General features: G+C 36.8%; 8 protein-coding genes, 2 long non-coding RNA genes and 2 pseudogenes across 12 annotated transcripts in view; 5 read left to right on the forward strand and 7 right to left on the reverse strand.

The window, feature by feature from the left end:
• LOC148296313 (uncharacterized) overlaps positions 1 to 155 on the reverse strand; it is a 3508-nt pseudogene extending 3353 nt beyond the window's left edge. Inside the window, exon 1 of the transcript XR_015834123.1 lies at positions 1 to 155. This exon is cut by the window's left edge and continues 2531 nt beyond it. The product of XR_015834123.1 is annotated as an uncharacterized LOC148296313 (transcript).
• Positions 156 to 10650: 10495 nt separating this feature from the next.
• On the forward strand, positions 10651 to 13084 carry LOC148296314 (uncharacterized; annotated as a pseudogene). Its single transcript, XR_015833697.1, has 6 exons — positions 10651 to 10671; positions 10757 to 10910; positions 11419 to 11544; positions 12127 to 12258; positions 12362 to 12483; positions 12625 to 13084. The product of XR_015833697.1 is annotated as an uncharacterized LOC148296314 (transcript).
• Positions 13085 to 13300: 216 nt separating this feature from the next.
• LOC148296315 (Plant calmodulin-binding protein-like protein) lies at positions 13301 to 16734 on the reverse strand. Its single transcript, XM_088248207.1, is given in 4 exon segments — positions 13301 to 13696; positions 13811 to 15305; positions 15308 to 15463; positions 15466 to 16734. Coding segments are annotated over 3 exon segments (2559 nt in total). The 5' UTR covers positions 16388 to 16734; the 3' UTR covers positions 13301 to 13696; positions 13811 to 13824.
• Positions 16735 to 26863: 10129 nt separating this feature from the next.
• On the forward strand, positions 26864 to 28075 carry LOC110773805 (uncharacterized). Its single transcript, XR_002529361.2, has 3 exons — positions 26864 to 27218; positions 27329 to 27389; positions 27592 to 28075. It is a non-coding gene; the product is annotated as an uncharacterized LOC110773805 (long non-coding RNA).
• A 2438-nt stretch (positions 28076 to 30513) lies between these two features.
• On the reverse strand, positions 30514 to 31373 carry LOC148296316 (uncharacterized). The gene is made up of 3 exons (XR_015833606.1): positions 31179 to 31373; positions 31048 to 31106; positions 30514 to 30852 (listed from the first exon to the last, which is right to left on the reverse strand). It is a non-coding gene; the product is annotated as an uncharacterized LOC148296316 (long non-coding RNA).
• A 16391-nt stretch (positions 31374 to 47764) lies between these two features.
• Positions 47765 to 54092, reverse strand: LOC110750132 (uncharacterized). The gene is made up of 7 exons (XM_088248209.1): positions 53471 to 54092; positions 52819 to 53141; positions 51940 to 52092; positions 50735 to 50827; positions 49117 to 49175; positions 48442 to 48535; positions 47765 to 48094 (listed from the first exon to the last, which is right to left on the reverse strand). The coding sequence occupies exons 1-7, from the start codon at positions 53946 to 53948 to the stop codon at positions 47882 to 47884; spliced, it is 1413 nt and encodes a 470-aa protein (XP_088104335.1). The 5' UTR covers positions 53949 to 54092; the 3' UTR covers positions 47765 to 47881.
• Positions 54093 to 54733: 641 nt separating this feature from the next.
• LOC110770832 ((+)-borneol dehydrogenase 2) lies at positions 54734 to 57082 on the reverse strand. Its single transcript, XM_021975056.2, has 2 exons — positions 56830 to 57082; positions 54734 to 55821 (listed from the first exon to the last, which is right to left on the reverse strand). Exons 1-2 carry the CDS (start codon positions 56859 to 56861, stop codon positions 55023 to 55025), a joined length of 831 nt encoding a protein of 276 aa, XP_021830748.1. The 5' UTR covers positions 56862 to 57082; the 3' UTR covers positions 54734 to 55022.
• Positions 57083 to 61984: 4902 nt separating this feature from the next.
• On the forward strand, positions 61985 to 64447 carry LOC110756515 (uncharacterized). Its single transcript, XM_088248208.1, has 6 exons — positions 61985 to 62414; positions 62496 to 63112; positions 63197 to 63281; positions 63353 to 63448; positions 63547 to 63953; positions 64049 to 64447. Exons 1-6 carry the CDS (start codon positions 62145 to 62147, stop codon positions 64191 to 64193), a joined length of 1620 nt encoding a protein of 539 aa, XP_088104334.1. The 5' UTR covers positions 61985 to 62144; the 3' UTR covers positions 64194 to 64447.
• A 2822-nt stretch (positions 64448 to 67269) lies between these two features.
• On the forward strand, positions 67270 to 67995 carry LOC148296317 (uncharacterized). The gene has a single exon (XM_088248478.1). It carries the CDS (start codon positions 67270 to 67272, stop codon positions 67993 to 67995), a length of 726 nt encoding a protein of 241 aa, XP_088104604.1.
• Positions 67996 to 74868: 6873 nt separating this feature from the next.
• LOC148296318 (uncharacterized) lies at positions 74869 to 75601 on the reverse strand. The gene is made up of 2 exons (XM_088248210.1): positions 75129 to 75601; positions 74869 to 75045 (listed from the first exon to the last, which is right to left on the reverse strand). The coding sequence occupies exons 1-2, from the start codon at positions 75563 to 75565 to the stop codon at positions 74952 to 74954; spliced, it is 531 nt and encodes a 176-aa protein (XP_088104336.1). The 5' UTR covers positions 75566 to 75601; the 3' UTR covers positions 74869 to 74951.
• A 5364-nt stretch (positions 75602 to 80965) lies between these two features.
• EMB2765 (P-loop containing nucleoside triphosphate hydrolases superfamily protein) lies at positions 80966 to 92957 on the forward strand. Its single transcript, XM_021975054.2, has 14 exons — positions 80966 to 81597; positions 81896 to 81985; positions 83101 to 83163; positions 84901 to 84987; positions 85090 to 85242; positions 85346 to 85503; positions 86053 to 86287; positions 86413 to 86523; positions 87790 to 88848; positions 88955 to 89215; positions 89690 to 89875; positions 89977 to 91131; positions 91536 to 91874; positions 92225 to 92957. The coding sequence occupies exons 1-14, from the start codon at positions 81175 to 81177 to the stop codon at positions 92552 to 92554; spliced, it is 4650 nt and encodes a 1549-aa protein (XP_021830746.2). The 5' UTR covers positions 80966 to 81174; the 3' UTR covers positions 92555 to 92957.
• A 2630-nt stretch (positions 92958 to 95587) lies between these two features.
• LOC110770831 (uncharacterized) lies at positions 95588 to 108803 on the reverse strand. The gene is made up of 21 exons (XM_021975055.2): positions 108281 to 108803; positions 108047 to 108176; positions 107432 to 107763; positions 106023 to 106104; positions 105615 to 105930; positions 105370 to 105428; positions 103609 to 103698; positions 102857 to 102948; positions 102647 to 102745; positions 102462 to 102539; positions 101616 to 101700; positions 101472 to 101530; positions 101275 to 101344; positions 101035 to 101126; positions 100019 to 100081; positions 99785 to 99851; positions 99065 to 99271; positions 97383 to 97499; positions 96690 to 96842; positions 96366 to 96513; positions 95588 to 95866 (listed from the first exon to the last, which is right to left on the reverse strand). The coding sequence occupies exons 1-20, from the start codon at positions 108724 to 108726 to the stop codon at positions 96418 to 96420; spliced, it is 2733 nt and encodes a 910-aa protein (XP_021830747.1). The 5' UTR covers positions 108727 to 108803; the 3' UTR covers positions 95588 to 95866; positions 96366 to 96417.
• Between the last annotated feature and the right edge of the window lie 2207 nt (positions 108804 to 111010).

Here is a 111010-nt window from a genome sequence, read left to right on the forward strand (position 1 = left end):
ATATTCCCACATTTAACACATGGACAACGAATATGAGTAGTATTTCCAAGATTTTTTACAGCAAAATTCAAAAATCCTTCCACCCCTAACTCATATGCCTTCGATCTTCTATCCGCATGCATCCATGACTTATCCATCTCACACTCTATAAAATCATATAAATATATATATATTAAAGTGGAAAGACTAGCAATGAAACACTACCTCATTCAAATAGCAGAGAACAAATTGAAAATAAAATATAAAACATGAACAGGACGACGATTTTTACAACATAATCGTCGTTTAATAAAAATTCAGACGATGACATCTATAGTTACCGTCGTCATTAAGATACCCAAACCCAGAAATTTGTACGGGGTTCTGGTAGCCTAAAGACGACGTTTAATGGAGAAACAGTCGTCTTTAGGTTACCAGTTGCGGCTTAAAACTCAGACGACGGAAGTAAATGAACAACCGACGTATAATAAACATTTAGACGACAGTTTGATCCATCAACCGTCGTCGTGGTTTTAAAAAAAAAAACAGCTTAAATCTCCCATCCCCATTCCTTTTCCAAGAACCATGGCCAAACAAACATAAAAGAACTCAAACAGAGAGTAATTATTACAAGAATGCAAACACTAAAACATAAAATAACCCAAATATAGCTACGAACGAAAACACTTATGGATTTAAGAAGCCGTGCAATATCATTAAATAAAGAGATTAGGGTTTGCACTTACATGGATAAGATAACCAATGCTTCAGAGAGAGCTGAGAGAATATACCTAATGCTTTGAGAGAGAGCAAAAACTTTAAGACAAATTTATGTTGAAGAGAGAGAATGAACTATTTTAGGGTTAAAGGGAAATTCTGAAAATTTTAGATCGCAGTCAAAAATTTTAAAGTACCGCGTTTTCAACGACGACGGTAAATACTTATATATGGACGTCTAATATGCACTTACGATGGCGGTTTCCACACAACACCGACTTTATAAACAGAACATACGTCGCCACTTAATAACCGACGTCGTTAATATAATAAAATTAGTCTCCAAAAACAGCAGGAGAAAACCGGCGTCATTTCAATAAACCCTAAACCCTAAACCCTAAATTTTACAATAATTTTAAAAAAATACACAAGCATGAGAAAAATGAACCGAAAATTGCTACGGACTCCTTACAACAATGCCTTCTATAATAGTAGGCTAAAATATGGATTTCATCATTTTGAATTTATGGGCACCAATGAATGACATAAACTTTAGGGTTATGTTATGTAAAGTATAAGGAGTACCGTGCTTTGTCTCTAAATTTGTTTGAATATTGTTATCATTTGAATTTTGAAAACTAAAATTACATTTTTCAGGCCTTAACGGGCAAGATATTGTCTCAATGAGTGCATAGAATTTGTCGGTATATTTTTCGGATTTTGTTTTGAATATATTATTAATATTAGTAATTAAATACAATAAAAAAATATTTCTAAAATTATATTTTTTAAAGCTTTAGGGGAGAGACAATATTTCAATGAGTGCTTGGTAGTTGTTAGTTTAATTTTTGGAATTAGTTTTGAATTTAATTTGGAATTAAATAAAATATAAAAGTCATTTAAAATTAAATGTCAATTGACCTAGCCGACGTTGTATCCTTTTACAATGCTGTTAAACATCACAAACTGATGTCATATATTTTTTTAGACGTCGAAACGAACAGAAAACGACGTCAATTACATTTTGTTTGAATATTGTTATCATTTGAATTTTGAAAACTAAAATTACATTTTTCAGGCCTTAACGGGCAAGATATTGTCTCAATGAGTGCATAGAATTTGTCGGTATATTTTTCGGATTTTGTTTTGAATATATTATTAATATTAGTAATTAAATACAATAAAAAAATGTTTCTAAAATTATATTTTTTAAAGCTTTAGGGGAGAGACAATATTTCAATGAGTGCTTGGTAGTTGTTAGTTTAATTTTTGGAATTAGTTTTGAATTTAATTTGGAATTAAATAAAATATAAATGTCATTTAAAATTAAATGTCAAATGACCTAGCCGACGTTGTATCCTTTTACAATGCCGTTAAACATCACAAACTGATGTCATATATTTTTTTAGACGTCGAAACGAACAGAAAACGACGTCAATTGTTTGGATAACCGACGTGGGTTATTGTATTACCACGTCATCTTATTTTGGATCACCAACATTGTTTATCTATACGACGTCAAATTTTTTATAATAACCGCCTTTGTATATTATTAAGACGTCGATATGGTTGTACTAACAGACGTAGTATATCGGTACAAAACTCATCTGTACAAGATGAATTAATTATAAACCGTCGTGTTTATGACTGTTACATGTCGTTTTTAAGAATTGCCGTCGATGTTATATTTCCAGTTATAGCAAGATGACCATTGTGTACACATATGAGATGTGTAAATTAGAATCAGACGTCAGTTTTTGGGAACTAAACAAATTTAAATTAATTAATTAATTTTTTTGATGGTTGTTCGATTGATTACAACAAAAATATTTAAGTACATTTTAAATAAACTAAAATAAACCTAAACATTGTTCATAAATATTTATGTACATCAATTATCATTCTGTATTTGCCTATTAATGAATTATGCCCATTCATGCCTAACTTCGTCAATATGTTCTTGTGTATACTGAACTCGATCTTTTTTCTTTTCAAACTACAAAATAAACCAAAAAAACCGACGTGTTATAAAGATACAAACGACGGTTTTAAAGAAAAATTTGACGTAGTAAAATAAAGAAAGTATATCTAAAATTTTGCCTTTTACCTTCTTCTTGAAATCTAGGTCTAGATCATGAATTATATCTCTCATGAATCGCATCACGTAACTCTACACTTGTTGGTTGTTCAGGAGTACCGTGTAGATTTTTCCAAATGCCTGTTTACGTGATGAATTTTTGTTTATATGAATGTTAAACATTTTTAATTGACCTGTTACAAGAAAACAATGGGTGTTAATGACAAAACGAAAAATTTAAATACAAATAGTAACCGTCGTGCTAAATCAATCAAAACGACGGAGTTTTAAAATAAATGACGTGGTATTTTGTTTCAAACGGCGGTAAAAAACTACTGTCGTTGTGTAACATTATAACGTTGGTAAGAGGAAAACGTCGTATAACAAAAAATTGAACATAAAAAATTAAAACGTTCTTAAATAAAACCCAAACGACGTGGTAGTTAAATTAACAAGACCTTTTGAAGGCAATACTGACGTAATAAATTATTTAAAACGTCGGTAATAACTTACCGTCGTTGTATTGTCATTATAACGTCGGTATTATAAAAAACGGTCGTATATTTAAATGTTTTAAAGGAAAAAAAATCTTAGATCAGAAGAAATCAACTTACGTATTCACTATACTTTTCATGTCGTCATCAACGGAGCGTTTTGGAAGTGAATTCATGTAATAGGCAGTCTCCGTTGCTGGTCTCACAATTACCATCACCCAATGACCCCTACACATAATGATCCATATAGGTTAAATAGTACTACAAAGAAAAATATTACAAGCTTAGGAAAATACTTTAAATAGTTAAGGGTACTAACCCTGGATTATAAGGGACCAAGAAAAATTGATTCCCATCTGCTGTTTTCAGGCAGCTTGACAGGTTTTTTGTTCGGTCTGATAGAGATCTAGATTGAGAGCTGACTAGCCCAGGGTCCACGAGGCCAATAAGGTTTACCATATTTGTCATTTTTAAATAGTCAAATAGATACCTAAATATATGAACGTCAATTAAATGATATTTTAATTTAAAAGAATGGGAAATGTAAAACAAAATAGGATTTCTAGAATTACCTCATGTATATTGATATCACTGTGGTTCCAATCTCAACCATGGAACCAAACTGCAAAATATCTTCAGTGAAGAGGAAGGTATCATGCTCAAAGCCAAACACTTCCTTGGGTATGTGAATTTTCAAAGCCTCGTTACCAGGCAACAACTTGGTCTGGACATGTTGGCATAAGGCTAACAAAGGAGGTGGCATGTCTAGCTTTGAGAGATCCTGTTAAAAGAAATAAATAAAGAAATATAAGTTAGTTTGTGTGTGAACTAAAATAAACGACTCTAACTAAACCCAAAAAATAGACGTGGTATATAATATAAACGACAGTTTCTAGTAAATGCTGACAGAGGAAAGGATATAGACGTCGGTAAATACATAACCGTCGTTGTGTAAACTTCATAACGTCGCTACACTAAAGAAAGGTTGTCTAATTAAAATGAAGTTAATGCTATCATGAAATAGATGACGGTTTATAAAAGAATTAGACGACGGCAAAAAACACAGTCGTTATTTTTAATGCCCAATAATTTGCAAAACAAGTAAAAGTGTCGTGGTATTTAACTCAACACGACAGTTCTTGGAAGAAACAAACGTATTATTGTTTTCCAACGTCGGTAAATACATACCGTCGTTGTTTGAAATGTTAACGTCGGATATTTAAAAGAGCGACGTCTATTTAAAATTTAAAAGGCAGAAAAAGAAAATATCAGAGATTTTACCATGTCCTCTTACTGTTTTCCAGCAGTATCAGCATCAGGCTTTGGATCTTCTAATCCCAAAGCTAGGGGTCTGATACCAGTGGCCCCAGAGCAGCTTGCCTTATCAGACATTGGATTTTTTGGGCTTTTATCTTGAGGGGGTAAAGTAATTGGAGTAATTGGGGTTTTGAGCATGCTAGGATCAAATTAGGAACTAGTTGACGGAAATGTGCCAACATAGCCTCCCTCTCTGCTCTGACTGCTTCCATTATACTTTCCCTTAACCTCGCCTCAATCCTCAAGGTCTCTTCTCTGACTACCTCCATCAGACTTTCCTTCAATTTATCACCAAATTTCACTCTCTGTTGTCTCGGCAAATTGAAGAACTGAGTTGGGGAAACGCCAGCACCAACTCCTCTGACTCTCCCACCATGCTCGGGGGTTCTCAAAACAAGAGTCAAGACATCATTGCTCCCGGAGACAGTCAGAGTGCCTTTGGAGACTTGCTTTTGCAAATCATCCTAAAAGAGAGAAAGAGAGATTGTTAGACACTGAGCAGAGTGTAAAATAGATAAATAAACCAACGTTGTAAATTATAAACAACGACGGTTTTCTTAAATAACTGACGTAGTATTAATTTAACATGTCGGTATTTAAATACCGTCGTTGTTTATAATTTACAACGTCAGGAGAAAAAAACCCGTCGTATATTCAAAATCAAACAGATTAAAACATAAATCAAAGACCGTCGTAGTATTTAAAGTAAGACGACGGAGTATTGAACAAAAAGACGTAGGACTTAATTTCATACGGCTGCATAAAAGTACCGTCGTTGTATAAATATTCTAACGTCTAGATGAGATAAAACCATCATAAATTTTAATGAAGAAGTGAAAAAACTCGATTGAAATATGCATTCTTTTCCAGAAATTGTGCACCACAAATTTCAGTGAAATAGACAAAGAGAGGGAGAGTGTGTGCGTGAGTAAACTTAAAACAAAACGGCCGTCTCCGGAATTTAAGCCGTCGTATTAATTCTATCTAGACGTCTAATGTATTCAAAAATCGATGTTCTATTCATTTTTAAATGGTGGTAAATAAAAACCGTCGTGGTGTTTATTTTATAACGTCAGTTATTTAAACGTGCGACGTCTATACCAAAATAAAACACTCTATTTTCAAATTTAGAATAGAGTTAGTGAGACTTACGATTATTTTTGCCTTCTCTGCAACCTTTGGATCAGGGATGTTTCCTATTTTATCTTCTCTTGCCTTCTTCCATAGAAGAGCTCGATCGATTTCTTCACCGGGCATGGTTTCTTCCAATTGGTCCTCCAAACCAACATACCCTTTTCTAGACAACCTATGGTTGTACTCCAATTTCTCCCTCCTCTGTTTCTGCTCAGAATGCACAGTCTCAAAATCTGGGGATAACCTTGAAGCTACAAAGGCATCCCATTGCGATTTCTCTATGAACTTATAAAGCTAAGGGGGTTCTTTTAACTTCTCCTTGTCATGTGAGAATGGAAGGATATACTGCCTAGTTACGTTATACTTGAAATTCTTCCATTTCACCCATCCCCAATAACATAGGCTATTTGAATAGCTTCCCAAATCTGCTCCTTCACGTCCTTGGGCAATTCAGCCCATTTCTTGTCCACAAGAAGGACTCTGGTGCGTGCCAAAACACCAATGTAAGACTCCATCTCAATAGCAGCCTTGCCATGTGGTTTGCCCCTTTTATTGAACTCAACCACATGCTTAATCTTCTAAATTTTCCTCTTCACAACACGACTCATTGTGTTGATACCGCAGGTGAATTTTGGCTCCTCAACAAATGTGGCTGTGCTGGGGTCTTTATCGGAAGTAGAAGAAAATCTCATCCTCTTCGAGGATTTGCTTTGAACTGATTTGCCTTCATCCATTTCAGCCTTTGAAATTGATTTGGCTTCATCCCTTTGAGCCTTTGAATCTGATTTGGCTTCAATTAGTTGAGCCTTTGAAACTGATTTGGCTTCATCCCTTTGAGCCTCTAACACTTGAGCTTCCTTGTTTTGAGATTTCGAAACCATTTTTAATTAATCTGCAAGAAAAACAACGTCAGTTATTAAAAAAGAACGACGTAATAATAAAGAAACGACGTCCGAAAAAATACAGCCGTGATATTTAATTTAGGACGACGGTTGTAAAACAACACCGTCGTCATAAATACAACACCACGACAGTAACACGAAAACAGCGACGTCCTATTAAACAGTCTCTCAGACCATGTATGGAACTAAGACAACGGTTTTATCTCATTCATGACGTAAATGTTTATACACCACGTCGGTTATTCAGCCTAAGAACCGACGTAGTTTAAAAATTACAACGTCAAACACAAAATACAACCGTCGTCTTACTGAGATGGAAGACAAGAAAAACGACAATTCTTCTCCGACCAGACGACGGTTTTATCTTGTTTCCGACGTATTAATTGTCACACCATGACGGTTATTAACCACCATCGTGCAGTTTGCATTAGGTCAGATTTAACGACCGTCGTGGTGTGTCGATTCTATCGTCGCAAACAAGATAGAACTGTCGTCTTTTGACGTCGTGAGAGTGATGGACTAATGAATTTGATCAAAACCAGTGAAATATTTCCTCAATTTGACAGAATCTTGTTTCCAGACAACGACGACTTTCAAATGAAATGTAAAAAAAGGGAAGAGATTGAGAAAAAACCTTTGGCGTGCAAAGAAAGTTTCCTTCCGACGTAAGAAAATGGTGATTTGGAGACGAAGACGAAGACGATGACGAGATTCAGACGATGATGTTGCTTTTGGGAAATGAGAGGGAAACGCGGTTATCACTAAAGCCAAACGACCTTTGGAATTCTTATGTAGTTATGACGACGCTTGTTTATCTAAACTGACGTTGTCCTTCGAAATTCAACGACTATTTATTTTAAGAAACCGACGTGGTTACTTTGGGTTTCTGAAAACGACGTCGTTCTCTTTTTAATACACGACAAAAGTTTGTAATACACGACGTCGTTCTCTTTGCAGAAGTGAAAACAACGACGTTGATTAGTTAAATATGACGTCGCTATTTGTAATAGAACCGACGTGGATATTTACGATAATTTGTTTAAATATGATTTTTCACGCGTTTTTTAACTCTCATTTTTCAATTAGGGTTCCAACTTCTTATTGCCCTTTGCTCTGTCTCATCAACGGTAAGATATCATACCTCTTGGGATCTCATTTTAATTTTCGTAGGCTACCAAAATTAAAAAATAATTAAATCTTAAAAAGAAATAAAAATTAAGACGGCGATTTACAGAGAAGGCACCGTTGTAGTATACTTACGTGGATTCCATTATATTATACGACACAGACTAAGAACAGTTGGTCGTGTTTAGTTAGGAGTTAACACGGCAGGTTTTTTGGTGAACTGTCGTCTTTATTTTCTACGTCGGTGGATTCATACCTGCTGTCGTTGTTTTTTGGTCAGATTTTAACTCTGAAGAAAACCTTTTTAATAAGACGACGCTTTTTTATTTGTGTGCGTCGTTTAAAAAAATATTCAACGGTACCTCCATTTTTTAGTTGTTTAAGGCACTTATCCACGACGGTTTTTTGTAACCGTCGTCTTTTTAAACACAACGACAGTTTTTTGTTCTGCCGTCGTATTTTTCTGGTCGTCTTTTTCACTTTTTGTAGTAGTGTTAAGGAAAGCTTAAGATGTCTTTGATTAGGAGGAGTCTTAAGCGAAGCCAATAAAAGGATGTCCTTGTGCTATCGGCTAAAATACACACTCAATATTATTCTCACCCCATCTAGAGAGAGATAAAGAGCCGGATAGCAGAGAAGACTTCTTTACAGCAGAATGACAAGACAATTTCCTGTGAACATCATGTCTAATCAAGGTATGTGTTTAGTTCATATAAACCTATTAAGACTTACAGGAACATCTCAACATCTATGTACAGAGGAATGTTCATTCCTTGTTCATACAATCTATTTTCCGTACTGTTCCATTATAAACAGTCATTTCTTGCACAATTCACATCTATGGACAAAGATCAGACCAAACCACACTAGTTAAATAGTACAGGGTTTGGTGTGAGGTTGAAACTGGACCAGACTATGCCCACCCCACACACACAAACATTACACTACCACGATGTCATCATGCTCGAACTTGAGATCACTAGTCTGTAAGTCAAGACCCTTTTCCACTAGACTAGACCCATTAACAAAAAACAAAAGTATTTTTAAAAAATTTGTAAGAACGTCTATAATATTAGTATTATATGTGAATTTAATAAATAACGTATTGTTGATTGACTTGAGTCACATTTAATCCCTGTAGTTTTCAATTTTGTCAATTTTATCCTTGTAATTTTCAAGTCAAAGCAATTTAAGGACACATTTCAATTTCTATCATAATTCCTCCCAATTTTGTTAAGTTATGATCACGTGCCATTCACGTAGAGGGGTATTTTGGTCAACTCGAGCCAAATTCCTTCTAAATTCCTTCCAATTTGCCCAAATTTCAACCTAGAAAAGTAAATTTGTTTGACACCCTAAGCTCCAAAATCGCACTAAAGTGAATGGGAAGAGCTCTAGGTTGTGTTTTATTGTTAGATTGCTCGAGTGAACCTCAACGCGAGGGGCGCATAAAGAAATTTGGATGAATTTTATAAAAATTGAAATGTGTATTGCTAAAAATTGAAACTATAAGGATAAAATTAACAAAATTGAAATGTTAGGGACTAAAATGGTACAATCGACAAACTACAAGACCGAAAGTAAACTTTTGCGAAATCTAACAACGCTATGCTCGTTAGAAATCTCGGCCCGATCAAAAGCAACAACTTCTTCCATGAAAAAGTGAGACAGTCGAGAAATTATCATTGACGGCGTCGCCACCCCACCTGCGCCCCTCAACCACCGCAAACCACAACCCACACATACTCTCTCTCTCTCCAGGTGAGCTCTTACTTCTTCCTCCTCACCTTTCTCTTTTCAATAGAAATTTCTGTTTACAGGCTGTGCTTTTGATTTCGGGGTCTTTGGAGGTTGGTTTTGGTTATTAATTTTCGGTTTCAGGGTTTTTGGGTGTTTTTTTTTCTCGGCTGGAGTTCAGATTGGGTAATTTCAGTTTGTGACTTGCTGACCTTTTATTTATGTTTTTTTTAAAAAAAAAAATTATTATTATGATTTTTTTTTCCTGATTACCTGTGAGAACCAAATACATGCACCAGTGTTTATGTTTTTCCTTCCTCTAACATTGTAGAGATTTGGTTTTTAGAAGTTTTGGGTGAATCAAATGAATATAACATCTTCTTCGTTTATCTAACATTAATCTTTTTGTTTTCAGAATATTTTTATGAGATTGATTATGAAAGCTAAGCGTTGCTTTGATGGCCTTGGTGAAGGTCTCTTGGTTTGTGGTTGAATTTATTGTAACAACTATTAAAATTTGTAGTAACTTTCTGTGAACTCTATGGTAACTGAAGCATGTGTGACATTGTTTAAATTCTTTGAAGCACAAATTCTCTTAACCAATGGTTAATTTAGTTTTAAATTATGGAATTTGGGTACTGGCTTGTTGTTGGATGTGTGTTTGTTTCCATCTTCTAATAATGAAATCTGTTTCGACTTGCTGCTGGACTTCTACTTCAGTTCGTCTCCCCTTTTTTTTTCTCTTTTTTTTTTTAATCCGGAATGGGTGGATGCTGATGGAAGCTGAGCTTTTCAGTTATGGCTACTGCTTCCGTGGGTATTTTCTGCTGGGTTTTGTAGTTTGATTTTGGCTGCTGCTTCTTTTTGTTTGTGTGCCGTGCATTTCGATACCGGTCTCACAACATTTGCATTCTATTGATATTCCACATTTTTAAATTTTGGTCTGTTTCTTGTTCTGTTTGGCTTTAATGTTTTTGATGCTTGCTTCTATAATTTTATAAGATGGTATAATTCTGCATAAGAGAATCCTTAGTTACAGGGCATGACATAATATCTCTGTTGCACTGATACACAATATGCCACTTGGCATATTGTAGACTTTTCTGGCATGTTGACTTTATGATACAGCTCCCATACTCCATTGATACAGTCACGATACGCTCTCGATATGGTCACGATACTTCAAGGGGTAAAAGCGAAAATATTTAGAAAATTTGGGGGAGACTTTGAAAGTTATTGAATATTTGGGGTTAAAATGTAAAATTAAAACTTAGAATTTTAAAGACCCTGCCTCTGTCAAGAGGCTAAGTCATTTGGGCGATTCGGATGGCAACCAAAAAATAAGAAGAAGGAAGGAAGAGAAGAACCCACCAACAATCGCCATCGCCATCTCAGATTCATTTGGTTGGGTTTCTTATGCAGCTCAAGGTTTCCTTCTTATTCTTTTAATAAGCTGCTGTGTTGTTAATTAGATAATGGGTATATGGGTAATATAATATTGGGGTGGGGATGGCTGTATATATTATTTAATAAGCTGCTGTGTGTTTTGTTTAATTTGTGCTTTGTTTATGGAGATTTGAATGAAGTTATGTGTTTTTTTAATGTTTTGAACTTATTATGGATGAAATATCAATTTTTCTATTTATATTATTTTTTAAAATATATATTATTTTAATCGCTGTATCGTGCCATACCCATATCCTAATTTTTGGAGATTTGCCGTATCCGCGTATCGTATCGCGGTACCCGTATCCGTATCGGTGCAACATAGCATAATATTAATAGGTTCAACGTGTAGTGTTTTGAAAATTTTCCTAAATCTACAATGATCATACCAATGAACACGTTCATTTTCCTATATTTCTTTACTTTTTTTTTAACACATTCCTTTTCTTATATTTTTATACTTTTTGTTTTGGCTAAAATTTGTTTCTAGAACACCTGAATGTTCTTCAGCATTTGCCCCTGTTTGCTGATGAGCTCTACTCAGAAAGTTTACAGCTATCAAAACTACAATTGGATCCTACATCTAATGCGAACAGTGAACAAAGTAACTTACATGGTATTTAAATGGTTAAAAGCACTTTGTTTTTCCGTATAACAGTGATCAATAGATGATATTTGGTTTGCCTCGTTTTTTTTCTTCCTTGTTATTTCCAGCCTTCGGTAGGTAAATGCATGGTGTTAACTGGTGAACCCACTTAGTTTTAAAAAAAAATTATGAAAAAAACCAAATTGTTTATTAGAGCCTAAACAACATTGTGTAATTTGAGCCTCTGCTATAGATTCCTTCATTCTTTGCTACAATAAGGATACTTGGTGAGCTACATAAATATTTGTTTTCCTTAAGGATTATCACATTCAAGACACTCTGGATAAGAGTGTGTATTCTTATATTTGCATCTAAAAATTTACATTTACCCGGTAACACTGTAGTAAATGTACATTAAAGAACTCCTTTTAATCAAAACACATCTATGCTCTGTGAAGTGGACACACTGTAGTAAATTTGCATGCATATGCGCTCTGTGAAGTGGGTATTCTGTCTAATACTAGTTGACTGAGGAAGTTAATATTTACAACAAAGTTAACTGCTGTAGTTTTGCTGTTTTCTGTACTAAGAAATCTGTTTAATGTTTTGCAGACCTTGATAGGGTTGAGTTGTGTCATGAAGATGGTTCTTGTGATTGTTTTTCTGATGAATTGGATGACACATCTGAGGTGACGGGAGTGGATGAAGATAGAGGAGAAAACGAGATATAACCAACACCATACGGTTGTTTGACAGTTCGGATTTAATTTCATTATTAGTTGTGTTTAGTTGTTTTACATGCATAATTCAAGTGGTTCTCTAATATATATTCTAACTACATATGTAGGTGGGTTACCGTGAGGGCGTAATAGCAGGAAAAGAAGCTTATTCGCAAGAGGGATTCAATATCGGCTTTAAGCAATCGGTCCTTGTTGGATACAACTGGGGTCTTGTCCGAGGTGTTACAAGGTAGAAAAATAATGAAAAGAAAAGAATTTTGTTACTGTAATTTCTCTCTTGCAGAAATCTTTGTATTATTTGGAAGTATCTGGATCTTATATTAACTATATATTCATTACCCATGCTGGTGTATCTTCAACCTACATGAAGTGCTTTGGCTAACCTTCCAGATGGTTTAAGGCAGAAGTTGATTGGAACAGAAGACCAAATAACTGGATTGCAGGGATTGTGTGAATCTGTGCATTCTCTTTCAACAACAGACGCCCTTAGATTATTTAATGATGAAATCATGGACAAAAAAGCTAGAGGACAGAGTGAGAATGCTGACACCAGTTCCCTTGAAGCTGGTTTGCCAGAGCAAATACCAGACCGCAGTGGTCTAAGAAATCACTTTGCAGAACTACGTTCACTTCTGCTTGAATCTCATGTAATTAAAGTACATCTAGATGAGTAGGAAATTAGTGTTATAATATTTATTTGATATTTGTAATTAAAAGTCTGAAAACTTTTGCTCCGCCGCTAGCCTCCAGTCGTATTCTGTCATAGGAATTATGCATTTGAGAAACGGTCAATTTCTTGACCAAGAAAAGAAAAAAAGAAACGTTGTTAATTTGGTCTGTAATGTTATGTATGATCTTGTGAATCTGATTATGAGGTACGATGATGTGAGGAATCCCATCATCATTTTTGCCCTGTTTTTCTGTTACAATGTGATAGTAAAACCGGCCATTTCGGTATGGAAGCAATGTACAATCTACTTTACAGTAGTTGTAGCATGCATGAGCTGCTTTAAATATGTTTGCTTCGTCATTTTTGCTAACATGGGCATTGGAGATGAACATAGGAATCAGTTGACACTTCACATCAATGCTAAACTACCATAGTAAATGTCTTGGGAGGTAATTGCCTCCCGCAGTGATCAAATAACATCTGATTGTAGCAACTCAACACGATACATATTAAAACTGTCATTACAAATATTGCTAACGAAGGTACATAAGTAGTACATCCACTGAGCTTAGGAGAAACAACATTACTGTGTCCAGAGTTTAAACCCCATTCGAATCATCACTGCATGAAGCTGTTTCCTTCTCCAGAAATCTAGACTGGAGACGAGAAAAGGTCAGTTGTTCTGCTGGTCCCGTAGTTTCTATTGTCCAGCTGGCTGTATCGATTCCTCCTAATTCAGTGACTTATTATGTATATATTGCAGTATTTTCACCTGCATAACAATATGAGAATTAATTCCCTTTGTTATTAGAAACCAACAATGTGAAGTCATGACTAGCTATAAGATTCAAATATCAGGTCTTGGAGTTTGTGATTATATATTAACCTCAGTAACTGCCATCAGCTACAAGCTTGCACAGGCCTTGCCTGACTGAAGGCTGCTGAAGTATGCCTGCGACTTGTTTCACATTTGGGCATTGGCATGACCGCTTCGAAAGCTTCAACAAGCAATGCCACTTTCTTCTTCCTCACTGGAGCAAGTTTTGTTACAGCCTGTTGGAGTGCAAAGTCAAGCATCCACTCCTCTGCATTTTTCTTTTCGTCCATCATCTGATGCCTGAGGTCAACCTTTTCTGCTTCAGGATCAGGAACCACAGTCAGATAATTTGGTTCTCTTGGATTGTACTTCCTTTGTTCCTCCTCCACGCTAAGTCTCTTGAATTTGCTTCCTCTTCGGTAGTTGCAGGTGTCGGGAAGTTCTTGGTTGGAATTGCTTTCTCCATGGGAAAATTTTCTCTTCAGCCCAGGGCTAATACCATTATTGGCCATGAAAGTTTATGTTGCATCTGGCTCTGAATTGTTTTCCACTTCCATATTGTGAGGTTCTCCTGTGCTGTTTTCTGAGGGACCTGATCTGTTGTTCAGCCTTAAATCACCCCGATCCTCAGATTCAATGGAAGTTGAAATTTTTGGCTTCTTGTACTTCCCTCCAGACTGGTTGCCAACTTCAGCACTATCATTAAGCTGGAAGGGTTCAGTCTTCTTGCAGTTTTCATGATCTTCAATCTTGAAAGCATCTTCATCAGAAAGCTGGATTTGTTCTGATGATTTGGAGTCATCAGCTTGCTCTGTCTCTTCCATTTGATTCCCAGCAACCATTGCAGTGAGTTCCTGTGACAAGACAGCGTCACTGGTTGCAACATTTTGATCTGTTTCCAAATTCTCTTTATCCAGGCTCTCGGTGCATCCTTCAATTGTTTCAGCCTTATCTGTTTCCCTCATATTCTTAGAGGCATTAAAAACTTGGTCTCCTGTCAATGTACTAATTTCATCATCTTGAAATGTATTTTTGGGTTGGTTACCTGAAGTTTCAGCTGTCTCCACACTGGTGCAGTTGCTTTCAACATCTCCAAGGCAAGAATTGATGTCATGATCCTCTGCTTTAACTCCACTCTTCTCTTGAATTTCCACACCAGTTTCTGTTAGCTGCTCAATCGACTCCTCTGCTGAAGATGAAGATAACTCTCTGCAATCTGTCTCTGATAGGTCACTTTCTTCTTCGAATGCATCATTGCTGTAAGAAAGTTGGTCATAACTCAATCTGTCATACCCTTGTTCAGATTCTTGAATCTCAAAATTCTGTTTAGTGTCATCCCGTTCACTGCCGCCACCATCATTGAGTTGTCTCTCAAAAGACTGGTTTTTCTCTTCCAAAAGTCCTTGCAGTACTTCATAATAATCCTCTATCACATCATTGCAGTTACCAGAAATTGCATCAGACTTGATCAGAGGTTCTTCATGCATATCAGCATCTCGAATTATTGATGAAAACCCAGCATTTGCACCAGACTCATAATCATCAAGCACTCCAGTGCACAATGCACTTCGATGCTTGAAAGTTCTTCAAAGTCGCTCTCATTCGAACTGCTTCCCATGGCAGCTTCTTCTTGATCCAACAGAGCTTTGTAGTATTCATCTATATCTTCTTTTTGGTCTTCTTCAGCAAAGCCTTCAAAGCTTTCTGCCTCAAAGCCTTCAAAGCTTCATGTTTCATAGGATCAGCATTTTTGTCATTGTCATCAAACAACATCCTCTGCAAATCAATTTCTTTTACTCCATCATTAGATTGCTTCGCTCCACGTGGACTTAGAGCTTGCAGCTTCATCATCTTCTGGGTCTTCAACGAACGTCTTTTTGCAGACAAGAAACACTTCAACGGAGGCACAGGTGAATGATGATGACCATTGAGAGAACAGTAAGTGTATGGGCAAACCTTCATGACTGAAGTCCCCTCAGCTTCAGTTCCCCCAGGATTAATCACCAGATAATCAGGAAACTTTGTATCCTTCAGTGTTGAAGAACAAGTTGCTCTCTGAACATTCATATCCTCACAAAGAGCAACCCTGGAAGATTTTTTGGTCGAACCTCTTGCTGGCTTAAAACTGGGGGACTTTATTAAAGTTCTCACCAGCTTCAAACTAGACGTCCTTGTTGAAGTTCTTTCTGGTTTATGATTAGAAGCAGAGCTAAGCTTTGAACTGCTCGAATTTCTTCGGTGCTCGTTCTTACTATCCGAAAATATAGTCGGAGAATTTTGAACACTAACCTGGGATTGCTCCTTCCTTGCATCAGAACAGCTGGTGGGCTTCATATAGTTTGGTGAGCCATAAGTTGTTTTGTTCATGGGCTGCTTCTGAGGAAAAGCTGCAGTGTTTGGAACATTGAGAGATGGTGGTGGTGGCTTTCCTGGCTGGGATATGTTCTTTCTCAAAGGTGATGATCTCAAGCTCTCAATATCTGAAAGCTTGATTGATCTAGATTTCTTCATTTTTTTCTTCAAATCAGCTCCCCTGTGTTTGCCATCCTGGAACTGAGAAGATGTTTTCAGGTTCGCCAACCGCTTCTCGAATTTAACATGATCAGCTTGGATTCCAAGCTTGCTTGGTACCTTCCTTTGGACCATATTCAAAGGAAAACCACAAGCAAAGACAATAGGGAGGTGACAATCCAAGTGGAGAATTCAAAGCTCACAAAGATAAGCAATTTCCTCTTTGTCCCAAGTCTTGTTTTTGATGGAAAATTTCATTGGAAAGGGAAGGAAAGGAATTCTTGGAACCCAAAGAACCAGAGATTCCTTGGTGGTTCCTAGCTTTGGTTTTCTTTGGTCTCAAGTGGGTGACCTTTTTGTTGTTTATTTTTCAGCTTAGCAGATGACGAAATTTGAACAAGGCTGAGAGACAAGAGTCTGATGCGGACATGCACTAAACTGGCGAGTTTTGGGCCCTATTATTCAGGCTTTTTATTTATTTTTCTTCATATTTTTTGAGCTCTTTTTTGAATTGAATTATGAAGCTTGTGACATGAGAAGTCTACATATGGCACTGGCAGATTGATTATTTCCTGATGGGTTTGTATTATTAGTAGTTGTGGTCTTATATGACGAAAATACCCTCCATTATTTTAATTTCTTTATATGATAAGCAGCAACAACTTCATTGCATACTAGACATGCCCATCGTGTATGTTCAATCAAATTTTGCATAGGACTGGTATGTCTATCATTCGAAAGAGGATTGGTTGAATTCATTGGTTGGTTCCAATACTTATGGGCTCCACCCTTAGTAGTTTATTTTATTTATTTATTTTTATTGGATAGTGGAGGAGGGTATCCTCATGGTAATTCATACCAGTGAACAAAATCCAATCCAAATTGATTAAACTGACTTAACCATTTCAACTTTAGGTGAATTTTGGATTGGATTGGATTGGATGCGACTTTCAGAAATCAACTTAGTAAGATTTGATTAGTTTTAGGGTGTTGAAAAAAGAAAAACCGAACCAATCTATTTACATTTTAGACTGGATTTGCATCATAGATTGGATTGGATTTGCATACTTAATCGGATCCCAGTTGGATTTGAATATGGCAAATTCAATTGCAGTTCATGGGGTTTGTAGCAATGTGGTAGAATTGCCACCTAACAAATTAAACAATCTAACAGAAGGGATGACAATTTTAATCGCATTTTTACTATAATATTATGCGGCATGTCGACCTAATATTATTAATTAATTCAAATTATAACACGTGTTGCGATAAGTTAGCATTATATTGGAGCCCTTTTGAGCACATGTAGATGTGAAAAAGAAAAATGGCATGTTCCTTTTTCAGGTGCATTGGAGATTCCCTAAAGATTGTCATATTTATCACTAAAATTTTGGGGAGTTTTTCTTCTGTTTTGTGACACAAGAAACATGTTTGTAGCCATTGATGCTTTAAGAAAGACAAGACATTCGAAAAAAGGAGTGAGAAATGAGGATGGAAAAAAGGATAGCATCGTAATTTCACATGGAGGACATTTTTCTTGGTTATATATATAGTATACACTGTTGACCGGAAACGCAGAAAAAGTGGTTGGGCGTTTACTTTGCCAAAAAGATAAGGCAGTGGTCGGCGTGAATGGGCTGCTTGTGGGGCCTACTTGGAGCCTAATACCCATTTACACAGACACAGAAGCAGACGCTCCTCTGTCTGAATTCCCATGGAGAAAAGCGTTGTCACATAAAGAATATGAGATGGGCCCTCACTAATTGGGCACTTAACTAATAATTTTTGTTCATGGTTTCAGAGGACCAATGAATGTGTCTCCTTTTTAAAAGGTCACTAATGAACAAGGCCATTTTACCATTTTACCATTTTATTTTTCATTTCTTTGAATGGCAATTCCGATGTTATTGGTGAAACAAATATGGTTGATGATGCTTCGGCTGTGATTGAACACAAGAAGGATAATTTGTGTATTTGGTGTTGCTTTCATTTGATACTCTTTGTAAGTTTTTTGTGGGTTAGGTCTTATTCGTTAAAGTTGGGCAATCCTAACTTAACGCGAGTAAACGCAAAACCACAATGGACATAAATCCGAATGACCTCGAACTTGAATTCCAGTCAAAGAGCAAAATTATTATTTGCTTCTTTATCAAGGGGAAGGCTAAGCTATCTTCTCTATGAAAGAAGTTGAGGTTTCACCCCTAAAATCAATATTCTGATTTAATAATATATTCAATATGAGGGTTACCTATTTAGGTTGAGGGAATAAATTCCATAAATTCCCTCAATCTATTTATTTCCTTCCATAACTTCCCTCAACTCAATTAATCACGAGATGAATAATTCTCAATTACTCCCTCCACAATTGGAAAAGGAATGTTACAAGAAAGGAAAATCTATTTAAGGTAAATGGAGGACACAAATAAGGTAACTCTGAAAAATCCCTAAAATTACTTTCTCCCTCTCTCTCTCTCTCTCTCTCCAATCGAAACTCTCTCTAGCACTTCTATTGGCCAACCAGCCCTAACTGTTGCCACCTCTCTTACCTACTCGATTCCCAAGCCACCTATCTCTCTCGTAGAGAAACATCTCTGCACTTTTCAGAAATACCTCGTGTTATTACTGACTAAGGCATTAGAGGGCCATTTGCCACTACCACACCGGTGGTTTTCCGATTGATTTGTTCTATCATGCAAGGAATCTAGAAGGAGGGATGAACAAGAGAGAAGAATCATCCACGAATATTCTCCCATGAGAAATTTGCACAAACACATTTCCCACTAATTAGCTGACATATTATGGAATCCATTTACACTTTTTTTTTTAATCAAAGAGAAACTTCATTAGATAAACTTCAATGGTAGAATCAAAGACACCAACAAGACATCTAAAGTACCAATCCCAAAAGGGAAACAAACTAACATGCTAAAAGTAAAACTAACGTTGACAAAAGCCACACTAAAACTACTAGCCCACATCACCACAATTAATCATAAGTCCAAACAAAGCTCACAAACCCAATACAACCAAGACCGTAAAACAACCCATGAGCTTAAACGAACCCTACCACCACCACCTGAAGAGGCACCATTGCGGCCACACCCACCACCGCATCCGTAACAGATATGGGGAAAATATAATTTCCAGTGATCTACCTGCGCATAAGAGCGAACAAATAAACGAAAACAATAACCTTGCCAAAGAACAATTGGGTGATTTGCAGCAACCTTGGTCAAAGATGATGTAGAATCAAATTTAGAGAACATGAGCGGCATCAGGGAGCGAGTTTGGGGAGAAGAATTGATTGAGAACATAAACTAAAAGGGATGGTGGGGAACTTCAATCAAAGCATGGCTTAGAAGAAATCACCACAAAGGATTTTTTATTCAAAACGCCCAAGTGGACTTATCCACTAACCTAAAATAATAAGACAAGAAGAGATAAAGGGGAGGAGGAGCAATGACGCTTCCTCCCCCCTCCTCCTCTTCCTCCTCCTCCTCCTTGGAGTTTTCCTTTAGGACTCATCAGAGGGAGAGAGAGAGCACTAGAGTTTCTGGGGTAATTAAGGAATCCATTTACACTTGAATTTAGGAATTTAAATTTTTAATGTTTTAAAAGCGCAAAAGAAAAATATAAAAATTGCAGCCTAGCTAATATTGCAGCCCAGCTAATTTTGTAATGTTTTTAATGTTTTAAATTTTTTATACTTAAATTCGAGGTCATGTGTTGAATCCAACATTGTGGCTTATATCATGTTAATCCCATGCATGAAAATTGCAGCCTAGCTAATATTGGCACAATGGGAAAAATATAAAAATCAAACTTTTAAGTTCCCATTGACCACCCAAAAAAAAAAATTTAGTTCGTGTCAGACAAAAAAAAAACACACACACACCTAAAAAATTGATCCTAAGTGGGAAAGTCGCCACAGAAAGGTACGAACTCAATATAACATGTATTTTCATTCTCTAGCCTCAAATTTATAACTTGACGTCAAGAAAAGTTTAAAATCTACGTGTTGAAATGTCAAGTTCTCTCTATTGTCTAAATTTTAGGTTTTAAACTTGAGATTTAGAATCTAATTTTTGAACACGAAAAATCGACTTTACACCATAAACATTATAGCTATGATTGAGAGAAAAAGTTAAAGATAGTTTAATTGTCAATCAACGTGTCTCTGATTCATTTAGATGTCATGTAGATAGAATCTCACTAAATAATAATATGAGCCATGCAAGGCATACCACATTTACATACCACTTTGTGTAGGTTGAACCCATTCCACAGGGTACAACACTGTTTGAATAACATATAAACATTATACACTCACTGTTTTTTTTTTTTTTTTTTTTAAAACTAGGATATATACTCACTATTGATGCTCATTACCTCGCATTTATTTATTATTTGTTTTGCAAATGAGCTATTAGATTTCTAAAGGGTTGAAAAAGCGATGGGTGAGATAATGTTGAACAATTATTTTTTTAATACAAGCCATCATTATTAGAAAAAGGCACGATAGGAACCCCTTTATTAGAGAGAGAGAAGTAAAAACAGTCTCTATAAAATGCTATTGCGACTCGGATAACTTAAAACCGTTCCTAAAATCCCTCCACCATCTTCACTAAAGGCACGAATAACTTAGGACCAGTTTGGGATTGCTGTCATTTTTTAAAAAGGCTGCTTCTACTGTGCTTTGAAAATAATGAATTGTAAAGTAAAGCAGTTCCATGTTTGGTAAACAATATTTTTAAAGTGTTGTTAGTATAAAAAGCAGTGTCAAAATCGTTTGGTAAACTTTAATATAAAACTGTTGAACTGTGGATAATTACTAAAAAGGACATGATGTTGTTGATAAATTTTAATATACAACTATTGTAACTGTTGATAATGACTAAAACAAACATGATGTTGAAAGTGTTATGTGCTAACTATGTGGTGGCGGTGGTGATAGTGGGAGTGTGGTGGTGGTGGCAATGATGGCAGTGGGAAGTGGTGGGCGTGGTATAGGTGCAGGTGGAGTTGGTGATTGTGGTGGTGGTGGTGGTGGGTGATGGAGGTGGTGGGCAGTATATAGGTGAAGGAGGAGTTGGTGGTTGTGGCGGTGGCAGTGGAGGTGGTGGGTGGTGGTGGTGGTGGTGGTAGAGGTGGAGGTGAAGGTGCTGGAGGTGGCGGTGATGGTGATGGAGGTGGAGGTGGAGGCAGAGGTGGTGGTGGTGGTGGTGGAGGAGGTGGGATTGGTAGTGATGGAGGTGGAGGTGACTGTGGTGGTGGTGGTAGATGATGTCATTTTTAAAAATGAATGATGGTATTATGGGAATTGAAAAATTCATTAAAGGCTATTATGTGTTTCTTGTGAAAGCAGCTTTCAAAAACAACCTAGAGGTTGCTTTTAAAAGTTGTTGTCATGAGGCCATTGTTTTTAAAATAAAATCAGCATATTTTATTTTTACCAAACACGTTAACCTACTTAACTTTAAAGTAAAGTTGATTTTTGACCCAAAAAAAACCAATCTCAAATGGGCCCTTAAAATCGTTCCTAAAAGCCCTCTATCATGTCATTGTACCAAGTACCAACTAAAAACTTATACATAGTCTACACCCTTCCTTCTTGCTTTCACCCCTTAGATTTTAGGGTTTTCTTTTTTCAAGCAAGGTCTCCCTCTCTCTCTCTCTCTCTCTCTCTCTCTCTCTCTCTCTCTCTCTCTCTCTCTCTCAGATCCTCCTTCCTCTAGGATCGTTTCTCGTCGCCTCATAGGTTTTAATTTTTTTGATAACGTACCTTTACGACAATGTCCATTGGGGGAGGGGGGTTTGTCATACACACACTACCAAGGTGTCATGGGGGTTCGAACTTGAGATTATTGACCTACAAGTCAAGACTCTTTTCCACTCAGCTAGACCTCGTTGACAATGTTTAACCCATTTTTAAAAAAAATAAGAATTATGTGTCTTTCAATGTCAAATTGAATTACCCTTTCCAGTACATATTAAGTAGACTTCATTTCTTTTTAAATCACACCTTAAATTCGAAATAATTCTAAAGTTATTTATTATGTATTCGACTCGTGAAATAAAGTTATTGGAAGAGACAACAATGTTCAAGTCAAATAATATGGGTAGAATATTTTCAGATATATTTCATTCTCCGAAAGGAGGTATTTATAATACATGTTACAAACCCTAGTAGGGTTTAATTAGGAAATAAGTGGAATCCTAATTACATAATATCTACACAAAAGGTAAAATAAATAAAACCCAAATAGAATAGGACTAGGACTCGCCAACACTCCCCCTCAAGTTGGAGCAAAGACGTCACGCATGCCCAACTTGTCAAGCGAGTTGAGAAAGATACTTGTAGAAACAGCTTTCGTAAGAACATCAGCTAACTGATACTCTGAACGGATGAAGGGGAAGGACACAATCTGCGCATCCAACTTTTCCTTAATGAAATTTCGATCAACCTCCACATGCTTTGTACGGTCATGTTGTACAGGATTATAAGCAATTGCAATCGCAGCCGTATTGTCACAATATAACTCCATGGGTTTATTAGGCCCAAAACCAAGGTCTTTCAACAATCTTCTCAACCATAGTAACTCAGATACACCATGGGCCATTCCCCGATACTCAGCCTCAGCACTAGATCTAGACACCACCTTTTGTTTCTTGCTCCTCCACGTAACAAGATTGCCACCCACAAACATAAAATACCCAGATGTCGAACGCCTATCTGTGGCTGAACCTGCCCAATCAGCATATGTATACCCTTCTACATTTGTATGGCCATACTTGGAGAAAATTAACCCCTTGCCAGGAGTTACTTTCAGATACCTTAAAATACGAGTCACAGCCCCCATATGATCTACACTAGGAGAGTGCATAAACTGACTCACTATATTTACAGCATACGCAATATCTGGACGAGTATGAGCCAAATAAATCAACTTCCCCACAAGTCGTTGATAACGTTCTTTATCAGTTGGAACTTGATCGGGATACAACCCCAACTTGTGATTCTGTTCACTAGGAGTATCAATGGGTTTACAATCCAACATTCCAGTTTCTGCAAGCAAATCCAAAACATACTTTCTTTGGGACAAAAAAATACCATGCTTAGATCTGGCAACTTCAATCCCAATAAAGTATTTCAAGTCACCTAATGATTTCATCTCAAATTCAGACGCAAGATATTTCTGAAGACTCTGTATTTCCGCCTGATCATCTCCAGTTACAATCATATCATCAACATAAATTATTAAAGCTGTCAATTTACCTCTGCGACGTTTCAGAAACAAAGTATGATCCGAGTTACTTTGTACATACCCAGACTTCCTCATACCTGCAGCAAACCTCCCGAACCAAGCTCTTGGAGACTGCTTTAGTCCATATAATGATTTCCGTAACTTACACACCATACCCTCCTTTGAGGTTACAAGGATACCCGGTGGAGGATCCATGTATATTTCTTCTTTGAGGTCACCATGGAGGAATGCATTCTTGACATCAAATTGTAATAGCGGCCAATCATGATTAGCAGCTAAGGACAAGAGTACGCGTACAGTGTTGAGCTTGGCTACTGGAGCGAAAGTCTCCATGTAATCCACTCCATAAGTCTGAGTATACCCTTTTGCTACCAATCTTGCCTTGTAACGGTCAATAGAACCATCAGCCTTATGCTTCAAAGTAAACACTCATCTGCACCCAACTGCCTTTTTCCCTTTTGGCAAAGGAACTAACTCCCAAGTAGCATTCTTGTTCAAGGCTTCCATCTCAATATGCATTGCATCTATCCAGTTTTGATCAGATAGAGCATCCTGCAACTTAGTTGGCACACATACACTAGATAATTGACACAAAAATGATGCATATGACTTAGATAAACGATGAGTTGACATATAATGGTTAATGGGATATTTGGACTTGGCATGTATATCAGGAGAATATTGTATTTTAGGTTTCCCACGGGTAGTGCGTGGGGACAATGAATAAGTAGACACATCACTAGAAAGTACCTCATTATCATGAGTTGATTGGGGCAGTGGCAGGGCAGAGGGGGGTCTTGTATCAATTTCATCTGTACGAGAGTCGCTAGTATCACTGTTATGTCCTTATGAGAGAGGCTCGAAAAATTCCAAAATATCACCTGGCGACCGGTCGTGACATTCCTGGCGACCGGTCGCTTCACTCGTATCGTCATTGTCGTCGCTCGTCGAGGCAGGTGACCGGTCGTTTCCTATGTGCGACCGGTCGTTTTCAGGCAGATTCGTTAGCGACCGGTCGTTCACTGCTATGCGACCGGTCGTATCTAGGCAGATTCGTTCACGACCGGTCGCTTCCTCCATGCGACCGGTCGCTTCCTGTTCTTCAAAAAATCCTTCTTCATGTTCTTTAGAAATTCCTTCTTCAGGTCCAATATCTTCCATATTTTTCACTCCGAAACTCTTCAATTCACTCCCCCTCTCCCCCTGAATTGGAGATGAGGGAAATACATAATAAGGCACCTCTTTATGGAAAGTCACATCCAAAGTAACATGCACCTTCTGGGTAGGTGGATGATAACACTTATAACCCTTCTGAGTATAAGAATAACCAATAAAGACACATCGCAGAGCACAAGGATCAAGTTTACTCCGTTGATGAGAGTAGACATGAACATAAGCAACACACCCAAAAACTTTAGGGGGCAACTTGGAAACGGAGACAGGGGAAACATGGTCACCAAACACATCATGCGGAGTCTTGAAATCAAGAACCCGGCTAGGAGTACGATTAATCAAATAGGCAGCAGACAGAACAGCATGCCCCCAAAGGTGATGGGGAACAGACATATCCAACATGAGTGAGCGGGCAACTTCAAGCAAGTATCGGTTCTTTCTTTCAGACACACCATTTTGTTGAGGAGTAAAAGGGGTTGTTGTTTGGTGAATAATCCATTGAGTACGGAAGAAAGACGCTAAAGTATTATTCACATATTCACCTCCGTTGTCTGTCCGAAATACTTTGACCTGAGCATGAAACTGAGTAGACACCATAGTACAAAACTCTGGAAGGATGGAAACAACATCATGTTTATTTTTCAGCAAGAAAACCCAAGTAAGTCGGGTACAATCATCAATAAATGTGACGAACCAACGAAATCCGTTCGAAGTAACGCGAGCCGGACCCCACACATCAGAATGCACTAAATCAAAAGGCTTTGCAGCTTTACTGTCACTGAAAGGAAATACAGTGCGATGGCTCTTGGCCAAAATACATGTCTCACACTTAAAACTGGACTCATCACAGGAGCGGAATAAAGATGGAAACAGACGCTTAAGGTAGCCAAATGACGGGTGTCCCAAGCGACGATGCCATAACCAAATTTGTTGTTTGTCTTTGACACTGCAACTTTGAACAGTATTAACGACACGATCACGAACTGGTGCAGAAGGCAACGTCAAATAATATAACCCCCCTATCCGTTTACCATGCCCAATCATCTCGTGAGTCCTAAGATCCTGAAAAGAGCAATGGGTAGGATAGAAAGTAGCAGAAGCATTAAGTGTATCAAGTAAGCGACCAATAGATAACAAGTTACAATGGATATTGGGAACTAATAACGCATGAGACAAGGACAGAGTTGGGGTGAGAGAAATGGTGCCCTCGCCAATAATTGGAGAGGGCAAGCCATTAGCACTAGTTATGTATGGGTTACGGGTGTTACTAGACAACTCATCAAAAAATTTAGCATCATAAGTCATATGATCAGAAGCACCAGTGTCAATTATCCAAGTATTAGAGCCAGTACCTGGAATAGAGTCAGAAACACGCAAATTTGCAGAAGCAGCAGCAGCACCAACAATGGAATTATCACCCATGATTGTAGCAGAAACCCAACAAATCACGCAGAGTATACAACAGAACATAGCACAGACACAAATCCGACAGATGTACGAAGACAGTAGAGGCAGATGCACGAAGACAGTAGAGGCAGATGCACGAAGACAGTAGAGGCACGAACACAGTAAAGGCAGATGCACACAGCGGAACACGGCAAAAGCACAGGAAATAGAGGCACGAACACGACAGAGCACACAGCGGAACACGACAAAGGCGCAGGCACAAGAACCCTAAAGAAATTAGGGCACACAGTAGAACACGGGTGGGCACAACACACACAGGTCACCAGAAAGTCGGCTCTGATACCAAGTCAAATAATATGGGTAGAATATTTTCTGATATATTTCATTCTCCGAAAGGAGGTATTTATAATACAGGTTACAAACCCTAGTAGGGTTTAATTAGGAAATAAGTGGAATCCTAATTACATAATATCTACACAAAAGGTAAAATAAATAAAACCCAAATAGAATAGGACTAGGACTCGCCAACAGTTCAATATGTACACATTTTATGTGGAACTAGCCTCTGGACACCAAAAATAAAACTCAAAGTTGTATACAACAAACCCCACTTATCTATTACTATTTACAACTTACAAAACAATTAGACCATATGAATTGAGGTTGCTAATTGGGGTTACTTCATGTACAATGATGTCCTATATCCAAAAATACATGCAGGTAGTTCTGGCTCTATCCGTTTCCTATTCAGCTAGGATGACAGTTTCATGGACCCCCTTTAGCCAATCATTGTGCCTGAGATATGCGGAGTGACACAATCAGAGCCTGCCAAGTGTAATACATTTGTTGGCATATTTTAGGTGACTAATTTGTCTGCCCTACCTACCCACCACGCACGCAGCCACTATATATTTCTTATGATGTACAGGGGGCCGTCAAGAAGCAGTAGCTCGTAGTTAGGGTTTTCTTTTGTTTTGCTTTGTTCTTGAGTAAAAATGGTGGAGAACCAAGCCACCCTTCACTTAATAAATCAGAAAAAGAGAGTCAAATATAAACACCACTTTTCCGTTCAGGTCATGAGTCATGCAAATTTACATCGGATCGGTGATTTACCAGAAAATGTAGGTCTCTATCTCTGTCTCACAATCTCGAAACTCTCACTCTCCTTCTCTCTCTCGCTCTACCTCTCTCGATACTAACAACTTGATTGTGTGGATTCTTTTTTGTGCAGAAGGAGGCAGTTTGCAACAGGCTGATCAGTGCTACTCTAGCTAGAAGCCTCAAAACTAATGGTATTCCTGATCTTAATTATTTGCTTAATTTCTTCGGAATTATAAGAATATGTTATATCAATTTATTTCACTGATCTCTGCACATCTATAATCAAATTGAGATGCCGTTTTTGTATTTAATTTGAGGAGACTACGTACTATGTTAATATGATGACTAAAAATTGTGGTTCTAATAATCTAAATTGAATTGTGTGTATTTTAGGACCTCCAAGCAGACTCAAGGCCTCCACAAACTCTGTGTGGAGCTCTGGCATCCAGCATTTGGCGTCCAGCTTAACCTGTTGTTTTTCCACATAGGCAGCGACAGGTAGGACTTGGCTCTGCGATGGTCGGTTCATTTCCCTTCCCAGTACATAATTGGCAACCTTGGAAGGTGGCATCAGAGGCCAAATGCTTAATATGGCATAGACTGGATTATGTTGTTTCTGGGATTACGCGCCTGTCAAACTGCTCTTCGATCTGCGATCTGTTTTTATACATCATATGGTGTAATTTTTCTCACCTAGCTACCCCGTGTAAATTAGCTGGTAGAGAATTATGGACGTAATTGGTCTGACCTATACCCCCAGTTTAAGGGGGCCTGGGGTGTCGAATCAATGCAGGCTCTACTCTCCTCGTAGAGAAGTATGGACGTTCTTCAAAGCTAGTTGGGGCTTCTTTGTTTGATCTTGTTCTTGAGAATAAAATGGTGAAAATTCAAGTATACTTCTTTTCCTAAATGAAAAGATATATACAAAGTATACTTCTTTTCCTAAATGAAAAGATAGTCAAATACAAAGACCAGTAGTCTTTCTTTCAGATCATGAATCATACTAATTTAATTACATCGAATTGGTGATTTAACACAAAAATGTAAGACTCTTTCAGTGTCGCGGACAAGTGAAGACCCTTTGATGGATTGTGTATACAAGATTTCTTCAAATGTACCTGCAGCACTGCTTAGGCTCACAATCCGTCGTTATAACATCTTTGCATAATAAAATGTACTGATATATAGGCATCACGTACATGTATGTTATATATATAGGGTTTAGGGTTTATGTACGTATTACGGTATAGGGTTTACATATGTTCTTTATATACAGAATCAAACTTCTACATATAAAGGAATGGAGCTATTAATACTTGTTCAAAAAATCATTAGATTGTTAGTTGACCGTTGTGTATGAACGAATAGAAAACTACTACACGAGAAATTATAGACTATTACAATATATTGTATGGCCACGTGGTACATCTTGTACACGTGTTATAATATGGGTGGACGACAAGGTTTATTTTCCCTCTTTTAGGGAATAGTATCAATAAATATCCACTTATATTATAACACTTGTACAACATGTACCACGTGACTGTACTACCGTAGTATTATATAATCACTCCTACTACACGTCCACGCTACAAATTTACTTACAAGCCATTGGTCCTTAAACAATTGTAGATTATGATAGCATGCTCACATCTTTTGAAAAGAGTTAACATCACAATCAGGTAAGGAAGAAAGCCAGCCAAATTTGTGCTTCTTAACCCACACAAAATCTCAGTACATTTTAAAGCAAAACAAGCGTATAACATTATTCCAAATACGTGCCCTCGTCCATTGTTAATTTTAGCTACAATTAATAGCCCCCTTCTAACAATAGCCACAGTACTTCTACATTTGGCATGGATATTGCTCTAAAGAGACTATTTGAGTGATCAGTCCATTCCATTGTAGAAAATAGATAGATAAAGAAAATAGTGGCCCACTTCTCTATGTTGTATGTATCATTAAATGCTCTCGGGGAGTATACAACATGTCGTCTCTTATAGTGAGAGTCATTTATCTGTTAGCTTCCACTCCTCCTTCCTCACTGCACCTCCATCACATGCACATATGTGAGTTTGATCGCTTCTTGTAACGAAAAGGATTCGACAGAAACTCAAGAGCAGGGGCGGAGCCACATTGGGACCAGTGTGGTCACGGGCCCCCACTCAATTTTTTTATATTTTAAAAGTAATATACTGTTATGTTATATTATTTCAAATACTTTACGTTTTGATATGTACCCACATGTGTTGTGGCGGATCTATTAAGGCACAAGGAGGTGCTTCAAATTGCACATTTACTCAGCTGGTAGTGGTGCACTCCAGGTGTACAGATTACCTTATTTCCATTTTCAACATTTAAGTAAATGTCTTTGTCCTTTTACTTTCATTTATTTTTATATTACTCCATTTACTTAAGTTTACAATGTAAATAAGGAAGTACCCCCTATTTGGATTCAAATAAAAATACTAGAAAATCAAATTCCCACCAAATCAAAATATGAAAAATCGGTTTTAGTGCAAAATACGATTTAGGCTAAAAATGATGGTTCATTAAGTCAATATATACTTCATACTAAAATCTCATAAATTCAAGTTTTCTTATTTGATGTGTAAGGAATAAAAGCCGCCAAAAATTATCTTGAGAAAATGATTATTCCGAAAAACCATTTTTCATACTCAGTCAATATTTTTACATAAAACAATTTTTTATGTATGATATGAATGCATGAAGGGACCTAAGGTTTTTTTTAGTTTGTGAAATTTTGATTTTTTTTCTTTCTATTGGGTTTAATGGGGAGAAAAGCTTTAAAGATATTTGCTAAATCGCTACTATTTGTCTATCTCTTACAATTTTTCTTGCTCTGAATGTATTTGTCTATCCCTTTATTGAGGACAATTATGACTGCAACCAATAAGCAATATAATTCTTGACATATGTGATATATATATATATATATATATATATATATATATATATATATACTATTTTTCGTATGTATTGTGAATTCGAATTTTTGATTCTTTATAATTTGTAAGAGGCCCCCACACACATGAAATCCTGGCTTCGCCACTGAGCAGAAGTACATATGTCGTCCCGTCCCGTAGAACACAATAGCCTGTGAGCAATTCCATTCCATTAACAAGAGGCAAATACGAAATGCCATAATGCTCAGTATATTGAATGTGTGAATGAGGGAAATTCCATACTATCTTTAAAGTACGTACCAAGATTTAGGTCAAGCAATTGCTACAAAAATAAATAAATTCCGACAATTTCACATTAATAGAAAATTTACAAACATCTGGTAAATCATTGATTCGACAATTTCAATCTACTTCTAATTAAGAGAATTTTAAAAAAAATTCAATTACACATTGTGAACTTTTAGCTGGCAGAATTACTATAATTACACATTGCGTAGCACTAAATGTGCAAGCCACAAGTATTGACAACTCATATCTACGTCAATTGAACAAATCCAAACTGCAAATTCGAGGACCAACATCTTTATAGAAGACTATTTGAGCGCCTGTATTGCCAATTGCTAATCCCTCACGATCATTCTGGATACTTCCAAAGTATCAATAGTTCTCACTGATGAGCTCTTTCCAAAAGGCATCCCTTTCTTCATCTGGCATACCCTCTCATTGTCTGTATCAATTTATACAAAATTTTCATTATATACAGCAAACAATTCTAAATTCACATATTCAAAATTCTTATAACTATTCTGATTCATCATTATTTATTTTTGTGGAAAATAGCATATGCTCAAATACAAAAACCAACGCATCTGAATTAGATCATACATATTCATAATTTCGAATAAGTAAAAACTAATTGTACCGTTAATTTCGAGGCCGATGATTACGGCATCCTCAACTGTATTGCAGAACGCCCTCCTCCTGCAACAAGAATTAATCCTTCAGTAACATTCTGCAAGTGTATAGAATATATACATATAGAGAGAGACTTACAGTTTCTGGTAAATCATTGATTCGATGTAAATTGACCTGATCCATGATCTCCATGGAAAAGTAGTCTTTGTGTTTGACTCTCTTCTGATGTAAGAAGAGAAGGATGCTTTGATTTTCCTTCATTTTTTTTTTCTCAAGAAGAAAGCCAAACAGAAGAAACCCTAACTGGCTTGGAAGAGCCGTTTTTCTCTATGAGAGGTACTGCGCTCATTTGACAACCACACCTACCTCATAACAAATTTATAGTGGGCGTTTAGGTCAGACAAGCCCACCCGACCACATTGCCAACAACTAAGTTATACATGGCAGCCTCTTATTTGTCACCTCCACGTATCTTAGGACACACTGATTGGCCAGCAGGTCATCAAACAATATCCCTAATGTTTATATTTTCAAATATCTTTTCTTAAATGAGGATAACATAAAAATAATTATAGAAAATAAACCACATATGTAATACCACATCTCTATATAGATGTGGGACTTGTATTTATAAGCCCTACCTCTATTAGAAATATGGTACACTAATGTGGTCTCGAGTTTTATTCGTAATAATGAAAAAGTATATTGGCTATCTGATTATAAAAACACATATACCTAGTAGCTACGAGCGTAATGAACTGCCAAGTCATAATACTTCACAAAAACTTCATGCATGCATGTGTTAATTAGAATGCCGTTATTTTAACTATTAAGTTTGATAAATTTTATTAACCGTACTCGAATTTCTGCATTTAATATCGGTGTATTTATAAGCTTTTAAAAATTATAGTTTGCTACAATAACGTGAGTAGTGATGCAGTTTGCTACAGTTATAGTAATAACTTATCATTTCTCCAAGTTTAACAAAATTTGTTGCTTTTTTCAAGATATAAAAGGCAGTAAAAATGATAAAATGGCAACAAAATAACCAACTTGCACATTATAGTATTTGGCACTATAATAAATTTATTGCCTATAATTCTTTAATTAATGTACCAAAATATTTAATATCATGTATTGGGAGCGGATATGTTGTCCTCAATTTGGTGTCACCTCTCTAATTATTTGACACGCAAAGGATTAACTCTGTTAACTTTTTTATTTGGCATTAAAAAAGAAACCCAAAATGCCAAAGGGGTGCGTACAAGTCCCCAATAACTTCTTTTATTTCCTGAATTCGACAATCATGAGTCTTCTCAAAACCCTCAACGCCATTGCCTTCAATGGCCAAAGTCAATTCCCATGAGCGCAAAGGTTGTGATGCATTTGGCCATGTCTACATGGACATGAATATCTTGGTTGCGGAGAGCTTTTTGCTATTATAGAGGGGACAATATTGAGTTAACCATCTGTTAAGTCATATGACATGTGTCGAATAATTAGAGAGGGAACACCAAATTGGGGACAGCACATCCGCTCCCCTACAAATTTTCACACTTTTTTCTTTTTGGAAGGATTTCACACAATTTTTATATATTTATCTTCAGGGGTGGAGATTGTATATATCCTTGTTTCCCCTTTAAAAATATTTTTTAAATTTTTTTTTTTTCCTTTTCGAAAAAGCTACTGATCAAAGTCCTCTCCCTCAAAAGAAAGAAATACTTCAAGTTTTCTGCAAGCTTAAATTGAAACATGGTTAACCTAGCAATTTTGTTACAGAATGCATTAAGAGGGTTTCCATATGTTTTTGGTCTGAACATGCGACTCCCAATGGGTTAACTTAATCGTTCATTTTGGTTTGGACCAGTTTTTCCATACTAAGAACTCGAACAAGAACCAATCCAAAACGGTCATATCCGGGTTTTGAACATATGTTGAATTTACTTGTCAACGCGTTTTTTCTTTTCCGGTTTGTTTCAACTCAATTCGTTTCATCAGTTTAGTTCAAATGTCCACCTCTAGTGTGCCATGAGGGTTGGTGGTCAGGGAAGGGGAGGTGGCTACGTGGGGCCTATGTGGTTTTGCAATTTTTTAAAATAGTAATTATATAATTTAAAATGACAGAAATTAATGTGCTAGAATTTATAAAGTTTTTTGTTTGGCTAACATATTTAAACTTGGAATTTAACGTTTATCATCTTGGATTTGGAACCTCCAAATTCCATGTTTTTTCGCACGTGGAATTTCTGGATTTCTTTATTTTTTTTTTTATCAAAACAGGGAATTGGTTTATGTCAATTTAAAAATTTTGACTTTTGTCAAAATCCCAAGTTTATTTCCCTCATCCAAACGTGTCGTACATGATGCAGTGGTTTTTCAATTTCAAAATTGGAGGTTAGGAGTTTGATTCCTTTGTCTCTCAACATTTCAATATCGACATATTTTTTGAACCGATCAAACCATATTGGCACACAGTTTCAACATGTGGGGTGTGGATCACCGATTCACACCCCACATGAGGTATACCTTTGGATATGTTGAAACTAGCAAATTAATACACATAAGGTACAAACTAATGCAACTAGGAGGGTCCTTGTTTCTTATTTATTCATCCACACCCCCACATGAGGTATACCTTTGGATATGTTGAAACTAGCAAATTAATACACATAAGGTACAAACTAATGCAACTAGGAGGGTCCTTGTTTCTTATTTATTAATTTTTATTAAATGCGGCTATACCTTTTAAATATAATGTATTTAAATAGTCTAGCCGGGCGGCTATACTACGATATTTTTTCAAAAAAAATAGCATGGCGCCTAATCGATAGAGTTTCTCTTTTTTGAAAAAACAAATAGTACAGCCGCACGGCTATACTTCGTGATTTTAGTGTTTTTTAAATAGACATGTGTTGAAACGTGGCGCCTAATCGGTGCGGGGTCCTCTTTTTTTATATTAAAAAATAGTATAGCCGTGCGGCGATACTTGGTTTTTTAATTTTTTTATAAAACAGTATAGCCAGACGGCTATACTGTTTTACACATGGGCGCCTAGGCGCTGTGCGGCTGCTTTTTTGTTTTTTTTTTAATTATAAATAGTATAGCCGATCGGCTTTACGGCTTTTTTTTTTCAAAATTGTTTTTAATAGTATAGCCGGCAGCTATACTACGATTTTTTTTTTAAACAATAGTATCGCCGGGCAGCTATACTTATTTTGACACGTGGCTCCTAATCAATAGAGGGTCTTCTTTTTTATTAAAAATAATAATAATCCAGTCGCACGGCTAGACTCCGTGTTTTTAATTTTTTTAAATAGACATTTGTTGACACGTGGCGCCTAATCGGTGGTGGGTCCTCTGTTTTTATAATTAAAAAACGTATAGCCGCTCGACTATACACGGTTTTGTAATTTTGGATAAAACAGTCTAGCCGCACGGCTATACGATTTTACACGTGGGCTATACTATAGCTGTGCAGCTATACTCGATATTTGTTTTTTTTTTTAATGGGTTATTCGTAGCAATGGTCCCTTAACTATACCCGTAGTTTCATTTTGGTCACTCAATTCAATTATTAGTTGCAGAGGTCACTCAAGTAGGTGTTGTGTTGCACCATTACTCCTTCCGTCAAGTCTGTTACATTTTCTCTCAAAAGTGAGGGTAAATTCGGAAATTCATGATGCGTTCCAAAAAATATTTTAAAACCTAAAAAAGACATGGCCCTGGAACTCCTCGATGTCGTCATTTCGAGGAATGGCTCTGTGGCGTCTTCATCTTCGTCTTCGTCTTCATCGTCGCCTTCTGGTGTAGGGATGATCCGAGATGTGGGAGAGAAAAGAGACTCGTCGTTGTACAATGGCTTCAATGAGGCTCTGGGTGAGGAGGCCTCCACTATTATCTTCTTCTCCACTTCCCTGGGCTCTAGGTGAGCAAGGATCATGAGGTATTGTCGTAGCAGCCTCTGGCTCTAGTTTGGTACCATAATAACAAGGGAAACTAAAGAAAACAATTTGAGTGGGTTTGGCAGGGATATGGTTTGGGGAGTGTGAATGAATTTTGTTATCAATTTGATGGGTTTGGGTTCATGGTTTCGAGCGGATGAGTGGGGGCATCTGCACCCAGTGAGCCTTAGCTAGCTCCGTCCCTGTGGCTGCGCACATGAGCAGCTATGCAAGGGAAATGGAAGGTGTGACCACACTCTGCTGTGTCCACACTCTGCTGTGTATATGGTTGTGCCCTGCCCTGTCATCACGTTGTTCAAACAAATCCCACAGTTGCTCTGCAAAAGTCCCCACATAAAACGAAAATTTAATAACCCAAGGAAGGAGAAGCAAGGATTGGGTTGCGGCAATGGAGGATTGTGGAGGAATGGGAGGGTTGTGGATGAATTTCCAAATTTACCCTCATTTTTTATAGAAAATTTAACAGAGTTTGACGGAAGGATTAATTGTGCAACACAACAACTACTTCAGTGACCTCTGCAATTAATAATTGAATTGAGTGACCAAAATGCAACTACGGGTATAGTTGAGGCACCACTGCTATGAATAACCCTTTCTTTAAAATAGTATAGCCGATCAACTTTACGGTTTTTTTTCAAACATATTTTTAATAGTATAGCCAACAGCTATACTACAATGTTTTTATAAAAAAAAATAGTATCTATTTTGGATATGTTGAAACTATCAAATTAATACACATAAGGTACAAACTAATGAAACTAGGAGGGTACTTTTTTATTTTTTATTTATTTTTTATTAAATAGCATAGCCGCGCGGCTATACTCCGTGTTTTATTTTTTTAAATAGACATTTGTTGACACGTGGCGCCTAATCAGCGGGGGGGTCCTATGTTTTTATAATGAAAAAACGTATAGCCGATCGGCTATACTCGGTTTTTTAATTTTGGATAAAACAGTATAGCCAAACGGCTATACAATTTTACACGTGGGCGCCAAGGCGCTGCGTGGCAAATATTATAGCCGTTCGGCTATACCCCATTTTTGTTTTTTTTTTAACAAAAAATAGTATAACCGATCCGCTTTTCAGTTTTTTTTTTCAAAATTGTTTTAAATAGTATAGCCGGAAGCTATACTACGATTTTTTTATAAAAAAAATAGTATCGCCGGGCAGGTATACTTATTTTGACACATGGCGCCTAATCGATAGAGGTCCTCTTTTTTATTAAAAATTAATAAAATACAGCCGCACGGCTATTGTCCGTGTTTTTAATTTTTTTAAATAGACATTTTTTGACACATGGCGCCTATAGGCGGGGTTCCTCTGTTTTTACAATTAGAAAACGTATAGCCGATCGGCTATACTCGGTTTTTTAATTTCGGATAAAACAGTATAGCCGATCGGCTATACTATTTTACATAGGCGCAACACTCGATTTTTTTTCTTATTTTTTTTAAAAATAGTATAGCCCAGCAGCTTTCCCGTTTTTAAAAAAAAAATTGTCTTGAATAAATAGTATAGACGAGAGGCTATAGTCTTTTACATATGTATACATATGTAGGTACGTACGTATTTTTCAATAATACATTCATGTTCTATACACGTCTCAGGTTTTTTTAAAAACAAACATACAATAGTGGTATTGTACATGTATGTACATATTTCTAATGTTTTATACACATATTTTTTACAAAATTTTAAGTAAGACACACAAAATTCAAGTATTTTACAAATAATTCTCACAAATTATTGAATAAGAATAATATATGTTATAAAAATTATATTAAATTATCATATAGTGGAAGATTAGTATCTATTATGGATATGTTGAAACTATCAAATTAATACACATAAGGTACAAACTAATGCAACCAGGAGAGTCCTTTTTTATTTTTTATTAAATCGTATAGCCGTGCGGCTATACCATTTTAGTATAATGTATTTCAATAGTATAGCCGTGCGACTATACCTTTTGAGCATAATGTATTTAAATAGTATAGTCGGGTGGCTATACTGTTTTTGACACGTGGCGCCTAATCAATAGAGGGTCTTCTTTTTTATTAAAAGAATAATAATACAGCCCCCCGGCTATAGTCTTTTACAAAAAAGTATAGCCCAGCAACTTTGCTGGTTTTTTTTTTTTAAAATTGTCTTGAATAAATAGTATAGACGAGAGGCTATAGTCTTTTACATATGTATACATATATAGGTACGTACATATTTTTCAATAATACATTCATGTTCTATGCCCCACGTGGGTGCTCTGTGGCAAATATTATAGCCGGTCAGCTATACCCCATTTTTGTTTTAACAAAAAAAAATAGTATAGCCGATCGGCTTTTCCCCTTTTTTTTTCAAAATTGTTTTTAATAGTATAGCCGGCAGCTATGCTATGATTTTGTTTTTTAAAAATAGTATCACCGGGACGCTATACGTATTTTGACACATGGCGCCTAATCGATAGAGGATCTTCTTTTTTATTAAAAAATAATAATACAGCCGGACAGCTATTTGCCATGTTTTTAATTTTTTTAAATAGACATTTGTTGACACGTGGCGCCTAATCGGTGGGGGGGTCCGCTGCTTTTATAATTAGAAAATGTATAGCCGCTCGGCTATACTCGGTTTTTTAATTTTTGATAAAATAGTATAGCCGCACGGCTAAACTATTTTACACGTGCGGCTAGGCGACGCGTGTGCTCTGTAGCAAATAGTATAGCCGTGCGGCTACACTAAATTTATTTTATTATTTTTTTTTTTTAAAAAGTATAGCCCAGCAGCTTTGATGATTTTTTTTTAAAAAAAATTGTCTTGAATAAATAGTATAGACGAGCGGCTATCGTCTTTTACATATGTATACATATATAGGTACGTACGTATTTTTCAATAATACATTCATTACACGTCTTACGTTTTTTTTAAAACAAACATACAATAGTGGTATTGTACATCTACGTACATATTTCTAATGTTGTATACACGTATTTTTTACAAAATTTTAAGTAGGACACACAAAATTCACGTATTAGACAAATAATTCTCACATATTATTGAATAAGAATAATATATGTTATAAAAATTATATAAAATTGTCATATAGTGGAAGATTAGTATCTATTTTGGATATGTTGAAACTATCAAATTAATACACATAGGGCATGTTTGGTAGGCTAGACTGCCCTGGATAGTGTTAAATAACACTTCAAAATCATGTTTGGTAAGAGGGGGACTAAATTAAATGGGATTGTATAGTACAACAATAAACAAAAAACCTCACTCGCTCTTCCAATTTAGTGAGCCTCAAACACGGTTCACGAAATAGCGATTTCGCTGAACAGAGAACGCGAGTCCGATAATAACCAGCTTCTTCTTCTTGACCTAGACCCAGCCAAACCACCAGAATCACCACAGACCATCGTCAAACCCAGTCACTCGAACCAACCACCACCAATTCAAACTCAGTCACTCGAATCAACCACCACCAATTCAAACCCAATGGAACCACAACCCAATTGAACCCAAATTCAACAACCACTGTCAAACCCAATTGAACCTTCCAAGAAATCATCCACCATGATCAGGACAACTGCAAAGAGAGACACCATTAACGGAGATGTGGGCTTTCTTGTATGAGACTGAGAGAAGGAAGTCATGAATTCCCAGTCTTGAAGTGGTTTGACAAAAATTCTAAAAACTAATTGGTACCCATTAAAGGATTCTTCCGGGGAATGACATAGAAGCCATCAAGTTGAACTTGTGGAATAAATAGCTGGTATTGAATTTTCAGCCTCTGTCTCTGTCTCTCTCTGCACTTTTTCTCATCTAAAACCCTTGACCACTCTCTCTCTCTCTCTCTCTCTCTCTCTCTCTCTCTCTCTCTCAGTAAAGGTTACAGCTTTCAATCTAGACAGTTGATTAAGAAGAAGAGAGGAAGAAAGGAAAAAAAAAAAAAAAGGGTTGGCCTAGGAACTTGGGAAGGAAGAAGAAAATAGGAAGAAAGAAAAAAAGAAAAAAAAAAAGAAGAAGAAACGGGCTGGGAAGGAAAGGAAGAAAAAAAGGAGAAAAAAGAGGAAAAAAAAGAAGAAGAATAGATAAGATAGTTTTAGCAATCTTTAATTAAAATTAAATATTAGAATTTTATTTATTTTTTAGTCCGACACAACACCAAGCATAGGTCTTCACTATTTTTACAATCCAGCTTCTTAGTCTAACGCAGCACCAAACGTAGGTCAGTACTTAATCCAGCTTAGGCCAATTTGAGCTAATCCGAGACAGTCCTAGGATTTAGTCCAGTTCATGACAGTCCGCCGTATCAAACGACCTCATAAGGTACAAACTAATGCAACTAGGAGGTCCTTTTTTACTATTTTTTTATTTTTTTATTTTTTTTTATTAAATAGTATAGCCACGCGGCTATACCTTTTGAGTATAATGTATTTAAATAGTATAGCCGGACGGCTATACTGTTTTTGACACGTGATGCTAATCAATAGAGGCCCTATTTGGTGAGCTGGACTGGACTTGCTAGGATTAGACTTGAAGTATTGGATTGGACTGGGCTAGACTTCAGTCCTATTGAGTTGTTTGGTAGAACACTAGACTAGACTAGACTTAAGTCCAATCCATTGTTTGGTACAAGGCCACACTGGACAACATTGGACTTCATTTTAAAAAAAATTTCAAAAGTAATTTACTGTTTATTAGATTATTTAATATCATAAATAATTAATTAAAAATGTATCAAATTATATAACCAATATTTATATTTAAAAATATATATTATAGAACCATAACATTCAAAGAGATTGGGACTTCAATAAAAAAAAAAAAAGAGATCGAGAGCGTCTCACCCAAAAAAAAAAAAGAAGATTGGAACCTACAATCGAACAAGCAACAAATCCAACAAAATTAACGCAACATATCTAACTTACTCAGATCAATTCGATCAACCCATTAACCACTATTAACAACAACAGTAAAAAAAATTAAAAAAAAATTGGAGCCAAAAGGAGATGGAGAAAATCTGGGATTCCCCTATTACAGCCAATGGTCTTTGCATCTTGGACCAGAAACAAACATATGAAAAAAAAAATGAAAAAAAAAATATGAGATAGCATTGAAGAGACTGAAGTGAGAAGATTTGCATCAATGGTCTTTGCATCAAACCCACCCTTTTCCTTCCATTTTTTTTGTTCCTATTTCCAAGAGAGAGATTGAAGTGAGAAGATTGCTTGAAATATGAGATAGCATCAGAGAAGAAGATGAATAGAAGAACAGAAGAGAGAGGGGAAAATCACAAAGACATAAAGAGTGGAAGAGAGAGAAGAGAAGAAACTGGTGAGAGGAGATGTGCTCGCCGAGAGAAGAGAGAAGAGGCGTGTCTCTGGAAAAGACTTGGATTCTAAACCCACATCTAGGCTTGGGTTCTGGAGCCATAGTTATTTGGGACATGGATCCCATGCCCATATCCAATCCAAGACTAATTTAAGCTCACCAAACAATGGCTAGGATCCATGTCCATTTTAATTGAAAATATCCAGTCCAGTCCAGCCTATCAAACAGGGCCAGAGGGTCTTTTTTTTATTAAAAGAATAATACTACAGCCCCACGGCTATACTCCGTGTTTTAATTTTTTTAAATAGACATTTGTTGACACGTGGCGCCTAATCGGTGGGGGGTCCTTTGTTTTTATAATAAAAAAACGTATAGCCGATCGGCTATACTCGGTTTTTTAATTTTGGATAAAATAGTATAGCCGCTATTTTACACGTGGGCGCCTATGCGCTGCGCGGGTGCTCTGTGGCAAATATTATAGCCGCTCGGATATACCCCATTTTGTATTTTTTTTTAAAGTAGTATAGCCGATCGGCTTTTTGTTTTGTTTTTTTTCAAAATTGTTTTTAATAGTATAGCTGGCAGTTATACTACGATTTTTTTAAATAAAAAAAATAGTATCGCCAGGGCGCTATACTTATTTTGACACGTGGCGCCTAATCGATAGAGGGTCTTCTTTTTTATTAAAAAATAATAATACAGCCGGAAAGATATACTTCGTGTTTTTAATTTCTTTAAATAGACATTTGTTGACACGTGGCCCCTAATCGGTGGGGGTCCTCTGTTTTTATAACTAAAAACAGTATAGCCGCTCGGCTATACTCGGTTCTTTAATTTTGGAGAAAACAGTATAGCCGAACGGCTATACTATTTTACACGTGGCGCATGCTCTGTAGCAAATAGTATAGCCGTTCGGCTACACTCGATTTTTTTTCTTATTGTTTTAAAAAATAGTATAGCCCAGCAGCTTTGCTGGTTTTTTTTACATTGTCTTGAATGAATAGTATAGACGAGCGGCTATAGTCTTTTACATATGTATACATATATAGGTACGTATGTATTTTTCAATAATACATTCATGTTCTATACACGTCTCACGTTTTTTTTAAAAACAAACATACAATAGTGGTATTGTACATGTAGGTACATATTTCTAATGTTTTATACACGTATTTTTTACTAAATTTTCAGTAAGACACACAAAATTCACGTATTATACAAATAATTCTCACATATTATTGAATAAGAATAATATATGTTATAAAAATTATATTAAATTATCATATAGTGGAAGATTAGTATCTATTTTGGATATGTTGAAACTATCAAATTAATACACATAAGGTACAAACTAATGCAACTAGGAGGGTCCTTTTTTACTATTTATTTATTTTTTATTAAATAATATAGCAGTACGGCTATACCTTTGGAGTATAATGTATTTAAATAGTATAGCCGGGCGGCTATACTATTTTTGACACATGGCGCCTAATCAATAGAGGGTCTTCTTTTTTAGGGTATACTAGTGATTTACCCCCTGAACTTGTACCTTGGTTTCAATTGACCCTATATCCTTTTTTTTTTATAGAAAATTAAGGATATGAACTTCTTTTTTTCACCAATTTCCCCCCTACCATCTAAATCATCAACATTTTATCCAATTGTTAGTTAAAAAATTAAAAATAAATAAATTTTTTTAAGAAAAAATTAAAGGAAAAGGAACAAAACAAAAACCTATCCTACCCACAGACACCCCCCCCCCCCCCTTCCCTTCCCTTCCCTTCCCTTCCCTTCCCTTCTCTCTTTTTCTTCCTCAACATGACTACCCATGTAATATCCCACATCGACCAATGAAGAGGGGGATGTGCCTTATATGTACATGCCTGCCTCCATCTAGCACGAGGCCTTTTAGGAGCTCACTGGCTTCAGAGTCATGGGAACTCCGAAGTTAAGCGAGTTGGGGCTAGAGCAATCCCAGGATGGGTGACCCACTGGGAAGTTGCTCATGAGTTCCCAAAAATAAAACCATGAGGGCAGAGATGGGGACCCAAAGCGGACAATATCGTGCTACAGCGGAGCCGATCCCGGGATGTGATAATTTAGTATCAGAGCCACTCTGCCGTATAGTGTGAGTGTGCCGACGAGGACGTCGAGCCCCTAAGGGGGGTGGATTGTAATATCCCACATCGACCAACGGAGAGGGGGATGTGCCTTATATGTACATGCCCGCCTCCATCTAGCACGAGGCCTTTTGGGAGCTCACTAGCTTCGGAGTCATGGGAACTCCGAAGTTAAGCGAGTTGGGGCTAGAGCAATCCCAGGATGGGTGACCCATTGGGAAGTTGCTCGTGAGTTCCCAAAAACAAAACAGTGAGGGCAAAGAGGGGGGCCCAAAGCAGACAATATCGTGCTACGGCGGAGCCGATCCGGGGATGTGACAACCCATTTCCCAGCTGCAACTCACCCCCTTCCCCACCTGCAACCCATCCCCCCTCCCCGCCGCCGCTGCCTCCCCTTTCGCAACACACCCCCAAACCCATGACCACCCATTTACCCATCGCAACCTCCCTCTCTCTCTCAACAACTCACCCATGACCACCCATTTACCCATTGCAGCCTCCCTCTCTCTCTCAACAACTCACCCTCCCACAGCAACCACCCCACAACCATCACACACTCTCTCTCTCTTCCTGAAAACCCCAGGTCTCTCTTCCCCAAACCCCAGGTCCCATCCTTGACACCCACAAAATCACCCACCTCACCATAACCTCTCTACCCCTTGTGCAATTTTTGATCAAATGGATCTGGGTTTTTGTGTGTGTTCAAATAAGTGCATATGGGTTTTTTTGTTCAAATATATGGTGGAGGTTTTGGTGTTTTTGTATGGGATGTGTTTGATTTTGGGGAAGAAGGGGGTTGGTATGAGGCTTATAGGAAGTGGGGTTGGTAAGTAGATATTCAGAGGCTAATAGGAAGTCTGAGGATGACATTTTCTCTACTCTTTTTTAAAAAATAATAATAAATAAAAACTTTATTTCTATCATTATTGATTATAATTTCAAATTTCAAATTATTTTATTTTATTTTAATTTATTTTTAACGTATAAAATGACCACTTTGCCCTCATATTTAACAGCAATTTGGATGAAATGGTGCGGATTTAGACGGTATGGGGGAAATTGGTGGAAAAAAGAAGTTCATATCCATAATTTTCTAAAAACAAAGGATAGGGGGCAAATCGAAAATTAAGTCCAAGTCAAGGGGTAAATCACTAGTATACCCTCTTTTTTATTAAAAATAATAATAATACAGCACCACGGCTATACTCCGTGTTTTAATTTTATTAAATAGACATTTGTTGACATGTGGCGCCTAATCGGTGGGGGTTCCTCTGTTTTTATAATTAAAACACGTATAGCCTAGGCGCTGCACAGGTGCTCTATGGCAAATATTATAGCCGCTCGGCTATACCCCATTTTACAGTTTTTTTTTTTCAAAATTGTTTTTAATAGTATAGCCGGCGGCAGCTATACTACGATTTTTTTTTATAAAAAATAGTATCACCGGGCGGCTATACTTATTTTGACACGTGGCGCCTAATCGATAGAGGGTATTCTTTTTTATTAAAAAATAATAATACAGCCGCACGGCTATACCCCGTGTTTTTAATTTTTTTAAATTGACATTTGTTGACACGTGGCCCCTAATCGGTGGGGGGTCCTCTGTTTTTATAATTAAAAAACGTATAGCCGCTCGGCTATACTCGGTTTTTTAATTTTGGATAAAACAGTATAGCCGGACGGCTATACTATTCTACACGTGGGCGCATCCTGTGGCAAATATTATAGCCGCTCGGCTATACCCCATTTGTTTTCTTACTTTTAAAAAAAATAGTATAGCCCAACAGCTTTGCTGTTTTTTTTAAAAAATAAATTGTCTTGAATAAATAGTATAGACGAGAGGCTATAGTCTTTTACATATGTATACATATATAGGTACGTACTTATTTTTCAATAATACATTCATGTTCTATACACGTCTCACGTTTTTTTAAAAACAAATAATTCAAACATATTATTGAATAAGAATAATATATGTTATAAACATTGTATTAAATTATCAGATAGTGGAAGATTAGTATCTATTTTGGATATGTTGAAACTATCAAATTAATACACATAAGGTACAAACTAATGCAACTAGGAGGGTCCTTTTTTATTAAATAGTATAGCCGCCTAATCAGTAGAGGGTCTTCTTTTTTTAAAAAAAAAAAAAGAAAAAAAAAAGAAAGGCTTAAATATTGAAATGGTCCCTATGTTTTGCCTCATCCGCCAATTTAGTCCCCGTGTTATTAATTTGGCCAATTTAATCCATGTATTTGTATATTTTAGCAAATGTGGTCCTTTTCGTCAAAATTCAGTTGAAACTAAAGAAAAACAATATTTAAATTGATTATAAATATTCAAATTCAAATAATAATAATAACTTAATTATTAAAAGCCATGTTCTTGCATGTAGCAAAGAAAGTTACTGAGTCAATCGTATTTTCTTGTTGCAATCATCTTCCTTCTCCACTACCAGCACATAATGTCTATTTTTTGGGGTTGAAATGGGTGTAGTGAGAGTGGCTATGGGTTTAGGAGATGGTTGAGGTCTGAGTGTGAAATTGGGGGAGGCAATTTTTTTTTTTTATTAATTCCATTTTTAGATTGAATTTGGATATTTAATAATTAATTACAGTTTTTTAAATTAATTTAAATTTGTTTTCTTCCAGTTTTAACAAAATTTTGATGGAAATGATCATATTTGCTAACATATACAAACACATGGACTAAATTGGCCAAATTGATAACACGGGGATTAAATTGGCCGATGAGGTAAAACACAAGGACCATTTCGACACTTAAGCCAAAAAAAAAAAGTAGTACAGCCGAGTGGCGATACTATTTAATCTATAAAAAATTAAGCAAAAAGCACCCTCCTTGTTGTATTAGTTTAGACTTTAGAGATATTAATTTGCTAGTTTCAACATATCCAAAGTAGATATTGATCTCCCACTGTATAATATTTTAACATGTATTATTTTTATTCAATAATATGTGAGAATTATTTGTATAATACGTGAATTTTGTGTGTCTTATTGAAAATGTTGTAAAAAATACATATATTAAACATGAGAAATATGTACATAGATGTACAATACGAGTATGGTACGTTTACTTTTTTTTTTAAACGCGAATTTAACCGAGTCCCTAAGACGTGTACAAAATACAGATGTATTATTGAAAAATACATACCTGTGTGTATCATAGAGTATTAAATGTGAAAGTACTAAATTGTTTATACAGGTAATAACTACGGAAAAGTAAAAAATTAAAAGGGGACAATAGAGACTTGGGTAATGACCTAATAATAATGGATAATGTTATAAACTACTCTTATCGATAAATGAAAATCGGGGAAAAATTTAAAAGACAAAAAGGATCCCAGTATACACATATATAGTATAGCAAAGGATCTCAGTATACACATATATAGTATAGCAGCACGGCTATACTATTTATTAAAGGAAATTAAAACAAAAGAAAAACCCCGTAAAGCCGCTTGGCTATACTAGTTTTTGTTTTCAAAATTATTTAAAAAAAAGCAGAGCTACCGTACAGCGCCTAGGTGCCATGTGTCAAAATAAGTATAGCCGTGCGGCTATACTATTTTGAAAAAAAATCATTTTTTTGTTCCTTTCCTTTGTCTGTCGCTTCTCTTTCTCTCTCCCCCATTCTCTGCTTTTTGTTTTTCCTTATTAAAATGCGTCAAATGGTGAAACATTAAAACATTCAAAAAATATTTTTGATAAACTATGAAGTGCTAGAGACCACAATTATCATGGGGTTAAAATGGTAAGAGATTTATCATTTAAAATAAACAAAATTTAAATCAAAACAAAAAACACAAAACCCATGTACTCGATGTGGCAGTTACCCCCACCCTTCTACTCCTGTTCCTTTTGGGGTTTTTTTTTCTCATTTGTTTAATACATTACTAGCTTTCCACATGGAGAAATTATAGAGTAGTACGATATCACCATGTCGGTGATACTTTCACTCAAAAAATAGCATGTGTCATTTTAGAAAGAAAATAATTATTCTTTTTACAGCTCGACTTTATCTATATCCACTGAAATAAAATTAGAAAAGAAAAGAAAAAGTCCCAGCAATCCAACCCAATAATCATTAGTCACAAGTAAGCCCAATACCCATAGCCCAATAAATTGTTGCAACCAGGAAACTTCATCATCATTGTCAATGAATAAAAAAAAATTTATATAATCTTAATATCTGATGAGGCTTATTAGATCCACATTTGACAACCAACATAATACCCAACCCAATCAACCTTTTAAATATCAATTTCCTGTTGGTCAATTTGTAACTTGTATGTGATACACCACCTCCCATTATAACCTTCTTCACATCTAATGGAAATATGTAGTTTAGAAGTCAACAAACCAATGAGACCTTCATTAATGAGAAAATATAGATGGATCTTGGCGTAGCCACCGAAAGGTTGAGAAGCAAATCTGTCTATGATTTAGCAGTTGAAGAGAGAGAGAGAGAGAGAGAGAGAGAGAGAGAGAGGCGAGTAGGCCAAGCGACACGGGAGTAGGCGATTGGGTTGGGGTGGGCAATTGCTCGTCTCTTGTTTTTGTTTTTGTTTTTTTTTAAATTTTTTTTTAAATGGTAAAAATTAGGTTCCAATTCCAACTGTAAAATAAAATGTGAGTTGTTTAAAAGTATGACACATGACATATTTTGAGTAGAAGTATCACCAGCTGACGTGATGATATCGTACTATTCTATAATTTCTCCTCCACATGAAGCTTATATAGTCTCTATATAAAAAAAAATGAAGCTTTTTTTTTAATGCCTTTTTTTTATTTTAATGCAAGTTTTGTTTGGTTTGGGGTATTGGCTTCAAAAATAAACATGTCATAATCAAATATCTCAACCTATATCTCAGCTTCCTTACGTTCGAGTTTGATTCCTTTTTCTGTATATTAGAGTAGTTTTTTAATAACCAAAGTATATTAGACTAGTTTACAATATTGGTTATAAAAAAAACATATATCTCGGTTCACTTGAGTCACATAAACACTATCTTCAGTTATTTCAGTAAAAAAAATTAGAAAAAATTATTAGTTTTTCATGAGTCCCATGTAAATAGGTTATTTTATGAAAAACTCGAGTCATGTCACCCAGCTCTAGTTACTATTCCAGGTTACAAAGTAAATGACCCAATTGTATTCACAGTGCACTTTGTATTAGACCTTTCTCAATACGCATTGTCCACAAACTATTTTTTTTTCTTCCTCTCATTATATATAAATATATATGTACATAGAAACTAAAACACAATCCAAGAAGCCAACGTTCATAGAAAATTTTTTCTCCTCATTATACATATAACTGTGATGTCAAATGTTCAAATAATATATTGGTTATATACAGTAAGAATGACAAAATTGTTTGATTTTGTCTCGCTATACTCACTTTATATTCTCTTTTGTAAAGCAATAAGTAGCACTATGAAAATGGGAGAAACAAGAAAAATAATATATGGAAGAGTTTGACTCAGTGTACCTACTTCACCTTCAGCCTCTTTTAGCAGATAGTCGGATTTATTTTCAATGAAAGCTTCAAAATAATTCTGGAAGCCAGTGTTCTTCCAAGGTGGGCTCCTTGTAAGCTTCATCATTTCCATCGCCTGCCAGATGCATAAGTTCCATATAATTTAAGATGGAAATGAAAGAAACTGCCCGAAAACATGCACTTGAAAAAAAATATATATATCCAATTTGAAATGTGAAAAACATTCTGTAGTAAGCCCCATAACATATAGCCTACTATTTCCAATTGGTATTTGGATCTTAGGACATGAAATACAATCGTTACAAATGCATGCCAATGATATAAGTATCATTTCCAGTGTCAATTCAGAGTCACGGTTTGTTTTGCTTTAGGATTGCACCCTACATTTGAATATAGAGCGCCTTGGTGCCTTGTCTCTTGCATACAGATGCTAGTTTACATATAAATCCAACTAGTAGTTACCTGAAAGCTGAACACAAATTGCCTCGCCTTCTTGCTTACTTTAGCAGTTGGGTGGGATTGAAGCTTCTCGTACATGACTTGAGCTTCCTGCGACCTATCAACCATCACTAATATTTAAAATCTGAAGGTATTGTAGACCAGAAAAGATAACAATAGTCAGAAACAGCCCATCTCTATTGAGGATGTGCCACATTCAAACCCAAGAACATAATCACAACACAAAACATGGTCTCCGTTATATCAATAATATGACAGAGAACATGGCTTCAGATAGAATGATAGAGAAGAAGTCATGTGCCCACCCGAAATAGCTGCATCTTTTATACGGGATGACAAAAAATATGCCTTTTCTTCTTTCCTGAACATGGCTTAAGATGCAGGCTAATCATTTTGATCCACAAATGCCTTAAAACTTTATACGGGATGACAAAAATTGTTATTGTTTTTTTACATTCACATGAAATTTTGGCAGGTAATTGTGCACAGTCATGTCGTCACATTGAAATGGGATGTTGCCGAACTTCGAAACAAAACTAGAGAGTTTTGCTTGGATTGATGTATTTATCATCACACGAAAGGCAACCGGCTTATTTCAAATTCCATGTGAAACATAAGTAACAAAGTCTCATGAGATGATTAGACAGAGCAAATAAATTCTCAAATTAAGATATATACCTACTGAAGGAGTCTTGACAAATAGACCATTGTAAAGCAGCCAACCCATGAAGCTCACTCTGTCAAAACAATTTTCACATGAAACAAATTTGAAAATGTACGGATGTAAAGAAAAATCAGATGTTACCCTTTTACCCAGAAACCAAAAAAAAACAACAAAAAAAAGAGAAAAAAGAAAGAGGTGCTGAACACTGATTCATGAAAAATTCATCTCTCAAATATCAACTGCATCACATCACTAGCTAAAACTAAAAGATGTTCAATAGTATATTTAGGATCATGGTTTTTTGTTTTTGAAAAGTTAAGGATCATGGTTTCTATAAACCGGATCATTAGATCATAGTATTTCAATTTTTTACAAAGTCATTTCTCAGCCCAAAAAGAGGAAGATTGTGCAGGAAAAATGGCCATCGTACATGAACATGAATTTTGAATATTTGCCATTTCACTATTTCAAGTTTCCAAATATGCTGGGAAAATAGCAAGCTGCTCAATTAATAGAGGGCTTGGCTTAATAGAAACAATGACATAAAAATCGAGCAGTCCTCTATTAATTGAGTGGAGTAGTTCCCAAAAGAGTCTTATTTAGTAGCCCAGTGATTTTTTTAGACAGATAGCTGTACCATGGATATCATGAAAAGGTCAGAAGCAAAGTCTGTACTTAGTAGCCCAGTGATATAATAGAGAGAGCGAACAAAAGTAACAGATTTAAATAAAGCACACAACTGCAGAAAAATCATAATGCTTGATTACCTGTATTAGGCTATTAGCTTAGTGCCCATTTGGCAGAACTTGTCCAAAAACTAAAATAAAAAAATAAAATTCACAGAGAGGTTCTCTTGAAGAGTCTTTCTGGAGAAACTCTCAAAATGAGCTTCTCCAATAAGATGCATTTTTGCTTCTCAGATGATTTTCCCTCTCTCCAGAATCTGTTGTTAATTGGACCTTATAAGACAACCAATCACCTGATTAAGTCAGAGTACTTTCACAGGTCATAAATGCTTCCCTCCCACAAACCTATTTTGAGCTTCCACTAGTTCTCTGTAAATTGAAATGTTATCACAGCCATTTACAATTTACAAGAGAGCACCCCATCAATTAACGGATCTGGATTCAACTAATAGATTCAATCAATGTATATCAGTTGCACTGAATTTCTAAATCCAGTCACGTATTAACGGGGTATGATTGACAGTAATTGCTATGTCACTGTCACTAATATTAGATATCAGGAAATGAAAATTTTGGATTCAGATATTTTGAACCAAAGATTGTGCCTGTGAAAGATTATGAAGACATGGTAAATCATTTTGCTTAACCAGGGTTAGTAAGGACCAACGCATGACAAGTCCTCAATACTTCTCCCAATAAAATACTTGTTTGCAATGGTACAAGCTGACAACATAAACGATATCAGTCAACTTACAATCTTATCGAGTCTTACAATTTACAACAATACTCCTACAAGGAACACTAATTGGCATGTAAATTATTGAAATTGCGGCAAATCAGAGAGGTATGTATCATTTCGTCATAGTAAAAAATACCCATTGTCCAAATATGTTCGTAGCAAAATTTATTTATTGTTTTATATGAGCAAGCAGTTCAGCAACATTACCTTAAATGGTAACTTATCCATAACCTGCTCATAGTAGATTAATGCTTCCTTAAGCTCTCCAACATCCATCAATGTGTCACCATCCTTTAGTGCCTGCATATAAAATTATTAATTTTAGAAATGCTAATGCTGTATAATTTTATTGGATTCTTTAAGATGAGATGATGGTGAAGGGCAAGATTACAAAACCATAATACTCAAGATTTTGTTATAAGATTTACACGTTCAAGAGTTTCAGTTTCCAATTTTGTATAATACCGTGTCTGAAAATCACAGAAGCGTAAGGTCACTACAAGACTCTATATACAGGCTGTATTCATTTATTTTGGCATATGAAATAATTCAGAGAATTGTCTCAGTAGCATATGCTTCTCTTTAGGATTCTATGATGCAACACAGCCAAGTGTGATGCCCAAGGTCTCTAGGGGATTCCAAGAATCCTACTAGTGTGATGCTATGTTCTTCACTTCTCTACAGAAAACATCAATCGCACACAAGTTACACAATCAGTAACATTGCTATATATTTTTCTTCCAGTCTTACATCAGTCAACCATAGTCGAAATCTGGAAGTATTTAGAATGGAAACCCAAAATCTATTTTCCTTTTATAGAGAGCTAGCAAATTTTAGTTTAGGATTTATAAGGGATCATATAATTTGGTTTTTGTTCTTTTTTTAACAAATTTACTGCATTCATGGATAACTCCAACAACATCTAGTTTAGTTAAGATCTAGACCAGTGGCACCACCCAAAACACCAACCTGACACCACTAGAATTTGACTTCAAACTTTTAACCTAATTTTAAATCCATTTCCAGTACCCAGAAGAATTTGATTGACCTATCACAATATTATTATTCATCATGATCCCTACTCAGTAAAACATCTCAAAACCTGCAAATAACAAAAGAATTTTAGAAACATTTCAAATTCCTATATGGGAATGCTGTCTGAGCATTATATAAAAATAAAAAAAAACAATAAGTTCAGATATGAATAAACCAAGTAGCCTATTCCTGTTAATTGCAAATAGAGAAGGAAACATATTCTGCAATGACATTATCTGAAATTCGACTTCTATGAAACAAACAAATGAATAGAGTAAATTAAGAAATGACAAAAGGAAGCAAGGGAAAAGGGTTTTCAGGGGAAGAAAATATTTTGGCATACAAGCAGACAACGAAAAATTTCAATAGAAGCAAACCTTCTCACATTCAGATCTTAGCTTTGGATCAATGTTCATGCCCATTTTACTCTTGTAATCAGCAACTAATTGTCTTGTGCGTGCTTCTTTAGCAGCTTTTTCTTCAGCTGTTTCCAGCACTTCCCCAGGGTGTATAACTCTTCCACCACCAAACTGAACAAATAAAGAAACTCAGTTAGATCAATCACATTTTCAATCCCTTCCCCTAATACAGAAATACAGCAGCTGTTTCACTGTCACAGTAATATTCCCAATTCAAAAACTTCACTCTATAAATGGTCATCTCACAGTACAAAGTTGTGAATCCATTTACAGTGTTAACATTTACCAGTGTGAAGTTTAAGGATATAAACCAATTGTCTTGTTGCCATCAAGTCAGATAAATAACATCAATCTATGGTCAAATTAGTTCATAAAAGATTTTTGCACCTATTTCTTCAATAGTTTTAAACACCAAAGAGTAACTAGAATACATACTACCAGTGGAAACTTGAAACATGATCAAACAAAATATAAGTGAACATCTTCCCTACATGATATGTACTAAGAACAACGCATCAGCTACTTCCAGAGTCAACTGAGGAATTCACATAAGATGAAATTAAGCTCTTGTTTCCATCTTTTCAATTTAATTTGATAGAGCAGTCTGTGAGGGAGCCAAACTCTTCAATGAAGATTTACAATATCTGAAGGCATTTAAAAATAACCTATAGCTGCGAAACGCAACCCATCTATTTCATTCTTAGGATTGATTGCATATGGTTCCTGGGCACTTCTTCAAATATCCGTTTAAAAATGAATGCCCCTATTCATGCATAATGTTATATGTACGTATCAAACACGCTAATGTAACACTAACTGTGACATCAACTGTCATACCGTTTTTGAAATGTCGTTCGGTCTAGGAAATACACCCCATGAAGAAACTTTTGGCTTGTAAAGATCTGAGTTGTCTCCTTGAGTCTGCTCTGGCTTCCGTGCCACTGCATCAAAATTTCTAGTGTCCCCGACTATAATCTCAACGTCAGGTGAGTTCCCTTCTGGAAAATAGTCTGCTATTGGAATCAACCCAGCTGGCAGTCCTCTACCCTCCTTCTTATCCGCAAAGCCAAGTCCCACAAAATCAATACTTGAAACTGACAATTTTCCCTTCTTGTCTACTATCTCATTCCCCAAGTTTCCCCCAGTACTTTCCTCCAAACCTATAAGACAATTGAAATACAAATTTTACCCCACATTTTAAATTACATAATTCATTCTTGAGCAGAACCTCCAATGGTATTTTGTGTTTGCTATCACCTTAGAAAACTCCAGTGCATTGCTCAGAAAAATAATGGAAAAGCAAACGCAGAAAAACAAAAATCAAAACAGAACTTATAGATTATTAAACCTTCTACCATTGATGAAGAAGCAAATAAACAAACACCTAAATTTATGTAAGTCTAACACAAGTCCCTGTTTCACTTCAATAGAACATGGAAACTGTCACTCTTCAACTCTAATTTCAAATCTTCTTTTTTTTCAAAATTACCTGAAATTTTGTCACTCTCCCCAGCATTAATGTCACCACCCACAATGCCTTTACTCTTCTTATACTCTTTAGCTTTCTCCATTGCAATCTTAACCGCAGCAGGCACTTCCTTCTTCCCACCGCCAGCTCCATCCGGGCCCGACTCACCATTTCCAGCAATCCCATCACCATTCTTAACTGAGTTTTTCTCAATTTTCAATTTCTTGTTCATTTGCACTGACTTCTTATACGCCTTGGCATTCTCCAGTGCGAGCTTGACAGGGTCCGTTGGCCCAGGCTCGGCTTCCGGCGTTGTTTCGGGCGAATTTGGAGAGTTGGGTTGTGAAGATTCAGCATTGGGTGGGTTCAGAGAGAAGGAGAGTTTGAATGGTTTTAAAGGGTGGGGCTTGTTAAGGTTTGTGGAGGGGAAAAGAGTGGGTTTTGTTGTGGAAGAGATGGTGTTGAGGGAAGCGAGCCATGAAGGTTGAAGAGAAGCCATTAGGGTTTGCAGAGTGTAAGTCAGTAAGTCAGTGTGCTTTGCAAGAGGGTGTTTCTGAGGTTGGAAAATGGTTTGTGGCCATGGAGGAACTCAAAAGGGGTTCTGGTTTTTCAGTGATATCTATATTGGTTCTATTTGAACCGAAGAACCGTTACTACTATGGAGGTCATATCCTGATATTTACGGTCAACAGTCAACTCAAAGTTTGGGCTCGGCATGGTAATTTAATGGTATTCCATTGTTGAAATGTTCCCAAATTCAAGTTTCTTTATTTTCTTTTTTTATAAAAGCGTATTCTAGGAGGAGGAATAAAACCTACGACCTCGGGTGCGGAGTTAAATACTCTTAACTACTGAGTTAGAGGACCCCTCAAGTTCCTCTAATTGACAATAGCCAGTCCTTTTTGCACTCTTCGACACTTCAGCTAAATTCAAGGACTTTGGATTATTCAGAAGTGTTTTGAGTATAGTTCTGTAACAATAATTTTGAGTGTGCGCTCTTGGCCCATTTTGCATAGTCCTTTATCTTATAGCTGATAGTTTTGTGAACTTGAGGAACGTTTTGTTATTAAAAACTCTTACATTATCTCATTCTTTTAACCTCTCTAAATTCCTCTCAAAATTTGGTTTTGGTGGATCGCTGTTACCGATGTTGTCACCAGAGTCATGGTTGCTACCGTTTGTTTATTGTCATAAGAGTCCTGGCCTTTCAATCTCTTTGTATTCTCATGAAAAGACCGGTAGTCATTTCTCATTCTTCCTGGTTTGAGCTTTTGTGGTAACGAATTTGGAGAAATATGGTGCCCGTGGGACAGTGAATTATTATTTATGATTATTCAAGCACTGCATGAACACTATCTTTATAAGCAGACTCATGCGCTGTAATGATTCATATCTAGTTCACAATACAGTTAAAAAAACAATCTCGTTTACATTTATAAATACCAAGAGCAATAATTAATTGACTTCTAAACTTTCCAGCCTCCGGCAATCTCGATCCACGTCCAATCTTTTCCAGCAACATGCTCCAAGCTGCCATTCGAAACAAGGCACCAATCCGATTAACTTTACCCCATCATCTAAATACTCTTAGTGAGTGATTTACACAAGTGAAGCCCCCATCAATCATAAGATTATCTCCACTTATGTACTTGGACTCATCACTTGCTAAGAAGAGCACAGCATTAGCTACATCATCAACAGTCAATTCTACTCCTTGCAAGTTGGCATTTCTCCCTAGAAACGAACGGAAACCTGCCCAGGCATCTTCAGTTCTCTCCTCCTCGTGCAAGTGAGCCAAAGCCAAATTTGTCGCAACTCCGTAAGGAGAAACACAGTTAACACGAATCCCATGAATTCCAAGCTCGGCAGCAACATTCTTGGTGAGCCCCAATACAGCATGCTTGGACCCTGTGTATGCATGTGGTCCCAAGCCTCCTAAAGCACTTGAAACACTGGAAAGGGAAATTATACTGCCCTTCTTCAGTGGGATCATTATCCTAGCTGCGTGTTTCATTCCAAGGAAGACTCCCTTCACATTAATATCAAATACCTTCTCAAACTCGGATAAGTCTGCATCGCGGATGTCGGGACAAGGTGAGCCTGACACCCCAGCATTGTTGACGATGATATCAAGTGTGCCATATTTATTGACCGTGAAATCAACTGCACGGCTAACATCATCCTCTATTGTGACATCACAATGGAAATAACTAACATTTGGGTCACCACCGAGCGATTCGCAGACTTGCAAGGATAGGTTGTCCTGCACATCAACTAAACAAACTTTTGCACCATGTCTGTGGAATAGGCGCACAATGCTTTCTCCAATACCGGTGGCTCCACCAGTCACCAATGCCACTTTCCCTGCTAACCTGAGCAGAAGAAAAAGCAATTGAACATCTATAAGAAAATGGAATGTGCGTACTTCTCTGGTATGAGATTGGGAATGGTGGCTTTAAAAAATTCCAGAATTCTGTGCTACACGTGCTCGCCCATGCACATAAAAACACAATTATTTTGAGAGATGACAATCTACTATTTGATCTCTAACACCAATTTGGCTGCCCTGAGGAAACAGATTATCTGAATAGGTTAGTCATTTTCAAGACATCCATGAAAAGAGTCAAGGACACATCTATTATATAATGGGAAGTTTCAATTGAGTCGATCGGGCAAAATTGCACTTTTCAAGAAGCAAACAGATAATGCAAATGGTATAAAGCCTCTGAAGTTTAAGCAAACAGTTCAAATTGATTGCCGTATGTAACTTCCTTCCCTTTTTTGGTTGTCGTTTCAAAGCCCAAGTCCATTTGCAGTATTTGTTTGTTCTCTTTTGTAGAAATATATTGCTGACTCAATTTGTAGGGTAAAAGTTATCCATATATTTCATTTTTCTTCTCACACAACTAACATCAAATTTTAAAATTTTGACAAAACTGTGATAGAAAATTTAGCAACCCAGATAAGTCGACACATGAATACAAGTTACAAATCCAGAAAAGATAATCCATTAACTGAAATGAGAAACATGCTCACCAGATGCTTACTACTATAAATACCAGCCAACCCAAGCAAGAGCAGGGCAAGTAAAACCCCATTCAATCTCAGTTCAACTTCCAGAAACATACTCAATCTTAGGCACACCAAAGACTAAATCAAACGGGTAAAATCACAAAGGAAAACCCAACCAAGTGATTTGCACCGTTAGGTTCAGTACCCGAAAATCCGGATAACAGATTCTCTGAGGAAAACCAAATCAGTTTAACAATAAAAGCAACAGTCCCAGATTGAACATAAAAAATAAACAAATATAAACACTTGAGATCCACAGCAGTAGACGGCTGGACTGTATAAAAGAAAGAGAGGTAGAAGTTTGTTACCTCTGGCTTGGAACCGAATCCACTTCAGTCATGATGGAGAAGGTGCCTCAACTCCTTGTTTCTGTAATGTGTTCGACGGTTTGTTGGGCTTCTTTCTTTCTCTGTCTTGTGCTGTGTGGATTTCTTTCTTTCTCATGTGTAGGACCGTTTGAGTGGGAATCTTCTTTTTTTGGCCGCAAAAGCAATAGTCTGAACTTGACGGGCAGAGATATCTGACACACACAACTATATCGTTTGTGGGAATTTGAAACTAAGATTTGCAAGTCAAGATTCTTTTCAACTGGCTAAACCATGTTGACAGTGGAAATCTTTCTTTGTCTATTTGTTTCCACCCATATGTGCATTTTCTGCGGTTTTGCTCCCTAAACTATTTGTATATTGTCAATTTAGCTCCTTAATAACTTTTTCAGTAAATTAAAGATTTCAATTATTTAAAAATCGCTAATTGGGGACCTACAGTCAATTTTTTCAAAATTCCATCCAAATTTCTGTCCAAATTAAGGATAAATTTGTGATTTTTTTTTTAAAAAAGAGAGAAAATAAAAACATCTCTCTCTTCCCCTTTTGTCTTCGAATAAAACAGGGTTGGGATTTGTCATCATCGAGTTCAAGGACATTAATTGTTATGGATTTTTTTTTTTTTTTTTGTGGATTAGAGGTGGCGGAAGGGCTGAGTCTTTGGAGGTTGGGATGTTGAGAGATTGGAGGGCTCTGAGTTGGTTTGGGTCTAAAGAGCTGGAAGATGGTGAATATGGGGTTGTGGGGGTGGTGTTTGGTGGGGTTGAGGAGGAGGTAAGAGATGGGGTGGGGGGAAGGGGAGGAGCAGAGGCGGAGAAGGTGGTGGAGATAAGGAGGTGGAAAAGTAGAGTAGGCAGCAATGTTGGTGTTGGGCTTAGGATGGGTCTTGGGTGGGGATGAGGGTTATATGATGGAGTTGGGCTTGGGAGTTTTTTGGGTAGAGAGAAAAATATTGGGTGAGAGAGAGAGAGAGAGAGAGAGAGAGAGAGAGAGAGAGAGAGAGAGAGAGAGAGATAGAGGGAGGGAAGGCGATAGGGATGACAAAAATCCCCACGGGGGCGAGTACCCGTTGGGTCCCCGACCCTCACGGGAGGAGATTTCGGGGCCAAACAGGTATCAGGTACGGGGATCCCCAAACTTGAAAAATCCCCGACGGGTATAGGGAGGGGATGGTATTGGCGTCTCGATCCCCGAACCCTACCCGAAAATATATATGTTTATATTTAAATAAATAAATATATAATTATAATATTTATGTTTAACCCTAAGTTAACCTCCCTTTCCTAATTCTTCCTAATCTTCTCTGGAATTTCATATTGATGTGATTTTGAAAAGTTAAGTTGAACTTTATAGTTAATTTGGATGTGTTGAATGATAATTTTATTAAAATGTATGATAAATATTTTTTATGCAAAAAAAATTGGGGATTTGGGGATGGGGACGGGGATTCCCCGAAACCTATTAAATGGGGATGGGTTCGAGGACAGGGGTGGGGATGGAGAGTGGAGACGGGGATGATATTGTCATACCCGACCCGTTGCCATCCCTAGACGAGTAAGGGGGATTTGGGGTTGGGTCGAGGAATTGGGGGTCTGTGAGGTTGATTCGGTGTTGGGGGGGCCCTGTGGTCGATGGCGTTTGCGAGAGAAGAGAGAGCAAGGAAAAAGGGAGAGATAGAGAGAGAAATAGCTAAGGGTGGGGACAGAGAGATCATAGGGTTGGGGAGATGAAAGGGGAGGTGGGGAGGAGACGGAAGGGAAAGAATTGGGGAGGGAATTTAACCTTAATTTGGATAGAAATTTGGATGGAATTTGAAAAAATTGACGGTAGGTCCTCAATTGGCGATTTTTAAACAATTGGAGTCCTTAATTTACTGAAAAAAAAAATGTTAAAGGGCTAAATTGACAATATGCAAATAATTCAGGGGCAAAACCGCAGAAAATCCTATTTAAAATGCCACGTTGGACACCAAATTATCCAAGAAAAAGAAAAGGTCACGTTGGATGCAGATATGGCCTTAGCCAAGTTGGCTAGAGCGAATGTGCTCCCCACTCTACACCTGAGTTCGAATTCCCCTCCTTGTAATTTAGATTATATTAAAGCATAATATTTTTTGTATAAAAAAAAAAAATCACTTTGGATTTAACATCTACATTAGACATCTAAACCTTGATGAGGTCCGGAAGATCATGAATTACTCCAACAAGTTTAGGCCAGCTATTCCTGGGCCCAAGTTAAGTACACTTACTCGACCCACAAGATATCATGAAGACATTGACATGCCCGAAATTTGGCTAACCCAAACATACCAATGTGATCTCTCTAGTCTAATATGAAGTCTATAAGGCCATCTCCAACCAAAGGACTTAAACCCAAATTATTGCCCAAAACCTCCCCCAACCCAAGAAAATGAAGGACCCAAAATTTGGGAAAACCCAAATTTGGACCCAAATACTAGTCCACTTATTGTCTGGACCCAAAACTATTTAGTAGAGCCCATGCTGAGGGGCCGATTCTATAGTGAGTGGAAACTTATAAGTGTTAAGTTATAAGGGGTTCACTTTATAGCCATCATATCAATCTAAGGGCTAGGGAGAATTGAGATAAAGTTTTGCAATCGGGTAGGTGAGGAACCCAAACCCGAATTTAATATCCAGCATTGAAGTTGGTTCGAAAAATTAAAAAAAGAGGCAAGTTCGAAGTTTGAACAGAAAAAACCCATCGCTCTAAAACCCATAGCTCTGAGAAACCGCTAAGCTCTGAGAAAAGGTTGAAGGCAACTGTTAACGACGGTTGAAGGCAACTGTTAACGACGGTTGAAGGCAACTGTTAACGACGGTTGAAGGCAACGGTAAACAATGGTTGAAGGCAACGGTTGAACGCAACTCCTTTCTCTAAACCCTTAAAAAGTATTTATTTTGAGTGGAAGGGGCAAAGGCGTGGATTCCGAAACAGTGAAGAGGCGAAGCAGTGGAAGGGGAAGGAGAGAATCCGTAGTCGTTGGAAGTGATAGGTTCCATTTGTGTTGCAAAGCCGCACAAAGACCCCGCACAGACACCTTGCGATTGTTCAATAACCAGCATTTGGTGAGTAATTTATGGAATTTGTGTTTAGGGTTAGAGTAAAGGTTTTCCCCAATTTGTACCATCAATGTTGTTGGATTTGGCATCTCTTCCTTGTGCTTCACTTGCATGTTAATTTTTGCTCGTGTATATGTTAAAAAATGAATGAAAATCAAGTCAATAACATATCAATAACATATCAATAATGATATGAATAAGATAATGGTGTTGAATTGGAGGAGACCCTCAAGTCAATAACATATTAATAACATGTCAATAACATATCTCTGGCGCTAGAATATATATATTTTTTGAAATAAATATTATTTCCCTTGTTGCTAAATTTGCCTGTGAAAAATGAGAAGATATAATAATAAAGTCATGAATAAAAGTGCAAAGCATTTGAAATGAAGGTTGATCCATGACCATAGTGGCTGACTGAAGAAAAAGCTAGAAAGAAAGAAGGATATGGCAATGGCTTAGCAAGGAGATAGCAGAGCAGATGCTTTGCTTTGCTTCCTTCCACTATCTTTCTTATTTATTTATTTATTTTGTGTTGTGTATGAGATGACAATAATTGTCATGTGTGTGAAGTGCAGAACTTGCCTAGATTGCACTCACACTCACTCATGCATCAACCATTGATTGGAGTTTGTATCCAAAAATAAAACACATGCTATTGGTTGTAATTCACAGAATCATTGCAGTAACAGGTATTTGCACAAAATTTGTCATATTGCTTTGATGATGTTAAAGGCTGTGATCAGTAATCCCTATGCGCATGTACTTCATAAAATTTGTAATGTGCCTGGTTGACTAGTTATGTAAATACTAAATACCAATATGATTGTGCAAATACGTGGTGGTAGTATATGTGTTAAGGTTATTTCATCTTGTATTTTAGGAAATGGGATCCAACGTGCAGCTGGTATGGCCAGAGTCAGAGACATATGCGTCACGGGTGAACAACTGCTCACATGCAAATTCAACCCTAGCTGCAATTCGAGCGAAGTTGAGTGCGGAACAATTAGAACAATTCAAGACATCATGCTTTGGCCATCTTCTGAATATAGACAAGATTCAGTTTAGCGGGCAGATTGTGCATGGAGTTGTGTTACGTCGAGTGGCGGGGCAGGGTGTGAAAGACTTGGATGGACTGAGTTTCTTAATAGGGTGCGATGTTGCTCAGTTTACTCGTCAGGATTTCTGTTTGATCTCGGGGCTTCGTTTTGGGGAAGTGCCTGAAGTTTCCAGTGGAGAAAGTGCTGAAATTAGACTTCAGAAAAGATATTTTATAGACGAAGGAATTACATGTAATGCTTTAGAAGAAGCATTTATGAGGTGCAAAGAGAGAGATGACGTCTACAAGCTAGCTCTTGTTTACTTTGCTGAGTTAGTGGTTTTGGGAAGGGACAAGCATTTGAACATCAATGTAAATTACCTGACCCTTGTAGAGGACTTGGATGCGTTCAACAGGTATCCGTGGGGTTCGGTGTCGTTTGACAAAACCCAAGACAGTCTATTTTCTGCACCAACAAAGTATACGAAAAGCTTTGAAAATGAAGAGGGAAGAGAGAAGGGGAAAAGTAAGGTAACGGGAACAAGCCGGAAAAATGAGAAGGGCAAGAAGCATAAGCATGGTGAAGTGCAAAGGGGTGGGTGGAGTTTTAAAGGTTTCACGTATGCTTTCCAGGTACATGGTAATAATGTTCATGTCAGTTATGCTTTGTGAACTTTAAAACTTAAATAATGACTTTTGTCCTGTGAATTGTGTAGATTTGGGTATATGAATTAATTCCTAGAATGGTGGACCTGAATTACTGCAAGGTTGTTGATCCAACAGCTGCCCCGCGTATTTTGCGATGGAGAACGACTACGTCTATGCCCGAGATGAGGAAGTTGAACAATTATTTTTTCCAAAGCAAAGAGGTTTGGTTTGCAGCCCTTGAAACTGTTTATAAGATTCAATGAAATTATAAAATAGAATGATTGAATATGAATATTGTCTGTATTCTGAAACTGTCAGTTCAGTTGCGGGCGCTACATCTGAGTGAAGAGGAAATGAGACAATCATATTGGAGTTGGCCACAGGATCGCCCTGCTGTTGTCTCGGCAGAGTCAAATCCTTCTTCATGTGCTGATCTTGATGAGTTGAACAAGCTGGTAAGCTTGTTGAGGTCCGAGTTGTTTCAAGTAAAGCGGGAAAATGACGTCCTTGAGTTAAAGGTCATACGGATGGAAAAACTTTTGGACCACTGTTTAGGTCCTCAGTTTGAGCAGGAAGTAAGGAGGGACCTAGCTTTACTGAAAGAGAGGACGAATCGTTGTGCCATCTCACATCTATTTAAGGGATCTAATGAAATGGATGACAGTGAATGGGATGAAGGGCCAAGTAACAGATATGAGGGAGAGGAAAAGGACGAGGAGGGGATTGAAGGGGGTGAAGTGCAAAGAAAACCAAGTGAGGTAGAGGAAGCGCAAAGGAAAAGAAAAGAGGGAGAGCAAGTGAAAATAAAAAGCAGCAAGGGAGAGGAAGCGCAAAGAAAGAGCAGTGAGGGAGAGGAAGTGAAAAGAAAAAGCAATGAGGGAGAGGAACTGCAAAGAAAGAGCAGTGAGGGAGAGGAAGTGAAAAGAAAAGGCAATGAGGGAGAGGAACTGCAAAGAAAGAGCAGTGAGGGAGAGGAAGTGAAAAGAAAAAACAGTGAGGGAGAGGAACTGCAAAGAAAAAGCAGTGACGGAGGGGAACTGCAAAGAAAAAGCAGTGATGGAGAGGATCCGCAAAGAAAAAGAAGGGAGGGCAAGGAAGTGAAAAGAAAAAAAAGTGAGGAAAAGGAAGTGCAAATAAAGGAACGTGAGGAAGCGGATGATGAAGTTGTTTTGGTTTGTGATGACATTGGCGAGAGCACGGCGGGGACAACTGTTGAGTTTACTCTCGGGGATATTGATTTGGATCAACCTACAGCTGTGCTATCTGAGTTGAACGTTTGGTTGAATGATAAAGGTAAAGCTGTGGAACAAGGGGTCCAATTACGAAAGAGAAAGAGGATTATTCTTATGTGGAAGATCATTGAAGCTAGTGAATTGGTGAAAAAAACTGTGCCAGAGACAACCCGACTTCGGATGTTAGACCCAATGAAGGAGATTCCGCATGATGATATGGTGAAATTGCTGAAACTTTGTTGGGAATGGCGCCATAACCCGAAGTAAGTCCCTTGTTTTTTGAGATAGAAGGCATTAGTGTATATATTTTTAAATTGTTGTGATCTAAAACTTTGTTATATTCACAGTTTAGTGATGCAATTTGGCCACGTGGAAGCTGAGATTGAATTCTTTGCTTCCCTCGTAAAAGCTGACGGTTGGCTGACAGGAGATGTAAGTTTAATTGATTATGCATTTGTTTTAATGTACATAGATTATGAGATTGACCAGAAAAACATGTGCAGCACATTGATTTGGGGTTGTATCTCATCCGGAAGCGACAACAAGATTTGGAGGTTGTAGAAATATCGAACTGGACAACGACCGATGTATTTTTCATGGTATGTCATAGGGCTTGACCAAGTGCAGTTAATAATTACAAATTATCCATACTTGCTTTGTGGAGGTGTTTAACCATTGATTGTTTTCTATTTCACAGAATCACATCCATACTTGCTTTGCGGATAATAAAAAAAAAAAAGAGCAGGCTGGGTGGAAAATTAGAAACAGTTTAGTGAACGTTGTAAATGGCAAGGTTCCGGCGTGTGGGGTGGATTGGCAGAACATGTATAAGGTGTATGCCCCTTGTATGTTGACGAAGCATAAGCATTGGGTGGCTCTAATGATTGATCTGGTTAAGTGTGAAATCGCAGTGTACGATTCAATGGTTTCACTTATTCCAGATGAGATGTTAAAGGAAGAACTCGCCCCGCTTTCAATTACGATTCCAAATCTTCTCAACTCCATCGACTTTTATGAAGAAGGTGTTTACGCAAACGACTGCAGCAGAGATTGGTGGTGTCCATGGCCAATAGAACGTGTGGATGTTCCACAACAATCTAATCAGTGAGCACAACTTTTTCTTTAATTTTATTACTTGAAATTGTCAATTACGTTACAATGTCATTACTTGAATTGATCGAGTTCTTGATTTGCTTCAGAGGCGATTGTGGCATGTTCGTGTTGAAGTACATTGAGCTTTTGAGCGCTGAGATTTCGTTAGCTACTTGCACCACGCAGAACATGCCCTTTTTCCGGTTGAAGTTGGCTGCAGAGATATTACGGGGAGATGCTTACATGCCATGATAGTGGTTGAAATGGGTTCAGGTACGTGATGATTAAATTGGTTTTGGAAATCTCCAATTTGAAAGTCATGTAAATACACAATACAGATCCACGGCTCCTTTTCGAATTCTACCTCTGCTCCTCAATTCTTCTTCGTCTTTCTCAATCTTAGTGTATTTTTGTACATAATTTTAAGTTTAAGTTATTGGACAACAATTAGAACCAAAATATTATTATAGCGGATGCATGCTTTCATTTTGATTAGTGTGATACTACGCTACGTTTATTCTCATATTGGGCTAAATGTATATGGTAGCTGGATGCAGAGCATAGACAGAAAAATGAAGAATCTGAAATGGAGATGCAGAGGCTTAGTGAGGAGAAAAGTAAATGGATCTGTAAATCTAGTGCACGTGGGCAAATGTAAATGGATAGGCATATGCGTTTTTGAAGTTAGGCACATGCCATTCCCATACATAGAATGTGCATCTGGAGTGTAAAGTTTTTTTGGATTTAATGAAACAAATATCTCTGTAATATTGCCCTAACTCCTTCACGACATTTACATAACCTTAACCAAACTGCATTGAATTGGGATTGGAAGACTGCATATGTGAACAATGACTGATGGCTTTTTAAAGTGTATTACATTATTGCAAAGTAATATGTCATGATTTATCCAAGCCACCATTCCAAATATCAGATCCCAATCTTTAAGCCGTTCACCATGCCTTAACTTAATCGCAATGGGTTGCGTGTGTATTGATTGTAATTCTGTAAGGGAAATAGGCGGCTATGCCCTCGCCTCCAATGTTTTATTCAACCATGCCCTCTTTATAGAAACACATGCGATATACATGCAGTAAACCTTCAGTAAACATTCAGTAAACCTCAATAAAACTTCAATAAACATTTCCCATCTGCAATGCTATAAAAACTTCCTATTGGTTCCGTACCGCCCATCGGGTTTGAATCCCTCTTTCCTTTATAATCGGTTAATAAATTCGTTGATTTTCTTTATTTTATTGGTCTTGGGCAGCTCAGTAGCATAAAAGTAATGTATATTGGTGCATCTATATTACTTGTCTATTGCGTCTATATTGCTTGTCTATTGCGTGCATAGCGTACATTTATTGCGTGTGTATTGATTGTTTATTGCTTACGAAGGAAATAAACAACAATACACAGGCAACAGACAAGCAATATACACGCAATACACATGCAATCTATACGCAATAGACATGCAATATACATCAGTCCCTAATTTCACCATCCATAAGGGAGTCGTATCGATTAGGAAATTCTACTTAATAGTTGTTCTTCCTACTAATAAACAATCAATAAACCTTCAATAAACATTCAATATCGGACAATAAAATGCGAAATACATGCAGTACACAATCAATAAACCTTCAATAAACATCCAATATCCGATAAATAACATGTGATACACATGCAGTAAACAATCAATAAACCTTCAATAAACATCCAATATCCGATAAATAACATGCGATACACATGCAGTACACAATCAATAAACCTTCAATAAACATCCAATATCCGATAAATAACATGCGATACACATGCAGTAAACAATCAATAAACCTTCAATATACATCTAATATCCGAGCAATAACATGCGATATACATACAGTAAACAATCAATAAACCTTCAATAAACATCCAATATCCGCGCTATAACATGCGATATACATGTAGTAAACAATCAATAAGCCTTTAGTATACGCCAATAAACAATCTACCTATTTCAAGAACAATAATTTAAACTCAATGCCAATCCACCTATTTCAAGAACAAATATTACAAAATGGGTTTGAAAACTCATTGGTGGTGCGTGCAACATGTCTTTTTGGGGAGAACTTTTACAATCCTTGAAACTGTGTACTTAATTGGTCATTAAAAGAACAAATAATATTAAAATTGATAAAAGTAATAAAACTAATACCAAGTCCTTAATGGACTTCAGCATATTCAGCACCGTAGCATCATACGTGTCATTTGGCTGTTCTGCTTGAGCGGAAGTTACATCAACCCATTCAAATCCATTGCAACTGGTGGCTCCCTAATTGCAGGCATCATATATGCAAAATAATTGTGTCAGAGTTAGACCAAGGTTTTTTTCACCCACATACATATTCTGGAAATGAAAACTTACATAGGAGGTTAGGCACTTCCAAAATGGCTTCCCTCGATTTTTCTCTGATTTTGAAACCCGAAGCACCATTGCAGCTCCACAGTACGGACACCTCTTTGTTTGAGCGGGAGATGAAGATGAAGACATGTTGAATCTTCTCACTTGTACCTTTTCTCACTCAGATCTTCTCACTGAAACCTCTTCGGACTCATACCTTCTCACTCAGATCTTCTCACTCAAACCTCTTCGGACTCAGAGCTCTCTCATCTCTGCCCAGATGCTATTATATCCTCTTTTCTGTCTGTGGGTGGTTTGGGCATGCTTTCGACACATGTACCGTCAGATATGGGGCTCCGTTTACCCCATAAACCAATATAATATTTAACTACCAAAACCCAATATGAAAATTGAGGGAAAACTGCCCTAAACCCTATATTATTTTCATTATATTTCATTAAACCAACTAGTTGGATAAACATCCATCACATTTTAATAACATTACTACTATATTTCGGTGTGGGAAAATGAAAAGTTATGTGATGGGACATTCTGTGACTAGTCAGTAATCCGTCACATTTGTTTCATTGACATAAAAAGGGCGGGAAAATCCTAAAAATGGCTATGCATATAGGTTCTTAATTTACTTTTTGACTGTCTGACTTTGCATTTCGAGGACATTTTCCTTCTCTTCTGTTTTTCTCTAGTTTTAGGGTGTTGGTTCAGTTTCTTTAAAAAGGGTCAAGTGAGAAAAACCTCAAGTGGAAACACATTTTCCAAACGGTACAACAAACACACCCTATAACAGAACCAAAACCCCATCTATTCTCATTTCTCCCCTCTTCCACTCCTCAAATCGTTCCATTCCAAAAAAAATAGAAACACATGAATTCCAAATATTTCACTACAGTCGGAGGAAAGAGAAGGAAGCATATCCATTTGGAGATGCCCCAAGCCTTCATCCCGGAGTTGGCTTGGTTTAAAGTGATGTTATACGTGGCAACCCAATCTTCGGAAGATCTCTTCCGTATGGCATCTGTGTGCCCATTATTCCAGACGTTGGCAAACACTCCACAAGTGTGGAACACCATTTCAATGGCTAAGTACCCAGACCATCCTAGCTGGTACCATGCTAATCCTGCGGTCCAGCTTTTCTTGCAACAATGCAGAGCTTGCGAGAACCCTGAGTCGATATTTAGAGAGGCGTTCGAAGTGTTTTTCATGCAGGGTAACGTGGAAGCGTTGTATGGGATGCGCATCGCAGCCACGGCAGGCCATATGGAAGTGGCATATATAGTTGGACTTCTTGGCATGTCTGGAATTGGTCAGTCAAAAGAGGATGCATTAGAATTTTTGTGTTCTTTGAATCAACGTAACAACATTGATATGAAAGGAACCAGGGATGCTTTGAGACGAAGATTAAGCCGAGTTTGGAATGTTGCAAGACATATCGTAGATATGTTTTACTATGGGAAGATTAAGTTCAATCATTGCAGCGCTTGTAACAACAACGAATGGTGTTTTGTTATTGAAGGATGGCCTACTGAAGCAAAGATAAATCCTTCGTTCTGGACTTGTTGCAATCGATGCAAATGGCACCGTGAGAGTGTTTTTTGGTTCAAGGTAATGCGTGTGTATGTTGTGCCAGGGAATCCATACCCTTATAATTAGTTGTAGTATGTTTTTAAGGTTTTTATGCTTTCTGGACTTGCTTCTCTTCAGTTCTACGTTGGCCAAATGTTGGGTTTGAATGTATTTTGTCTGGTGTTTGTGCAGTCATAAACCGTTTTATATATAAATCTACGTATATATATTTGTATACTTGAATGCTTACTGACATCACAGATGGGTAATATGACATTTTACTGACATAGATATTTTGGCCAACTACAATCTTAATATTTGGTAAACGAAAAGGCGTGCATGGAGTGAGCTGTCTGTTCACCAGTGCTTGGAAAACACATTTTCCCACTTATCATATCCTAAACTAATTTTTTTCTGATGCCATACAATGGTTGACATGTATTTTTTTCATTTACTTTTTCAAAACATCCCTTAACCCTAATAAAAATTAGAAGTTAAGAAATTGAAGAAGAGGGAAACTAATTGGCACCTGAAATGGTCTTTTCGCATAACAAAATTACAACAAAAAAAAATTAGGGTCAATAAAATTAATAAATATAGAAGGTAAAAAGTCATATAATAATAATTTAGGGTAAAGAACAATATCATAATAATTTAGCGTCACCACGAAACGGGGAATTCAGTAAGAAAGATGAAGCCTCAATGAATTCGTAGCAATTTTGGGAAGTTTTTTTTTTCATTTTTGTGTTTTTAGTTATGAATTTTGTAAGACAAAACAATAAAATAAGAATTTAGGGTAAAAAATAAGAATGTTTGGTTGCAACTGACGTACACTTGTGCAAGTGGTGAAAGGTATGCACTGAGATCGCACCATGTGTCAACTTGCGATTATTTGGGGTTTTTTAGTGCAAACAACTTGAACAAATTGTAATAAATAGTCGGAAAATCGTAAAAATGCCCTGAAAATTACTCCGGCCTCCTTGTGACGTTATAAAACTAGAGGAACCTATAAAGCATCCATTTCGCAATGAAAAAATCCAAATTGTTTTAGAGAACTGACTTTCCTCTTAACCCTAAGTATATATGTTTGTTCACTTTAACAAGTATATTTCCTTAATATTCGTTATATAATTTGTAATAAGACAAGAAATAGTTTCCTTTCAAATATAAGGATGTAACATAATCTGTTTTTGTTTTGTTATAATAATGTACATATATAATAATTGCACACTGCTTTGAAGCCATCATTGCAACTGCGCCTAGAGCTTTGAACACGTCAGAGGTATTCAATAAGTCGTCCATATGCAACTGCGTCTAGAGTTATGAACCGTCACAGGTATTCAATAAGTAGTCCATCGGGAATCAGTACAAAATATCCATCATGTCCAATCACATAAAATAATGCCATACTTTTTTGAAAAACCTCACACCACTCAAGCAATTTTAAAATATTAGTGAATATTTGTCCTAGTCTATATAAGTGATTATATATTCACTCTACATTTTTTTCACAGTATATGTTAAGTTTGAGGGATTCCACAAACATATAATATAAAGGAAGAAAACAATAGTAGGAGATGAACCAGTACAAAAAAACAATAACATAACCTTGTCACAAACGCACTCACAAATGCTTTTCCATAAACCTTGCCCTAACATATAATAAATAAAGGCAACATTGCATATGATGCAACCATGTCCAAATCTGATACGTGATCACACAAAAATGGACATGGCAGCAACATATGACTGAAGTAGATGGCCACGTTGCATCACGTGTTCTCATCATTAAAGACATCAAAATATGAAGGTTGAAATCTTCCATAATAGTAAGCATCAAAATAGGTTTGAAGCAGAGTTGAACGAAAATTCCAATTCCACTGATTTGCCTCTGCTCAAACACGATAACCAAAATGGTTACTTCCCTTGGTGAGTATATTTGTTAACGTCGGAAAAGGTAATAGATGACCAATCAAACCCGGGTACGACGAGTTTTGCATAGGACCGGAAGTAGTCGAATCCAGCTTGCATCACACGCTTCTTTGACTCCACTGCATTAGATGAGTTCTTGTATTTTTGAACAGCTACACTCCGAAGTCCTTTGTGTCTACGCTTCATGCGCTGCAACTTCGCCCTATCCAGATTGGCCTGCCTTTTGTCATCTTCAATTTGGCCTTCAACAAATTCCAAACATGCCCTTGCCCTTTGGATTTCATCACCAAGTTGAAGATGTCTCTCCTTCCAGAATCCAAGAACCCTTTCAGACTCAAAACTTCCAACAAAATGGTCATTCTGTCTAGGAATGTGACACTGCTTGTCTGGTGACTCACTTGCGTGTCGAAGGCGGTCTTTGTTTGGAGGGGTGTTTATTATGCTGACATCAAACTTGGTTAGTAAATCCATTCTATGGAGGGAGAGAGTTTCTGTGGAGGAGAGAGTTTCAGTCGATGGAGAGAGATTCGGTGGAGGAGTCAGTTTTTCGTGGAGGGAGAGTTTCTATGAAGGATGTGATAGTAATACCAATAAAAAGGTTCCCGCCAAAAAATATTTGGTTGACAATGTATAAATTAATTTTTTGTCTGATACAATCTAAGTTTAATCCTAACCACTGTGGTTGGGTTCACTAACTAGATGTCACTTCCATTGAGTTTCTTTCAGCCACTGACAGTGGTGTAATGAGGTTGACATGCTTGAAAAGCAAAACCTGACACCTCTTTTTAAAATTTGAAATAAAGTACATATGTTGACTACACACAAGCTTTGGTATGTTGGTCTATAAAGCTATGTCCCCTTCCTCAAACGAAATTGCATATGCAATCCTCATCCTCTAAAAACAAATAGGATTATTCAAGTATGTCATCCTCTTCAGGCGCCAACAACACAGTCGAATATGAAAAATTGGAGTTGCAGGCTCCATTTCCACGTTGTACTCGCCGACCCCTTCCATTTTCAACATCATTTGGGAGTGAGGGGGACTCCGATGATCCATTAGAGGCAATACATGCAGTCAGTAGCAAGCTAGATTATAATTCCAGACTGATCAATTCGTGGCACGAGAAATGTGTTGAAGACGAGGCCATTCTGGCTGATCTTAACATTAGAGTTAACAAAGCGTTCTCCCAAAAGAACAAGTACTTGAAGTTGAGTTATACAAGGAAGTTGAAAGCAGAGGAGTTGGATACAGTAATGAATGATGAAATTAAAGGTTGTTTGATGAACCATATGCGATGCGAAGAGCACCATAGTGAACTGGAGATGGCATTCAACGAAGGATTCGAAAATTTCCGAGCATTTGCGGCAACTACTCATACAAGTTATAATTGGGACTATGTATCCCCTGATGCTGTGAGAGAGATACTACACAATGGTGGTGACACGAGTGAGCATAAGCACGTCAAAGCTGCTCGGAAGAAGCCGACCAATACGACTGACTAATTGCGGCTACGGCTGTTCAGTTGGTTGGGGTGATCGTGGTATTGCTAACAGGGACCAAATAATATGCTTTGCAATGTAAAACTATCTTATGGGACCATTATGTCAGTCGTCAGTAATTCGTCAATTTTGTATGAATGAATGAAATGTTTGGATGCAGTAAATTAACCTATACAAATAATGGGTTATTCATGGACTTTTTTCTGATGTTATACAATACTTGGAATGTAATTTGTTCTTTTTATTTTTCAAAACATCCCTTCACCCTAATAAAGGAAAAAAAAATTAACAAATTGAAGAAGAGAGAAACTGATTAACACCAGAAATGGTCTATTCTCACTCAAAATAACAATAAAAATAATAATTTCGAGTAAATATAATTAACAAATGTAGAGGCTAAAAAGTAATATAATAATAATGTAGGGTAAATAATAATAAAATACTAATATAGCGTAACCATGAAACAGGGAATTCAGTAAGGAAGATGAAGTGTTAATGAGTTCGTATCAATTTTCGGAACATTTTTATCATTTTTGTGTATTTAGTTATGAATTTCATAAGAAAAAACAATAAAATAAGAATTTAGGGTAAAAACCAAGGATGTGGCCATGTGTATTGACGTACACTTGTGCAAGTGGTGAAAGGTGATGCGCTCAGATCGCGCCAGCTGTCATCTTGCGATTATTTTGGCTTTTTTTAGTGCAAAAATCTTGAAAAAAGTTAAAAAAATAGTAGGAAAATTGGAAAAATGCCCCGAAAATTACTCCGGCCTCCTTGTGACGTTATACAACTGGGGGAAGCTAGAAATCATCAATTTCATAAAGAAAAAATTTGAATGCCTTTAGATAACTCACTTTCCTCTTAACCCTAGCTATATATGTTGTTAACTTTAACCTTGATAACCTACATCAACAAGCATCTCCCGTGAATGCTCGAAATTGTCTTTTAAAATGAATAATCATGAAACGGGGAATTCAGTAAGGAAGATGAAGTGTCAATGAGTTCGTATCAATTTTCGGAACACTTTTATCATTTTTGTGTATTTAGTTATGAATTTCATAAGAAAAAACAATAAAATAAGAATTTAGGGTAAAAACCAAGGATGTGGCCATGTGTATTGACGTACACTTGTGCAAGTGGTGAAAGGTGATGCGCTCAGATCGCGCCAGGTGTCATCTTGCGATTATTTTGGCTTTTTTTAGTGCAAAAATCTTGAAAAAAGTTAAATAAATAGTAGGAAAATTGGAAAAATGCCCCGAAAATTACTCCGGCCTCCTTGTGACGTTATACAACTGGGGGAAGCTAGAAATCATCAATTTCATAAAGAAAAAATTTGAATGCCTTTAGATAACTCACTTTCCTCTTAACCCTAGCTATATATGTTGTTAACTTTAACCTAGATAACCTACATCAACAAGCATCTCCCGTGAATGCTCGAAATTGTCTTTTAAAATGAATAACCATGAAACAGGGAATTCAGTAAGGAAGATGAAGTGTCAATGAGTTCATATCAATTTTCGGAACATTTTTATCATTTTTGTGTATTTAGTTATGAATTTCATAAGAAAAAACAATAAAATAAGAATTTAGGGTAAAAACCAAGGATGTGGCCATGTGTATTGACGTACACTTGTGCAAGTGGTGAAAGGTGATGCGTTCAGATCGCGCTAGGTGTCATCTTGCGATTATTTTGGCTTTTTTTAGTGCAAAAATCTTGAAAAAAGTTAAATAAATAGTAGGAAAATTGGAAAAATGCCCCGAAAATTACTCCGGCCTCCTTGTGACGTTATACAACTGGGGGAAACTAGAAATCATCAATTTCATAAAGAAAAAATTTGAATGCCTTTAGATAACTCACTTTCCTCTTAACCCTAGCTATATATTTTGCAACAACCAACATCACAAGTATATTTCCCTAATATTAATTATCTAGGTTTTAATAATACAATAATTAGTTTCCTTTCATATAAAAGGCTGTAAACGTATCTGTTTTGTTATAATAATCCACATATATAATAATTGGACAATGCTCTGAAGCCATCATGGGTGCGTGCATCTAGATCTTTGAACACGTCAACGCTATTCAATAAGTTGTCAATATGGCTCCGTCTTGGGTTCGTAGTAAATATCTCTATCATGTCAAATCACATCGTTCGATGGCCTGACACCAGTCAAGCAATTTTGAAATAGTACTTAATATTTGTCCTAGTCTATATGAGTGATTAGAACTTCACACAATATTTTATTTTTCACAGTATATGTTGCTTTGAGGGATTCCCTAAACATATAATATAAAGAAAGATAGAAAAAGTGTGACATGAAACAGTACAAACAACAACATATAACTGGGACAAATTAGAAGTATATTTCCTTAATGTTCATTATCTAATTTATAATAACACAAGTATTACTTTCATTTGCTTCATATATAATTATTGGGACTATGTATTGCAATTCCTTGTGTCTAACATTGTATTTTGCAAAAACTGAAATATTATTCAATAAGTTGTCAATATCACCACGCGTTGGGAATCAGTAAAGTCCCATTATCATGTCCCTTCACATTAAACAGATGGTGTACTTTTTCTCAAAAAATTGACACGTCAGTCATAAGTAACACTCTCCTTATTCACTTTACATGCCAATGTGCTATACATTCTTTGGTGAATGATTTATGGGTTATTTATATAACAAAATATTACAAATATTGCTGAATATTTATTTCGTCTCATATAGCGGGGACACGAGCGACCATAAGCACGTGCAAGCTGCTCGGAAAAAGCTGACCCATACGATCGAGTGAATATGGCTACCATTGTTTAGTTGGTTGGGGTGATCGTGATATTGCTAAGAGGGAGCACATAAAATGCTTTGCAATGTAATTTTCTTGTGTGTGCGAAATTACGAGTAGTTGAAATGTTGGTGTACACTTTAATATTCTCCAAGCATTCGAAATGTGATTAGCTGCAATGTACTTATCATGCATAGAAGATGTTGTATTGTAGTTTGTATTTTACACGCTGATTTCTAATCATTGTGTTCCAACATAGTGCAAATTTCAAGTATCCTTCAGGTACGAATGTTTACAAAATCGTGCACCAATATTGCTTTATAGTCAAGGTCAGATCTTAATAACCAGTCAAGCACTATAACATAACATTAGGAAAAATTGGTTGCTGCTGTAAATGATTAGTGTTGCTGGAAATGATTCGTGCTGGAAATCATTACTGCTGATGGAAACAACAGCTCCATGCTGGAAATGCTACATTAGCCTGTGATATAATCAATGAATCTGTGTCACTCGTTCATAATTCAGCATAAACTACCCATTGTACATGGTAAAAGTCATTGCTTCTTCACAAAACTCAAAATTTGATACTTTATCAAATGTCTATGAAAATTTCCAAATAGGGAGAAGACATGTAAAATTAACATGTGTCCAAATTTCATGCAAGAAGTAAACCAACCAAATTTCCATTTCAATTAGCAGTGGACAAAGTAAGAGCTTATCAGTGGACATGAACAAACAAATAAAATAAAACTGCATATAGAAAACTTAACCTGATCATTAGCCTTCATAACAACCGGCCTTTGTATAATACAAACATAAATCATTCGGTAGGTCCGTGCATCCTGTAAAATTCGTCGAATAATGGGTCACTGAGATCTATTGGAGTTGATTCCTCATTGTTTGACGGTGATGTCCTGCATAAACACCAAACACAAGCACATAAAAAATTTAACTATTCAAATTTTAGGTGTTATTATAAATAGTTTTAACATCTTACGGTGTGTTCAAATTTCTTGGGCATTGTCTTCTATCATGACCAATGTCTCCACACTCCCGACAGTGTTGAATCCCTCGCTTCATTGGCTTTTCCTTTGCTCCCGTTACTTGTTTCCACCTTCCTTTGCACCTTACTCTCTTAGGGTCTTTCATATATTGTGTTTGAGAGCTGGACCCTCCAACTTCGTTATTACTTGGTCCATCCTTCAACAACTTCAACTTCACCCGTAAACTTTTTAGAGTCTCTGACACTAGCTCACATCCTTCTTCACACATTAATGCATCCTCAACCACATATGAAGCAAGTCGGGACATTGTACTCCGCTTTATTAAAAGACCAGGATCTGCAGAGTCTTTAATTTCGTTGCCATTTGCATCTGACACCAATCCAGCTTTCGCAGTTTTCTTCCACCTTTTCAAAATATATTTATCGGGCATATATTCAATCTGGTCCCTTCTGAACAATGCTAGGATGTGCTTGCAAATAATCCCAACAAATTCAAATTTTTTGCAGCTACACGATGCGTGGCCAGCGGCAAAAAAGTCTCGTGCGTAGGCTGGAACCCAAGATTCCCTTAAATCAAACATTGAACTTAGCCATTGATGGTCAGTCAAACCAGCCTTTGTAACCACAATATTCCACTTTGCATCAAACTCATCCTTATTGTCAGTATCCCATATGGCTTTCTGAAATTCACGCCAATACTCCTTATAAGCAGAATGTGGTAACTTAACATGGAACTTTGATGTGATGTGCCATATGCAAAGCCGATGAAATGTAGTCGGGAAGGCTATTGAAATCGCTCTGGTGATGGCCGCATCTTGATCTGTAATGATCGTTTTAGGTTCGCCACCTTGCATGGCTTTCTTAAACTCCTCAAACATCCAAATAAACGACTCAGTCGTTTCCTTGCTCAAAAATGTGCATGCTAAGACAATTGTCTGACCATGGTTATTAACTCCCAATATTGGTGCAAATGTCAAGTCGTATCGATTCGTGTTGAATGTGGTATCGAATACAACAACATCTCCATACAACCGGTACGCCCGTCTAGAAGTTGCATCTGCCCAAAAACATCGACTAAACCTGTCTTCGCCATCTCCCTCAATCTTGAAATAAAAAGCCTCATTTTTTTTCTGTTCAGCCATAAAATACTCGGTCACTAGTTCAACATCGTGGTTCCTCAGCTTCCCATTCACACTACATTCAAGATTGTAAATATCCTTTTTGATAAAACCGATTTTATCCATTCCTCCGAATTGCACCTCGAAAATACTTACCTTCTGATGAATGGGGATATTAACCGAACCCAACTGTTTTGTAAGTACTTTTGTAGAATCCGAAATACGACGGTGTGATCTCAATAAATGCACTCTTTCTGAGGCTGTCATCTTATGATTGTGTCCCTCTGCAAAAAGAGAGATGGCATACTTCTTGCTCCCATTTGTCTTCACAACCACAATCTTAGCTTTGCAATTGCATCTACTTATTCCCGCTGTCTTTTTCTCTCCCGAGTTTCATCTTTCCTGTATGCACCTTGTTTGCAACAAACAAATTCTTTCCTCAGAATCTCTTTCTTATTTGTCCCCCGAAAGCTAGAATGAAGTCGAATACCAAAGCCAGCCAAGAATGCATATCTGTTATAGAAATTATAAGCGAGGTCAAGCGAGTCGAACTTCATCCCAACCGCTGGTGTTTCCTCATTTCTTACTTCAGGAATGTAAACCATCCCATTAGCTGTTACACAGTCATCACTCTCTGAGCCCCCAGACATTTTACTCACATATATTTTTGAACTACTTCTATATCACTGCATAGCAAATATTAATTCATTAATCAATCATTACTACATTACAACATATCAATGCATTCCACTTACACAAACATTGCCCAAATTGACACAAAAAAGACGCATAGCCTAGCTTGTTTGTAAGAGCCATTATTACACAAAATTTAATAATAGTTACGTCATCTCTTGTGCAATAATCTGGAAAAAATAACATTAGAACCAACATGTTCAACTAAGAACACAAATGTAATTCAAACCAGCAATTACAGAACTTCTCCCAATATCCTCTCCAAATGCTTACTCATAATGCCATTAAGCCTAAGTTTAGGATCTTTTACCTACATTTTATAATTTCCCACCCCCACCAAAAACAATCAACTAAATATATTGAATATTCATAAGGAAATGACGCATTATTGACAGCAAACTGACGCATTATTGACGGTAGAATAACACATTATTGACCACAGAAATGATGCATTATTGATGCCACAAATGACGAATTTCTCACCCTCACAAAAAACAAACCAAACCCAATAAAATCAATCCAGCAACAATAAACTTACCTCTCAAACTCAAGCGGGAGCTCCGAAGTCAATCAGCTTAAGAGAATGTGGTGGACATTAGAGAAGACTCTTTGGTAGTGGAGACTCCATCTCTACCACAATCGAGGAACAAATGCTGCTGCGGCGTCTAGCTACAGAACCAGATATGCTACTTTGCTTTCATCTGGAATCTCGTGTGCTGAACGAAAAAGAGAAGGGGTTTTCACTTCAGCCATAGAATCAAAACAGGGCAATAGCTAGATAAGAGCCATTAATCGTCATACCGAGGATGCCATAGATCGCAGGCCTCCCAAGGAGCTGATGACAATGGAGCGACTATAGGGTTTGGGAGCTTTGGATCTTTCTAATTCTGGGTTTTCGTTACATTCAAAAACAGAGGATTGTGTTCTTGAATTTTTCAGAGAGGGAAATATCTTCAACTGAAGTTGGGTTTCCAACGGGTCAGATTTCAACCCGGTTCTACATGCACCCTCTTTTAAAAACTCACCGTTGGATGAAATCCAACGGCTCTAACATACCCCTCAAAAAAACCCCTTATAACTTTCCCCTCACTATAGAAGCTCCCCATGCTGAGGTGGCACAACCCATGATGGGTTTGTCTGCTACCAATGCCACGTGTCTGCGCCTGGTTGTGTAGCCGTTGCAATTCAAATGGCTACTTTTTTTATAAAAAAAAAAAATTCTAAAGTAACTTTAAAAGAGGATGGGCTCACGATTTTGGCTTATTCCAAGCATAAAAGGGCCATTGCAATTCAACTATTCCCTTTAAAATAAAATAAAAAAATTCTTAACTTAAATCAACGATATATATTAAATCTAAGCTATTTTAACGGTAAAAAAAAAGAACCAACAGTTGAAATTTAAATCCAAAGATCAAAATAATATTTTAACTTAATCTAAATTAGATCTAACCCCAAACTCTATAAATACCCACTCATTTCTCAAATAATCTACAAAAAAATTATCTTTTTAGAATTTCAATTTTTTTAGGTTAAATTGTTCAAAAAATTAAATTATGAAGTTATTTAAAAAGATTAAATGAAGAAAAGTTATCCATAAAAAAAAAATAGACTTAAACCATTCTTAAACAATTTAATAAAGTTGCGGACTTAAAATTTGATTCTGGAGGGTTGGGAGAAAAAACGATTTGAGTCCGGGCAAAACCCAAATAGTCACTTTTTGGAGGGGGAAAATTTGGGTTTAGCCCCTCATGGGTTGGAGATGGTCTAAGCATCTATATGGGTCTTTTTGTTCTAGCAGCCTAACGAATGGGCTTGGGCTACTGTAAGAAGAAAACAAACAAAACCTCATGATGCCTGAGTTCAAGAACCAGACTCCCAAAAGAATTTTTAAAAGACTTGTTGAAGCCTTAGAAAAAATACGTTTGGGTTCTCTTCACCAACAACCAAAAGAACGTATCAAACTTATTAATGACTTAGCTTGAGAATTTTGTGGCATGGGAGCTAAGCCTTCACAAGTTTATCAATTTGAGAGAGAGAGATCAAAGCATGAATTTCTTTCCGAAAAGAAGGTTTAGAGTGGAAGAAAGGAAAATTAGGAGAGTTTCTATCTCAGAAAAAGAGAGAAACGATGGAAATAAAAGATGGGGTAAATTCCAATTTGCTTGACAAAGCTTGGTCTTGCTCTGGAATGGTGTGTGTTTGCTGGGTAGAGGGAGCTTTCTTTTATAGGTGCTTAGGGCTCTAATTCTATCAATCTTCCATTCCCACCTTTCCTTCACTTCTCTCCATTCACTCCTTTTGGTGAAATCTCTTCCACCGGAGTGCAGACCCCTTTGAGTTCCAAGGTTTTCTGTACAGCTAGTTCTCCCCATGGGGGCGAGGCGCCACTTGCTTTTTCCCTTGGTTTTCAAACTGGAGCTCGCAGAGGAAAGGAGAGAATGGATGAAGTCCTTTATCCAGTGGGTATTCCTTCTACGTACATGGATTTCCTTTGGTCCTTGCTATGGTCCCTCGTTAACCACCTTGGAGTTCTGATAAGGGTGGAGCTCGATGCTGGACTTCTCATAAAGCGCTGGGCTGGGCTTTGCGCATAGTATTGGGTTATTGGCATGTTATTTCCAACATTCAATGGGTTTTCGTCAAGCTGCTGGAAACAACCCCTTTGTTTTCATTTTGGGCTTTTTACTGATGTAGGCTTGTCTAAGTATTGCAACAAACTAGATATTCTCTTATGGCATTGAATTAATTTTCTCCCTCTGTCATGCTAACCCATGTGTTTGGGCCCAAGAGACGGGCGAGTTTTAGGGCTCCCAAGCAGCCCCAAAACTTTCCATCCCTTGAACCCTCAATGGGCCTTGTGAGTGCTCATATCCATCCATACCACAACCTTCTCAGCAAGCCCCGAGTAATTACGTGGCTTGGGCCCACTTGAGCTTGTAGCATGGTTTGTCGGCATGCATGTTCATTTATCATGCTTGCGCTTGAGTTTTACTGTGCTATAATAAGCCGCGATCGAATCAAATAGCATCAGATAAGTTGATGAGTGTGAATTATAAAGCCGTTGCGTGCTTGCTTGGCATGACATATGACTAGCGGCTTAGGTAGGTGCCTCCTACACTTCCTCTTTATGCCCCGATCGGGTTTCTTTTGCGACTATTTATTTGTACCGGGCCAAGAATAAGCTTGGGCTTAGCCCTTGGATTTTTGGGCCTCAATAGCATCCATCGAACTCTATAATAAAAGAAGTCTAACAAATTTCATTAAAATTTATATAGATTTGTTTTTTTAGCACAAGTGATTGAGGGAGTGGAGTTTACACAAATATTCATTGGGCACCTTCGAACCTATGTTCACATGGATAGAGATGTAAAAGGTCAAACAACTAAGCTATCCCCATTGACAAAAGTCATATAGAATTCAATCAAAATCTATTAAGTCAATTAAAATTTATGAATGATGGAGACGATATATATATATATATATATATTTGTGATGAGTTCGATATTTAGTTGTGGCTAGTCTCATTATGGTGATGTAGCGTTATGTGATGGGTGTATTGGTCCTTGTAAAAGTATTCATCGTTTGTGAAGAAAAGAAAAATATGAAATGTAGAAGACTTTATAAACTTCTTTAAAACCCTTTGAATTTGAGGGCCGTTCGATAACCATTTCAATTTAGTTTTTAGTTTTCATTTTTTGTGCTAGATTATAGAGGAAAAAGAGTAAGAATGAGATTGAGATGAAAGATGAGAGGGGAGGAGAGAGGAATGAGTAACAAAAGTGAAAATAAAAACTAAAAACTGAAATCTATTTGAAATTGTTTTCACTTTTGTTACTCTTCCCTCTCATCCTCTCCTCTCATTGTCATTCTCTCTCCCAATCTCATCCTCACTCCTCTTCTCACTCTCATTTTCCTTTATACTCTATAATTTAAAAAAAAGAAAAAGAAAGGACTATCAAAAGGCGCCATTTTTTTTTGTTTTTTTTTTGGGTCGAACCTTTGAATCTGAGTTGAATATATATATAGTGGAGGGTTTTGGTGAGGAAGGGAAGCAAGCGGTACTACTACTGACGTGATCTTTATCAGAGCCAAAATTCAAAAACCCCAAATTTTGCAAGTCTCCCAGTTATACTCCACCAAACCCTAACTTCCCCTCAAACCACACCTCCTCTTCAGTCCTCCTATCCCAAAACCTAATTTGGGGTCCTCAATCAGTGAGCACATTCGCCATGACGAAGGTGTACGGAACAGGGGCATACGATTTCAAGCGCCACTATGTCGCCGAGTACCCGGTCGAGCAACCCCACCAGCCCGGCGACAAGCCGGTTGAGGCCAAGCCCGGTTCGGCGCTCCCGAGCTCTATAACGTTGTCGGAGATTCAGCGGGACCGCCTTACGATGATTGCCGCTGCTAATTGGTCCAAAACCGGCGACACCTCACAGCCCAAGCAACCCTTCGAACCAGAGCTGGTGAAGGAGATCTATCAAACGGAGTTGTCAGTTAAAGAGGGTCAGAGAAAGACCGTACCGTTACAGAGGGTGATGATTTTGGAGGTCAGTCAGTACTTGGAGAACTATCTGTGGCCCAATTTTGACCCGGAAACTGCCACGTTCGAGCACGTTATGTCGATGATTCTCATGGTCAATGAGAAGGTATGAGTTTTGGAATTGTAGTTTTGATGTTTGTGGAATTAGGGTATGCTTGGTTGCTAAGAAACTGTTGGGCAAGAAAACTAATCCAAGTAGGTATTTTTTTGGGTTAGATAGTGGAACAATTATTTCATTTTCTCTGGTAGATAGTCTCGAATAATGTGTTTCTTAGAGTTTAAGGTTCACGTATTCAGTTTTTAAGGTTTCCAAGCAGTGTAAGAGAGGAGGTAGGTTTTGGAATTAAACGCAATCAATTACCAATTATGATTAAACTTGTGTCTCTTGATTTTTGGACTTTCAGTTTCGAGAGAATGTGGCAGCTTGGGTATGCTTTTATGACCGGAAAGATGTGTTTAAGGGATTCCTTGAGAGGGTTCTTCGGCTTAAATCGGTATGTCCCCATTTTATTGGAAATCCCTTATTTCTTCATTTATGAAAAATGGTTTAAGGCATTTTCTGTTAATGCTTATTTTATTTTAAAGAAACTCAGTAATACTGAAGTTTATATGTTGCTATGAAGCTTACGTGATTTTGTCCAGTACAGTATTGGTATTTTTTATATAGTTGAAATGGTTTATGTGATTACTTCTCCATGAGTTATGAAAAAATTTGTATAACAATTTTTAAAAATAGGAAACCTGGCTTTATTAATAAAAAGCAATGGTACAATACCGAGGACAATTTATTCTCTAAAGGAAAACAAAATAAACTATCATCTACCTACAAAATACATCCAAGATGCATTAAGAAACAACAGCATGCCAATTTTGAAAACATAACAGAAAACGAAGCTCTCACTAAACACTGATGCCTAAAGAGAAGCCCAAAAGTGAATCCTTTCCCACAAATAATCCACCTTTTTACTCAATAGTGCTTGTGGTTTGGTTTGTACTGATATCTTCTCATGATAGTGTCCAATATTCCATTCTCCTATCTATTTTTCTTGTTTTTTTTCTTATTTTGTTATTCTTATGACTTTTTAATCCTTGAATGAAGACATTTACAAAATTTCTTGATTTATTCTCAATTAATATTCTAATTTTTCATTATATGGTGCTTCTCTCCATACATTTATCATGTTCATGTGTAGCAATCTTGCCTTGTTAGGTTGTTACATGTTGGTTGATGTCCTTTGGTAAAATCAGGAGTATTCTGTATGTTTACACCCTGGTGCATAGTCTGTTAAATTTGCATATGATGTTCATGAGTAGCAATCTTGCCTTGTTAGGTTGTTACATGTAGTCCTTTGGTAAAATCAGGAGTATTCTGTATGTGTACAGTCTGGTGCATAATCAGTCTTAAATTTGCATATGATGAACCATCTGGTTAAATGGTCTCATGGTCATTGAGTACTCAGAAACTGATAGATGCTAATGTTTGACATTTCAAATATGGTTTAAAAAAGTTGGTTGGGGGCGGGGGATATCAAGGAGATAAGTTTGATTTTTAATGAATTCTTCAAGCGTTTTACATTTCAGACTTATATTGATGTTGTTATGTTTGCAGGGAAGAGAATTAAGTATAGCAGAGAAGACAAATTATCTAGTTTTCATGATTAATGCCTTTCAGGTATGGTAGCATCCTAATGTTTGGTTTTATACTTTTATCCGATATATCCTGAGCTAGAAATACGTGTTGGACTGCTACTCCCTATCAAGGGTGAAAATATTGGCCGTGCGGATAATATCGGGCCTCCAATTTACGGATATTTCGGGGGATATATCAATATTGTTTTAGGTATCACAAAAAATTGACAAAAAAGACAGATATTGGCCTTAAAACACAGAAGTTTGGAGTAAAACTTTCATGGATGTTAAGTACAACCCATCAACAGAACAAAAGGCTATAAATAAATTGATAAATGACCCATTGACAACTGACAACCCAACAAAACAAAGACATAACTCAACCCATTAGAAGGCATGAGACTTAATGACAAAGAGAGAATATGAGACAGAAGATGAACCCGAAAAAAGAAGAAGAATTTCACCTTGCCTACTCAGAGGTGAATAACTGGTGTCCCAAAAAAAGCAGTAGGAGTATTTAGGTTGATTCAGTGGCTGGGTTAGATTATTGGGTTTGAATTTGCATCTTCTTCCTTCGGTTACCTTCAAAACTAAAGAAAATTTTCTGGGTTATTTGGCTGGTATTGGGGAAATATCGGAAAATATCGAAGATATTGCAAGTATTGGAGATATATCACTGATAGAGGGGAGAAATAGGCTTACCCCCCGTATCGATGTCGACACCTGAAAATAGCGATATATCAGCTGATATTTTTGTCCTTGCTCCCTATAAACAATACATTGTTGTTTCTGTTGATGTTACTAAATGATTGTTTATAATACGCTTCACCATTAAACTCTTATTATTTTGTCCAGAACCTATATGTACTTTATTACTTAAACCAGACTCTTAATTTGTTTGACTTTTGAATTTCATTAAAGTGAGTGAATACTTCATGTGGTTATATTTAAATTGTTGGTTCTTATTGCACGGCAGTATCCTTAAACTCATTAAACATCTGTAAAGTCTTAGCAAACTTTTGATTCGTTATTTTTGAACGTTTCCATTGAAATGTACTTCCAGAGAGTGATTTATGATATTTCAGTTTTTGATACTTAAGCAATCATCACCTGTGCGTTGTTGTGGATGATTGACAACATGCAGGAGCGTTAGATGTGGAGACTTCGTGATCCTGCAAACCTGTACGCTGTTGTGCATCTGCAACGCAACAGCGTGCACGTGATATTTTTTCTCAATACCTAATTACTTTCAAAAATTGCAGTGAGATGCTTGATGCTTTTGCTAGATGTGTCTCAGGATTTTGCATTTACAGCCAAATTTTCTTTCATTATTTTCTTCTGCTGGTTAAACTCTCTTTTAGGATTTTTAGTGTATAACGTGTTTTATTAGTTTTTACCTTCAAAAGCATCAGTGTCTTTGACCTTTCTCTGCTTTGTTTAATCTGGACAGCCTTTGTTTCTTAAGTCCAGAAAACATTCATCTGGTCAAATGGTCTAATAGCCATCAACTATGTGCACGTCATCTACTGCTAATAATATATGATTCTGGCCTTCGTAGAGGTTTAGCCTGCATAGGTTTTTCACCTACCTTGGCACAGCATCAATTTTCTATATCAATCTGTGTACTGAGATTAATGGCTTAAAGTAATTATAAACATAACAATTAGTCTTGATGCACTTATTTCTTTTAGCGGATCTGAATATTGTGGTGAAGTACATAAATGATTTGGCTATTGTGGTAAAGTACTTAATATCATACACATACTGAATTTTGTGACAGAGTTTGGAAGATGAAATTGTCAGTGACACTGTCCTTACATTAGCAAGTTTGGAATCGTGGCACAGTTTGTCATATGGTCGTTTTCAGGTAACATATATGTTTTCTGTTTTAAAAATCTATTTTCGTTGTCATCAGAACATATATATGATCTGGATTTTATGGTGCTTGATTTGCCTCTTTCATTTGCAGATGGAGCTTTGTTTTAATCCAGGTTTGATCAAGAAATGGAAAAAGATGATAAGAAAGGAAGCCAAGGAGGCTGCAAAACGAGGAGAGCCTTTTGACCCCTCAACTACACTTGAAGTTCAGTTCTTGAGAAACCTAATTGAAGAGTTCCTGGAGGTAAAATTTCACACTTCTAAATTCTGAGCAATGCTTGTGGTCTGTGCTTGTCAATATTAAGGAATTTATGGAACTATTATTTTTATTTTTGTGCCTGTTCTAGATACTTGATTCCAAGGTTGTACCCCCAGATCGTAGTATCAATGAAGACGATCAACTTGATGCTAATAGACTGGAGCATGTTGATGATGCTTGTGTTTTGTATTGTGAGAGGTTTATGGAATTTCTTATTGACCTCTTGAGCCAACTACCAACAAGGAGGTACATTTTGCATTTATGTTCATTTCTTATTGACCTTTCTATTTTATACATAAAATTTTGAACAGATAGGTGTTCTTTTTTACCATTCTCCTCGATAATTGGGTTAATTTATGCTAGCATAGGTATAATAGTAGAAGAATGTTATATGTACTACAGTTTTTCCTTTGATATAGTCATATACTCTGCAAGTTTTTTGTTTTGCTAATTCAGTGTAATTGTTTGTGGAAATACGTTTGGTACTATTAGGACGGTTTGTGAATTTCATGTTTTTCTGAATGTCATCATATGCCCACTCTCTTATTTTCTCCATTCGTTTTAAATTTTGTCAATAACACAGAGGATAGATTCATTTCCGCAAAGATATATTGTTTACAGAAAATGGGTCACAATTTGGATCTTTTTATTTGTAAAACTTTTATACTGAGGTTTTAACCTGTTGGCATGTGCTTTTGTTATGAGAGTTCGAGCTTTCAATTTGAAGGCTATATTTTGCTATATTTTGTTTTATTCTCTTGTTATTACATCAATTTTATCTTCTTTTGATTGCAGGTACTTGAGGCCTCTTGTTGCTGATGTTGCTGTTGTTGCCAAATGCCACTTGAGTGCTCTGTATAGACACGAGAAGGGGAAACTCTTTGCACAATTGGTCGATTTGCTCCAGTTTTATGAAGGGTTTGAGATTAATGATCATGATGGGACACAACTGACAGATGATGAGGTGCTTCAATCTCATTACGATCGTGTCCAATCTTTCCAGCTACTTGCCTTTAAAAAGGTTCCTAAGGTCTGTATATAAGCAGTCATATACAGAGACTGATTTAAAAGGAGTTTCTGCTTTCTTATTCCGTGTTTTTCTCCATAGATTGATGCTAGTGTTCTGATTTTTTTCTCTCCCTGTTGTGCTTATAGTTGCGAGAGCTTGCATTGGCTAACATTGGTTCAATTGACAAGCGCAATGATCTCTCAAAGAAATTGTCTGTACTTCCTCCTGAAGAATTGAAGGATTTGGTTTGTTCAAAGGTATGTTGGTAGGCATGTTAGTGAAGGTGGCGTAGTTTGAAAACTGCTATTTTGTTACCCAGAGCTGATATTTACTCTGCTAATGAGCATGGGGCTTTAATTTATTTTTCATAGTGTTTTTGTGTGGAAATTGTTAGTGAAAAGGTAATGTACACAATGCTTTCACTTAATCTAACAGTGTATTGTCGCAAGTTAATTACTAGTTAACAAAAAGAGGGGTGCTGCATTCCAGCCAAGCCATAGCCTGGTCCTAATGGCCACAGCTAAGACCCATCCTGGCTCTTTTGGTTATTCTCTCTTTCGGTTTTTTCCTTTTTTCTTAATGATTTTCAAGTGAATAAAACTTAAACTAAGTTGATGAAACCATGGGCAACAGATCAGAAGTTAGAGAAGAGAAAACGTGAGGGTGAAAGTGATATGCCGAATGGTGACTCCAGGGAGAAGGAGAGGTAGAGATAGAAACAAGGAGAGGGAGAGGCATGTATAGTGTTGACGGCATTGGGTTTAGTGAGATGAGTAGGTAGGGCAGCATGAACTATTTTATCTTTATTTTAAAACTTAGTATTTAATAAATGTTTAGTTGGGGATGGTCAGACTTTTGACTTTGGACCATTATGTCTAGGCTGCTGAACTAGAGGGCTAGCCATATGGACTTCTAGAGGCCAACTCTGCTCCTCTTTTGTAGGCTTTATTTTTTATACTGTTTAGTGGAGAAAGGAATTGGTTTAAGGGTCAAAAGTAATTCTGTTAGAAGAGGGAGAAAGATCACTCATGTTGACAACTTCTACTTTACTGAATAAAGGCTTAGTCGAGCTGACTTGATATAATGAATCTAGCATAAGAGCTGTAATTGTATTTATCTCTCTCTCTCTCTTTTATAGGATAGTTGCATTTGATTTTTGAGCTTTAATATTTAGAAAGTTAGAGATGAAGTAATCATTTTGCTCGAGTTTGTTGAGTATTCAAGTGAATCTTGTCTATCCATATTTTTGTCTGTTTCAGGACGAATCTGTTGCAATTTTTATTTCATTGGTCTCTGAGTTATCTATTACTTGCGTCTTAGGAATGTCAGCTTTCCAATTTAGTTTTCTCCATGCTTCTCTCTCCTTCTCTCCTTCTCTCTCTCTGTCTCTCTCTGTCTCTCTCTCTCTCTGGGTATGTGTGCTAAATTTATAGTTATGACTCTGTGCTAAATTTATAGTTATAAATCTCATCATTATGTAATATTGCGAATTTTTGTTTTGCTGATATTTGTGCATTATGCAGCTGAAAGTAGTTTCAAAGGATGATCCTTGGTCACAGAGAGTTGATTTCCTTATTGAAGTCATGGTTTCCTTTTTTGAGAAGCAGCAGTCTCAAAAGGAAAAAATAAATGCTCTTCCACTTTACCCAAATGAGCTGATTATGTGGGATGAAAGCCTTGTGCCAAGCATTAATTACTCTGGAGAAGGTTGTCTGGCCCTTCCGAAACTTAATTTACAATTCTTAACATTACATGATTATCTCCTCAGAAATTTTAATCTCTTTCGTCTCGAATCAACATATGAGATTCGTGAGGATATTCAGGAGGCGGTGCCGCATCTTCTTTCCTACATTAATAATGAAGGAGAAACTGCTTTTCGTGGTTGGTCAAGGATGGCTGTGCCGATCAAACAGTTTAGGATCAGTGAGGTAAAACAGCCAAATATTGGTGAAGTCAAGCCAGCTGCTGTAACAGCAGAAGTTACTTTTAGCGTTTCCAGTTATAAAGCACAGATAAGATCAGAATGGAATGCTCTTAAAGAGCATGATGTTCTATTTTTACTTTCTATCCGCCCTTCCTTTGAGCCTCTAAGTGCAGAGGAGGATGGAAAAGCTAGTGTGCCTCAGAGGCTTGGTCTTCAATATGTACGGGGTTGTGAAATCATTGAGATTCGTGATGAGGAGGGAACTCTAATGAATGATTTTACTGGAAGAATTAAACGGGATGAGTGGAAGCCTCCAAAGGGAGAACTGAGAACTGTGACTGTTGCTTTAGATACAGCACAATACCACATGGATGTCAGCAACATTGCTGCAAAAGGCTCAGAAGATGTTTATGGGACATTCAACATATTGATGAGGAGAAAGCCCAAGGAGAATAATTTTAAAGCAATTTTAGAATCCATTAGAGATCTTATGAATGAATATTGTATTGTTCCTGACTGGTTGCACAACATTTTTCTGGGATATGGTAATCCTTCTGCTGCACAATGGACTAATATGCCAGGTCTTTTGGGCACTGTTGATTTCAAAGATACTTTCCTTGATGCAGAGCATTTGAAGGAGTGTTTTCCAGATGATCAGGTTTGCTGATATATTTCCTTTTTGTTGAACTTTTGTCGGTCTGTCTGTTAGTATCCTGGAGAGTGATTTTACTAAAGACTTTCTGGTTTGCATGTTCACTTTTCAGGTTTGTTTTATTAGTCCAGACGGTACAGAAAACTTGAATCCAAGCCCCCCTTTTCGAATAAGGCTTCCCAAGACGATCAAAAGCAGCACTAATGCTCTTCCAGGGAACAAGAAATCTACTGATTCTATCAGTGATGTCCCTGTGAAGAATTCTGATATTGAGAAAGAAAAAATTGTTGTTGAGGCATACACTCCTCCTGACCCAGGTCCTTATCCCCAAGATCAGCCAAAGAAGAACTCAGTTAGATTCACACCCACTCAGGTGCTATTCCTTCTTTTTAACTGTTTGTGTGATGCCATTTTGTTGCTTATGCGTGATTCTTAACTTTCATGCTTACATACGATCTTTCTTCTGTTGTTGCAATATCCACTTGTCTTATCTTAAAAAGAACATTGAGGTAAGACCTTGGATGAATAAATAAACTACATTATTAAGCCAGGTTAATTTTTTTTTTTTATACATTAGTAAGCAAGATTATTGAGGTATATTAGATTAATAGTTTCTACATTTTATACCCTCTTTGTATCAGCTTTAGTTATTCTCTGAAAATCACGTAACACAGTATATGATGGTAATAGTAGTACGAAATCGGAATTTGTAGATTGTTTTACTTTTTTAACATCTTTTAGTTCTTTGTGAAGTTATAATGGATTGGTAAAGTAACAAACTTCTAATTAGGAACCGTGTTTGTGTTATTTAGTCTCTGTTTTTAAAAGTTCTAATCTTGTTATGTAGGTTGGAGCAATCATCTCAGGTATTCAGCCTGGACTCACAATGGTTGTGGGTCCACCTGGTACGGGAAAGACAGATACAGCTGTCCAAATTCTGAATGTTCTTTATCATAATTGTCCATCTCAGAGAACATTGATAATCACTCATTCGAACCAGGCTCTCAATGACCTTTTTGAGAAGATAATGCAGGTTGAAATTTTAAATTCTAATATTTTAGTTGGTTAAATCCTGCGTATAGCTTGCGTCCAAGCTGGCATGAAGTTTTAATATTTTCCTATTTTCTATTTTAGAGGGATGTGCCTGCACGCTATCTTCTTCGACTTGGTCAAGGAGAACAAGAGCTAGCAACTGATCTTGATTTCAGCCGACAAGGTCGTGTCAATGCCATGCTTGTGCGGCGCTTAGAGTTGCTAAGTGAAGTGGAGAGGCTGGCAAGATCTCTCCAGTTGCCCGAGGATGTAGGTTATACTTGTGAAACTGCTGGGTACTTTTGGTTGCTTCATGTATACTCACGCTGGGAGCAATTCCTTGCTGCTTGTGTGGACAATAAAGATAAACCGTCATTTGTGAAAGATCGTTTTCCCTTCAAGGAGTTCTTCTCCAACACACCAAAACCAGTCTTTACTGGTGAGTCCTTCGAGAAAGATATGCGCACAGCTAAGGGTTGCTTTCGTCATCTTAAGACTATGTTTCAAGAGCTTGAAGAGTGCAGGGCATTTGAATTACTGAAGTCCACTGCTGATCGAGCAAATTACCTGATGACCAAGCAAGCAAAGATAGTTGCCATGACGTGCACTCATGCAGCTCTAAAGAGGAAGGATTTCCTTCAGTTAGGTTTCAAGTATGACAACTTGCTCATGGAAGAAAGTGCTCAAATTTTGGAGATTGAAACTTTCATTCCAATGTTGCTCCAGAGGCAGGAAGATGGTTATGCACGGCTGAAACGCTGCATCTTGATTGGTGATCATCACCAGTTGCCTCCTGTTGTCAAGAACATGGCATTCCAAAAGTACAGCCACATGGACCAGTCTCTCTTTACAAGGTTTGTCCGTTTGGGCATTCCTTATATTGAACTTAATGCCCAGGGTAGAGCCAGGCCAAGTATAGCCAAACTGTACAACTGGAGATATAGAGATCTGGGAGACCTTCCTTATGTAAAGGAGGATGCCATTTTCCATAGAGCAAATTCTGGGTTCTCCTATGAATATCAATTAGTGGATGTACCAGATTACCATGACAGAGGTGAGTCTGCTCCATCACCTTGGTTCTACCAAAACGAGGGGGAAGCAGAATACGTTGTCAGTGTCTATATCTATATGCGTCTACTTGGGTACCCTGCAAATAAGATATCCATATTGACCACTTACAATGGCCAGAAGCTTTTAATCCGTGATGTTATCAACAGACGATGTGCTCCCTATGACTTCATAGGCCCTCCCAGCAAGGTAAGTAATAAGATCACCCCTTCACTTCACAAATGGGCTAGAATGGCAATATATTATATTAAATAACAGGCACACCACACCAAACATATAAGAATCTAACCGTCCATTTGTGAAATTCAAAGGTCTGTCAGCGAGTTGTTGGCTCTGTAGGTTAGTTTAGTTCTCTTTGATCCCCTCAGAACAAAACACCAGGAACTATGAAGGTTTCTTTACATGGTATTGTTAATGCATTTAGGCCTCTATGGTGAGCTATGCCAGAGATAAATTTCCTGCATCCTGACCCATGAACTCTGCTAACATTTTTCGCTTTTTACACTTGGTGATTGCATTTAGTATAATACTGTTTCTGTCGAGCTCTCTGATCTCATTGGTGAAAAATGTTTTTCATTTTGTAATGCTCTCAGGTTACAACAGTTGATAAATTTCAAGGTCAGCAAAATGATTTCATATTGCTCTCTCTTGTGCGTACTCGCTTTGTGGGTCACCTTCGTGATGTTAGAAGATTGATTGTAGCCATGTCTCGTGCCCGACTGGGTCTCTATGTGTTCTGCCGCCGTTCTTTGTTTGAGCAATGCTACGAACTTCAGCCCACATTCCAACTTCTACTTCAGAGACCTGACCACCTTGCTCTTAATTTGAATGAGATTTCACCAAACACAGAACGCCACGTTGAAGACACTGGTCCTATGCATCTTGTCAGCAGTGTTGATGAGATGATTGGTATCTACCAACAGCTTTATGAGGTATGCCTTCCATGCAATTATAATCTGTTTTCTTTAAGAGTTTCAAACCTCAATTTGAGTGAGTTGGTCTCCTAGTTAGGTTACCTAGGAGAATATTAGTGAGATGACATGGGGCCATCTCTCTCTCTTGTGCCTTTAGATCACCACCCCCCCCCCTTTCAGATTATATTATATTTCAACATTTGACTGCCATCGATATTTCTGAATTAGTAATCAGTAGAGAAAAAGCTAAATCTGGCCTGTTGGCTGATGAGGACTTACTCTCTTGCAAAAGACTTGCCCCATGATCTTACTAGTTGGTTGGAATTTCATTATCTGGTTTCTGAAAGCTTTCTTCTTCTCTTTGCCAGGTAAAGTTTCATCAGTACATGGCTTACTCAGGTCGAGTAGCTCCATCCATAGATGCATCTGAGGAGCAAACAACTCAGCAAAAGTCGATATCCGGGCAGCATCCCATGGATACAGATATACCTGTAACTTCCGATGGGGCACCAGAGGATAACACCCAGCATGGAAGCAATTTGGAAGAAGACACAAAAATGGATGTCCTTGCAAATGGTCAAAATCTGGAGTCATCACTCGAGAACCACTCAAATGGGGGAACAGATGTGGAATCTGGTGGCGGTGACAGAAATGTGCCACCTGAAAGCAGTTCTGAAGAAACAAATATGGATGAGTAGTATGCTTAGCAGCGATCCCATGCGGATGTTCTTTTTGCGTAATTGGTCAATCTGCTAGATATTTTAGTTAATCCAGCCCCTTCGGTCAAGGGAAACCAATAACCAAAGCCTCAATACAATTCATATTAGCTGTGTGGTGATGTTTGTTGGTGCTGCTTGTGGGATGGAGAAGTATATAATGTGGAGATTGGCAAAGAGCATGCTTTTATGTACAGTGCGAAATTTTTGCAGAAATTCGTAGGAACTTTACATGTTTATGGCTGGTTGAAGGGTTTGATTGTAAGTGAAATCCTTTTGTAGCACACATCACCTCTGTATCTTTGTTGATCCTAATTATCAACTAGCGTGCTAACGAATTAACATGTAATTTGGGGATTAACTTAAGTTGGCTTCATCTTTTTCATAGTTTAGAAGTGATAAAGTGGAATTTATTCTGAACATTGGTCATTCCAGTACCCCCAAAATATATTCATAAGAACTATTGAGTGAAATTTGTGAAATTTTAATTGAAAAATAAAACATGGCGAGACCTCTAAAAGGGCAAGAAAAAATTCAAAACATTTTGCCAACAGAAGAGAAGCTGTTCCAACAGTTAATCATCAAATATTCTGCTTTTATTGCTCCTTTAAAAAAAGAACCCCAAATACGCACCAAATCTCATATGTACTCTCCAAAGTCTGGTCATCACTCACTCTAAAGAGATTAGGACTTGACTACGAAAAGTGCTTTCCAAGTACATTGCTCCTCAAGTACATTCCACACCACAAGGTTGAAAATATTATAGTCAAACTGAGGTAGTACTTTACTCATGCATGTCAAATTAAGTTACACTGTTATGATTATAACATGCATGCCTTTGGTCAATGTCTGAAGAGAGTTGAGGTTGTCTTTGTCCATGCCTCTGGGGAGAGCTTCCAACTTATCACAACCCACGATAGAGATGAATGTCAGGTTGGAGGATCTTGTTGGCAACCCTCCTCTCGGGAAGAAAACAAGACTCGTACAATAATCAACTAATAAATATCGAAGATTGGCAAGGTGGCATGGGCCCTCAGGTAAGGATTTAGGATTTAAGATTTGCACAGCGCTCGATTATAATAGCCTCAAAACGAGTGTTACCATGAAAACTTTCAGTTATTGCCTTCATCTATTCACAATCCCTTATGCAAAGGAATTTAAGTGATCTGGGTAGCTGGCCCCTGGATGATAAGGATGCCAGAGATGACTCGTACATGTCTAAGTATTGTTGGTAAATGAGATCTTGCAAAATACATCATAGAATTGCAGAGGTCAATCTTTATTTCTTCAACATAAGGTGGAAAACTAGCTTCTGGAATATAAACTAGACTTGGGCATTTATATATGTGAAGTGATTGAAGTGATGTCAAGTGATGCAATTGAAGAATTTGAGAGTTACTTTGAATAAGCAAACTGCGAAGAGATATCAGGTTGGCAGTAATCTATCTTCACATTGCCATGAAGATGTCATGTTAGCAGCCAGCAACTCTTTAACCTTTCTTAATCATCCTGTCATGAATCCCTCAGTTTGAAGCCTCAACTCTGTAAGTTTTGAAACACAGACAGACTCCAGTAACTCGAAGTCAATCTCACTTTTATACACCACCGCTTTGCAATTATGGACATTGAATACACAAAGATGCTTATAGTCGGCAACTGATCAAAATCATGAACCATAAGATTTGTTAATGAATCAAGGTTTTCAGGTAACTTACCCTCTAGCTTGGGACATCTATTGATCGAAAGGGTTTTCAAGTAGGGGAAAACTCTAATTCCTTGATCTCCTTCACAAGGATACCATTCCCTCCAAAGTTGCATATCCTCAAACTCAAGGGTCTCCAATAGCAGAAAAGACAAGCTTCCCTCTCCATAAAACTCAAGACCCACACTTTCCACTCCAGACATTCTTCTTAAATAAAGCATTTTGAGAGAAGGCAGTTGTCCAAGGGGTGGCAAGAATCGACAGTTACTACGATTCTCTGACTTTACAAGAACTACATTAGTGAATAAAGTATCTCCATTTTGAAAATTGCAAACCACCATAACCCTTGATCATGAGCTCTTTGAGATTTCTATGAGGTTTTAACATGTTCAGAACCTCTGATTCCTTTTCAGCTGTGTCACTTCGCATCCTCCGCATCAATTACATTCTCTAATCTTGAGAGGCACAATGTCCCTTGAAGATGCAGTGAGGGACCTATCTCTGTTACCCTTGACTCACCATCTTTGCCCACTAGTTGCGGAGGCATTCCTTCCAATGAAGGCACATTTGAATGGTTGAGATGGCGCAAATTAATTAAATTCCTCATGTTTGTAGGCAGTGCCTTCAATTTAGAACAATTTCGCAGTTTTTGTATTATTCATTGATTTCAATCAAGATATGCCACTGTTTAACTCCTCTTTGACGATATACATGCATTAAAAAAACACCTATATTGAACCAGATGATCACTTAATTCACAGTGACTTGTCTGAAAAGTTAGGTTACGTTAATGAAGTTTCAGTCATTCATTCAATTTATTAAGCTTTTTCATGCGCTAATAGTGAGACGCCCGCAATTAATATAATCTTCTGACCTATTCCTGATACTAAAAACCTTTGGCGGTATGCAATTCCCAACGTTCAATGCATGTTGCACAAATATTTCCCTACAATCATCTTCTGCTAATATCTTATGAAATTGAGTGGCTCCCATCGTTCTTGCAACTTTAGCATCATGGGTTGTCACAACTAGCTCACTTGCAGGTGCTACAAAACGAAAAGGCAATTGCAATTTCGTCCATTAGATTGTAGTCACATGTGTTTCAAACATCCTCCTTAATAACTAAAAGCGTTTTGGTTAGCAATGCCTTACTGAGGTTTTCTTGAATTACCTGGCAATACCTTCTGAGATTTATCTTTGGCCTGTCACCATCTCTTCCAACAATTGAATTATGTTGTAAGAGTGTTTAAGAGAGCTTGCAGTGCAATAACAAGATTGAAGACTATCATATAAGAACGTCAATAAGCTACAGCTTTAATGCAATTTAGACTTTTTATAAAATAAGGTGATTTTAGACTTCAAATTACAAGCAAATTCAACTAGCTGCTAGTTTCAATCTCTTTTTACTTCTTCGCTGCAATGAGTGAACTGGTTCTTTACATTTGGCTAATCAAACAGATATGTTGACTAATTCTACGCAGAAAAGGAAAAAGATTATCTCTACATGAACTCTGTATTGGATGTGAACTTATGGTCATCCAGCAAAAAGCCACCACATTCCGATTGCATACGTTATTGTTGGCTTCATGCTCCTGAAAGTTAAAAGGCAAAGTGTCATATGTTTGCCTATGCACGGAGTGTGTAACTTAACATTTTGTTCAAAGACTCATTAGACAATAACAATACGAGAAGCAATAGATATCTTCTAGTCAAGAGTTTAATATGTCAAAAAGGTCATCATTAGGTACCCAAAACATCGACCAAAACAACTATTCTACACAGTTTTAAGTAGATTTTAGAAAAGGCTTAATTGTAGCAATGGTCCCTCAACTATACTCGAAGTTACATTTTGGTCACTCAACTCCAAAAATAGTTACAGAGGTCACCCAATTAGGTGGTGTGTTACATCATCGGTCCCAAGTCAAACTCTCTTAAATTTTCTGTCAAAAGTGAGGGTAAATTCGGAAATTCATCCACAACCCTCCCCTTCCTCCATTGCTGCAACCCACGCCTTCCTCCTCTAATTCCTCCCAACCCCAATCCTTCTCTCTCTGAATTATATGAACCAAGATATGTAAGAGCAGGACTAACCTTGTATAAAACTGTACTGAAAATTCTAATTACGCAAACACCAAATGAAGTTCTAAGCACATAGGGAATCAGATTCGAGTTTTGACTTCACTTGATGAAGGCAAGCTTTAAGATCCTGAAGTTCTTCCATGTCTGAGAAACTCACAGCCTGAGATTACCCAAATGTGTTTATTTAGTCAGAATATGTATAGCATAAAAATCTGAATAAATGAAATTACTAGTGATAGAAAATATTTGTATTATACAGCTAAGTAAATAAATGAAAATAGGAACGGAAATTATAATACTCAAAGTTAACTTTTTCTGAAATACCAAGTATCTTGCCTGTTTAATTGTGTTCTTTAGGTGCATCTCTGCTGTAAGAAGTTCACGACAGCTACCAGTAGACACAGAAATTTCCATATACACCTTACAGAGTTCCAAGGATGATTGAGCAAACTTCTTAAACCGATCTCTATCTTTCCACATATCAGATCCCTGACAATATATCCTTGTGATTATATAAGCATTATAAAGGGACCATAACTGGTTTTAGATTGGCATTTAATGACAAATATTAAGTACAAATGAAATGGAAAAAGGAAATATCTAAAGCAAAATAATAAATAGAAAACTCATCATGTTATATTCATCACAGTTTGCAATGAGCCCCTGAACCAATGAGTGATGAATTTATCACATTATGATGTTCAAAATGGTGAGATAAGGATGATGGCAATGCACATGCCTCAGTCACGACACAGATGGTACAATGGGACAGTTTTAATAGTTGGTTTATATTCAACATTAGTAGAATTAAAATTAATCAGTAAAGGGAGAATGAGATAACCATGACTTGGAAAGATACTGCGAGTCCCTAACAACTGCCCCGCAAATGTGTAGAAATACTCTCAGTATTACTAGCACATCTATAAACCAATTTTCAAAAGATTAAGAAAACAAAAATTATAAAGCACTAAAAAAGTAATCATAATGGTAAATAAAAACTTAAAACTAGTAAGTCACTGCTAGAGATACCTGGTATGATCTAACTTGCTTTAATAAGGCTTCAGAGCACATTGTAAGGTCTCCTTTCATTTTGTGCCACCTTGCATACAAACCCCAAATATCTGCTCCATTTCCACTTCGAACTATCTACAAAAAGAAAAAAGGAAAATATTGCATGCAACTTATTACTTTACCCCCGACCAAAAAAGACATTACTTTTTAGGTAAATATACTGAAAAGACACCAAGAGGCTTCACCATTTGATTGGCACATTCCATCCAACATATAAATGTTAGAACAATGCCCAGAAATTTCTTATTAGTAAAGTTACACATGTCGAGAGAGAGTCGTAAATATACTGAAAAGACACCAAGAGGCTTCACCATTTGATTGGCACATTCCATCCAACATATAAATGTTAGAACAATGCCCAGAAATTTCTTATTAGTAAAGTTACACATGTCGAGAGAGAGTATGGAGTGATCTGACATTTTTGGTAACAATTAAGATCCTCATGATGAACTGTCCACTTAATTGATACATATGGATGACTAAACGATCTCCACTTTGATTATTTTTTGCAGAGATGATCTTTAAATGGTAATTTAGAAAATGAATGATTCCAATTATGACATGCATATGGTGAGGATTTGTTAATCACAACGGGAGACGGGTGGGGTGGACAAGGAGGTACACACCCTTGGGTGTCCCTAAGTATTGTCCACCCTCTGTAGCAGGCTACCCTAACCATACCCATAATTGCAAAAAATAAATAGATAAACATTTTAAACCCTAAATGATAATCCATAACTAAGTTAACCTATGTTAAAATATAAATAAAAAATTTGTTGGCCCACATCCTTCCTTAAGCTTCTGAGAATAGTAGAAAACTAACAAAATCAAAGTAGACCTTTCAGTTCAAATCTCTGTATATCAACCACCCAATAGTTGGTCAACATTTTTTTTTATACCCAGAAATCTGCCAAGCCGCTTTGCAGACAAAGCTTTGAAACAGAGGCACCCCACCGAACCCTACAATCTTTGGGAGGCAGGAAACACTAACAAAAGCAAGATAGGTACCTTTGGGATTTTCAAACCTCAGACCACATGGAATCAAAACATGGGCCTGACCATTAGTTGGTCAACATCATAAAATAGGGCCCGTTTGAATTTGATAACCATCTCAATTTTAGTTTTTAATTTTCATTTTTCATGCTAGAGTATAGAGGAAAATGAGAGTGAGGATGAGATTGAGAGAGAGGATGAGAGGGGAGGATGAGAGGAATGAGTAACAAAAGTGAAAACAAAAACTTGAAAGTGAAAACAATTTGAAATAGATTTCAGTTTTTAGTCTTTGTTTTCACTTTTGTTACTCCTCCCTTCCATCATATCCTCTAATCTTCCCTCTCAATCCCATCTCCACTCTCATTCTCACTTCCATTCTCCCTCTTTTTCCTCTTTACTCTAGCACAAAAAATGAAAACTAAAAACTAAAATTGAAATGGTTATCAAACGGGCCCTAAGCTTTTGAAAATAGTGCTAAACCAAAACAATAATCAATAAACACATGCAGAAGTCTAATAATAAGCATTGGAAATGATCAATCAGTACCGGGCAACTGGTTACTGTTCATGTTAGTAGAAAATCTACTGTAAAAATATAGGTCAGGGAAGCAAAGCAAACAAAAGGAAATGATAATAACGAAATCATACCTGCTGTAGAACTTTTCCAAGGAACTCTACTAAGTGCTCAGTTTCCCGAGATTTTCCCACCTCAGTGGGACAGTTATCTTCATCCGTCATATCTGGAGTCGTATGTGCAGCCCTTATTTCGACCTCAGCCACAATTCTTTCCAATAATTCAGCATCGATTCTTTTATTATTAGTAATATCCAACACCATCCGTGCAGCTTCTAGACCCTATAAGAAAAATAAATAGAGTAAGAACAGCTGAAAACTAATACTTAATGATGGGCACAATCAGTCCACGTGAAGAAAATTGAAAGTGAAAAAGGATATAACAATGGAATTCCCTAAGGTAGGTGATCTCAAGCATGAATGTGTAGACATGTGGACCTGATCAATGAAGATCTGCCAACAGACCAAGCGTTTCAAATTTACTAGGCTTTTTTCTGTTAACTATTTTTTCCAGTTCACGAATGTTGATCTGAAGCAGTGAACAACGTGTAGACATTCAGACCTTATAAATGAAGATATGCAATATAACTCTAGAAAAGACCAAGGGTTTCAAATTTACTAGTTTTTTTTCAATTAATTTTTCTTTCCAGTTCATCAATGTCCTTTGCCATGCTCCAAATCAAAGGCAAGGTTTCCATACCACTTTACAAACCAAATCTAAGCCTACCAAGACAAGTTTACATTGTGAGCTGTCACATGTGAAAATAAATATGCTACTGAGACGAAGGCACTTACCTGACCAAAATTGCCAACATCTACGGCAACATGGCTGTAGTTCTCCCACAGTTGCCAGCTGTTTCGTCTGTGATCAGTCATGTTCAGTCATTACATAATCCAAACTGTCGATAACAAATATAAAGTTTTGAAAAGGGAAGGAGGGCACATGCGAGACGGAGAAACACACAGAGAGAGAGAGAGAGAGAGAGAGAGAGAGAGAGAGATAGTTTAGTCAATGGAGGAAGACAGAACTTGAATTTCAGAGCTTCTCTAAATGCAATGAAGGATTCTTTACTCTTCTTTTTTATCATATGCCTGCATAATTGGAAAAGCAAGAAACAAAAATTAGTTGAATTGATTTTCCAAAATAATAATAATAACTAAGACATCATGACCACTCTATTATTTGCATTCGAAAATTGTATATTCATACAAGAAGAAAAAAAAATTTCAAACTGACTAATAATATGACATCACATACATTCATCATAAATTAGTCATTCAAACTGTTTAGCAGTTACTGAAATATGACTAAATGTGAAACAAATTTTCACTTGTAATAATTTAATTTCGTTGAAATGAAGATCATGTATTTACTTTCTGTTATAAACCAAAAAATAAAATAACCTAAGTTTAGAATATGATTTGGTTACTGTACGTTTGTTTATTTCACATCAAAAAATAGTGTATTACTGTGTGAACTACACTGAATAACATTACATCATAGTCTTGCAAGTGTGTTGTTAATTTTATCTAACAAGTATAAGACATGGTTATTATAAGAAAAGATGTTTGTACTGTGGTGGTTAGGCCCCTCACCAAAGAGGAAGGCGTTTATCGGTTTGAATCCCTAAACCTTAAAATCTAACTATTGGACACTATTGCAAGGAAAAAGGAAGGCTAGCAGACACTATTGGACACTTTAGTAATCCAACTAATGCAAAATATTGTGGAACAACAGAATTTTGCCAGAAATAGCTAAAATTCTACAAGATAATGACAATACTTTACCAATATTTTCTAGTTTTTAGACTTTTTTCACAGACATAGCTGAAACCCCCATTAAAATCAAGAAGTCTAATTCCAAGATAAGAATGTACGTAAAATATAACTCAAAAGCTCAAATGGGTTTCGGCACCCAGTGCAACCAGAAGCAAAAAAAAACACTCAAAATGTTATCACGATATTGAGAGATGAAGAAACAAACAAAAGAAAAGAGGAATATTCAGAGAGGACATACAAGACAAAGTAAGGGGTAGAAGGCATACAAACAAGCAATATTATTCCATGCCTCCCCATTTTCAGGATCAAGTTGAACAGCCCGAGTAAAAGCATCCAATGCCTTTTCGGTATCCCTAGCCTGTATATCATCTCAGCAATAAGCTTAACACTTGTAAGAAGGAATAAAGATAAAAAGGCAGTATACAGTACAACTTTCCTCATTTCCATACATCATGCAACCTATAAAATGAATAATAATGCAACATATCATGGATCACACAAGTTACCTTCAACGCAGCAGCCCCAAGTGCAAACCAGCCATCAGGATACAAAGAATTCAAGGCCATTGCAGACTCCCTGGAATATGGAATGCAGAATGTGATTGTGTATCTAAATCAATTATGAAATACAAAGATTATCATATAAACAAATGATATATTTGAGATGAGTGAGGCAGGAGGAAGGCTTTACACGAAAAAAGTACCATAGGGTTTTTGATTTTTCATAGTCCCCTCTATTGTATGCACTGCGAGCAAGAGACCGCTATCAAATAGAAAAAATAACATTAAAAATCTGTGAAAGATGACTGAGAATGTCTTTTCATAAGGAATGAGTTTCAGGACACAACCTTGGCTCGAGCTGATCTATCATTTGAAACTTCCAGGGCTTTTTCAAAGCACGCATCATCATTAGTAACATCACCCAATGAGCACCTAGAAATTATTTTAGGAGTTCACTCTTAAAATTATTATGTCATGTATTATAGGTTTTAAAATGCATTAGGGCATGCATGGAGACAGCAATAGTGGGAATAAATAAAAAGAAACTTCAGAGCCATCCATATTGAAATAGAGATTCAAGACAAACAAATATGAACACAATAATTGTGTCCTAAATCAGTACTAAATTAAAAATCATAAAGAAATAAATAAACTATAGTCGTGTTACTCTTGGTTATATTTTTAATCTGAAACTGGGCATGTTCCTTTGGTTTCAAGTTCTGTAAGACTACATAAATGGCACAAAGATATGGATGCACCTCAATATGCTGCCAAAAAAAAAATGGGACATGGAAAATGAGTCCAGAAAATATGTGACGTTGAAGGCCTTGTCAATTTTCATAATCAGATAACAGTGTGTTAAAAAACAATGCACAAAGATTAGGAGGGCAAACATAAAATATCTCATATTTTGTACATGGATTGGTAAATAGGTTTCAGACTTGAACGGAAGACCTCTCTCTCATATTCAAACACGCCGACTAATAAGGAAAATACTCAGATAAATTTACTAGTAGTTCACTTTGAATAAGGGTAATATCAAAACCTGCATTTATTTTGAGGATATCAGCACTCAATATAACTTTTACAAGTTGAATGGATTAGAAGAGACCGCATGATAAATTTAACTAACGTTTGAAAATAAGGTTTCTTGGTAAGTTAAAACAATTAACAAAAGAAAACCTAACACATACCATAACCTGGGGTCATTGGGTGTTTCAGAAAGTCGTGTCTTGATCAGTTCAACAGCTGCTGCTTTCTTCTCCAATAGGCTGTTTTCATAGTACCTCACATGAGACTCCATTCGGCAACAAATGGTGAGAAGTAAAAATGAAATAAGAGGATTCGATTTTTCCATAACCATTATGTGTCATCATACCGGTAGCAGAATATAAGATTATCCCATAACTCTAAATCCTCAAAAGTTTTAACCGCCTCTCCTATAAGACCACAGCCAACTAAAAGTTCACCATATTCCCTAAAATGAATCCGAAATAGACAAGAACAAGAAATGTCAATAAGAAACAACAGATAGCAGAATATAGAAAGCCACAATAAAATTCCTCATCAATGTAAGATGAAGATATACTTCCGCAGGGCAGGAATGGTAGGAATTTGAACGCCATAGCAGAAAAGAATCCTTTCCACCACTCCTGGAGAAGGGTCATAGAAACCCTGAACCTGAAATAATAATAAAAAACATTGCTGCTGTAAAACGAACTCTCAATAAGTAAATGGGTTAACTGAAATACAAGAGCTCGAAAATAAAATGAGCATGAGCATTGATCTTTGAAAGCCAGAACCACATGAAGAGAAGCAGATATCAAAACAGTGCTCATTTCTAAATAATATAAAATAAACTAAGCTATTATACGTCTAACAATGGTAGTAAGTCTACATCTGGCATCAGAGAAATTAAGTAACCACTTCAGACGACGAGACCAAGTTCATAATCTTTTTTAGCATCAGTAAATAGTAAAAAATTGCATGCCAAAGCCAGCTTCTGCCTCTACATAATAGTGTGTTCATGCGGTTATACTATATGTGTATGAAGTGCATATTATATTTATAATTGGATCAATTTTGCATGAGATTTACCCAACTATTCCTTAGAAAGAGTGTTTTAACTAATGTAAAACTTGATTCACCCCCATGTCTAGTTGTGTTTTAACATTTTTCAGCTACCAATTAACATGGAAGTATGAGACTTAAAAAGGAAATGCATGGATCCTGAGAGCTGGATCCATTTAGAAAACTGGAGGAAAAAGATTCTGATCGAGAAGAACAGAAATTATGCCAAAGAAAAAGTTCAAAATCTTAAGAAAAGATGCTACGTAATACCAATTTTTCCATCATCAGCAATGCACGTTCCTTTGTGTGACTACGTGTTGACTCCCACCGAATCCGTAGGATGTCACAGAAACATCGTATCTGATACAAAGAAAAGAAATTTACCACATTAAATAATCTCAAAATTAAGGAAATCTAGGTCAACAATATATCAATCTCACTGAAGAGTCCACAGTACAAAAATCTCTCCTCTCCTCCCTCCCTCATCCCTCCCTCTCTCATCTCTCATCTCTCATCTCTCATCTCTCATCTCTCGTGTCAATGTGTGCAATAACCTAATTAGAGAGAAGCAGAGTGATTTGGGAGGTTCAGCCCTATCCTATTAGATACAAAAGATGTGTCATTGATCATAAAAGTAGCTTATGGACACTCTCAAGGTGCAATAATTAAGATATGATCCATTCCATGGGCTGAACTACATAGTTTTGGGATACTGAAATTGTTTGTTTGATGGACTGACCTTAGTAAGTTCAAAAGGAGTAGGTTCCCAGCCAGAACACAGAATTACTAGTAAGAAAAATATTTGGCCCCTTGGTAACTTATGCCAGATACGTGAAGACTTGAAAGTACAAAAGCAAAAATATAAAGCAAGGTCATGTGGTATGGACTCTGGACCTGATGCAGACAAATGGCATTAGAGAAGCCTTATCTCAGTGTGAGTTGGGTCATGAAACACATTCACGGGGTACAGTATAGCCATTACTTGTTGAGTATAGGAGCCTAAAAAGGACAATGCAAAATCTGATGAAATTATTAGAGCTTGTGGAAAGTGGGGATTTATAATTTATCAGAGATTTTCAAAAGTTTTCAAACAATATTTTCTTGAAATAAAATCCTTGTATGAAACTTTTATGAAGTACAAGGAAGAAACAGGATTTGAAGGTTTCACCAATTATTATGGGAAAACATGATAATGGATATAGAAAGTGGCAAGTCAAATTATTAAAGTTCTCTCAGCTCTTTTTGCTTAGTTGAAAGAGGTATAAAAGATTGAAATGCAAATGCAAGGTTCAAGAATTAACATAATGATAAACAAGAAATCAAAGACAAGTTCTAGGCATACAGTGGACTCCATTGCAGTTCGCTTATTGGAGTTTTATGAAGAAATGTTTCAGCAGGAGTCATCAGAAATGTATATCTAAAAGAGGGTTTATGACCTTTTCAGATTGTCGTAGTTCAAGGCCTTGTACTTGTATATCTACATGGTCTAGAAAGCTACTATAGTGCCTATATATGGCAAAGGCTCTGACAGGAAATTATGTCACTTTGTCAGGACTCTCCCTTTGACGATGAGGGAAGCTTAAATTATATGTTTTTTTTACTCTCCCTCCATATGTTCATATTTTACTCTATATTATATGTTTTTTTTATATAAAAAGATCCACTTTGTATGGCAGAATGGCTTCCTTTCTTAAAAAAAAACAAATCCTTTCATACTCGATAGTCGAAGTCTTAACATGAATGGTGTCTTCGACACTATTATTTGTTTGCTGTTGTTAACAGTTAACAGAAATATATCTGTTAGTGCAGCATGTTTAAGCTGGTTCAGTTGGCGCTTGGAAGACTTCCAAAAGACTATTGGCTTACCAACCAGAAAAGTTTCATTTCTAACAATATAAGAGATAAGTCATTGAACTTTTACGATATGTTGAACACTGAAATTCTTAAACTGTTATCAGAAAGAATGATTCAATAAAAATGGAAAATATACTGAAATTCAAAAACCATACAATGTTGTGATTTTATACTTACAATAAAGTATGACGACTGCTGAGAATTAATTGCCTCTATGTAAGGAGCCATTTCCCATCCTGAAACAGAGATTGGGATGCTGAGACATCAAAGACTATAGACTCAACCGTACGTAGTAAGAAAGTTATTGTGCTCCAATAATAAAATTGAAAAAAAAATAGTAGACATTAAGTTCTGTTAATGCCCTGCTTGAATATTGTGAATACGGGTAACATTACTACATATGTATAGATAAGAAAACTTACTTTGCATTTCATCATGTCGTGTACCCTTCTCAATTAGAAGGCATTTAGCCAGGATCACTGCCTGATGGACTGCACTCAAAGGAACAGCAGCAGTACCACCAACTTGAATGCCTTCTGAAATAATTCCAGAATTGCTATCATTCCCTAACAATTTTGGGGTCATCAATATGTCAGAGGCCTCATAGGTTTCAGATGGATGCAGATTGCCAATGCTAGAATTGTTTGTCTGGTAGCCAGGGCTTTCTGAGACGCAGCTACCACTGCTCTTCGAAGAAGTTGGGTTTGCTAAAAGTACCATTTGTGCCTTCGGTTCTACCTTTAGGGAAAAAATGTAAAGCTAAGAAGTGTAGTTTTGATATTAAAAGAACAGAAATAATAAAATTCTTTTTACATGCATTCAACATTTACCTGATGTACAGTACGGAAGCCAAGAACACCTGTAACAGAAAGCTGAAGACCAGCTGCTGCTTCAGCTGATTCAAAATGTAGCCTGATACCACAAAGGAGCCTCAGCAAATAAAATGAAATAACGGGAGTAAAAGAAAAGCCTAATCAGCATCCAAATAAAGACTCCAATTATGGAATATTTATGAAACCAATCAACAATGGAATTAAAACAAAAAACAAAAAGCAAGTGAAGACATTCAGCCAACGCGCACACACACACCATTTGAGTTCACAAAATATGGAGACACAAAACAACTTTATGGTGCAAAAAAAAATTCTCTGAATGTTGAATTTGTTTGATAATAATACTGGAACTAAAACTATCCTTAACAAATTTTAGTTTTCACCAACCTCTCTCCATACCACAAAAGAAAGGAACTGCATAAACTTTAAACTTATATATGTTAGGTTTTACATAAACTATTGTTTCATTATTTTATGAAACGAGGATCATAGCTTGACACTCACCTAGTTAGGCCTTACTACCATATTGATAGCTATTATAATCACTGTAAAGACCAGCAACTTTGGACATCAACTGAGAATCAGTGTTTGAACTCTCGAGAGCTTTCTACAGGAAAAAGGCAAAAATATTGAGGTATTGCAGCATGTAGGCAAACTTTTGGGTGGCTTGGTTAGAAAGGAAAGGTAGAATGCTTGAAGGAAAAATTGAGGGAGGAGCAGAATCCTGCACTTTCAGGCTTCTCTCTTGAATTTTATGTGCATCATGTTGTTGTGTAATTGTGTGTGATTAGAAGGTTAGAATTGCTCTTTTGCTTTGTTGGTGGACTACATGTCCACTGTTCAACAATAATGGTTATTTCACTAACTTTATTCTTTTGAAGCCTTTGTATAAAATTAAATTAAATAAAGAAAGAAAAAAGAGTTCTCTGACCAATGCAGATAAAAGTACAATCTCCTTGATTATTTATTCAAAGTACTAAATTTAACCATTTGTATATACATCAGAGCAGGTAACAAATTTAGATCAAAGTAAACCAACAAAACATAGCATGACAGGAAGATGAAAACTTCTACTGATTAGCAACCTCCCATGGAAGTGAAATATTGAAAATTTCACTTGCTTATTTTAGCAAACCAAAAAAATAAAAATAAAGCTCAAGTGCTTGTAGTCCAGTGGAGGAATTAACAAGAGACATCAATTAAACTTTATTTGGAAACAAGTTAGACCTTTCACAGCATACATTATATATAATGACATATTAATACGATCATTAATAAGATGGTTTCTTTATAGGAGATTATTATTCACTAATAAGATGGTTTTTTTAAATGCTATTTCTAATAAGATGTTTAGTTGGAGCATACTAACCAAAATGCCAAAAAAAAAAATATCCTTGACAACTCACCTGCATGAATCAACTCTTGCATAGGTGTATTCCATTATTCCAGCTTCCAGATAAATCATTGAGACAAGTGACGAACCCTCACCATTACGTAAATTGTTACCCCAATAAGTTGTTACTTTCTCCAAAGTGCCAAAATGATTCAAAGTTTCACTCGTAAAGACTTGCAAAAGATTGAACAGAGAAGAAGACCGGTCATCAAGAATTCTTTGATGGAGAAGGGTGATCCTAATGAGCCACCATGAAATGCTCCTAATTCCATATGTAGAAGGCACACTTCCGTCAAATAACAAATCTTTCATCTTCACGGCCAGCATCTTTGCATAAACTATATACTACAAAACAACACCAATTCACATATCAAAGTGCGATTTTGTAAAACAACTAAAAATAACAATCATTCAGAATTTGAACATATAGTTACTTATAATTATAAGTTAGGAAAGATGCAACTAAACCAAGCTCATAATTTGCGTGAACTTTCAAAGAAGTCATCGCACACGGAAAATAGGCAAAATTGATACAGAAATGAAAAGTTCTGGGCCTATATTAAGAAAACAGTCCAAGCATAAATTAATTGGCAAAATGTAACAATCCCAAAAATAGAAAAGGCAGTACCTGAATATTGGATAACTTTCCAAGCAAGTCAGACCCAGCAGCCATAAGCTGATTACGCGCCCAATTCTCCCACTCATCACATTGAGGCACTTCCAGCGGCAGAGGACACTTTGGCAACCCCTCCAACGGTCTAAATTTCCAAATTCCCAATATTTAAAATTAACCCAAAAAAAAAATTTCAATTAAATTTTTTTATTTAACTCAAGTTTTTTTCTTTTTAACTTTTGAACTTACCCAGTCAAGTTACATTGAGCAAAACCGAACAAGGCAGCCACGGCAATGCACAGAACCACGATGACTCTGTAGGCCTTGTCCTTGCCACTATCATTCTCTTCTTCTTCGCATTCCTTGGATATAAACGACTCAACTCGGTCCAGCAACTCGGAGTACACTCTGTCAGCGCACTCCGCCGAGTCTCCGAGCGAGTCGAGCGAGTCAGACTCGGCGAGTTTGAAAACGACGCGGTTTACGTCGGGGGAGGTGAGGGCTTGGAGGTAGTGGCCCGACTCGATGGAAGTTAAGAGGTCGTTGATTAGAAGGTGGAGGTGGTGGGTTGGGTGGGCATGATCGGACGGTTGGGGATGGGGTGAGGGATCGGACGCCGGAGACTGGAGGGTGCAGCGGAGGAGACGCAGCTCGTACCCGCGGAGGATTGGGAGTTCCGGTAACGTTTCGGACATTTTGTGAACTAGTCAGTGACGGAGTGCGAATGTTTAGGGTTTAAGTGAGGTAGAAGAGATTTTGGGTTTTAGAGTGTAGTTATGATTGCATGGGGTAGGGTGCATCATAAGAAGCAATGGATGATAAATTTCTGATGCAAGTGATGTTAGAGCACTTCCACCCCAAAAGGCAAGAGCAAGGCAAAGGCAAAGCAAGATTTGTCACTATTCAAGTGAATGGTGGTAGCCTTTGTCTTTTTTGTTTCCACTCCAAAGGGCAAGGGCATGGGCAATTACTATTCATTTTAATTCATTTTCTATTTTTTATACTTAAACTATTAATTTTGATAAGATTTTCGGTTGTTACGTGTCACTATTTATTATAAAATTCTCATCTCAAATTTCAAATTAATTTTTTGGATTAAATTTTTGGATAAGATTTTCAATTGCCACATGTCCATATTTATTATAAAATTCACATCTCAAATTTCAGATAAAATTTCCGGGTAAGATTTTCGGTTGCCACGTGTCCATATTTATTATAAAATTCACATCTCACTCATCATACAATTGAAATACTCCCGGTCCTCATAATCCAACATAATCGAGTACAAGAACGACTCAATCATTGGCGGATGTGGTTCCATTGGATCACGACGTGGGGGAGTATTTTCTTTCGGAGGATGTAATAGTGTCATTATTTCCTCCACGGAACGCCACCACGGGAACGGATTGCGGGCATTGTTCACTTGAGGGGCCATGTGTAATGGTTTTCTTCACACAATTGAACGAACCACGTGTAGTGAATTTTGAACAATTCTTCACAACATCTCAATATTGGTGATTTTTGAATCTTTTATTACCTTGGCCAATGGCACAAAACCACAGTTGTGATGAAGAATCTATTTTAAAAAAAAAAATTGGAAATTCAAGAATATATATATATAAATGACATTAAATTGAATAAAACGGAAATTAAAAATTTGTTACCTCGTCGCCAAGATTTTCACCGCTTCAAACCATTTCCCTCGCTTTTGCCAACCCATCTCTCCATTTCCCTAACTCTTTATTCAAAAAATTTCACCTACTAGCCAAGACCATTTTCGTCCGAGTCAAACCTGATCTTTCACAAAATTTTCCATGAATTTTTCTCCACATATGAGAGAAGTTCAGCTCATTGCCCGTGATCGGGCAATGACCAACTTTGACCCAACACTCACACAACAAAATCTCTTCAACGGTTGTCCATGTGCCTTCGGCTTCAATGGAAGAGGCCATTTATTTTTTGACACAAATGGAATTTAGTGAAGGAGAAAATATTTGGTGTGGAAAGTGAAAAATATTTGAAGGAGAAGAATTTGTATGAAGATTTGTTGTGGAAAGTGAATAATATTGGTAGGTATTTATAAAAAAAAATTTAGAATTTTTTGGTATTTTTTAAAAATCCCTAAGGAGAAAAATATTTGGTGTGGAAAGTGAAAAATCCATGTGGCTTCTTCCCGTTGGTTTGTGTCAGCACGCTGACGTCACGACTGACATCAGCAGCCTTTGGGCCACAGCCTAGGCAATTCTTGCGCGTGGACTTGCCTGAGTTGGTGGGTCCCACCCTTTGCCCTGGTTGGACCTTAAGTGCTGGAGGAGTTTTTTGGGCCTGGGGCCCCCTTTTGCCTGCCCTTCCCCCTTGCGGTGGAAGTGCTCTTAGAGGTTACTATGACGAAAATTTTAAAATAAAATAAAAAATCAATTTCTTTTAAGAATAAGATTTCATTTAGGCCATCGTCAAGTGAAGAGGGTTACATTTAGCCCTCAAAAAAATGATTTTATAAGAATAGTGTCAGGCTACATTTTAATAATTTTTAGTATATTATGTAAATTTATTAGTTAATTTAATTAAACTACTATTTATATCCTATTTAAAATACATTTTAGAAAAAAATATATATTTTGGGATAGGATTTTTTACATCCATCTGTTGGTGATTAGCCCTATTTTGGAAACGGGATGACTACATTGGTGGAGATTCCAACGATAATGAGGTTGACCTAAATCGATCAAGGAGAGCTCTTGCTAGTCTTTTGTGTTTGCAACTAATAATAATTGACAATACATTATCACGTTCAAGTCTTCGTCTTGTTTTAAAAACAACTTTGGTGTTTGTAACTAATAATAATTGGCAATACATTGTCATGTTCAAGTCTTCATCTTGTTTTAAAACCAACTTACAATTTAATTTAAATAGAAAAAGATGGAGGATAGTTTGTAAAAAAGAATGAAGAGATTGTGAGAAATTATGTAGAAGGATGAA

The sequence above is a fragment of the Prunus avium genome, chromosome 2 (assembly GCF_965620075.1).
Source record: "Prunus avium chromosome 2, drPruAviu1.hap1.1, whole genome shotgun sequence".
NCBI lineage: Eukaryota > Viridiplantae > Streptophyta > Magnoliopsida > Rosales > Rosaceae > Prunus > Prunus avium.

Excerpts from the sequence above, each read along its gene's own strand:
- LOC110750132 (XM_088248209.1), bottom strand. The coding sequence starts at position 53,948 with ATGGCTTCTCTTCAACCTTCATGGCTCGCTTCCCTCAACACCATCTCT. Across the intron at positions 52,093-52,818 it reads CGAACGACATTTCAAAAACG|TTTGGTGGTGGAAGAGTTAT; the intron begins GTATGACAGTTG and ends TTATTTGTTCAG. Across the intron at positions 48,536-49,116 it reads TGTCAAGACTCCTTCAGTAG|GTCGCAGGAAGCTCAAGTCA; the intron begins GTATATATCTTA and ends GATGGTTGATAG.
- LOC110770831 (XM_021975055.2), bottom strand. The coding sequence starts at position 108,726 with ATGTCCGAAACGTTACCGGAACTCCCAATCCTCCGCGGGTACGAGCTG. Across the intron at positions 100,082-101,034 it reads TGGAATAATATTGCTTGTTT|GCATATGATAAAAAAGAAGA; the intron begins GTATGCCTTCTA and ends CCAATTATGCAG. Across the intron at positions 97,500-99,064 it reads TTGGAAAAGTTCTACAGCAG|ATAGTTCGAAGTGGAAATGG; the intron begins GTATGATTTCGT and ends TTCTTTTTGTAG.
- EMB2765 (XM_021975054.2), top strand. The coding sequence starts at position 81,175 with ATGACGAAGGTGTACGGAACAGGGGCATACGATTTCAAGCGCCACTAT. Across the intron at positions 85,504-86,052 it reads AGCCAACTACCAACAAGGAG|GTACTTGAGGCCTCTTGTTG; the intron begins GTACATTTTGCA and ends TTTTGATTGCAG. Across the intron at positions 89,216-89,689 it reads TTAGATTCACACCCACTCAG|GTTGGAGCAATCATCTCAGG; the intron begins GTGCTATTCCTT and ends CTTGTTATGTAG.
- LOC148296318 (XM_088248210.1), bottom strand. The coding sequence starts at position 75,565 with ATGCCCGATAAATATATTTTGAAAAGGTGGAAGAAAACTGCGAAAGCT. Across the intron at positions 75,046-75,128 it reads CCAAGAAATTTGAACACACC|GACATCACCGTCAAACAATG; the intron begins GTAAGATGTTAA and ends GTGTTTATGCAG.
- LOC148296317 (XM_088248478.1), top strand. The coding sequence starts at position 67,270 with ATGCCCCAAGCCTTCATCCCGGAGTTGGCTTGGTTTAAAGTGATGTTA.
- LOC110770832 (XM_021975056.2), bottom strand. The coding sequence starts at position 56,861 with ATGACTGAAGTGGATTCGGTTCCAAGCCAGAG. Across the intron at positions 55,822-56,829 it reads GATTCGGTTCCAAGCCAGAG|GTTAGCAGGGAAAGTGGCAT; the intron begins GTAACAAACTTC and ends TCTTCTGCTCAG.
- LOC110756515 (XM_088248208.1), top strand. The coding sequence starts at position 62,145 with ATGGAAAAACTTTTGGACCACTGTTTAGGTCCTCAGTTTGAGCAGGAA. Across the intron at positions 63,113-63,196 it reads GAATGGCGCCATAACCCGAA|TTTAGTGATGCAATTTGGCC; the intron begins GTAAGTCCCTTG and ends TTATATTCACAG. Across the intron at positions 63,282-63,352 it reads ACGGTTGGCTGACAGGAGAT|CACATTGATTTGGGGTTGTA; the intron begins GTAAGTTTAATT and ends AAACATGTGCAG.